Source organism: Schistocerca nitens, chromosome 5, assembly GCF_023898315.1.
Source record: "Schistocerca nitens isolate TAMUIC-IGC-003100 chromosome 5, iqSchNite1.1, whole genome shotgun sequence".
In the NCBI taxonomy this organism is placed as follows: domain Eukaryota; kingdom Metazoa; phylum Arthropoda; class Insecta; order Orthoptera; family Acrididae; genus Schistocerca; species Schistocerca nitens.
Window position 1 is genome coordinate 752388126 of NC_064618.1, and position 144179 is coordinate 752532304.

The following is a 144179-nucleotide window of genomic DNA, read 5'->3' on the forward strand; positions in this document are numbered from 1 at the left end:
GCGAGCGCCACTACTGCCAGCTAAATAAACGATTCAAAGTACGGAAGGCACTAACTACTGATAGGCATAGTTAGGAAATGAAAGATTTTAGTAGAGAACAAACAATGTATTTACCTTAATAGTGTTGAAAAATCATAATATACATAACAGATCATGACATCCAGTCTTACAAATTTCCAAACTCCGCCATCTCTCTCCCCACATCCACCACTGCTGGCGGTTCACCTCCAACTGCGCAACGCTACGCGCTGTTAACATCCAGCTGCCGCTACCCAACACTACAATGGCAGACAACAATGCAAACTAGCCACAGACTGCACACAGCACAGCCAGTGATTTTCATACAGAGCGCTACGTGACGTTACCAATAAGAAAACAAACAGCCTACTTACAACATCAAGAAAAAGGTCCAGTAGCAGCACAAAAATTGGTAGCAGAGTATGATTTGTTGAGTGCAGAGACACACCACTAAAATAAGGTACAAACAAAATTAACTCTTTAATATGCAAACTATCTTTAGTGTCTTAACCATCCTCGGCAACTATAATCGTATATAATAAAATTATAAGAAATCAGTTGCCTAAAAGAAATTTAATTTATTTAGCGGTTTCGGGCACGTAGTACTCTTCCTCGGCAGGTTAAACCAATCGCATTATTTGCGAGTGTCAACAAAAAGATGCATAGAGCAAAACGCCGTGATCATGATCGTGGCAAAGCACCTTATTGATGACACTCGCAAAGAATGCGATAAGTATAATCTTCTGAAGAAGAGCGAAAAAAAAAATGGCTATGAGCACTATGGGACTTAACATCTATGGTCATCAGTCTCCTGGAACTACTTAAACCTAACTAACCTAAGGACATCACACAACACCCAGTCATCACGAGGCAGAGAAAACCCCTGACCCCGCCGGGAATCGAACCCGGGAACCCGGGCGCGGGAAGCGAGAACGCTACCGCACGACCACGAGCTTCGGACTGAAGAAGAGCACTAAGTTCCCGAACCCGGTAAATTATTTCATTATACAGGGTGAGTCAGCATCAAAGGTACATGCTTTGAGGGGTGATACTAGTGGTGATTCTGAACAAAAAACTCTAATAAACATATGCCCTTTTCTGAACCGTTTCCGGGAAAACCAACGAAAACAGCTAGGAACGGGAAACGTGTAACGTCGTCCTTACTAACCGTGTCAATACGCATTTCACATGCGCATAGTGCAGTTGATTACCTCAAGTCTCAGTCCTACAATGCTTGTCGTAGTGCACGGTACTACAATGCTGTTACGTGAACAACGAATAGAATTTCGTGTAGTGAAAATGCCGCGGATCTTCACAAATGCAGAATATGCTGACATGGTGTTTGTCTATGGTTTGTCCAAAGGGAATTCCAGATCTGCTGTGCGATAATACCAACAACGATGTCCGAATCGCAGATTGCCAGATAGCAAGGTGTTCAGCAGGGTGTTTCACGGATTGCGTGGTACACTTGCCAGCGTAAATGTTGTCCCTGAACGTCCCGTACGACAAACTCTTAATGAAGTTGAGAACATTCTTCAAGTAGTGGAACACAACCCTACTAGCTCTAGAAGAATTGCTGCCCAACTTGGTATACCACAGACACGAGTGACACGCACAGTACACGAGCACGGTCTGTATCCCTTCCATCGGCAGGGTGTACAATATCTGCATGAAGGAGATGTTTCCGCCCAGCAAGAATTCTGTCAATGGATCATTGCCAATGTGCGATTAACTCCACGTATTCTGTTCACTGATGAGTCAACATTTACTCGCAACGGGATCAACAACACTCGAAACTCTCATGTATGGGCAAATGAAAACGTACACGCTGCTGTGGAAACGAATTATCAACGACGTTTCTCAGTCAACGTGTGGTGTGGTATTGTTGACGACCAACTCACTGGTCCAGTTGTTTTAGTTAACCGTCTTACTGGGACTCGGTACCTTGAGTTTCTTCGAATGTGTTACGAAAATACGTGGAGGATATCCCTTTGGCAACACGAGCTCGTATGTACTTTCAGCATGACGGAGCTCCTACGCATTCCGTACGGCCAGTGACACACTATCTCAACACAACATATCCTGGGTGTTGGATCGGTCTCCGTGGAGCCATTGCTTGGTTACCGACGTCACCCGATCTTACCCCATTGGATTACAATTTGTGGTGGTGCCTGAAGAGCGACGTCTACAAGTACAGAGTGGACACAGGAGAGGAACTTCTTATTCGTATTTTACAACATTGTGCCCAGGTAAAGGAATGCAAAACTGAGCTCCGATCGGCCACTCAACACCTGTCTACAAGAGCAGCAACATGCATTGAAGCTGACGGTGAGCTGTCTGAACATCTTCTGTGAGGAAACGTACACAATTCAACAAACCATAACATAACAATACCTTAACTTACCGTCACCGGCACCTTTCCCGTTCCTAGCTGTTTTCATTGGTGTACCCGGAGGCGGTTAAGAAAAGGGCATATGTTTATTGGAAGTTTATTGTTCCGAATAACCAGTAATATCACACCGTCAAAGCATGTACCTTTCCGCCTGACTTACCCTGTAGAGCTATGTTGTTTTTTTAAAAAAAAAAAAAAAAAAAAACATAACACGTTACCAAGCCGAGAACAGTGTAAGAAAACCACTGGCTTTCAAAACAAGCTTTGAGTTCCCACAGAACGGATAAATAAAGATCTTGTATGGTTTTCAGGAGAATCTTATACCATTATTCCTGCTAAATAGTGGAATTTACACGTAACGATGATGGAAGTGGATAGCGATCACGCTCCCTTCTCCCCAAAGTACCCCGAAAAGGCTCAATAATATTAAAGACTATGATGGTCAAGGGAAATGCAGCAATTCATCCTCGTGCTCAAAAAACAAGTCCTCGACGAAGAGAGACGGTGTAGCCTCGCCAAACAACTTGGCCCAAGGAATATCACAATATGACTGTCCAAGTCGCCGGACAACAACTGCCACGTTTCACTCTTGGTAGCAAGCGGTCTGCAGCGTAGTCTTAGGACGGCGTACGCCAATTGTTAACTCCTCCATAGTTGGAAACAGTGTGACGCTAGAGTCGTCCGACACAATGTATTTCTTCCACGGCTTCAGTCCTGGTTTTATGACTTCAGGACGTTTGGTCACTGGTGTTTAGTTTTAGAGTTCTATCTCGTTCTTCAAGTCTCGACTTACGAAGTCCTCATCGTGTTTTGTTGATGCTGATAGAGTTCGCAAGTGCGACACTAAGATCTGCAGACACTTTTGCTGCTGTAGTCCTCTTATTTTTCTTAACAACCCTCTGCAATGACCGAGTCACGATCAGTCAACACACTCTTTCGTCCACACGATCACTGAGCACACACTTTCGTCCGCATTGTCACTTAGTGGGTCTCGTTTTTCTGCCTTTCTTGTATGAGGTGTAAATCTTCGATACAGTGTCTCACGAATCATCAAACACTTTGGCTACCTTGGTTACGGATGCACCAACCATACGAGCACTAACAAAAAAAAAAAAAAAAAATGGTTCAAATGGCTCTGAGCACTATGGGACTCAACTGCTGAGGTCATAAGTCCCCTAGAACTTAGAACTACTTAAACCTAACTAACCTAAGGACAACACACACATCCATGCCCGAGGCAGGATTCGAACCTGCGACCGTAGCGGTCGCGCGGTTCCAGACTGTAGCGCCAGAACCGCTGGACCACCAGCGGCCGGCGAGCACTATCAATTTGCCCACTTTTGAATTCATTTTGCCTCGACATAATGCACAGACAACTACACAGAACGTGTCCTGACCACGACTGACATTTGAAATGTGTTGAGGGAATTGCACGGCACCGGCCGTGGTGGCCGAGTGGTTCTAGGGGTTCAGTCCGGAACCGCAAGACTGCTACGGTCGCAGGTTCGAATCCTGCCTCGGGCATGGATGTGTGTGATGTCCTTAGGTTAGTTAGGTTTAAGTAGTTCTAAGTTCTAGGGGACTGATGACCACAGCTGTTAAGTCCCATAGTGCTCAGAGCCATTTGAACCCAATTGCACGGCATCCGTTCGTGGTCAATTACAACCACTACACATGTAGGCTTGGCTAGCATCAGGATTTACGTGTTTTTGTCCAAGCCCTGTGAGTCTGACAGCTGCTGCGTGTGTGCCTCTCTGGAATGGATGTAGGAAATAGCGGAAGCAAGTGGTAGTTCTCCGCCTAAGGGCAACCAAACTGAACGATTAGGGGAGGGTGTGGCTGAAAGCAAGGAACAATCTGTAACAGGAACCGTAAATAGTATGGTGACTGGCTTCGTAACATGGGCAAAGTAATTAACATGCCCATGGGTCTAGTGGGGTAGGAGGAAAATTTTTAGTTGACGGAGCATGCGTTGTAAGATAAACTGTTCACGAAGTCTCCCAACCATTCTAAGGATTTCTGACAGAGTATGTTTGTCTAGCACTATATTTCATCGAAAAAGTGATTCAACTTTTGTATTTTACGGTGGATATTAAAGATCTAGAGGTATTAAAGCTAGTAAGCTAGTAGCTGCTAATGTAAAAGCAGATTTCTTGGAATATGTTTTAGTGGCAGTATAAGATGGGAGTATGGTAGTGCAATCCCGCCTCGGGATTACAGGAAATCATTACAAGAAATACAGGCGAGAACAACCTTTCAAGGAGTCTGTTATCAACTATGTCGAGATAGTATGCCAAAGCGCATTAGTGTTGTGTTTAGCACGTTCTGAAACACAAATAGTCCGAAACAACCCCTATGTTTTGAGGCCCGTAGGTACACAAAAAAAATTGTTTTGTAAAATACCTAAAACCTGCACATTTATTAATGCAAGGTAGTAACAAACTTTTGAAAATACGACTTTTTCTCGAAATACTTCACGCTATTTTGGAAAGTTATTTGTGGTAAATTCTCCTGGAAACTATCGAATATATATATTAAATATAATGGTTATTCGCTGTAGTCAATCTGTAAAGTCACAAGGATGTGGACAAAATACGGAGTGATGCGAGAGGATGACATTAAAGAAGTCCAAATACTGGTACACGAAAATGGGTAGATTCTTGTATAACAGCGGTATGGAGGTATTGGGTTCAGGTAGCGTGAAAGATGTTCGGAAAGCGTTTAATCGCCGGTTTCACGTTTTCATTTATTAAGTTTCCGTAGCACCAGTCATTTCATCGAATTACAGACTTTCCATATTTGGAAAAGTACCTACAGGACAAGCAGTCTCATATCTAAGAAGCGCTCTATCAAGTCGCGCCTTGATTTTGGATAAGTAAGAACAACTTGTAGAAATTATGGAAGTTAGAAGAGCGATTGAAAATCTATATTGGATTCAATGAACGCTATTTGTAGCGTATATTAGTCCAGACTGGAGTCCGCATGTTACAGTTTCAACTGAAAAACGTTAACTAAGTAATCTGTTTGCTTGGATAAGCTCTACATGGAAGTAATGTACCTTTTCATTGTTTACAAATTAAATTATCAATGGGATTTGGAGAATGATTTAGGATGTACGAAAACGAAATGACAATACATAAAACGAGTCATACATAAATAATTTATTTCAATATTATAAACAGGAAAATACATCAATATATTGTTATCACAAGTAACTGTGGTCTTCAAATAATGTGAAATGCAAATTGCGATTTAATTTAAGATTAGAAACAAATTTCACCATACAGTTTGTAGTGACAGTCACTAAGCAAAATAGTTACACAGTTCAGGTACAAATTTTATGAAGACGGATTTCTCTCTCTCAAAACTTCTCACTCGATAGACTCAACAGTACACAGCCAAATTGGCAGACATAGTGCCTTGGATAGACCTAAAGTAAAGCAGTTATAGATACAAAAATATGTAACACAATTCGGAATTAGAATTTGATTTTCAATTTTACAAGATGCTAGAAGAATAGCAGGAAATTTTGAAGCATGACAAAATATCTAATTCATTTATAGACTTATGTGTACACATTTTATGTAATTCTGTTACCATCTTGAAACAGTTAGTTAAAATACATGAAAGCAAGATTTCCGGTTTTAAAGAGATATGTCACACAATTGATACACCGATTACAAAATTTAGTACATACGTTCATTTTAAATATGATGTGTCGGATTACCTGCTTGGGTAAAAATAAAAATTCTTACATATTATGGTGTAAGAATGAGTGTACTTTTGAAATTCTCATTCTGTCATATGGGTATATGTTTTATTAAAAATTGTAGATAATGCCAGTACAAATTCTATAGTTACTGCAAGTATTTTCCTATTACATCCAAGACTATTCCTCTATACCTGAGGTAAAAGAAAAAATATGTCTTATTTAATCTGAAATTATTTGCGAAATAAAATTATTTCAGCACCATTTACGAGAGGTCAACAATGGCGGTGCGTGAGGATTCTTTAGAACCTCTCAGATACGTCAAACGTGTAGAATAACAAACAGTACATTCTGATCAAAGACACATTTCAAGAGAAATGGCAGGGGAGCTCTAAAGACACAACTGGATTTTTTGTAGTACCAATTTCTTTAATGAGCCTCGAATAACATATGAAAATTACCAAAATGCTTGTAAATATATTGGCAATTTAATTTCATTTCCACTTATTGCTATTGCTACACAATGAAATCCTTCTTAGTAACCATTAACGGGAGGAAGCATTGGTCCTAACCTAACTTTATGCTGTATGTACAAAACTTCTTAAATTTTGGTATGAATATTCATAGAAGTGCGGATATTTAGACTGGTAACCGTTTTGGAAATTGGTGAAGAACGATGCAATCAAACCATTTACTGAAAATCGTTCTCCTTGTTTTAAAATGTTCATGCTAAATCGTGATTACTTTCTGGACTGAATTATTTCCATGTTTGAGCGGTAGCTTTGTAATCAGTGATTATTAGCAAGATTTGTTCGTGTGTAGTAAGAACGCTTCAGGGGAGATACTGCTGAAGGCGGTTGGATGATTTCGCACGAAAATGCACTTTTTGTAGAAGCACATGCAATGCATTCTTAGTAAAACGTGGAATAAAGTCTTATTCTGTGGCATACTATGGAAAGTGGATGCTCACAGAATAAAAATCACATTCGGTGCCATTGCATTATTCCAGGCACCAGTACAGTTCTTTAAATGCATTTAGGCATTATAAAGAAATCACACCTTTGGCCACACAATGAGTTTACATTCTAAAAACACTTGTGATATACCACTAACATTCACTTTATGTTAGGTGTTGAAACTCAGTTTAAGTTTTGGTGCGAACAAATAGGAATTTTGTCCGGATCTCCACTGATTTTACAAGATGGCGATTTCCATCATGCAGCTCAGAAACGTCGATGGAGCGCTGTCTTGAAATAATTTTATGTTTATCTGCGTTTCGTTTCTGGGTCAACAATATCTTTTTCGGGGGACGTGATGACAGTAATCGTTTGCATATTTCTTACTATAGTAACGTGTGGGTGAGAAGATCCCTGACAATTACATTGGGCTTGGCACAGCTGACTGGCGCATCTGTCTCAATCGATCACCTAATGCGATTTTGTAAACATCTCTACAGCAACGACTCGGTGTGTTGTCGTATGACTACAAACAACTATTGTTTTCGCCAGTAGCGGCTTGTATTTCCCTCCTAAATGCTGCACCATAGCTGGCAACGATTAACTCTACCCGAAAGCACCATAATAGATAATAGTTTTCTTTACTATTATAGCATGTGTGAAATGAACTTTTGTGAGCGACTAAATTGTGCAATGGATGGAAGCATATGGTTACAAGAACTACTGTATACCACATTATTGGCAGTGTCATAATCAACTTGGTCGTTGTGGTGTGGATTACAGATCAATATCTGGAAATTTTTGTAAGGTACTGTTGCTGAGTTCCCCTGAAAGGAAAACTGATATAAATTTACTCTTCCCTTGTAAAGTAAACATCTGCAATAACACCAGTGCTGATGAAAAATAGCCATATTTCACCATTTTCTTCTTGTTTTACTGTGAGGATCAGTGTAATTTAGAATTAGAAAAGAGTTTACTTCTAGTGCAGTTTTAGGACGTAAACAGATGGAAGAATAAAATTTAGTATTTTCCTCTTCATAGTCTCCAGCACCAGCACCATTTGATTTTCCTGTCTATTGAGTGAGTGAAATTTTTCAAAACTTCTACCGACGTATTAGTTTTTCCTTTGATTGCTTATGTGAATAGTGCACTCCGTTGTGCGGCTAGTTCTTTCTGTGTCATGCACTTATATGAGTGGACTGACAGGAAGACACTATTCCCGTCCTTTAGGAAGCCTGTTGTAACTAATTCCACCTATCTTTGATTTGTATTCCACTCTGACGTCTACCTACTGGTGCACAGCCAGAGCCAAGCTAATTGGACCGTTATTTTCTCTCAAGGTAATTTCAAAACTATTTCTTTCTTATTTCTACGTAATTTAAAATGACCTTCTGGCTAATACTGCTGCGGAAGCCCATCCAAAACTCACCATCGAAGTAAGTTCAACGAACATCCGCTCAGTATAGCCTCATGAACAATGCTACATCTCCACAAAGATTTCAACAGTACATTAAACGAATGGTCTTACTTCCAATACGCTATAGACTGTCCATGAAGGTTTTGTGAGTCATAAGTCTGTTTAAGGTTTCATTGCGATACGCCAAAAAAAAAAAAAAAAATCCCTTATATAGTGTTATTGGAGGTAAGAGTTATAGTAAGTTGTACAAGAGAATTTAACTGAATGTAGGAAGGAGAAATGAATGCCGGCCGCGGTGGCCGTGCGGTTCTGGCGCTGCAGTCCGGAACCGCGGGGCTGCTACGGTCGCAGGTTCGAATCCTGCCTCGGGCGTGGGTGTGAGTGATGTCCTTAGGTTAGTTAGGTTTAAGTAGTTCTAAGTTATAGGGGACTTATGACCTAAGATGTTGAGTCCCATAGTGCTCAGAGCCATTTGAACCTTTTTTTTTTTTTTTTTGGCAAATGAATAACTGTGGTGGGAAACAAACATTGAAATATCAGCAGTAGATGGTCGAGGATGCTAGATGGAGTAAATATGGAGTGGTAAAAAGTTAGCGAAAGATATAAATATTTGGAGAACGGAATCAAAGAGTTGTAAGTCTGGCAAAATGTCACAACTGATTCAATAGTTTACCGTTCATTGACTGTGGAATAATAATGAAATAAGTGAGCCATGATGTTACTTATGCAGTCATGCTCTATATGAAGGCTCTGGTATTACTTGACTTGCCTGCAACCTCTGAACCAGTTTCGTATGCTGCATAGGCCTACTTGCATTAATCCATAGTGTGTTAAGTTTTGACGTCTCACAAGTTCTACATTTAACACGGAGTCACACTCACCTGAGTGTGGAGGCAATAAGAGAGGGTACGCTCGTAGGGCTCTGTGGTGGAGAATATCTTGAATGTTGTCATCACCAATACTTGTGAATACAGAGCATCCCTTTATCTGTATTCCATTAATCAGCGATTGCCGTGAAATACAGAATTTCGTCGTGATCCTCATCTTGTTACAGTCGAATTCCTACAAGCATTCATGTTCTCATTCTGTAATCCACAACCAAATATTTTTAATTTCTGAATGAGTGTATCTTCATTTCAACATTTATCTGACACTCTCATGATTGTACGATAAAAATCGTTGTTCCATCTAAAGTTCCATTGCACATGAGCACTTGTGATGGCTACGTATCTAAGTCTGCCAGTGAATGTTGAAATAAAGAAGCATTCATCGCACAACTGAAAACAACTAAAAGTGACAACAAAATTCTAAACTTCGAGAACTTTAGTGCGTCCATGGGCACTTGGAACAATGAAACTAACTGACGAAAGTTTGCTCTTCTTTAGTTCTTTGAAATCACTTTGGTGACCTTGTTTTACACCATAACAGGACAGATTTCACGTTACTGTTGAATATTCAGGTCACGGTTGTTGTGCAGTTACTAGGGCTACTCCATGATATCGAAGTAATACAGAGCCTGGAAGCCAGATTTGTTACTTATAGGTTCCAACAACACGCAAGTTTTACAGAGATGATTCGGGAATTCAAATGAGAATCCCTCGAGGGAACGTTATATTCTTTTAGAGGAATAATACTGAGAAATTTTAGAGAACCAGCGTTTGAAGCTGACTGCTGAACGATCCTACTGTCTTCAACATACATTTCGCATGGCAGTCAGACGCTCTGACCACAAAGCGGACATTAGCTGTGGTACACGGTGGCGGCCATGCCCACTGTATGATGGCTCGTTGAGTGTGTATGTAAAATTGGATGAACGGCCTTCTCTGTCTAGCTTTCTGGTCTTTCTGGTCTGGTGTGTAATTTACCTAATGTGAAAAAGGACTTTGCGTGATTGCAAATAAAGGGAGTTAGGTATTCTGTTTGAAGGTGGCATTTACTGTAAGTATTGATCGCTGGAATGTTGAGAAAGGGAGGTAGGTGAGAGTACTTTGACGTACCGGGTGGTCATGATTAAATTGCATTTACTCACAGATGTGCCAGGCACTTAAATATGATTTGCTGAGTATCCATGTAGATATAGATGTAGATGTAGATGTTGAGTGTGGGCTGTAATTATCGTATGGCAGCGGAACTTGGTAGGTACACTAATGCATTAATCTGGAATGGATGTACGCTAGGGAAAAATAGCTCCAGTTGTAGCCACCAGGTACAAGTCAGGCTCTGTATAGCATCTCGTTGACATGTCTGATGTTCGTACTGAGCACATCGTGTAAGACGTGGTTAACAGCAAACTTTACATTACGCCTTTCCCTCTTGTTCGACCTTCTCTGCCCATGCTCCGGTCCTAATCCATAACATGTGGAAATAGTTCTATGCGTCATTCTTGCATTCACAGCGCCAGATTTGTATCTGGTGGCCAAAACTGGAAATATTTGTTTGCTGTATAATTCGGCTCCGTAATATCGCATTATAATGTCTAAAACGTTACGCTGCCATGGGATAGTTACAGCCAACACTGGATCTCCGTGAGTAGCAGCAGTTTAGTTATAAACACCTGTTATATGCCATCATCCTCAGTCAGTGAAAATCCTCCGAGATATCCTCGTCCAGTAGTAATCCAGTAAATTTACCGTCAGCTGGTGGCAGCCAGAGAAGTCTGCAATGGTCTCAACTATTGCCACCTTTGCTGAACTGAGGTCGCCGAGTGTGAATTGGTTGGGAGAACGTTCTCACAGACGAGAGGAACGGTACTTTGAGGTATGTCCCAGCTTCCCCAGCTAGCGGGGCGTCCTCGTCGAGCAGGCCAGGCTCCCGCGGCTATCGCAGGAAGTGCGAGGTCTCGCAGCGCGGCTGCGGCCTGGGCGTGATGAAGCGCGGGTGGAAGGGCCCTAGCGCGGCCTCGTTGGTGGAGGAGGGCGGCGGCGGCTGCTGGGTCCTGCCGGCGCGCAGCCGGGGCGCCCAGTGGCCGCAGGCGAGCGCGCGCCGGTTGAGCGCCCAGTAGAGCAGCGGCGCCGCCGCAGAGTGCGCGTGGCCCAGCAGCAGCAACCGACGCGCCGCCCCCGCCGCCACCCCCGGAGCCCCCAGGTGCGCCGCCGCCACTGCCGCCGCCGCCGCGTGCGGCAGCCAGCAGCCCGCGAACAGCGCCAGCTGCGCCGCCAGCATGCGCGCCAGGCGCCTCCGGCTGCGCAGGGACTGCGGCCTGGAAGGAGACGGTAGTCATAAAACTACCGTAGACTACCGTAGGCTGTTGCGAGTGAGCGCGGACTACGGTAGTTTTCCGAGTAGCCTTAGTCAAGAGGCAGCCAAGATTTCGTCTCGCGGGCCGTGCCCGACATGAGTGCCAAAGTGCTCGGCCTTGTTTCACATTTCCCCCCCACCGCTACCAGACGCTGTCTGAGTGAGAGGAGGGTGAAGACGGGAAACTGCAAACACGCTGCATTTAAATGGATGTGCAGTCGCACGGCATACAGCTTGGTTATTATTTTTAGCAAAATTTTTATACATTATATCCTCAGATACGTTTTTTTACTCTAATAATAATAAATATTAGTAGCACTGGAATAAAACTAACATATACACTCCTGGAAATTGAAATAAGAACACCGTGAATTCATTGTCCCAGGAAGGGGAAACTTTATTGACACATTCCTGGGGTCAGATACATCACATGATCACACTGACAGAACCACAGGCACATAGACACAGGCAACAGAGCATGCACAATGTCGGCACTAGTACAGTGTATATCCACCTTTCGCAGCAATGCAGGCTGCTATTCTCCCATGGAGACGATCGTAGAGATGCTGGATGTAGTCCTGTGGAACGGCTTGCCATGCCATTTCCACCTGGCGCCTCAGTTGGACCAGCGTTCGTGCTGGACGTGCAGACCGCGTGAGACGACGCTTCATCCAGTCCCAAACATGCTCAATGGGGGACAGATCCGGAGATCGTGCTGGCCAGGGTAGTTGACTTACACCTTCTAGAGCACGATGGGTGGCACGGGATACATGCGGACGTGCATTGTCCTGTTGGAACAGCAAGTTCCCTTGCCGGTCTAGGAATGGTAGAACGATGGGTTCGATGACGGTTTGGATGTACCGTACACTATTCAGTGTCCCCTCGACGATCACCAGTGGTGTACGACCAGTGTTGGAGATCGCTCCCCACACCATGATGCCGGGTGTTGGCCCTGTGTGCCTCGGTCGTATGCAGTCCTGATTGTGGCGCTCACCTGCACGGCGCCAAACACGCATACGACCATCATTGGCACCAAGGCAGAAGCGACTCTCATCGCTGAAGACGACACGTCTCCATTCGTCCCTCCATTCACGCCTGTCGCGACACCACTGGAGGCGGGCTGCACGATGTTGGGGCGTGAGCGGAAGACGGCCTAACGGTGTGCGGGACCGTAGCCCAGCTTCATGGAGACGGTTGCGAATGGTCCTCGCCGATACCCCAGGAGAAACAGTGTCCCTAATTTGCTGGGAAGTGGCGGTGCGGTCCCCTACGGCACTGCGTAGGATCCTACGGTCTTGGCGTGAATCCGTGCGTCGCTGCGGTACGGTCCCAGGTCGACGGGCACGTGCACCTTCCACCGACCACTGGCGACAACATCGATGTACTGTGGAGACCTCACGCCCCACGTGTTGAGCAATTCGGCGGTACGTCCACCCGGCCTCCCGCATGCCCACTATACGCCCTCGCTCAAAGTCCGTCAACTGCACATACTGTTCACGTCCACGCTGTCGCGGCATGCTACCAGTGTTAAAGACTGCGATGGAGCTCCGTATGCCACGGCAAACTGGCTGACACTGACGGCGGCGGTGCACAAATGCTGCGCAGCTAGCGCCATTCGACGGCCAACACCGCGGTTCCTGGTGTGTCCGCTGTGCCGTGCGTGTGATCATTGCTTGTACAGCCCTCTCGCAGTGTCCGGAGCAAGTATGGTGGGTCTGACACACCGGTGTCAATGTGTTCTTTTTTCCATTTCCAGGAGTGTATATTGAAAAGGAATATATACATAGTATGGCTCAAATGGCTCTGAGCACTATGGGACTCAACTGCTGAGGTCATTAGTCCCCTAGAACTTAGAACTAGTTAAACCTAACTAACCTAAGGACATCACAAACATCCATGCCCGAGGCAGGATTCGAACCTGCGACCGTAGCGGTCTTGCGGTTCCAGACTGCAGCGCCTTTAACCGCACGGCCACTTCGGCCGGCTACATAGTATGTTAAAGCACTCTGTCTTCAGGCCACGAGTGGCCTACCACGACCATCTGACCGCCGTGTCATCCTCAATGAGGATCCAGATAGGAGGGTCGTGGGGTCAGCACACCGGTCACCTGGTCGTTACGATGGTGTTCTTGACCGGAGCCGCTACTGTTCGGTCGAGTAACTTCTGAAGTGGCGTCACGAGGCTGAGTGCACCCCGAAAAATGGCAACAGCGCATGGCGGCTGGATGGTCACCGATCCAAGTGCCGCCCTCACCCAACAGCGCTTAGCTTCGATGATCTCATGGGAACCGGTGTATCCACTGCGGCAAGGCCGTTGCCAGTATGGGATATGTTACCGATGGCGGTATTCTACACTTCTAAGTCAAAACAATATTAACGAGAGGTAGACTATTTTAATACAGTTATCATTTTTTACAATGTACTTCTTTGACAACAGAGCCTTTTTACGTAGGAAACAACATAGATCACAATCAAAACTAGTTTTCAGTGTTATTTAATTAATTTTGACGTGCTGAATACCTAATATGTTTCGTATCAGGCACAAACTGTCGGCATAAAGACAGTCGCCGACAATTTCACAGAGTTTCGCAATCAAGATGCCACATAATCGTGACACTTACTTAGTTTCATAATCGTAAAAAGGTCTTTCACATAAATATGTCGATCGAAATGATGAAGCACTTTTGCTGCCTCAGTACGGAGACTTGGAAACTCTTCCTGTGGAAAGCAATGTAGACATCCTTAACAGCTTTAACATACAAAGATTTTTCACAGAAACTGGAATTACCTCTCAGGTAAACCAGTTACATTTGCACATACGCAGTGGTGCTTACAACTGAAACGGCAAACAGTGTCGAAAACAGCTCGGAAACAGATGTAAGATTCATCAGTTTACTTGAAAGTGGGTGCACTCAGCGACTGTAATTTATAAATGATAGAGCGCAGCAATCAGTCGTCCTTTTTTTTTTTTTGCAGGTTTTATTACGCAAATCCAGATTTCAGCTAGTGCCTAGCCATTATCAATGCGCTATTTTTTAGTAGAGCAGTATTCGAAGAACTGTGACTGACGCTCGAACAACAGGGAACTAACATGCATCGAGTTTAAAAAAAATAGTACATTGATAATGGCTAGGTACTAGCCGAAATCTGGCTCAAAATGGTTCAAATTGCTCTGAGCACCATGGAACTTAACTTCTGAGGTCATCAGTCCCCTAGAAGTTAGAACTACTTAAACCTAACTAACCTAAGGACATCACACACATCCATGCCCGAGGCGGGATTCGAACCTGCGACTGTAGCGGTCGCGCGTTCCACACTGTAGCGCCTAGAACCGGTCGGCCACTCCGGCCAGCCCCAAATCTGGATTTAAGTAATAAAACATGCAAAAAAAGGACGACTGATTGCTGCGCTCTATCATTTAGAAAAAAAAAACACATGTATGGTTGACAACGTCCTCAAAAGTATTCTCGCACTTCTGTCTAGGACACTGTGAATTCTTCAAACCTAGAGTTTTCGTTAACGCCAGTGAGCTTACGTAACTGGACTATGTCAAAATGTGTCCCTTCTACAACGTGATTTTCTTTTCAAACATATCCCCATGAAAGCAGAAAAAAATTACTTTGCAGAGTCTTAGTGTAGGCAGTGTGCAGTCAAAAAAAATGGTTCAAATGGCTCTGAGCACTATGGGACTCAACTGCTGAGGTCATTAGTCCCCTAGAACTTAGAACTAGTTAAACCTAACTAACCTAAGGACATCACAAACAGCCATGCCCGAGGCAGGATTCGAACCTGCGACCGTAGCGGTCTTGCGGTTCCAGACTGCAGCGCCTTTAACCGCACGGCTACTTCGGCCGGCTTCAGTGTGCAGTCAAGTCCACTTGTAACGCGAAATCTACACTCCATTCCGTATGTTCTACTTTTCGTTCTTGCACTCCTTTGTTCATCATAAATTCAACAATAGCGAGTTTTAAGTCGAGAAGTCGTTCCAGGCATGTCCCTTGACTTAACCAACATGCTTTCCAGTAATACAGGGTGATTCAAAAAGAATACCACAACTTTAGGAATTTAAAACTCTGCAACGACAAAAGGCAGAGCTAAGCACTATCTGTCGGCGAATTAAGGGAGCTATAAAGTTTCATTTAGTTGTACATTTGTTCGCTTGAGGCGCTGTTGACTAGGCGTCAGCGTCAGTTGATGCTAAGATGGCGACCGCTCAACAGAAAGCTTTTTGTGTTATTGAGTACGGCAGAAGTGAATCGACGACAGTTGTTCAGCGTGCATTTCGAACGAAGTAAGGTGTTAAACCTCCTGATAGGTGGTGTATTAAACGTTGGTATAAACAGTTTACAGAGAATGGGTGTTTGTGCAAAGGGAAAAGTTCTGGACGGCCGAGAACGAGTGATGAAAATGTAGCACGCATCCAGCAAGCATTTGTTCGCAGCCCAGGAAAATCGACTCGCAGAGCTAGCAGAGAGCTGCAAATTCCACAATCAACTGTATGGAGAGTCCTACGAAAAAGGTTAGTTATGAAACCTTATCGTCTGAAATTGGTTCAAGCACTGTCTGCAGCTGATAAGATTAAAAGAATCGATTTCCGTGATTTTATCCTTGCTCAAATGGAAACAGATGAATCTTTCGTTTCAAAGATTGTGTTTAGTGATGAAGCAACTTTCCACACTAACGGGAAAGTCAACCGTCACAGTGTCTGTATATGGGGCACTGAGAATCCGCGGGAAACAACTCAGTATGAACGTGACTCGCCTAAGGTGAACGTTTTCTGTGCCATTTCAGCCAATAAAGTTTTTAGTCCCTTTTTCTTCGAAGGTGCTACTGTAACTGGACTACAGTATCTGGAGATGTTAGAGAATTGGCTGCTCCCTCAGCTCGAACAAGAAGCACAACAATTCATATTTCAGCAGGATGGAGCGCCACCACATTGGCACTTATCTGTCCGTAACTACCTGAACGTCAACTACCCGAGGCGATGGATCGGCCGCCAGGCAGCCCGTGACAGAGCACTTCATCACTGGCCTCCAAGAAGCCCTGATCTTACCCCCTGCGATTTTTTCTTACGGGGGTATGTTAAGGATATGGTGTTTCGGCCACCTCTCCCAGCCACCATTGATGATTTGAATCGAGAAATAACAGCAGCTATCCAAACTGTTACGCCTGATATGCTACAGAGAGTGTGGAACGAGTTGGAGTATGTGGTTGATATTGCTCGAGGGTCTGGAGGGGGCCATATTGAACATCTCTGAACTTGTTTTTGAGTGGAAAAAAAAACTTTTTAAATACTCTTTGTAATGATGTATAACAGAAGGTTATATTATGTTTCTTTCATTAAATACACATTTTTAAAGTTGTGGTATTCTTTTTGAATCACCCTGTATATGAAGTGTCCATACTCTACACTGAGTTCCATTGGAAACTGTTTCAACTGACCATGGAGTAATGTGTGTGACTTCAGAAATGTTACTATTCGTACTATCAATCCCGTCACGTGCTCCTGGACTGTAAATTCAGCACAAAGTGCCTTTTGATGTACCAGGACGATGAATTCTGTTTGCCGATCGCTGAAATTTTTTGCTCATACATTCTCAGCTAAATCTTTAAATCCTTTCTGCATGGTGTTGTACACTGAAGTGCTCAAGAAACTGGAAAGACATACGTACACAATATAGGGATACGTAAACAGGCAGAATACGGCGCTGTGGTCGCCGACGCCTATATAAGACAAGTGTTTCGCACAGTTGTTAGGTGGGACACAGCATTTCCGAGGTAACGATGATGTGGGGACTTTCACGTACTACCATTTCCCGAGTGTACCGTGAAATTAGGAATCCGGTAAAACATCAAATCTCCGACATCACTGCGGCTGCGGCCGGAGAAAGATCCTGCAAGAACGGGACCAACGACGACTGAAGAGAATCGTTCAACGTGACAGAAGTGCAACCCTTCCGCAAATTACTGCAGATTCCAACATTGGGCCATCAAGTTTCAGCGTGCGAACAATTCAACGAATCATCATCGATATGGACTTTCGGAGCCGAAGGCCCAGACGTGTACCCTTGATGATTGCACGACACATAGCTTTACACCTCGCCTAGACTCGTCAACAACGACACTGTACTGTTGATGACTGGAAACATATTTCCTGGTGGGACCGACTCTCATTTCAAACTATATCGAGCGGACGGACGCTTACGGCTACGGAGAATACGTCAAGAATCCATGGACACTGCAGGTCGGCAGGGGCTCTTTAAGCTGGTGGAGACTCTGTAACGGGGTGGGGCGTGTGCAATTGGAGTGATATGGGGCCCCTGATACGTCTAGATACGACTCTGACAGGTGACACGCACCTAATAACCATCCTATCTAATCACCTGCACCCATTCATGCCCATTGTGCATTCCGACAGAACTGGGCAATTCCAGCTGGACAATGCGACACCCAACACATCCAGAATTGCTACAGAGTGGCTCCAGGAACTTATTCGGAGTTTAAACACTTCCGCTGCTTACCAGACTCCCCAGATATGAACATTACTGAGCATATCTGAGATGCCTTGCAACGTGCTGCTCACGAGAGATCTCCATCCCCCGTACTCTTACGGATTTATAGACATCCCAGCAGGACTCATGGCATCAGTTCCCTTCAGGACTACTTCAGACATTAGTCCAGTCCATGCTCCACGTCTTGTTGCGGCACTTCTACGAGCTCGCGGTAGCCCTAGGCGATATTAGGCAGGTGTTCCAGTTTCTTTGGCTGTTCAATGTATAAAACATGATCCTGTTATTTATAAACAATTTTAGCACCTATCGATAATAATAGCCAACTCTTGCCTTTCATCATTACGAAGAACTTCCTATTGCGTACAAAATAACAACAATAATTAAATATAGATTTTGTATGCTTGTGCATGTAAACTATACTAGCACAAAAAGTAGTTGCTTTGGTTACATAAAAGAGCAGATGTTGCACAATCAACTAATTCTGAATACTTATAAAATGAAACTTATATTTTCCAAGGATATAAAATGTGCAGTGGATTATTACTGAACGATCTGTGGTTCTAATTACTAATTACGCGGGAAAAAAAAGGCGGCGGCTCCCAGTTTTTCTCTTACACATTCATTAGTGCTTTTTCCCTACCAATGTTACCAATTATCCAACGATTTATTACATCGTAAATATTCTCTGACTATTCATGCCGGCTACTTCTCACCGTGAAGACCCATGTAAACGATCAGTTTGTCAAACTTCATTAGTTTGTCAATTTATTTGTCAGTTTGTGGGTTTGTTGTACGTTTTTGTCAAACATAGACAGTGTTTGACACGTTTGACACAAATTTTGACTGATTTCTCACCGTGAAAGCCCATGTAAACGATCAGTTTGTCGAAATTCACTACTTTGTCAATTTATTTGGAAGTTTGTGGGTCTGTTTTACGTTTTTGTCAAATATAGACTGTGTTTGACCCTTTTACACAAGTTTTGACTGACGTCTGACTTGACAAGACATCGAACGTCGTTTATGTTGATGTTTCGCTACGTGTGTTTAGCGAAAAAGAGATTTTATTACAATTTACAGGCATTGGACAAAATATGGAAACACCGAGAGAAATGCAAGCTTGAATATAATTGCAGATTTTAGCCAAGCCTGCAGGTAGAGCCGCATCAACGGCACCTGTGTGTTGCCCTCAGTATGTTAGTGTGTCAGTCGTGAACAGAAGAGTGGTCTGTGTAGTTGTGAGTGCATTATGTTGGGGGTAAGTGAATTCGAACGCGAGAAAATTATTGGTGCTCGAATGGTCGGTGCTTCTGTAACCAAGGAAACTGACGTGTTTGACGTTTCAAGAGGCAACATATAGAAGATTTATAACTCCTAAATCTATGGAAAGCAGCGACCTGATGCTATTTTTAAGTTAAAATGAACAGTCGATATCGCAACAATATTTGTTTATTTACCGGTTTCGGCTCATGTAAAACCCATCTTCAGAATTTTTTACCCCCCTATGGCTGGTGCTAGCGGCTCTTCGGGCTTTTACATTGGCCGAAACCAGTAAATAACCAAATGTTGTTGCGATTTCGACCATCCATTTTATATCGCTGCTGAGAAACACAACGCGGACGAAAGTTTGTATGTTGAGTGACAGACGGTCATTGAAGAGAAAAAATTTAAGAGAACGACAGCTGCAAAAGTCACTGCAGACCTGAATGTCTATCCACCTCCATAATTATTATCAGAACTTGCTATTCTGTTGCAGGAAGAATGGTACAAGATTCCTTCGAAAACGGTGCAGGACTTTTATTTACCTATTCCAAAATGACTGGAAGCTGTTTTGAATGCCAGAGAGTTTCCCATGCCATATTAGGCAGGTAAAGTGTTGTGTTTCTAATGTTTCCTTATTTTTCTCCTCCCCCTGTATACCACCGTATCAATGAGTTTCAACAATTGTACCGTATATTACACAGGAAAGCGTTAAGCAGAAAAGCAGTTTTCTTAGCACAACATACAAGTGCTTGTGGGATAAAAGAAAAACTATGTCAGCTTATGTACTCAGGTTGTGGTGATTTAATGAATTTTCGATACTATATTGCAGTGCCTGTATTATTAAGAAGACCGATGCAATGTTCGTTGGCCATGCGTACCTATACGTTTTGTCTTCCCTTTTCTCATATTTTTCTCAGAATTTCGAGCATCTTCCACAGTTTTATATTACAGAACGCTTATTCTAGGTCGACAAATCCTATGAACGTGTGTTGGTTGTTCTTTTGCCTTCGTCCGGTATGAAGCACAACCTTGCAACGTGTTGCTTACGCAAGTACACACATCTGAAAATAATCGAGTATGATCAAAACCAGTCATACGGTAAAAAAATGAATGTATGACTGAGGCGGATAAATAAACGGTAGACAAACTTTCAAATATCGACAAAGTTTCTGAATCTTCTCATGATTAATACGTCTGCTTTGGTGACATACAGAGGGTGTCGAATCATTAAGGACCATTCACACTTGACGAAACGGGAGGTCGAAACGTTCCATAATATATTTAAAAAGGTGACATTTTCACAGACCAACGAAACAGAGTGATCGGTGCAGAACAGGACGTCAAGGTCATGGTTTCTTTGAGAGACACCGACCTTGGTGGTTGCACGGTCACGTCAACTATCATCGGAAATTGATGTGCTCTTTTTATGGCAGCGGATTTAGTGCTTACATGTCTTCTCAGTATTTATTTTACTGCTTGCATTGTTTTTATGACACACTGAAAGGTCCCATAAGGACTTGATTACCCTACGAGCGTTGTTCCACGAAGGGAGTATAATATCTGAAAACGAAAAGCGACTTAATTTTCAAAATACTAGGTCAGAGAAAACGCATACACTGTGCATAAAGAAGGAAAAAGAAACTGCAAGGTTCAAGAGGTGTTATCAAGTCTATATATGCAGACTGAAGCGACGAATGAAAATTTGTACCAAGGCCGAGAATCGAACCTGTGTCTCCTACTCATTAGGGAGATACACTAACCACTATGCCACCCCAGTACAGTGGCTTTGTTCAGCTGCACAAACTATCCTAGCGAGCTTCCCTCCTCAATCGAAATACCCAATCAGGCCTCAGCCCACTCGGTATTCCCCTTAAACTGAAACAGCATTGCCTATTGAGCAGGAAACCCGGGTTCGAATCCTGGCCCTGGTTCACATTTTTCTTCGTCGTTTCAGTCTGTATACATACATAATAAAAAATAACTAGAATAAACAAATATTATAACAGACTTTTCTAACAGTGACTGGAAAGAAAACACTTTACATAAGTTAAAAGGGCTCTATGTATTGCACAGTAAGTATCGTCTGTCGAGCAACTAATGTCAATCGTCTGAAAAGCTTGAACGAAAATTTTGCTACATCACAGGAGTGTAGATTTACCATACAATCTACGGAAAGAATATCAATAATGAATTTTACTTTGAGATGTTAATATGCAATAAGAAAATGTTAGTTTTTTAATTCCAGGCAGATGAGTGAGGTTAAGAGCCCTTGGACTTGACTAGCATTTGGATTGGTGAGCGTCCAGGTCCGCCGAGCGCTGTTGGCAAGAGGGGCGCACTCAGCCCTTGTGTTGTCAATTGAGGAGATATTTGACTGAAAAGCAGAGGCTTCGGTCATGAAAGCTGACGACCGCCGGTACAGCGGTGTGCTGACCACCTGCATCCAATGATGCGAATCGGCCGAGGATGACACGGCGGCCGGTAGTTACCGTTGGGCCTTCTGAGTTTTTGACTCCTCTATTCCGACTTTCTGTATCGCATATAGCGCCCCTTGAACTCAGTTTACTATCGGTGTTTATGGAAGTCACGTGATTTCACGTGATGTGCCACGAAGTGACACCGTGTGAATGGACAGGTATTTGGTGGTGATGTCGCCTTCCGTTCCGCTGACATCCTGCGCCTACCGTCGCGGGCAGTCCCCACTGCTGGAGTCGTGGCGAACGCACCTGGCGAGCAGCGGCGGCGGCCGCATGGGGCGCCGCGCGGGCCCCGACGGAGAGGCGCTGTGGTTGTGGGCCTGCCCCCCGCGGCCCCCGCCGCCCCCGTCACGCCCCCGGCGCCGGCTGCTCCTCCGCAGGTCCGCCAGGTCCGCCTGGATGCGGGAGTCGTCCTCCGAGTCCGAGTCGTCACCCGCCACCCGCCGCATCATCGTGTCGCCGCGCACGAATGGGATCACCTGCGGGCGCAAAGTGTGGTAGTACACCCTGTTAGTCTCGCCTCACATCGATTACCTATGCATCCCACCTACTGCACTTGAACTGTTAGCTGAAATCCACATATATTATGAAAATGTGTAAGTAGGCTGTTTAGGTTTTTATGTTGGTAAGCCACTTAGCGTTCTGTATGAAAATCACTGGCTGTGCTGTGTGCAATCTGTGGCTGGTTGGCATTGTTGCAATATTCGCTATTGTAGTGTTGGGCAGTTGGATGTGAACAGCGCGTAGCGTTGCGCAGTTGGAGGTGAGCCGCCAGCACTGGTGGATGTGGGGAGTGAGATTGCGGAGTTTTGAGAGCGGATGATCTGGACGTGTGTCCATCAGAGACAGTAAATTTGTAAGACTGGATGTCATCAACTGATATACATATTATGACTTTTGAACACTACTAAGGTAAATACATTGTTTGTTCTCTATCAAAATCTTTCATTTGCTAAGTATGCCTATCAGTAATTAGTGCCTTCAGTAGTTAGAATCTTTTATTTAGCTGGCAGTATTGGCGCTCGCTGTATTGCAATAGTTCGAGTAACGAATATTTTTGTGAGGTAATTGATTCGTGAAAGGTGTACGTTGTTGTTAGTCAGGGCCATTCTTTTGTAGGGATTATTGAAAGTCAGATTGCGTTGCGATAAAAATATTGTGTGTCAATTTAGTGTTGATCAGGATAAGTAAAGAGCGAAATGTCTGAGTATGTTCAGTTCTGCTCAGCTGTTTGAAAATCAAATAACGTAAGGGGTATCCAAGCACAGTAATTCATAAATTTTTCTAAGGGGATGTTTCAAATGTAAGTATTTGCGACAGCCATTCGGAAAGCAAGGAACGATCTGTCGCGAAAGGGAAACCCCAGTTGCAACAGTTAGCTACATCTTTCAGCTACTTCTCTGACTTAGACATTTGTCGTAAAGTTGTAGCTGCTTTCCAATACCCTCGTCATAGAAGGCAGCCTCCTGTGCTTTTCGACAATTTTCTAAGCTGGCAGCAGCCCATTGTCTGTGCCCAAATGTCTTTATAGCTACCGGTTCGCTTAAGCAGAGATAAAAATCAGGGAGATTTATTTATTGCCAAATTATAGACCTGTTACCTGATGTTTAAAACAGGTCTTACATCTTACAATTTTCGTGTTTCATCTTTTTACAGTTTTCTTTTCTTTTGTTTTATCTGCAACATTTACAAAGAAAGATACTTTTCAAAATAACAATAATTTAAGGTTGAAATATAAATAAAATTTAGTTGTTTTTAAGAAGAATATAGAAAGATGAGAGGATAGAGGAGAGATTTGTTAGTAGCATCACCGAATGTGCCTGATGGTGAATACCTCGGAATGGTTTCTTGACCGCCAGTCGCACAAACACACACACACACACACACACACACACACACACACACACATACATACAAGTGGTTATTAGAAGAGAAATAATATTGCTTATCATATTTATTACTAAGCCTAGGTATTAACTATGTGCCCCAATTCTTTCGTTACTCCAAATTAAGCAATTTTTGTACAAAATGTACTCTATCCTACTTTTAGGGCTGCCCAGGAACAACGTCATGGACGTAGTAGAATGACGTTCCCGTGGGGTGCTTCATTAGTGTGAGTCCCCTGGCATCTCACATGTTGGGGTGCTTCATTAGTGTGAGTCCCTTGCCTCACACAATTTTCAGTGCTTAATTAATGAAATTACCCACGATAAATTGTTTAAAATTATCCCCATTTGCTTCAATGCATAAAGTCAATCGTCTGCTGAAGTTGTTCACAGTTTTGAACAGCACATCCCGTGGTATGGCAGCACACACTCTTCGAATGCGTTGCTCCATATCGTTTCGGGTTGTGGGCTGTCTGTCATAAACAATATTTTTTAAGTCACCCAGAAAAAAACAGGAGATGTTAGGTCAGGTGAACGTGGAGGCCACTGAATTGGTCCGAAGCGTCCTATTCACCAACCAGGGTACCGTACATTTAAAACGTTCAGCAAATTTTTAGCATAATGGGAAGCTGCTCCATTCTGTTGCAACCACATTTTTTGCCTAGTTTCTAATCAACATCTTCCATTAGCTCCAACAAATCATCACGGAGAAGTTGTAAATACGATTCCTCAGTACCATTTCGGTAAAAAAAATACGGTCCTATCAAGTAACAATTTCAAGTTCCACACCAGACCATTAACGACCACTTGTGTTGACTGTCAACGGGTCTGTACCAGTGTGGCTTGACAAGGGACCAATAATGACAATAATGATGATTTAATTCGTCATTGTTTTTGAATGTGGCTTCATCGGTGAATATAATGTATCTAGAAAAACCATTGTCACCTCTTATCATTTGGAGGCCCATTTGCAGAAATGCGCTCGTATTTGCGTATCTTTTGGCGTTAATGCCAGTGTCAGTGTGGTATGATATGCATGATGTTTACGTGCCTTCAAAATCCTCAAAACAGTGGATTTCGGTATTCCAGTTTGTCTCTGGATTGCACGACTACTCATTTCTGGATCCAGTTGAACACAGGCGAGAACTGTAAGGGTACGAGCGTCATTTTCATTGTATTCGCGATGACGAGGTGGACGGTGCATGTATTCATTTCGAGCTTGTTGAGTGCAATTTCGAATAAAGTTTTTGCTTGGATGTCGTCTGTTTGGGAAACGATCCGCATAAAATTGCGCAGCTGCAGCGTAATTGTTACGGCATTCACATTAAATTAATATTATATCAACAATCTCCATAGGAGGATAGTGAGCCATGTTTCGCTAAAGAATAATTTACTTTCGTCAGTTGATGTTTACGGTTCACAATCTGAAAGTGAAGTGACGCCTGATCTTATTGCACCGACCTTTATACTGAGCCATAGTTCGCAGTTTGGACACGGTAGCGCCACAGTCAGGTGAGTAATGCAATTGTGAATAGTTCCCAAACGAGATTTTAATACCATTCCGCCTACCTCCATGAAAAACTGTCGGGGGTAGGATACATTTTGTAAAAAAATAGCTTAATTTGGCGTAATGGAAGAATTGGTGCACATTTTGTATCGATTTGATGCGTCCTTCTCGGATCATTCTAAATAAATCACAGTTCTTCCCAAATTGGGATTTCAGCACCATCTGTCAATGGTTTAAAAAAATATTTCAGGCAAAATTTGATTCCTCTTTTATGGAGAACCTGCAATAAAAAAAAATGGGGGTTTCCATTTAAGATTTAAAAGTTGCCCCCCAACCTATCCAATGGGGCGCGGGCTCGGAGTCACGTTTAGTATCATTTGATGTCCGCCTTTGGGCTTACGAACTTGTCTTACCCATTATTTTTACCCGATGTGTAGTTTTCGAGATAATCTCATCCGAAACTTCAGATGGACCACCCTGTATGTCTCCAGAAGAATGTAATTCCATCAAATGAATAAAATACTGTCTCTAGAATCCCATGAATGTAGGTTGCTTACATTAATCGGAACAGAAATATTCTAGATCAAATGGAAACGAGTCAGTCCTACATGCAGGGTTGGACGTCACAGCTGCAAGACAGGTGGGGGTAGCGTCAAACAATCTATTACTTGAAATCATAATTCAATAAAGACCCTACGCTGTCGACAGGCGTTGATATACATCAAAGAGAATTTATAATACACGAATCTGGTTAAAGAGTTGCATGTACTCTTAAGCATTTCTATGCACAACTTACAACGAAGGAAACAGAGAAATTCGTAAGGTCGGAAGGAAGTAGAGAAAGAATATCGCTAAGGTTTTTCTAAGAACGGAAGATTCACCTTCATAACGTGTGTTGCTTCGACGACAATTACGCCAATATCGCATGGATCTATCATCGGAAGCAGTTCATCACTCTCCTCCCTAACACTGTCCGTCTATCAGTGGGCTCTAGCACCACCTCGAAAATGGTTAGCCTTTCATTCACGTATGACTTCAGTCTGCTGCATGAGATGTCTGGAAGCTGTTTTGAATGCCAACGAGTTTCCCAAGCCATATTAGAGAGGTAAAGTGTTTTTACTGTCCCCTTATTTTTCTCTCGAATTGCCAACCCAACCGGTGTTGTAGGCACATTCGAATACACGGGACCGACAAAAGATTTTGTCTCTGTGAAATTTCATGATAAGGTCAATGTACACGAGGTCTGAGACAGAAAATATGTTTTCTTTGCCGAGTTTGAAGTAAACGGTATCGCTCTCACATCCTATCCGAAGAAGAGGCCATTGTAGAACATTCCTCAACAGGCGACCGTGAATCATACGTCGCTAACTGGTGCCATGCTGTTCCTGTGCCATCTTCGTCGCTCACATAATTGAACGTTTAAAAACGTTGGATGTAACTTCGGAAACGCACACACCATCAGCGGATGTGTAAATGAACAGAGGTGCTATTTTCTGTGAAAGGTAGACTGGCCACTAGAGTGCATTAGTGTTGTTCGCTTTTCGTGTTGTTACCAGGCCTGACAAGGCGTATAAGGGGTGAAAACATCATTAGAAGTTCAGTGACCGCTGTCAAGGACGTGGAGATGCCGCGTACGAGTGTGAGACCGTATTATCAGCGTATGAAAGGGACTTCATTGCGGGTCTCCATTTGGCCAGCTGGTCAAATCATGCAAATCAGTGAACGATTTTGATGCGTCAATGACTCGATATTGGACTGTGTGATAATGTGTGGCCAATCGTACTTGTCATATGACCCATTGCAACGGAGGATCGCCATATTGTGCATTAAGCACACTGCAACCTTTTCACATTTGCGCCTGCCGGGAACTAGTAATAGACTCACTGCAACACTGTGTGTCATCCACTACTGTCGGAGACAAGCGAGTTACTGCACCATACGGAGGCTACTGCAACACAAACAGCAGCACTGGTAATGGTATCGAGAACAGCAAGCAAGGACAACTGATCGACAGCGTCGCACCGTTTTCTGCGACGAGTAGCTGTTATGCATCACCCCGATGATCGTCGTCGGAGAGAGCAGCAGCAGCAGCGACGACGGCAGAGGCCCCATTCTTTCGTTGATTTCAAGTGCCGCAGCATAATTACGCTGAAGCACCACAGACACTGTATTCAAATACAGAGATATGCAAAAAGGTAGAATACGACGCTGTGGTCGGCAGCAACTGTATAAGGTATAAAGGGTCTGGCATAGTTTTTAGATCGATTACTGCTGCTACAATCACAGGTTATCAAGATTTAAGTGATCTTGAACGTGGTGTTATAGTCGGCGCACGAGCGATGGGACACAGCATTTTCGAGGTAGCGATGGCGTGGGGATTCTCCCGTGCGACCGTTTCACGAGTGTACCGTGAATTTCAGGAATCCGGTAAAATATCAAATCTCTTACATCGCTGCTGCCGGGAAAAGATCCTGCAAGAACGGGACCAACGACGACTGAAGAGAATCGTTCAAAGTGACAGAAGTGCAACCCTTTCGCAAATTGTTGCAGATTTCAGTGCTGGGCCACCAATAGCGTGAGTACCATTCAACGAAACATCATCGATATGGGCTTCCAGAGCCGAAGGCCCCCTTGTGTAACCTCGATGACTGCACAGCATAAAGCGTTACGCCTCGCCTGGACGCATCAACACCTACACTGTACTGCTGATGACTGGAAACATACAGGGTTATTACAAATGATTGAAGCGATTTCACAGCTCTACAATAACTTTATTATTTGAGATATTTTCACAATGCTTTGTACACACATACAAAAACTCAAAAAGTTTTTTAGGCATTCACAAATGTTCGATATGTGCCCCTTTAGTGATTCGGCAGACATCAAGCCGATAATCAAGTTCCTCCCACACTCGGCGCAGCATGTCCCCATCAATGAGTTTGAAAGCATCGTTGATGCGAGCTCGCAGTTCTGGCACGTTTCTTGGTAGAGGAGGTTTAAACACTGAATCTTTCACATAACCCCACAGAAACAAATCGCATGGGGTTAAGTCGGGAGAGCGTGGAGGCCATGACATGAATTGCTGATCATGATCTCCACCACGACCGATCCATCGGTTTTCCAATCTCCTGTTTAAGAAATGCCAAACATCATGATGGAAGTGCGGTGGAGCACCATCCTGTTGAAAGATGAAGTCGGCGCTGTCGGTCTCCAGTTGTGGCATGAGCCAATTTTCCAGCATGTTCAGATACACGTGTCCTGTAACGTTTTTTTGCAGAAGAAAAAGGGGCCGTAAACTTTAAACCGTGAGATTGCACAAAACACGTTAACTTTTGGTGAATTGCGAATTTTCTGCACGAATGTGTGAGGATTCTCTACCGCCCAGATTCGCACATTGTGTTTGTTCACTTCACCATTAAGAAAAAATGTTGCTTCATCACTGAAAACAAGTTTCGCACTGAACGCATCCTCTTCCATGAGCTGTTGCAACCGCGACGAAAATTCAAAGCGTTTGACTTTGTCATCGGGTGTCAGGGCTAGTAGCAATTGTAAACGGTAAGGTTTCTGCTTTAGCCTTTTCCGTAAGATTTTCCAAACCGTCGGCTGCGGTACGTTTAACTCCCTTCTTGCTTTATTCGTCGACTTCCGCGGGCTACGCGTGAAACTTGCCTTCACGCGTTCAACCGTTTCTTCGCTCACTGCAGGCCGACCCGTTGATTTCCCCTTACAGAGGCATCCAGAAGCTTTAAACTGTGCATACCATCGCCGAATGGAGTTAGCAGTTGGTGGATCTTTGTTGAACTTCGTCCTGAAGTGTCGTTGCGCTGTTATGACTGACTGATGTGGGTGCATTTCAGGCACGACATACGCTTTCTCGGCTCCTGTCGCCATTTTGTCTCACTGCGCTCTCGAGCGGTCTGGCGGCAGAAACCTCAAGTGCGGCTTCAGCCCAACAAAACTTTATGAGTTTTTCTACGTATCTGTAGTGTGTCGTGACCATATGTCAATGAATGGAGCTACAGTGAATTTATGAAATCGCTTCAATCATTTGTAATAGCCCTGTATTTCCTGGTGGGACGACTCTCGTTTGAAACTGTATCGAGCGGATGGACATGTACGGATAGGGAGACAACCTCATGAATACGTGGACCCTGCATGTTAGCAGGGGAGTGTTCAAGCTGGTGAAGGCTCTGTAATGGTGTGGGGCGTGTGCAGTTGTGATATGGGACCCCTGATACGTCTAGAGACGACTGTGACAGGTGACACGTGCATAAGCATCCTTTATAATCAGCTGCATCCATTCATGTCCACTGTAAGTTCCTACGGACTTGGGCAATTCCAGCGAGACAATGCGACAACCCACAAGTAGAGAATTGTTATAGAGTAGCTCCAGGAACACTCTTCTGAGTTTAAACACTTCCGCTGGCCACGAAGCTCCCCAGATATGAACGTTATTGAGTATATCTGGGATGCCTTGCGACTTGCTGTTCAGAAGATATCTCCAGCCCCTCGTATTCTTACGGATTTATGGATGGCCCTGCTCGATTCAAGGCGTCAATTCCCTCCAGCACTAATTCAGACATTACTCGAATCCATGCCACGTCGTGTTGCGGCACTTCTGCGTGCTCGAGGGCAGGTAGGTTTACCAGTTTCTTTGACTCTTCAGTGTATTTCTGGTTATAGTGCGGGGAGCCATGGACTGTGGTTTCAGATCTACGGCGGTAATGACTGAGGGAACGCTGATGGCAGACTGGAACGTCACGAATATCCTGCGTCCTCGTATCTTACCTCTCATACGAAATTGTCGTGGTGCCATTTTTCAACAGGATAACGAGCGTCCACACACGGCACGCGTCTCTAAAAACTGTTTATGTGACGTTGAGGTACGCCCGTGGCCAGAAAAATCGACAAATATGTTCCCAGTAGAACATGTATGGGATCAACTCGCATTTAAACTCCATCCAAGTGTCATCAAGTACCAGTTACGATAGTGGAGAGGATACAACGTCTTTGACTCACCAACCAAATCACTGCATGTATTAAGTCAGGGAGCGAGAGGGTGCAACGTCATACTGATGAATGGTATCACACTCTTTGTTATTTGGCTCGACTTTGCAATCATAGAAATTAGCATCACATACTCTCTGAATCCGAGAAGTGTTATTTGATTCTCCTCCCCTTTTACTTGCTTCTTCTTTCTTGTTTTCAGGCGATGTTCGTTACACGTCCCGGGAGAAACAGGACCTAACACTAGAGGACCGAAAGGAATCTACTGGTATGAAAAATTGGCCGTAACTTTATGAAATTTTGAGGATTTACCTACGGAAGACACTGACAAGAAGTCGGAACGGGATGATACGATATGTGTTAAGGCATCAGGCAACAGCGTCCACGGGGCTAGAGCAAGCTGTCGAAGGTAAAAGTTGTAAGGTAAGACAGTTTTTGTTTTGATGACACAGCCTTACGAGTAACGCCCTGCTCACCTTGTCGAGACCCATGTTGACTGCATGTAACTGTAACGCACACTGATGTTTGTGTTTCAATCCTGCGTCACCGTACCAGTACCGGCGCCCAACGGCAAGTCATGACAATAACACTACTAAAAGCGCAACTACTTGCAGTGTACAATATGAACGTCATCCGTATGAAGCTGGGCATCACACTGTAAATACAGGGTGTTTCAAAAATGACCGGTATATTTGAAACGGCAATAAAAACTAAACGAGCAGCGATAGAAATACACCGTTTGTTGCAATATGCTTGGGACAACAGTACATTTTCAGGCGGACGAACTTTCGAAATTACAGTAGTTACAAATTTCAACAACAGATGGCGCTGCAAGTGATGTGAAAGATATAGAAGACAACGCAGTCTGTGGGTGCGCCATTCTGTACGTCGTCTTTCTGCTGTAAGCGTGTGCTGTTCAAACGTGCAAGTGTGCTGTAGACAACATGGTTTATTCCTTAGAACAGAGGATTTTTCTGGTGTTGGAATTCCACCGCCTAGAACACAGTGTTGTTGCAACAAGACGAAGTTTTCAACGGAGGTTTAATGTAACCAAAGGACCGAAAAGCGATACAATAAAGGATCTGTTTGAAAGCATTTCAACGGACTGGGAACGTGACGGATGAACGTGCTGGAAAGGTAGGGCGACCGCGTACGGCAACCACAGAGGGCAACGCGCACCTAGTGCAGCAGGTGATCCAACTGCGGCCTCGGGTTTCCGTTCGCGGTGTTGCAGCTGCGGTCCAAATGACGCCAACGTCCACGTATCGTCTCATGCGCCAGAGATTACACCTCTATCCATACAAAATTCAAACGCGGCAACCCCTCAGCGCCGCTACCATTGCTGCACGAGAGACATTCGCTAACGATATAGTGCACAGGATTGATGACGGCGATATGCATGTGGGCAGCATTTGGTTTACTGACGAAGCGTATTTTTACCTGGAAGGCTTCGTCAATAAACAGAACTGGCGCATATGGGGAACCGAAAAGCCCCATGTTGCAGTCCCATCGTCCCTGCATCCTCAAAAAGTACTGGTCTGGGCCGCCATTTCTTCCAAAGGAATCGTTGGCCCATTTTTCAGATCCGAAACGATTACTGCATCACGCTATCTGGACATTCTTCGTGAATTTGTGGCGGTACAAACTGCCTTAGACGACACTGCGAACACCTCGTGGTTTATGCAAGATGGTGCCCGGCCACATCGCACGGCCGACGTCTTTAATTTCCTGAATGAATATTTCGATGATCGTGTGATTGCTTTGGGCTATCCGAAACATACAGGAGGCGGCGTGGATTGGCCTCCCTATTCGCCAGACATGAACCCCTGTGACTTCTTTCTGTGGGGACACTTGAAAGACCAGGTGAACCGCCAGAATCCAGAAACAATTGAACAGCTGAAGCAGTACATCTCATCTGCATGTGAAGCCATTCCGCCAGACACGTTGTCAAAGGTTTCGGGTAATTTCATTCAGAGACTACGCCATATTATTGCTACGCATGGTGGATATGTGGAAAATATCGTACTATAGAGTTTCCCAGACCGCAGCGCCATCTGTTGTTGAAAAATGTAACTACTGTAATTTCGAAAGTTTGTCTGCCTGAAAATGTACTGTTGTCCCAAGCATATTGCAACAAACGGTGTATTTCTATCGCTGCTCGTTTAGTTTTTATTGCCGTTTCAAATATACCGGTCATTTTTGAAACACCCTGTAGTTTCCCCTCTACAGTGGCTCAAGTAGCGAACGTTTAATTACAACCACCCTGGTCATCACTGAGCAACGGCCTTGCTACGGTGGATACACCGGTCCCGTCAGATCACCAAAGGTAAGCCCTGTCGGTCGTGGCCGGCACTTGGATGGGTGACCATCCGGGCCACTATGTGCTGTCGCATTTTTCGGGGTGCACTGAGCTTCGTGATGCCAATTGAGGAGCCGCTCGACCGAATAATAGCGGCTCCAGTCACAGAAAACCATCATAACGACCGGGAGAGCAGTGTGCTGACCACACGCCCCTCCTATCCGTATCCTCGGCTGAGGATGACATGACGGTCGGATGGTCCCACTGGGGCACTTGTGGCCTGAAGACGGAGTGCTGTGGTGTTCACCACTGTTTGCTTCCACCTTACCGTTATACAGACCAATTAGAAGTCTCATCTCTAAGTGAAGTGTGTCGTTTATTCAATCCTACGATATCAGTGTAGTGTCAGAGGTCCCCGATCTACGACCCGGTGATCACACGCTACCTACCCAGGCAAGGAACTTTAGTACTTTTTAGAATTCTGCAACGTCTGCTTATGACAGACCACGTAAACTCTGTCATTATTAGAAGTCTTCCAGAATCCGAATGCTTGGTTGACGGCAGGAATGGTTACCATCTGGAGTAAATTGTTCTTGTAATCACGATTCATGATTACTTGAAATCAAGATTTCGTCCAGTTGCGAAGTTTTCATATTAGTGTAGGATGTCCAGCGACGGAGTCCCCGACTTCAAAATTAAGCGACTAGATAACTAAGCTCTATAGAAGAGTGCAACAAACCGTATACTTATTGTGAAATTTATAAGAAATTTATACATCGCAGTACATACTGCCTATGCATAATGCGCTATACTTCCGCCTGAATGGAGTCTTGAATAAATGAAACTGGCGATTTTGGGGTTCCGAAAATATCCATTTTTGTGATGCGAAACCACTGCATTCCCCAAATTGTCATTTGGACTGCGGTTGGCTGCAGAGGTATTATCGGATAGTGAGTCTTACTTCCCAGCTTTGAGTGGTTAATGCAAGTTGTGAGCAGATCACATCGCAATGAAAGGATATTTCGCTTTCTTGGTGAATGCTTCTGGAACTGAGACATAGCATTGGGTTTTTACAAATTTACTGGCAGTGCTGGACTGGCCTCCATGTTCTTCAGATTTACTCGACATAACTGCTTTTTGTGAGGCACATGGAAAGACACCGTCTACCAAAACCATCCGACCCCGCTGGACGAGCTTGAATCGACCGTCCATGTGGAATCCGTTGAGATACCATAGGATATGATGGCAAAATTCATTGTTCGTTTGCGCTCTCACCGTGAATTCTTTTCTCTGTGATAATTGTTATTCTGCATACTCCAGTGACGATTCATTAGCTCTCTGTGGAGCCTGACACACACTGAAGTACTTCTTTACTGGAGAATACTTGAGTCGAACTTCTGTTCCGGCTGCTGAGCAAACGGAAATCTTAACTCACGTTCTGTCTTTTACCGAGGTAATTTCAGCAGTACGAGTTCACGGACTGCATACTGCCCCCACCGTGTAGGCAGAGAGTTGCAGTACGACTACTGTTCGTACTTCAGTAGGTGATATGCTACTCTGGTTTGGTAGATAGAGAAACCCAGTACATGTAGGTCTTCAGTTTCTCACCGCTAATCAGTAAGAGCCGACTTCGTGTCCGTCTAATAGCAGGGGAGTGTGGTGGGGCGGGGGGAGGGGGAGTGAAAGGTGGTTGTTTAAAGAAAGTCATACGTACACTTCTGCTAACCTCAACATTACTTGTAAGGTAGAATCCGACATTGTGCACCTCATATTTATACATTTTTTGCACAATACGTGATTTCTGAGAATAAATAATTCTCAGTATCGAGCTGTAATTCATTCCAGTAACAGTTAGATAGTAATAAGTGATTCGGTGTGCTAAATTGAAGTAAACCGACAATATGGTACCTCGTTTTCTGTAAATCCCTACGTGAAAGTTGTCAATGGTAGTGTCGTTTTAATAATTTATAGGCAGGAGAATACCATTGCAGAGACATTACGCATCCTCACATACACACGACATATATTATGTATTCCACGAGGGCTTTCAAACTTACGTATAAATTTTGTTACAAATTTAACAATAAAAGTACTGTACATCGGTCCCAGTTTTCTAGGTATTTAACATCAGAGACTTCTTCGCCGGGCACCATGTCTAGCAACTGGGCAGAATCTTGATTTCCAGTAATCGTGATTCTTGAGAAGAACAGCTTTATCTTGATGGTAGTCAGTCCTGCTGTGATCCAAGCAGGACTTGTGTTACGATCAGAGAGAAGATCAGGTTTCTGTGGCAAACTACGCAAATATTTCATGTACTTCACGCTGATCTTATGTCAATGGATTGTGTTAAATACAGAAAACCCCAGAGGAAGGCAATCTCAATGTCGAATTATTTAAATATGCTTGGGAATCGTTACACTTAGAACTATTGAACATCGTAAATACTTTTGGAAATACAGCAACATACCAGAGGAATGGCAGACAGCAGTTGTTATTCCATTATTCAAAAAAAGAGGATCGCAGGAAATGTGACAATTACCGAGGTATCAGTCTTCTGAACTGTGGATACTATCAATAACAAGCAGACTAAGGGTAGTTTTGGGGACGTCTCTTACTGAGGGACGGAATGTATTTGGAGTGGGAAGGTCTTACTTAGAAAGTGTTTTTCCAGTATGACAAATTATGGAAAAACTCAGAGAATACAATCATCTCACATACAAAGCAATTGTTAGTTATGAGAAAGCTTTTGATAAAGTTAACAGAATTACATTAAGCGAACTTTTGGAAAAGAAATCGAAATATCTCAAGGAGTGCGACAAGGATGTCCTTTACTACCCATATTATTTAACATATATAATTGACGACATCATAAAGTGAGGGAAAAAGTAGTGCACCATTATAAGCCTGATAATAAAGTTGTAAATACACTCCTGTTTGAGGATGATCAATAACCTTAGAGGTCTCAGAAGATCAATTACAGAAAGCAATTTGGTCCTTGCACAAGGAAGAAAATAATTACAGTATGACAATATCTAAAGGTAAAAAGAAGATAATTGCATTCCATGCAAGGAGCATTTACGAGCAAAAACAATGATTGATGATAAACTGATAGAACAAATAAATATTTTAAAATACACCGTGATCAAAAGTACAAACTGTAAAAAATGCAACAGTTGTTAGGTGCTTCTAAGGTGTGTGTCAAAGACTTGGAGTTGGTTGTCTGATTTGAGGAGGGACCAGACCGCGAGGTCATCTGTCCCATCGGATAAGGAAAGCAGGGGGAAGGAAATCGGCCATGCCCTTTCAAAGGAACCACCCCAGCATTTTCCTGGAGCGATTTAGGGAAATCACGGCAATCCTACATCAGGATGGCCGGACGCGGGATTGAACCGTCATCCACCAGAATGTGAGTCCAGTTGCTAATTACTGCACCACCTCTCGGTTGACTTAGAGTCTAACTAGTCAAAGGAGGAGGAATGAGGCAGCAGAGATGATATTCCTGAGACCTCTAGCTGGTTACAAAAACACAGAACTGACAAAAAATATCGGGTGGTTATAATTAAACTTTCCCTGTTTAACACGTTATAACAAGGAAACTAATTGCCGTACGAAGACCAACCCTGGTAGCATTAAAGTGAAGGACATGGAGAAGGGAAATAGTTCAGAATCAATTCAAGTGAAACATTTTAACGTGCTGCTTCGGTACGTCATATCAGTACCATTCCTGTTACAAAATGCCCTCAATATGGCGCCCATCAGTGTCCAGAGGGGTCTGAAAGCGCAGGATTGCATTCTGCAAAGCAGAACGAAGCGTATCTGTAGATATGCTGGCTACCTTTCTTCATATCAGCACATGTGTGAAGTGAATGTTTCCCTGGTAAACCTTGTCCTTGAGGTAGCCCCACAACCAGAAATCACAGGGAGTGAGATCAGGTGATCGTGCCGGCCAAGCATTTGGAAACGATCGGCTGATAATTCGATCGTTTCCAAGTGTGTTTTGGAGTTGCAAGTGCACTTCACGTGCGATGTACGGTGGGGCCCCATCTTGCATGAAAGCTTTTGAGTTTAATGCGTATCTCTTCTGTACAGCAGATATGACATGCTGGGGAAGTCTACCGCAATAACGCTGACCAGTGACACTGCACGTCTTTGTCCTTGAGCGCCAACGTGTTCAAAAAAGAATGGGCCAATGATGGACATAGCCGTGAAACCACACCATCTGGTGACACGGTGATGTATGGTTTGTGGGGGCGCTCAACTGCGCGGTCATCGTCGCCCACACAAAGTCCCAATTTTGACTCAGTCAATTTTTTTATTCACAGTCCAATCCAGTCACTGTCACAGATGATAATAATGATGAAATTATGAGGACAACACAAACACTCAGTCCCTGGGCAGAGAAGATCCCAACCTGGCCGGAAATGGAACCCGGGTCTCCGTGATGCAGATGCAGCAACGCTACCCATTAGACTACGAGCTGCGGACATATATGGGGACACATTCACCGTCCAGAGAAACTTTATGCACAGTGGCTGAAGGTGGAGATCCGCATAGTCTGCAATTCGGAGTGTTCGCCTCACCTGTCAGAGAAAAATGAGCTTCTTCAGTCCATAGAATGGCCCAGGGCCAGCCTTCGTCAGCTTCAGTCCTTGCGAGAAAGTGGAGAGCGAAGTGATCTCGTTTATGTGCGTCCTATCGTGAAAGCTGCTGTACGGTATTGATCTTGTATGGATACCATTTGAGAATGATTCGAAGCACTTACCGTATAGTAGACCACGGGATGTTCAACTCTTGTGACACAGCATGCGTGCTGTATAACGATCGGGGATTGCATACAACGTTGTCTCCCATAGCTACAGCGATTTCATCAACCAACTGTGGCGGAACCGGTCGTTGGCCTCTTCCCAGAGCACGCCCAGCTCTCCAGTTGCTTCGTACTTCTTCATCACGCTACGCACAGTATGTGGAGAAAGAGGACCCTTCCGTAATCCTTTCAGTTGGCGATATTCTCGAAATGCAGATACAGCATTAGTGTTGTTTTGATAACAGAGTTTCACCAATAATACGCTGCTCCTTTTGTCCAAGCTCATGTTGACACATCAAATAATGCACTGCGACTTGTCAGATGCGTGAAATTTTAAATCAAAATGACTGATCACAGCACCTGGTAGCCATAGTTGGTACTGGAAGGTGGCGCTGTGACGCATGGACATCGTGTATCCCACACTCTGGACATTAATGCTACAAAGTTTGGTACTCGAACGGTAATTATTATCCGTTATGACGTGTTGAAAAGGGAAACTTGAATTTTAACCACCCGTTAGTGAAACACGGAATTAACTTGGTGTCAAAAGTGTACTACAGAGAACAGAGGAGTGCCGAAATAAGTTGCATGATCGTATTCGATGGATATCAGAAGAACGAATGCCTAAATTAATATGCAGTTATAAACTTTAAGAAAAAGGAATGCAGAGCGTCCGGAGAAGAGATGGGAAGATCAGCTGCATTCTACTTGGATCCGGAACGGGCAAGGATGCCTGAATCAAAACTGGATGTGATGACGACGACACATGTGGTCAACTATTGCTGTTCCGGTACCTTGGAGGGCGCGTCGTTAGCGACGGAGGCGACGATGATGACGTGGCGGGGCCTGCAGAGCAGCGGCATGGGCAGCGGCACCTCCCCGCGGGCGGCGGCGGCCAGCAGCGAGGCGCGGCCCAGCGTGGCGCAGACGGCGGCGTGGCAGGCGGCGACGGCGGCGCAGGGCAGCGCGTGCACCGCCAGCAGGCGCGCCAGAGACAGCCAGGCCGGCGCGGGGGCGGGCGGCGCGCCCACCGCCAGCAGCGGCGCCGCCGACAGCGCCGCCCCCAGCCAGGCGGCGGCCGCGACGCGCGCCCCCAGCCGCCGCCACGCCGCGTACAGCCGCGGCCGGCGCACCGCCGCCAGCCGGTCCGCTGCCAGCATCGCCAGCAGCAGCGTGCTCGCCGCCACGGGCACGCCCTGCGGGGGACCCATCCACAGCAGCTGACAAAAAATACTGGCCGGCTGCCAATCCAGTCGCACATCACTTATAGGCACGGAAATGATTCGAGTCGCTTTCTATGTGACGGTAGAACAGTCACCAGACTGCTCTAGTGTCGTTCATATTTAGTGTGGTTGCTTGGTAAGATATGTAAGGTGCACGAACAGTGTAAAAACAAAATGTCCAGACTCTCTGTGACCAAAATGGTAATGAAACAGAGGATGACAGACTAAAGGCCGAAATACCAGATGTCTTTTTCCAAAGCTGTTTCACAGAGAAAGACTGCACTGTAGTTTCTTCTCTAGATTGTCGCACAGATGACAAAATGGTAGATATAGAAATAGATGACAGAGGGATAGAAAAACAATTAAAATCGCTCAAAAGAGGAAAGGCCACTGGACCTGATGGGATACTGTAACAGCGAAAATGCAGGATGCAAGGCACCTGCTACCGACATATATATATATATATATATATATATATATATATATATATATATATATATATATATATAAAATTGTTTTTGAATTGTATGTAAATATTTGTAATTTAAATGCTTTCTTTTAATAAATAAGGATATTGCTTCACTGTATGTGTACATTTAGGCAGATGTCGTTGACGTTTCATTGTATTTATCTGTGTTTTACTATGAAATTTATAAGCTCTGGGAAAAAGCCAAAGGAACTGTTATTTGCATCGACTAGCAACGATAGTAGCAGTGCTTGTGCGTTGTAAAATCTTTGGGTAGGGGGTTCTTGCTCAGAGCGCGCGGATAGAGCAGGACACGGGTTTCAGAGCTTGTAGTGTGCGTAAGTGTGGTGTTAACGCTCTCGCAGTAGAGAGTACCATTTCGGCGGCATCATATACGTGCGCCGGCCAGATGACTAGAAGCAGGAGGAAAGACAGTGAACAGGCGGAAGAGGCTGTATTAATTACGATTGTCCGTTCCTGTAATTAGCCGTGGCCCCACAAGATGCTACCGTCTTCAACAAAAGCAGCAGTTCCAGTTTCTAGTTTCTAGTTGTCGGCTCCGGGTTTCGTCGCACGCACTGCACTGAAGTAAGACTGTTCATTGGTAGAAAGTATTAATGGCTAACCCAGCAGCACAACTGAATGTGATTTGATCAATGAACTTTATTTAAATAATAATCAGTTAAATTCAGGCGATTGTGTCCTCATTGCCCGCAGACATTGTTACCAAGCAGGGTTCTTGTTCCCTTTTTTCCTTATATATAACCACAGTTTGAGAATCTATCAATGAAAAAATTCAAATCTAAATAAAATGCACAAATTAAGAGTGCGGAAGTTTCATTTATTTTAAATATAGCTTGGAGCTCATGGCTGTTTGGTCTGGTACGTATTCTAGTATTTAATTCTGTTCAAGTCAGTAAAAAAGGCTCAGTTGTTCAAACAATAATATGAAATCCAATTTGAAAATTAACTGCAAAGTAAAAAGTGCTTGCCTTTCTTTAAATTTCTTTGATGACGTTATGTTGATGTCTCTGAAAGTCGTTGTTCACGTAACGAAGTTCAATACTAACATACAGCTTAAGTGCATATTTTCAAATCATTACTCGGTTGCCCTTTTCAGAATTTAATGACAAACTTAACGTAAAAGTGACTTCTCAGTTTTCTTTTATCATTACATACTCACTTAAAATTAGTGTCAAAAAAACGTTACAACCTTCAGTTGCCACGGCAGTGTTTAATAATAAATGTTTTTCTTTTCCATCATCTTGTACAGGATTTAGGATGTAAATCGCCCTAGTGGGCTGGCGACCGTTAATTATTTCCTTTACGTTCATTAGTGTAACTTTTGGATTAATGATCAGTGGTACCCCTTTTCTGTCCAGTGTTGTTCGTGAGTGAATGCACAAAATAACTTTCATTTTTCCAAATTGTAGCCCTGTTCGGTTTAATTACTTTTTTATTTTTAGTAGACATTTCTATCAGAAAGATCGGTTGTACACTTTCCACCAACTTATCGGTATTACTTCTTCGTGAAATATAGCCCTATCCAATTAGAAAAATTCCATCAGGTATACACGTGATCCACGGTCATATTTTATATCGCAAACAGAATAGGCCGATTAGTAAGTGCGAGGTTACAATACCAGTTCGATTTTACACAGAGTACCGTAGGTCTCTAGAAGAGCGTAGCCTTCCAAAAGATTGGAAAAGGGCACAGGTCATCCCCGTTTCCAAGAAGGGACGTCGAAGAGACGTGCAGAACTGTACACCTATATCTCTAACGTTGATCACTTGTAGAAGTTTGGAACACTTGTTATGTTCGAGGTTGGAGTGTAATGACTTTTCTGGAGACTAGAAATCTACTCTGTAGGAATCAGCATGGGTTTCTAAAAAGACGATCGTGTGAAACCCAGCTCGGGCTATTCGTCCACGAGACTCACAGGGCCATACACTCGGGTTCCCACGTAGATTCCGTGTTTCTTGACTTCCGCAAGGCGTTCGATACAGTTCCCCACAGTCATTTAATGAACAAGGTAAGAACATATGGACTATCAGACCAATTGTGTGATTCGATTGAAGAGTTCCTAGATAACAGAAAGCAGCATCTCATTCTCAATGGTGGGAAGTCTTCCGGGGTAAGAGTGATTTCAGGTGTGCTGCAGGGGAGTGTCGTAGGACCGTTGCTATTCACAATAGACATAAATGACCTTGTGGATAACATCTGAAGTTCACTGAGGCTTTCTGCGGATGATGCTGTAGTATATCGAGAGGCTGTCACAATGGAAAATTGTACTGAAATGGAGGAGGAGCTGCAACGAATTGAAGCATGGTGCAGGGAATGGCAAATGAATCTCAATGTAGACAAGTGTAATGTGCTGCGAATACATAGAAAGAAAGATCATTTATCATTTAGCTACAATATAGCAGGTCAGCAACTGGAAGCAGTTAATTCCATAAATTATCTGGGAGTAGGCATTAAGAGTGATTTAAAATGGAGTGACCATATAAAATTAATCGTCGGTAAAGCAGATGCCAGACTGAGATTCATTGGAAGAATCCTAAGGAAATGCAATCCGAAAACAAAGGAAGTAGGTTACAGTACACTTGTTCGCCCACTGCTTGAATACTGCTCACCGGTGTGGGATCCGTACCAGATAGGGTTGACAGAAGAGATAGAGAAGATCCAATGGTACCCAGCGCGCTTCGTTACAGGATCATTTAGTAATCTCGAGAGCGTTACGGAGATAATAGATGAACTCCAGTGGAAGACTCTGCAAGAGAGACGCTCACTAGCTCGGTATGGGCTTTTGTTGAAGTTTCGAGAACGTACCTTCACCGAGGAGTCAAGCAGTATATTGCTCCCTCCTACGTATATCTCGCGAAGAGACTATGAGGATAATATCAGAGAGATCAGAGCCCACACAGCGGCTTAACGACAATCTTTCTTTCCACGAACAATATGAGACTGGAATAGAACGGAGAACCGATACAGGTACCAAAGGTACCCTCCGTCACACGCTGTCAGGTGGGTTGCGGAGTATGGATGTAGATGTAGAATGATTGACACTGAACATCTTCAGACAACCTACACCATCTACAAGCTCGATCCAATAACCCTGCAGTTTCACCTCTACTTTCCAACCCGCTTATGCTGCTATACGTTTATCAGCACATCCCACCGATGCTGCATGGTCACACCCTCCCCATACTCTTTCAAAGAAACTTCAACCATGTTACCGTCCAGATCATCAACTCCACCCTACAATTACCCATCCTACGAGGTCTAGCTCTGCCCCAACCATTCCGCTTCCTCACGGCTCCCTCTCCCTCTCCTACCTATGCTTGTTTACTCCCGTTTTTCCCCATCTGCCATGCTTTGCCTACACGCCCTGCCCCATGAACTTTTAGATTCACCAATTAACCCCCCCTCCCCCACCACCACGAATCCCTGTTCTGTACCAACTACCACTCCTACCCCATCGATTCTATGCCAACCTTATACCACCACATTCGTATCCTTTTCCTTGTCCCACCTTTCTTACTACAACAACAGACTCTCTTTGTCTAGGCAGGTCCATCCACTCTTAGTGCCCGGTAACTAGAGTGTGTTTTAAATTTTTTCCATTTTCCTCTTATTACATTTCGTTTTACCTTTTATTATTACATAACTGCAAGTGTAAGAAGGCATATGTCTTGTACATATAAGTAGTTCTATTTTGTTTTCTCCTTTGAAAAAGTTTAATTTCATTGTAAATATTTCACGTTTCCATTTCTTGTTTTTCTTCTCATTTCGTTTTTGTTGCCCAGTGGCTGAAGAGTAGATTGACTGTACCGGCGACAGTCTGTCTTCCCCTCCCTTCTGGGGCGCGCGGATTAAATAAGAATAAAGGAAAAAAGTCAAAGGTTGAGTGATTACCGTGAATGACACAGAGATGCCTCGTAATCATATGAGACAACCTTATCAGCTTCTGACATTGTTTAAAAGCGTTCTCGTGGTGGGTCTCCATTCCAACTGCTGGTGTAACGTGCAATGTGGGGAGCACAAGGGCCTGATGTTCGACTGAAAGCGAACGCGACAGCTGGCATACTCGCTATCAAGGTTCCCGTTGGTGACGTCTGGCCGCCATAAGGAAGGATCACTGTATTGTGCACCAGACACATCGTGGCCATTCACGAGAGCAATTAATGGTGTGCCTCCAACATTCTGTGACATTGGCTGAAGATTAGCAACACATGAACTGGAGAATTTGCATCCCATATGTACTGTTTTCAGTGATTATTTGCAGTTCTGCTCTACCCCAAATGAACATCATTGGCGAGTACAGTGACGTTCCAGGGCGAGGCACGTCTCTTCGAATGTTTCGGAGAGACACAGTTGTGTTACTCCTTACTTTACATCACGGTTGGTAGTGGTTCAGGGATTTCTGACGACACCAACGACACATGTTATCCCACATGCGACAGTACCCTGTGGTAGTTTTCAGCTGGATAATGCGTGATGTTGAGGTACACCCATGGACAGAAAGAGCCCAAGTCTGTCGCTGATAGCGCTTTCTGGGACCAGTTAGAACGTCATCCCAGAATTAACATCCAGGATATTAATGAAGAGTTACAACAGTTTCCGACTAGCTTGCCTCAGAAGAGGATACAACAGCTCCTTCTCAGCGTCCATCCAGGGCAACGTCATATGCTCGATACACACGAGCGAGTAATAGCCGCCCGTACTCACAGTGGGATCGTAGCATCAGAAATCGTTTCAATGCACGCACAACGGGATCGCAGCGATAAGAACGCAGCAGCACTGGAGTGGAAGCCAACGATTATGCACGTAGGGACAAGAATGCAGCTAGTGTTTGATTGTTTCATTTATGATGAAACGGAACTAGTTGTACCGTTCCACATTTTCTCAATACATTTCCGGTACAAGAGAATTAATAGCGAGAGTGTTTTTACTCGGCGGAAATAAATCAGTGGGTAACAAACAGGAGAGGGCAGTTCAATAAGTAATGCAACACATTTTTTTTCTGAAACAGGGGTTGTTTTATTCAGCATTGAAATACACCAGGTTATTCCCCAATCTTTTAGCTACACAACACTATTTTTCAACGTAATCTCCATTCAATGCTACGGCCTTACGCCACCTTGAAATGAGGGCCTGTATGCCTGCACGGTACCATTCCACTGGTCGATGTCGGAGCCAACGTCGTACTGCATCAGTAACTTCTTCATCATCCGCGTAGTGCCTCCCACGGATTGCGTCCTTCATTGGGCCAAACATATGGAAATCCGACGGTGCGAGATCGGGGCTGTAGGGTGCATGAGGAAGAACAGTCCACTGAAGTTTTGTGAGCTCCTCTCGGGTGCGAAGACTTGTGTGAGGTCTTGCGTTGTCATGAAGAAGGAGAAGTTCGTTCAGATTTTTGTGCCTATGAACATGCTGAAGTCGTTTTTTCGATTTCTGAAGAGTAGCACAATACACTTCAGAGTTGATCGTTTGAGCATGGGGAAGGACATCGAACAGAATAACCCCTTCAGCGTCCCAGATGACTGTAACCATGACTTTACCGGCTGAGGGTATGGCTTTAAACTTTTTCTTGGTAGGGGAGTGGGTGTGGCGCCACTCCATTGATTGCCGTTTTGATTCAGGTTCGAAGTGATGAACCCATGTTTCATCGCCTGTAACAATCTTTGACAAGAAATTGTCACCCGCAGCCATATGACGAGCAAGCAATTCCGCACAGATGGTTCTCCTTTGCTCTTTATGGTGTTCGGTTAGACAACGAGGGACCCAGCGGGAACAAACCTTTGAATATCCCAACTGGTGAACAATTGTGACAGTACTACCAACAGAGATGTCAAGTTGAGCACTGAGTTGTTTGATGGTGATTCGTCGATCATCTCGAACGGGTGTGTTCGCACGCTCCGCCATTGCAGGAGTCACAGCTGTGCACGGCCGGCCCGCACGCGGGAGATCAGACAGACTTGCTTGACCTTGCGGCGATGATGACACACGCTTTGCCCAACGACTCACCGTGCTTTTGACCACTGCCAGATCACCGTAGACATTCTGCAAGCGCCTATGAATATCTGAGATGCCCTGGTTTTCCGCCAAAAGAAACTCGATCACTGCCCGTTGTTTGCAACGCACATCCGTTACAGACGCCATTTTAACAGCTCCGTACAGCGCTGCCACCTGTCGGAAGTCAATGAAACTATACGAGACGAAGCGGGAATGTTTGAAAATATTCCACAAGAAATTTCCGGTTTTTTTCAACCAAAATTGGCCGAGAAAAAAAATGTGTTGCATTACTTACTGAACTGCCCTCGTATATTGATTTCGTTTCGTGTGTGCCACGTTTCCCTTCATCCTTTCCCTTATGGACCTGGGCTGCATGAATGAGGTAGTATGTGAAGTAGCAGAAAGCTTTAGTGAGACGTTGTAGCAGTGCATGAGTAGAGTGGTTCTGTGATAGTATAGTACACCAAGCGCGAACAAGCTTGGCAAGGACAAAGTGTGCAAGTCAGGTCAGAGAGGTCGCGAAAGTACGAGTATGGGCTCTGTCAGGTTGGGGAACCACCCCCTCCACCCCTGCTTTCGAACCTGCAACGGTTAGGTGGTGCGGCTCGCAGGTCTCTGGTTCCTGGATAGCGCCGTGTGGCAGACCTTGAAGACTTTGTTCTCTATTTATGGTAATATTGTCAAAGGTATTAGAATGTTTCAAGTCTGTTCGTTACCAAGGTCCAGATTTGGAAATCAAGTGTGACATTACCACGACAACCGCATAAGGGAGTTTATTTTCGTGATTTCATTAAATTTGGTCAGGCACGTGCCATGGGCCTTAAGGTCATGGTCGTATTATTGCTCAGAGCATAACAGAAGTTAACTCATTTAATATATTTTAATGTGGTGTTTCTTTCACAGTGATATTTTAGGGGATTTTTTTAATTTCTGATATGCTTTCTTTGTATACTTAGTTTCCCGCCTCATGGTCGGTTGGAGCAACCACCACATTAGTAAAGTGCAGTTTCGATCCAAAAATGTACAGTAGCCTCACTACAGTTTCGTATAGCTCAGTTCGGAAGCAGTAAATTTGTGCGGAGAATAATAACTCAGAATTATGAAATGTACACGTATTCACTTTGGCGCGAACTTGGTCAACGGTCTTCCGCCCTGACCGTGTTCACTTGTAGCGTCTTTTGCTGAACTTGATCCGCGTGACCAATAGTAATTAAAAGTACTATCAAAAGAAGGCATGGGTTTAGTTCTGATTCTGTGCCTGCATAAAATTTCATTGAAGCCAGGTCTTTGCTACCCTCTTCCTTTCCATAATTACGTGGCGAAAGTAAGCCCTGTTGACTAGAGAGACCATTTGTCATGATGTATAAAATGAGAGCCCCTACTGTTGCATAAGAATGGGCAGTAACAATTTCAGTAGATTCAAGGCTACTTGTTCAAATGATGTAAGTAGTCAACAGATATCAATTAATCTAGATCCTCGACTGATTATCTCCTTCCTTTATCATAAACAACATAAAAAATAGGTGAAACCTAAAGTTAATCCCTACCTCAGTCGCCTACTGGATCGACAAATGAAAATAAAATAAAAGCTGTATGCTCCCTATTAAGCCCTGCATAGGTGCCTTCTGTAGTGCTAAAAAAAAAAAAAATAAAAAAGATTGCGTTATCCGTTGCCTTCAAATTTTTACGGGTAGGTTAAACCCACCCGCTAGAAATTATTAATACGCCAGCAGTAACTCGCAGGGGCCTGTAATTTCGTGGAGCACGTGAATTTCTTAAACCAGTACTAAAGGGGGTAACTTCCAGAAGCAGTAGGAAAAGATAAGCAACTGCAAGCATCCTACCCGGTCGAAGTTTACCCGTACCACCGGGAGGATGGTTGCGTTGCAATGAATATATCAAGAAACAACAGGACATTCTTGTCTTACCCAGTGATTAGTTCACGGTAAAAGTAGTTGTTTTCCTTTTTTGATTTAAGAGAAGATGAAACTAAATTCATTATTTTCGAATGAATGTACAGTCGTTTGATGAATTATCAGTAATAGATCGGCGGTAGCATCAACTATTCATCTTCACCACGTGCCTGAGTAGTGGATGCACTGTAATTGATCTGCACTATCAGTACATAATCGGCCACAGAATACTGTGTAAAATAGCAAGGAAAGTTTATAAATCTCTGTGGAAAACCTTGCACAAAGAGTGCATATCGAAATATCCAGAAACGAAAGATGGCTGAAAAACGCCAGGGGATCTGAAAACCAAGCTACGTGACCGATACAATGAAATCCTACTAACTCAAGGAGGAATTTCATTCCACAGTAGAAGAAATGTTTTCTGTGATTACATTACAGACAGTGCTGACAAGGTACCATGCAAGACAAATGTGTCTAAATAGGGTCCGCAACAATGTTACTGAATAGTAAATAAATTTATTTGCAAACGTGATATATTACTAAATTTGTGCTGAAATCAAACAAACCATCAGATAAAGACGAAAGTTACCACCCTATCGCTTTTTTCAGCTGCTGCTACAAACTTCTGGAACGGCTACTCCTCAAAAGGCTGGGGCCACGAATCCTAGAAGTCATCCCACCAGAGCAGGCAGGTTTCAGACCCAAAAGGAGCTGCACAGACCAGGTTCTAACGACATATATTGAAAAAGGTTTTCAAAAACAAAAAAAAGACAGCCGCAGCTTTCATAGACCTAACAGCTGCCTATGACAAGGTATGGAAGGAAGGACTTCTACACAAACTGATAAAAGTAATCCCCTGCCGTATGACACTGAGACTTATTAACAACATGCTTTCGGATAGATACTTCCAGGTGATACAGGGTAATGACATAAGCAAACAGAGGAAACTGAACAATGGACTGCCTCAAGGATCAGCTTTAGCACCAATGCTCTTTAATCTTTACATCTCTGACCTGCCTGAAACCATCTCAAGGAAGTTCTGCTATGCTGATGATATGGCCCTAGCTATCCAAAGCAAGAAATTTGAAGACACATCCTCACAACTGACCTAAACAAAATGCATGAGTATTTCACCAAATGGAGGCTGATACCAAATCCCACCCATACTGAAGTCAGCTGCTTTCATTTGAACAACAAAATAGCGGGATATGAGCTGAAGGTTCATATGAATAAGAGTCAACTGCGATATCAGCCATATCCAAAGTACGTGGGGGTCACTTTAGATAGGACATTATCCTTCAAAAGACACCTGGAAAATGTGTCCAATAAAATAAGCTCACGGAACAACCTCATTCAGAGGCTCTGCAGCATTAACTGGGGTGCAGCAGCAGACACACTACGAACCTCTGCACTCGCCTTAGTGTACTCTGCAGCCGAGTACTGTGCACCAGCGTGGTTAACCAGCGAGCATATAAACAAGGTGGACACCCAGCTCAACGCTGCTATGAGAACCATAACTGGATGCAAAGGACTACCCCACTATTTTGGTTTCCAACACTTAGTCATATAGCTCCACTCAACCTACGAAGACAGGAAGCTCTGATGAAGAAATACACAAAAATAATAAATAACCCCCTACTTCCTATCCATGAAGATGTCCCAACATTGGAAAGAACACGACTCCGCTCCAGAAATCCCCCTTGAAGACTGGCCCAACAACTGTCAGCTGCCAACTTCAGCATGGATACTATATGGCACGAGAGCTGGAGTGATAGTGCCTCCTCCGACAACCGTGAACTTATCGGTCATTAGAGAAACCTAAGGGCTTTGAACTTCAAAAAAATGGCTCTGAGCACTATGGGACTCAACTTCTGAGGTCATTAGTCCCCTAGAACTTAGAACTAGTTAAACCTAACCAACCTAAGGACATCACAAACATCCATGCCCGAGGCAGGATTCGAACCTGCGACCGGCGGCTTTGAACTTCCACGACAGCTATGGAAAAGCCTAAACAGAATCCGAACAGGACATGGACTATGTGCACACAATCTACACAAGTGGGGAAAGCTTCCCAGCCCTAGCTGTGACTGTGGGGCACGTAATCAAACAATACAGCACATCGCCCAGAACTGTGAATTAAGAGCCTACCGGGGTAGTCTGGCTGACTTCTTCAACGCCACACCGACCTGCCTCGAATGGATCGCCAATTTCGACGTCAGAATTTGAAGACTTGTGTAGCGCAAAATATCTGCTGCGATGTTACTTTTTTTTGTGTTTATGCAATATATTTTATCTGAATATGTATCCTTCACTTATGTATTCTATAGTGTATTTTATCATATAATTTCATAATGTAATCAGTGTAAACCATGTGTGTAGCGCCATACGCTAAATAAAATAAATAATTTATATCGTTATTGAATTGTGTGCAGTTATATATTTTGTCGCAGCAATACAATAGCGCATTGATTACAATGAACTTAATGTATTCTAAACTGTTATTCATTAACGGAAGATGTGTTCATTGAGATGAATGAGCTCTCGAGAGGGAGGAAAGCATTTGGTCCTTACCTCTATTTGAATTTATAAAAACCCATATTCGAGCAAAACCACCAACTCTCGTTCACAAAGAAAAACAGTTTAGCACTGGTGTTTACGTGTTATATCATTTCTCTCCTGATTAGATTTCTCAGCAAAATCATCACAAAACTTAACACATACTTGAAACTATGTGCCTCTCTTCTTAAGCCTACCACGATACCCCCTGCAAGACGTGTATTCTTTTTCACCATTTCAAAGAAAAATTCCATATCCAGTCCGGCTTCATACATGCTTGGCTGATGGCAGCTGTTGCTACCCGATTCACTTACGGCTGCTGGTTGGCTGCGATCGGTGAGATTGCTGCGATTCAGCAGCGGCTGGCGAGCATTCTTCTCGTGACGAGTTGTTTCACATGCGCTGCTGAAACTCGTGAGAAAATGGCGCTGCGAGCTCGCGATGATAAATTGCTCGTGTGCGTCGAGCCATGCTGATAAGCGAACTCAAATGGCCAGAACTTTGCAAATGTCACTCGATTTTGTAATCACTGAAATAACATCACGCGGCATCTCACACCTCTGTTTCCGGTTGCTTCACTTTTCTAATCAGTAATTTTTACGGTATTTAACAGATCTGAAGATAGTCTGAGACAGCAAAAAACAGCGATCTACAGACGGAAACTGCGCGTGTTATTAAAGCTGCGTGCTGGGCCGAAACTCGAACCTAGGAAGTGGCTTCTCACGAGAAATGCTGTTACCGACTTAGCTATAAAGGCACGCTATAAAGGCATGTTTCACGACGTGCCTTTAAAGCTTCACAACCTCAGTCCCATTTTCCACTGAATTTCTGTGTCCCTTGCAGGAGTACCGTGGAGTGGAGGAGAAGATACTGCAGAGAAATAGCTTGGCCAGAGGCTAAGAGAATATTTCCAGGATGAATCTCTCACTCTACAGATAAGGGTGCACTCTGAATCTATGAGGGCGGGTCGCGAATAGCTCAGTACCTAAGAGCCTTGCCCGTCAAAGGTTCCAAGTTTGAGTACCGCCGTGGCATATATTATTAATGTGCTATAAAGTTTCGAAACAGCGAACGCTCCGCTGCAGAGTGATATATTCATTCTGAAAGCACAACTGGTTCTCTATATTTGAACTCCATTCACGACAGTGACAAGGAAACTGTTACGTTTTTTCTGTTGTGTGGCCCATCTATCCAGAAGTACGTCTCAGGAGCTGGTTATGCTACAATCCAGCCATCTAGTGGATGGCACGAATTCTCGCGTATCACCTACCTGTTTTGAGCAGTAGTGCTGATGACAAGATGACTCTTGTATATACTATTATTTACATATAGTTAACGACGCTGACGCTGATTTTGCGTTTAGAATTTGACGATGCTACTATGGCTCCAGTATACTAGGACATGTTTTTATAAAACATATCTGAAGATGGCAATTATAGACTGAATCTGGTAGTCTGATCACGAAAACTTTGTGACCATACGAGGTGTGGCTAGAAAAAAACCGGACTAGTACTGGTGAAACAATAAAACGAATGCAATAAAGCTGAAAGTCGCGTGGCCTGTCACGTAACTCTCGCTCCGCCTACTGCTCGAGTTTCATCTGCCTCCTGCACTCAGTCTGCCCGTGGCGTCTGTTTTAAGTAGTTGACGTTTTGTCTGTGCGTCGGAAAATGTTGAGTGTACAGAAAGAACAGCGTGTTAACATCAAATTTTGTTTCAAACTAGGAAAATCTGCAAGTGAAACGTTTGTAATGTTGCAACAAGTGTACGGCGATGATTGTTTATCGCGAACACAAGTGTTTGAGTGGTTTAAACGATTTAAAGATGGCCGCGAAGACACCAGTGATGACACTCGCACTGGCAGACCATTGTCAGCAAAAACTGATGCAAACATTGAAAAAATCGGTAAACTTGTTCGACACTTTCCTTGTCAACTCCTGTTAACTCAAACACTGCTCTGATTGTTAAACGGCGATCTTGTCGAACAAGTTTACCGTAGGCGGAGCGAGAGTCACGTGACAGGCCACGTGACTTTCAGCCTTATTGCTTTCGTTTTATTGTTTCACCAGTACTAGTCCGGTTTTTTTCTAGCCACACCTCGTAGACATGAAGTAAAGGAAGTTTAACTTGTACCCGACACACTCATCGGCAATCATAAACTGTCTATAATGTAATACAGGTAAAACGGTATCACAAGCAACCATTCCAGGCTACTTGTGTAAAATATACAAACAGCAAATTATGACTACTGCTGACATACCCATAACTATGGGGATTTCTTTATATGTTTTTGTGTACACCAGGAGGCATAATCCATATCACTTCAGGCAGGGGGTTACCTTCATAGTCTCAATGTTATTGAATTTAGCATACGCTAAAATTCAGGAGTAAGTAAAAAACAGGTTTTTTGTGTTCTCCAAAAAAATTCCTGCCCCAAGATACTGGCCTCCAAAGATGACACTGCGAACACCATTTTGAAGATGCCAATTTTGGAAAAAATTTTAAAATGCTTATTTCTGCAACAGTCCAGACCTTTTGTTACTTTTTTATTTCAAAGATAATTGCTTTATATTTGCAATGGTGTTCTCTGTTTAGACGTATCTGTCACAGTTCTTTTACTGTCACTGTTTGAATTTTTTTTTTTGTAATTTATAGAAAAAAAATTTTTTTTTCAAAAGTGCCAATCTAGAAAAGTTTTTTCTGTTAATTAGTACCATGTAGTACTATATTCTCTGTAAAGGAAAGCTTCCACTTTCTTACGTTAGACAAGTACAGCTGCCAAATAACGTAAGCGAATTATTTAAAGTAACAGTTCATTTTGCACTTCATATTAGTCCTAAACTACTGCCGGTTGGAAGGTCAGCTGTGCACGAAACTGCACCACAAGTTGCGTGCATATACTGGGCAACTCATTCTTGTATCTCCAGCCGTAGTGCGCGATCTGACCGCCAATTACATTCCAAAAATTCATGTTAGACAAGGCTTCTTTGGTCACCGTTATCACTTCGAAAAAATAAATATGCGTAATTAACTTTTTTTTCCTTTGCAGGTATATGCCTATAGTCATAGGACACATCCGAATCACCGAGGCAAGCAATTTTGGCACGCTGGTAAGACGCAATAACAAGCTAGCCGTGCCCATTGATGAAGTACTTGTACTACTCTGAAGAGCCAAGGAAACAGGTACATCTGCCTAATATCGTCTAGGATCCCCGCCACTACGCAGAAGTGCCACAACACGACGTGGCATGGACTCGACTAATGTCTGCAGTGAATTGACATCGTGACTCCTGCAGGGCTGTCCATAAATCCGTAATAGTACGAGAGGGCGGAGATCTCTTTTCAACAGCACTCTGCAAGGCATCCCAGATGTGCTCAATAATGTTCACGTCTATTGAGTTTGGTGGTCAGCGGAAGTGCTTAAACTCAGAAGAGTGTTCCTGTAGCCACACCGTAGCAATTCTCGACGGGTGGGGTGTCGCCTTGTGCTGCTGAAGCTGCTCACGTCCGTCAGAATACGCAACGCACATGAATGTGTGCAGGTGATCAGACAGGATGCTGTACGTGTCACCTGTTAGAGTCTTATATAAACGTATCAGAGGTCCCACATCACTCAACTGCACATGCCCCTCACCATTACAGAGCCTTCATCAGCTTGAACAGTCTCCTGCTGACATGCAAGGTCCATGGATTCATGAGGTTGTCTCCATTCCCAAACACGTCCATCCGCTCGATGTAATTTGAAACGAAACTCGTCCGACAAGGAAACATATTTGCAGTCATCATCAGCCAAATGTCGCTGTTGTTGGCGGGGCCAGGCGAGGCGTAAAGCTCTGTGTCGTGTAGTCATCAAGGGTACACGAGTGGGCCTTCGGCTCCGAAAGTACATATCCGTGATGGTTCGTTGAATTGCTTGTAAGCTAACACTTGTTAATGGCCCAGTACTGAGCTCTGCAGCAATCTGGGGAAGGGTTGCACTTCTGTCACGTTGAACGATTCTCTTCAGTCGTCCTTGGTTCCGTTCTTGCAGGGTCCTTCGGGAAAATCCACTTTTCATCGCTACCTCGGAGATGTGTCCCATCGCTCGTGCGCCTATTATAACACCACATACAAACTCCCTTAAATCTTGATAACCTGTCACTGTAGCAGCAGTAAACGATATAATACTGCGCCAGACACTTGTTGTCTTATATAGGAGTTGCCATGCGCTCTTCCGTATTCTGCCTGTTTACTCATATCTCTATTTGAATGCGTATGCCTCCACCAGTTTCCTCGACGCTTGAGTGTATAACTCGTTTCCTACACAACGCTGCAAGAATCCATGGGCAACTGATGGAAATGTTCGCCAACAGCGCATCATCATACAATGTGGGCAAAGAGATGCTGAACGTGTAGTGGAACTACAAAGGTATTACACTGCCCACTTACGTTGATGTGAGCATCTTTCAAAAGACTGAATAACCACATCTGCAGCGACCCACCGCGTAAAATGCAGTAGGGATGTTAGTGATGTTCTGGAAGATAGCGACAGCGAAGTGGGGCCCTGCCGACTCCAGTATCGCGAACAGCTGTGCTATGTTTCGCGGATGAGGATCCACAGACCCAACAGCCAGTTGGAGGCTGTCCCTTCAGATTCTCGATTGGGGTCAAATAAAAAGAGTTTGGTCTCCAGAGAAGTACGCTGATCTCGTTCGAGTGTCCTTCTAAGCACTTGTGTACGCTGCGAACTACGTGATACGTCGCGTTGATCTCCTGGTAGATGTTAGCGTGCTGAGGAAAAATATACTGCATATAGGCGTGGATTCGGTCCACAGTGATAGAGACATGCTTGTGTTGATCTACTGCGCCTTGCATAATGACGAGATCACCCAGGGAATGCCACGAAAACATTCCTCAGACCGCTCCCTCCTCCAGCCTAGACGCTCCTGACGATTGTTTCACGGTGTTTGCTTTCAAACGTTTCACGCCGTTGGAGCACAAAACGTGATTCATGTGCAAAAACCAGCTGTCCGCTGCTTTACTGACCTCCAAATTCCAGCCTTCGTCGCCGATGAATAGCAGCCAGTATCCATCATGGGGTAATGAACCAAGCGCCTTCTGCAGATGCCTGTCCGCAACAAAGTTCGCTAAACGGTCGTTGAGGAGACACTGTTGGCAGTCTCTTGGTTCATCTGGGTCGTCAGCTGCTCAACAGCCTAGTCGCCCGAACACATCACCACAACACCTTAGTCGTCTATGGTCCATGGTGCACCACAGTTGCTTCGGAGCCGGTTTTGGATAGCCCCATATAGCCATGCAAGGTATACATTAACCACGGCTTCACGCAAACATTTTACTACTTTAGCTGTTTAAAAAATGCTTCCAGCCTTGGCCCGAAAGTCAGTTATCATGGATCACGATCATTTGGACTTCAGATAAATCGCTCCGTTTCGACATCACAACTACACTGTCTTCCGTGTCCCTCGGATTCCCTTTATATACCCTCCACTGTTTGTGCTGCCACCTGGTATCTGTGAGTGGTAATTGCGTGTTGACGTCGAACATAGGCGGAGACCACATTAATGTGAGTGGGCCGTGTAAGAGAGTATACTCGCAAGCGTCGCAAGAGCAGACTTTCCGAAATCTCCTGACGAATTTATAAGAGGTTGTCAAGACGAAGCGTCGGGGTAGGCTTTGCTCCAAGGGGCAGCCCCTCTTACTACTTCTTTGAGCTATCAGATGCTATCCCCCGCATTCTCTACCAACGCATCTTTGTCTATACTACTTATACAACTTAGAAATGATTTTGGAGGTGGAACTTTTACCAGCAAAGTCCAGACTTCAAAAGCCCATGTTTCCGCCATGTCGTCTGCAGCTGAGAAAAATATGTCGCAGTGAAGGGTGCATAGGTGTATCTACAAGCGACGGTATGGTGTATGGCGTAGGTTATCTTGTACCGCAACGAGTCATTTCCTTTACTGTTGCACTCGGAAATGGGGCAATGGGGAAGCGACTGCCTATATGACTTCGCAAGAGCCCTAATTTCTCTAGTCTTCGGGGTCCTCACGCGAAATGTACGTCGGCGATATCAAAATCGTGCTGCAGTTAGCTGCAAATAACTGTTCAAATGGTTCAAATGGCTCTGAGCACTATGGGACTTAACATCTGTGGTCATCAGTCCCCTAGAACTTCGAACTACTTAACCCTTTGTTTCCTGACATAAGAAAAAATTTACTTTTTAACATTTTCTTTGCAGAATTTATGCTATTGTGGCCTCAAATGACGGTAGGATTTTTTGTAAAATTTTATTTTATTTTTCACAACTTTTTTCTCTCCTGGTACTCAGAAGTACCGTCAGACTCCATGGACAGAATCACAACATGCGCAGAAAAATGCTCCAATTTTTATAAGTTGTACTTTATTCCACATAAATATTAAATATTTTTACATTAGAAAATTAATTAACAGAAATATGATATTTCTGATTTTTTTTTTAATTTCACATAAATTTATTCTAGAGCAACTTCAAAATACATAGTAACTTAGCTATACATTTTTGACAGTATATACATATCACATATTTAGTGATACCTCATGAAATTGTAGGAAACAGTTCTTTTTCTCATTGCAGCACAAATACACTTTACATGTACTACATTGTGAATGTCGTCTCGACTGAATTTTATGTTTCGCACACATTTCGCATCGTCCTCTTTTACAAATGAACACTACAAAATGGTTTCCTCTATTGCCAAGACGTACATCCTTCGGAACAGAAAAGTTATCCTTCCTTCTCTTTGGGAGAGTTGTTTCATCTTTACCAGAGTTTCTCTTTTTGAGATTTGTCACTTGCTGTTCATTCATTAGCCCTAGTGCCACAGCACGCCTGAATTCCAGCAGTGGCAGTGCCCCATGTAGATAACTGAAAATGACGTAAGAATTGACAAAAGCAATTTCTATTGCTCCCCAGAAGACACGGTGCCACCATTTCTTTGATCGCTTGTCAAGACCGTAAGTTGAACGTAATCTGTCTGCATGATCCACACCACCCATGTTTTATTGTAATCACTTACAATAACTGGACATGGTATAGTCATACTAGTTCCATCTTTCTGTTTTCTTGTCACTACGCTCTGTTCAGTGTCATGGATGTTTGACGCAAAATACACTACTTTATTTTCCTTCCATTGAAATACTGTTAGGTCTAAAGATGACTCTCCGTGATTTGATTTAGACAATTTTCTTTAGGTAAATTGCCTGGCAAACCTTTCCTGTGTGTTCTAATTGTTCCACAGGCAAATGTATTTGCCGATTTCTATGTGAGAAAAAGTGGACAGAACAACTAGTGAGAGGTAACGCATTGTTGCTACAATAAAGTGTTCACACAACCTGACGGTACTAATAAGTCCGCCTTATATTTTCCACTTTATCTCATTCACATGCAACGTAATGCTTCAAACTATTATAAAAAAAACAAAGAAGATAAGTACGTACAATGGAAAACTCAACGGAAGTTTCAATAAATTGCGCACAAATTCAGGCAACACCATGGAAACAAGCACATGCAATCTTCTGTTTTCACAGCAGCGCGCGAAAAACAATTTCAAGCTCTGACCGCCAGAGAGGTCTATGTATTGCACAATAACATCTATGAAACAGTAGAGCAGAGTTACTGTTACGTACCGACAGGCTCTCAGATCACGAAACTGCACCATGAGAAAATAATGAGAGTCAAAACTTACTGGTACTTTTAAGTACCGTCAGGCAACAAAGGGTTAAACCTAACTATCCTAAGGACATCACACCCATCCATGCCCGAGGCAGGATTCGAACCTGCGCCCGTAGCGGTCACGCGGTACCAGACTGAAGCGCCTAGAACCGCACGGCCACACTGGCCGGCTGCAAATAACTGTTCTCTAAATTTCTCGTCACTGTTCGGAACGTCGTCTCTTGTCCATGGATTCCCATTTGAGTTCATGAACCATCAACGTAATACTCATGTGTTGTTCGTAACAAATATAGCAGCCCCCTTTGGAGTTCCTTTGAAGTCTTCCTTTAATTCGACCGGGTGGGGACCCTAATCACTGGACCAGTACTGAAGAATGGCTCTTACTGGTGTTCTGTGCGTGGTCTCCTTCTTAGGTGAGGTACATTTTCCTAAAATTGTGGCAATGAACCGAAGTCGGTCATTCGGCTATCCTACTACCGTCCTTACATGTTATTCCCATCTCTTATCGCTTACTCCAAGATGTACAGGGTGGTCAGAAACTATCTGAAATCTTCTAGGTGGTGCTGAGCAATAATTGTTAAGGAAAAAATTCGAAATCTAGGCTGATTTTTCAACGTCTTCAGAAAAGATTAGACACGTCGTGCCGTTTCCGAGTTAATTACCATTGATTTTATCCAAATTCAAGCTTCCGACCAGATACAATTAGTTTCAGCTGCTCTCATAGCGTAGACGTTAGCCTACGAGACTGCTCAGTCTCTTGCTCGGATTAAATTCTTACTGCCGACCCATGTCCAAATTTTTGAATCGATTTCTTGTACGGTTTTAGGATACTAACCGAAGAACACATTTGACGACACCGACATTTTCCATACTCAGAGTAAGCTGCCGTTCATCACACCAAATAGAATTTCTAAGTCATTCTGTATCCTTCTACAGTTACCCCTGACGAACCGTTGTCTGTGATGAACACTCGCCGTAGAGAGCAACGTACTTAAGAAATCTTCGAGGCACTCACGCATCTGCGGAACTGTTCCGTACTTTCGGACCTTCGTTAAGAGTCTGCAGTGGGGAACTGTGTCAAACGCTTTCCGGAAATCTAGGACTATGGAAACTGTCTATTGCTTTTCATCCATAGTACGCAGAATATCGGGTGAGAAATGGGCAAGGTCCTTTTCTGACGAGCAGTGCTTTCTAAATTCATGCTGATTTGTCGACAGAAGCTTTACTTTCTCAGGAAATTTATGATAATCGATCTTAGAATATGTTCAGTAATTGTGTTGGTCTGTACTTTTTCGGGCCAGTTTCTTTATCCTTTCTATATACAATAGTCACCTGTACTTTTTTCCAATCTCTTGGGACTTTGCGCTGGGCGAGAGATTCGCTGTGAATGTAAACTATGTAAGGGTCAATGTTGCAGAAAGAAAATGGCTCTGAGCACTATGCGACTTAACTTATGAGGTCATAAATCGCCTAGAACTTAGAACTAATTAAACCTAATTAACCTAAAGACATCACACACATCCATGCCCGAGGCAGGATTCGAACCTGCGACCGTAGCGGTCGCTCGGTTCCAGACTGTAGCGCCCAATGTTGCAGAGTGTGCTTTTTAAAACCGAACTGCTGTTACATCCGGACCTGGAAACTTATTTTTTTTCGAACTCTTTCAGTTGTTTCTCTACGCCAGGAATGCCAATTACTGTGTGTTCCATACGGGACTCTGTGCAACGGTCAAACGACGGTATCTTTGCACGATCCTATCACGAGAATAATTTCTGAAACGTTAAATGTAAAACATCAGGTTCCCTTTTCCTATTGTCACACCAGACTGGTCGAAGAGTGACTGTATAGAAGCCTTCAACCCACTTCGTGATTTTTCGTACGGCTAAAATTTTCACCGGTTCTCGGCAGGGTCTTTTGCTATGGTATGACGGTGGTAGCCAACGGCCTTACCGCAGTGGTAACACCGGTTCCCGTCAGATCACCGAAGGTAAGCGCTGTCGGGCTGGGCTATCACTTTGACGGGTGACAATCCGGTCTGCCGTGCGCCGTTGGCGAGCGGGGTGCACTCAGCCCTTGTGAGGCAAACTGAGGAGCTACTTGATTGAGAAGTAGCGGCTCCGGTCTCGTACGCTGACATACAGCTGGTAGAGCTGTGTGCAGACCACATGCCCCTCCATATCCGCGTCCAGTGACGCCTGTGGACTGAGGATGACACGGCGGCCGGTCGGTACCGTTGGCCCTTCCAAGGCCTGTTCGGACGAAGTTATGTTTAGTTTAGTTTTATGTCGGTGGAAGCTATTGAGTGCTTCTCGCGTCTATGTTTTTGTAGATGCAACATATTTCTCTTAACTTTTTCCTGTCGATTTTCTCACGTTCTTTTTTGACCTGAGAAGTAAGTTCCATGGCTGCAGCTAATATTTTTTTAGGTGGTAGTTTACGACTTGCTTAGGTAGTGTAATGATGTTTCCAAAATATTAAATAAAGTATCAATATGCTATTAAACGAGTTTCCTTTCATGTGACTTGCTTTGTTTAGCTGTTGCCCCTATGAACACACTAGCAGTCGGTCCGCAGCCTCTAGATGTTCCCCATGTGCTACAGCTTTGTTCACTCGCCAAACTAGGGGTCTGAGAGAGCCGTCGGGCGTTATCTGTGTGGCTGTGTTATTGCGCCCAACCGGCGGAGCTGCGGGCCCTGGCATTGTCCCCGCATTCGCATAATTCAGATCTGCGGAGCGGCGTCTCGCTGCGTTATTAATTAGCAGACGTCGCACACTGGCAGAACAATGGAGCGAACATTCCGGGCCAACCAGATTCACTGCGGAGCAACAGGTAAAAGCGGTCTGCTGACAGCTATTCGTTGGTGCTAACAACAGGTTCAGCGAAGCGCATTGACACTGGACCTGTTTTCGTACAAGTTCTAGATGATCACTCACAGATTTTTGTATCATACTCCCTCCGACACCTCCTTTTGTTCCTTCTCACGCTTTGAGTTCCTTCCAATTTCTCTCACTACGTGTTTCTCAGCAAATATTTGTTAGTCACGTCATGTAGATTGACACAATACTAACATACCAACCCATCCACAGTTCCTCCTCTTTCCCTACATCCACCACAGCAACACACAGCATACCACAATTAACGTTTTCAGCCAAAATACATTTTATCTAGATAATGATCACAATTGGTCCCTAAAAAAGCGACGAGTGTCTTTCTGTAATCCATGAGATAAGACAGTCAACGATTTTTTCTTCGAAAAGAATTATGTTACTTTCTGGTTCCAGAACTAGCTTAGGGGGCAAGGCAGTTTCTCATCCCCTTCGTTAGTGCAGGCTACATACATTCAGGGGCAAACTTGATTCATTTATGACCGCCTCGTTCTCCTCCCCTTAACCTACTGTTCTGTTAATTGATTTATGACTCCCTGGAGGTTGATTTATTAGCCCCTGGGGATAATACGTCTTTCCGAGAACCCCCCTCCCCCTCTCCACCCCATCGCTGATACAAGAAAAATTTCAGGCCTGAATTATTCAAATAGCCCAGTCCCACTCAATTTGGTGACTAATTAAGTTAATTGGTCAATTAATTAACTCCTCCCACTCCCATTAGCCCCCCCCCACCCAAACCTCGACATTGGTGGAAAAAGGCACAATTGGTTGGATATTTGGCAGGAAATCGATTGCATTGTATGGAATAATGTTTAAACAATTTCTGGTAAACAAGACAAGGTGTAGAGTATTGTTTATTTAAACAATTTATGGATACAAGACGGTGTATGGACCATAGTTCATTTATTTAAAAGAATTTTGCAGGAAATCGATTGCAGGAAATGGAATATTGTTTAAACAATTATTGGCAGACAAGGCAAGGAATATTGTTTAAATAAAAACTTTATGGTCTACAAGAACATGTTTGGAAAATAGTTCATTTATTTATTTAAAGAATTTGTCAGGAGACTGACTGCAGTGTATGGATACTGTTTCTTTAAACATTTCAAGGGTGACAAGGCAGTATGGAATGTTTAAGAATTGTGGAGCTTTTTTATTCTGATCACACAAGGAATATCGTCATGGAACACTCACCACACTGAATTACACGGTTTAAAATCTTTCGATTGTGAACATGCATCATCTGTCGTCCACCAGGCGCCAGTGATTTCACATATTCCTGCAACTGCAGGCCAGGAGACAGGTCTGCACACAGTGTTAGCTCGTGCATCCTGCAGTCCAGAAGTCTGCTAACCCCTCTAACAAACGTATCAGGTGGCGGAAACCCTTTGATATTGATACTTGAGGAATTCTTGTCGAAATATATGCTCTCTCTCTGTCTCTTTCTCTGTCTCTCGTGTGGATGCTTCATATTTGCGTGAACCATGGTATGCAAACACACACAGAACAAGACATTCCGCCACCCCTCCTACCTAGCATCCCCTCCCACGCCACCCCTCACCACACATGTAGACCTGGCGTTGGTAGTTGGTACATCCTTTTGCTCTCATTCTTCCACTCTTAAGGAAGGACACAGCATGCAATGGAGCTGAAATCTGAAATTTTCAGCTACCTCCAGAATAACGGATTTCCTGCCAAACCACATAGCTGTGCCAGTACTCACCAACAGAATGTAAGCAAAAAATTGGGATGGGGGAAAAGTAGGATTAGGAAACCAGGTAGTTGCAGGAGAAAACCCCACACAAAAATATATCAGTCCTAGTACCCAACAAGAGGATGCAAGGAAAAACTGGCCAAACACAAAGAAGAAGGAATTTATTAATTTGTCAATCAGTCTAATAGATTCTACACTCTGACATAAAACTTGTAAAGGAGTGTGACTATAATAGAAGTTAAACGTTCGTTTGACACTACAGTAGTGAAGCTATACTCACAGAACGTAAAATTTTTCTTTAAAAAAAAGGCCGGCCAGAGTGGCCGAGCGGTTCTAGGCGCTACAGTCTCGAACCGCGCGACCTCTACGGTCGCAGGTTCGAATCCTGCCTCGGGCATGGATGTGTGTGATGTCCTTAGGTTAGTTAGGTTTAAGTAGTTCTAAGCTCTAGGGACTGATGACCTTAGAAGTAAGTCCCATAGTGCTCAGAGCCATTTGAACCATTTTTTTTAAAAATGCGTTAGATTTAAAGCTTCAACGCACTACGTTGCCATTTTCAAATGCAAATATCAGTTGGAGAATATATTATGGGAATTGTGGCCATACGTCTGACAACAATTACGAAAGATAATGAGACAGGGAACCGAGGCAATGGTGCCACAACCGAGTCATTACAAGCTATGCCCCTGCTTGTCCAACCTTTCATTCCATGTCCTAACGTAGAATAGATGTAAACTACAACAGGGTACTAATTTACAAGGTACAACAGGGTACTAATTGCCAAGGATTTTTCCAGTGTGTCCTGCTGTGACAAAAAGATCGTACAGCTGATATACTCGTAAATTCAGACATCTGAAAATTAAAGACATATACGTATATTTAACCATTATCAGGTTGAAACTCATATCAGATAAACAACAACACCGTGAGTGTATAGCAGAGCAAGCTTTCACATGGAATACAGCACATAATTGTTACTATGTTCCCAAAATGGAATCTAAGGACACCCTGTATTCTCATGTAGGAGTCACACACTACTAACTTGCTGACATAGCATTGCTCCAATTGACTGATATCTCATTCTGTCCCTAGCAGGTATGAACCTAGTATGCAAATACAAGAAACAAAACAGGGCCTACATAATGTACAATAACAGGCGCTAGAAGGCGTCACTGTCAAGTTTTAAAGAACTAGTTTCTAGTTGAAATATAAACTCAAACCAAACACTGGTATACAAACCAAAACACTGATATACATTGTTTAGAGCTTTAAAATTAGATAGCAAAGCATAGTCGTTGAGGTATAATAACAAAGAAACGAAGTTTCCTCTCAATACAGCATTATAACAGCTAAAATATTGTTATACACACGTTAGAATTTGCTGATCCCATGCTTACCATTAAGATTTAGTTTGTTACAGTCTTTCAAACGGATAATTACAAAAACAAATTAAAATCCTATGTACTAGGTATAATAATTATGTATTGGATCAAAAAAATATATATCAGAAACATAAAGGGCCAGGTGGGTTGTGTATTTGAAGGGGGGGGAGAGATGTTGGGGAGGTGAGAATGGGGGAAGAATGCAAGGGAAAGGGGTGGTGGGTAATCTAATGTTATTGTATGGAAAGGGAAGAGGGTTTTTTCTCAGTTGTATGAAAAACATGATGGGAGAAGAGTTACAGAAATAAGTACTTTTTATATTTATATATATCCATAAAAATTAATATTAAGGAACTGAAAGATTATACTACTATATATGTAATCATACCCATACAATAGAATTGTACAGTAACTTTTTTTATGAGCCACCAATGCATGAGTGGGCAGTAACAGAGGACAACAACAACATCATAGTTACAGCAAAACTGAAACTACATTCTAGACACCACATTCCAGCAACCTAAAGTAAAGATAAAAACAATCTCTGATATAGATACAAAGTGTGTACAAGATATTCACGAACAAAACAGGTACATATAAAAGTAACTTATCACTTTGCTATGTATATGTAGTAGCCAATCAGAGCATCTAACACAACAGGCTATATAATCAGCAAGATACTTTATCTTATGTAATGAGATAAACACCACAAAAGAGCATATGTATGGGCAAAACAGTACTGTCTTTGGGTTGCATTTAAAAAGTACTAAACACAAGATGGGTGACATCACACAAAATATGGGTACATTACATAGGGAAAAAAGGGATGTAGACTAGACTTACTAGAGAATATTAATATACATCGTTTCCACAGAAAAGAGCCTGATAAAATTTTAAATGAACAGGTTGGTTTCAAGTATAACAATTATTTTACCTTTTTTGATGAAGTTATACAGCAATATTTACTAACCACTAATCTGATATAACTTAGGAAATGTTTAATGAAATGTCCTTCATTTTTGGTAACTTAAAGAGGGTAAATAGTCTGAATTAAACAGTGGTTGGTTTACCACTTTGTATATCCTTAACATTATATAGTTGTGTGTCAGTGTACGTGTACCTTTTTACTAGGCTAATACAAAAGAATATTTAGGTTGGTTACATTGTGTATTTAGGATCAGGTTGTTTTGGTGTCACTATGGCACAGTTAGACACTAAACGTACTTTGCAATTCTATAACAGCATGGACTTTGAGTTGCTTTCAATACTTTTGCATTACGTGGTGCTTATCCAACTACATAAGGCAAAGGATCTTGCAGGTTATGTAGCCTACCATGTTAGAGGCTGTGACTAGCAGCTACATATAAATAATAATGTAAAAAATGACTTTTATATTTATCTGTTGTTAGTTACTATCTTGTGCACACTCTGTACCTGTTATCATATGGTATTTTTATCATTACTTAAACCAAGTTGTCTTAAAGTAGAAAGAGCAATAATCTTTTTTAAATCAAACTCAGAATTAGCTCCTAAGCCAACTATAAACATAGTTATACAACCAATCAATAATAAAAACCTGGAATGTAGTACCCAGAATGTTGTTTCAATTTTGCTGTAACTATAATGTTGCTGTTGTCCACTGTTACTGCGCTCTCATGCATTTGTGGCTCATAAAAAAGCTATTGCACAATTGTATTGTTTGTGTACGATTACATGTAAAGTGGTATAATCTTTAAGATTCTTGATATTAATTTTTGATGGATATACACTAATATAAAAAATACAGATTTCTGTAACTCTTCTCCCATCACGTGTTTCGTACAACTGAGAAAACCCCCCGCTTCCCTTTCCATGCCATAACAATAGATTACTTGCCACCCCTCTCCCTTACATTCTTTCCCCATTCTCATCCCCATCTACATGTGTTCCCCCCTTCAAATACAGCACACATCCGGCCCTTTATGATTGTGGTATATAGTGCTTTGACGCAATACATAGTTATTGTGTCTAGTAAACAGGATTTTAATTTGTTTTTCTAATTGTCTGTTTGAAAGACTGTAACAAACGAAATCTTAGTGGTAAGTATGGGATCAGCAATTTATAACGTGTGTACAGCAATATTTTGGTTATTATAATGCTGTATTGAAAGAAATCTTCGTTTCTTTGTTATTATACCGTATCGATTATGCTTTGCTATCTAATTTTAATGCTCTAAACAATGTATACCACTGTTTTGGTTCGTATACCAGTGTTTGGTTTGTGTTTATACTTCAACTAGAGACTAGTTTCGTTGAAACTTGACTGTGGGGCCTTCTAGCGCCTGTTATTGCACATTATGTAGGTTCTATTTTGTTTCTTATGTTTCTATACTATGTTCATGCCCTCTACTGATGGAATGGGTTCCAGGCAGCTGGATCAAATGTTATGTTAGCTACTTAGCAGTGTGTGAGTCCTACAAGAGAATGCAATGTGTTTTGAGATTATGTTTTGAGAATGTAGTAATAGTTATGAGCAGCATTTCATACATATGGAAGCTTCCTGTGCTTTATACAGTTACGGTGAGGTTATAATATATTGTTTATCTCATGCGAGTCCATGCCATTACAATGACTAAATATAAATATAAGTCTTTAATTATCAGCCTGAATTTATATTAGCTATATGATCGTGGTGTCTTGCATCAGAACTTGTCCTACCAACCGATACCTTCTTCTAGTCAAGTTGTGCCACAAATTCCTCTGCTCCCTAATTCTATTCAGTACCTACTCATTAGTTATGTGATCTACCCATCTAATCTTCAACATTCTTCTGTAGCACCATGTTTCGAAAGCTTCTATTTTCTTCTTGACTAAAACTGTTTCTCGTCCATGTTTCACTTCCATACATGGCTACACTCCGTACAAATACTAAAATATATACTCGATGTTATCAAATTTTTGTTGTTGTGGTATCTACCATCACTCAGCCACCGGCCAACAGCGGCGGACGTCAACACGCGTAAAGTTTGGCCAGCCGCGCAGCTGCAAAGATAACACACGCGGACCGGCATATACAGTAGATTCGCCGACGGGCCGCGTAGTCCATTTCGAGATGACCACTTGAGGCCCGGTGTCACGAGATGGAAGCGAGTCTCCTATCGGCCCGTGGCGCCACCACACTCCGTATTCCCGTACTACTAGGACGGTATATTGGACACTGAAACAGCATCGTACAGCCAGTTCTACACCTGCCTTCGCTCGTACTTGTTGGCTAGTGACCACAAGTACTAGGAACCTTGTGGAACTTAGGATACTGTATGAACTATTTCGAATGTGAACTGGACTGCCCTGGATTGTGTAATTGCTATGGATTGTGAAGTGCTATTGTGAACCCGTATCGTTGTGAATAAAGCAGTTATGTATTTTGGATGTTATTCTTGTTCTGACATAACAGTTATTCAGAAATGCTTTTCTTGCCATCGCCAATCTACATTTTATAACCTCTCTAGTTCAGCATCAGTTATTTCACTGCCCAAACAGTAAAACACATCTACTACTTTAAGTGACTCATTTTCTAATCTTATTCCCTCAGCATCATCTGCTTTAATTCGACTGCCCTCCATTAGCCTCGTTTTGATTTTGTTGATGTTCATCTTATATCCTCCATTCAAGACACTGTCCATTTCGTTAGACTGTCCTTCCAGGTACTTTTATGTCTCTGACATAATTACAATGTCATCGGCAAACCTCAAAGTACTTATTTCTTCTCCATGGATTTTAATTCCAACTCCAAATTCTTCTTTTCTTTTCTTTCTTTTAATGCTTGTGTAGTACACAGATTCAATGACATTTGGGATAGGCTACAGCCCTATTTCACTCACTTCTCAACCAATGCTTTCCTTTCCTGCCCCTCGACTTTTATAAATGCCACCTGGTGTCTGTACAAGTTGTAAGTAGCCTTTCGCTGCCACCTTTAGAATTTGAAAGACAGTATTCCAGTCAACATTGTCAAAAGCTTTCTCTGAGTCTACAAACGCTATAACCATTAGTTGGCATTTCATTAACCTATCTTCTATGAGAAGAGGTTAGTACTGCCTTGCATGTTCCTACATTTCTCTGGAAGCGAAACTGGTGTTTCCGGAAGTCGGCTTCTACAGGTTTTTCCGATCATCTGTAAAGAATTTGTGGTACTATTTTGCAACCGTGGCTTGTTAAACTGATAATTCGGTAATTTTCACACCTGTCAACGCCCACTTTGCTTGGGATTGATTATATTCTTCTTGAAGTCTGAGAGCATTTTGCCTGTCTCATACATCTTGCTCACCAGATGGTAGAGTTTTGTTAGGCCTCGCTCTCCCAAGGCTGTCATTAGTTCTAATGGGATGTTGTCTACTCCCGGGGCCTTGTTTCCACTTAGGTCTTTCAGTGCTCTGTCAAACTCTTCACACAGTAACATATCTCCCATTTCATCTTCGTCTACATCCTCATCCATTTCCGTAGTACTGCCCTCAAGTATCTTTCTCTTCTATAGTCCCTCTATATACTCCTTCCACCTTTCTGTTTTCCCTTCTTTGCTTAGAACTGGTTTTCCATCTGAGCTCTTGATACTCACATAGGTGGTTCTCTTTTCTCGGAGGGTCTGTTCAGTTTTCCTGTAGGTGACATCTGTCTCACTCCTAGTGATATATGCTGCTACATCCTTACATTTGTCCTCCAGCCATTCCTGCTTAGTCATTTTGTACTTTCTGTCGATCTCATTTTTGAGACGTTCGTATTACCTGCCGCTTACTTCACTTACTGAATGTTTAAGTTTCCTCCTTTCATCAGTTAAATTCATTATATCTTGTGTTACCTAAGGATCTCTAGTAGCCCTCGTCTTTTTACCTACTTCATCCTCTGCTGCCTTCAGTATTTCATCTCTCAAAGCTATGCGTTCTTCTTCTACTGTTTTCTTTCCCCCGTTCCATAATGCTCCCTCTGAAACTCTCTACAACCAGTGAATCTTTCAGTTTATGCAGGTCCCATCTCACTAAATTCCTTCCTTTTTGCTATTTCTTCGGTTTTAATCTACAGCTCGTAACCGATAAATTGTGATCAGAGTCCACATCTGTCCCTGGACGCGTCTTAGTACCTAGATTTCTGTAGCCATTACATAATCAATCTGAAACCTTCTGGTGTGTACATGTCTCTTTCACGCATACAACTACCTTCGTGATTCTTAAAACAAGTGTTAGCTATGATTAACTGGAAGAGGTAAGAGGTAATTAATTAGTGGTACCAGAAGTACCATATGCGGGGTGTGACGTGGATGCAGATATTGAGCGGGATAAAACAAACAAGTTTGTCAGTTAGTCCCGGTACCTGAGCAAAGGCAACGGCTCGCCGCACCAGTGGTGGAGGTAGGTCAGCAGCTGCGGCGGCTGAAGGATCATGCAGCCACCACCGGGACTCCCAGGCTGCAAGCGGCGCCGCCACCCCACACACCAGCAGGTCTGCCACGCAGGCGTGCACGTGCAGCAGGTTTCGCAGCCGGGCTCCGCCACCTGTGAAACATAGTACTGGTAGTCGGGCTCCTTGGTGTCTCTGGCGCCACTACACCACACACCTGTTGGTCTTCACACACACACACACACACACTCACACACACACAAGCACGTGCAGAAAGTTCCACAGCCGCACTCTGACACCTATTCTACATGATTCTGATAGGCAGGATCCCAGGTACTGCAAGTAGCCTATTTGTATGTTGGCAGTACTGTAGACTGTATTAATATCGCCGACAGCGCTCTGCGCCCTCGGAAAGAGATTCCGTGGTTGGACGGACTAGCAGTTAGCGTCCAGACAGGGAAGGGTTTGGACATGATGTCTTAGTGGAGACTCAGTGTTGGTAGGACATGCATTGTAAAATGAGGATGGATGTAGTTGGTAATGTTTGGGTAGCGGAATTATTGACAACTACATAATTTTTGGAACTGGGTGTCACATGAATAAGGTAAAATCCTCTAAATACATTATTTGCTCTTCAACAAAATATTTCTATTGCTAACCATATGCCTCCTAGTAGTTAATCTACCGGGTGATCAAAAAGTCAGTATAAATCTGAAAAGTTAATAAACCACGGAATAATGTAGATAGAGAGGTAAAAATAGACACACATGCTTGAAATGATATGGGGTTTTATTAGAACAAAAAAAAAAAAGGTTCACGAAATGTTCGACAAATGAGCGTCGTTTGGTGATGATCGTGTGCTCAGCCGCCACTTTCGTCATGCTTGGCCTCCCAGGTCCCCAGACCTCAGTCCGTGCGATTATTGGCTTTGGGATTACCTGAAGTCGCAAGTGTATCGTGATCGACCGACATCTCTAGGGATGCTGAAAGACAACATCCGACGTCAATGCCTCACCATAACTCCGGACATGCTTTACAGTGCTGTTCACAACATCATTCCTCGACTACAGTTATTGTTGAGGAATGATGGTGGACATATTGAGCATTTCCTGTAAAGATCATCATCTTTGCTTTGTCTTACTTTGTTATGCTAATTATTGCTATTCTGATCAGATGATGCGCTATCTGTCGGACATTTTTTGAACTTTTGTATTTTTTTGGTTCTAATAAAACCTCAGGTCATTCCAAGCATGTGTGTCAATTTGTACCTCTCTATCTACATTATTCCGTGATTTATTCAGTTTTCAAATTTATACTGACTTTTTGATCACCCGGTATAGTGTAATGATAATAAAGAATCCGCCTCGATTGCAAATAGAAACCGGATGTTGACCTAGGTTTCGGTGCAGACAACCTCGCCTTCTTCGAAACGCACTAAGACTACAAACTGCCTAAAGAGGCATGGTCCAACATTAATACAGAACACCAAAAAGGCAAAAGTCTCGCATAAAATGTAAAATAAACGGGTACGTATGTACCATGTCAATAGCTGTACTTAGCTCAAACGTCAGAACGTGCTTCCTCACTCCAGCCAACGTTCGGTAACTGAGGTGGCGCCGGCAGCTAGGCTGAGAGACTGTCGGAAAGGAACGCGCATGCGCAAATTGAGAAATCGTCTTCTTCCATGTGATTGGCATAAAATGTGTTACGAAAGTGATCCGATGACCGGGTCGAAGGCGCAGGAAGTTAATGCGTCTGTATGTATAATTTCCTAGCTCAATGACGATTTTATAGAACTATAGAACGTGGATAGGCTGAAACTATATATGTGGGATAGCAAATTCCACGGATGGTCAAAACGCATGCACACAGGACAGACAAAATACCATCAGCTAGAAGCAGCCTAAAACTATGGGGGATGAATAACCCAATTTTTCAATTATTTGGGGTCGGTGGTGGTATTTGATGACTACGCTTGGATAAGCGTGCAGAGTTACTATTTTAAATTCTAAGCGCTATTGACCAAAAAAGGGTCAAATAAGTATGTCAGGCTTAATGTCGCCTTCACCGCCCTTAATATCTAATGACCGACAGAAGTCATTTTGAACAGTGCTATCGGATATGTACTAAAACAGTGTAAAAAAAAACCTAAAGCTAAACTAGTTTCTTAAAATCAGATACTTGAGATACTGAACCATGAAGCTTAATCAAGTGAGGTCTGTGAACGCATATAGCGTGGAACACACTACCTGCAAGTTCTAGTAGCTGTTGACGTGAAAGGTCAAATAATGTAACGTACTTACTATACATGCGTGAGAGGAAGTACAACGTCGCTTTCATCGCCATTATTGTCTATTGACCGATAGAGGTCAAGTGATTAGTGCTACCAGGTGTTACCAGAATGGTTTGCAAAGTTATGTGCAAATGCGTGAAGAGACGTACGATGCCACTTCAACGTTTTTTAAAAAAGTTAAGGATTTATTTCCCAATTTTAAGCCAGAGCACGGACTTGGAATGAATATGACTAAAAACATCCTTGTATCACCATATTCAACTTGGATAATTATAACTAAGTGGGAACAGCTATTTGGACCATATTAGAAATATTGGTGCTTGTAAGAAGTGAGAATACTGTGAACATCTACAAGATTCACTCATTATAAGGCGTTAAATGAAAGAAAAAAGCATGCTTATTGTGTTAGTGTGCCCACGTTTGTAAGGGCAGCTGTCATAACTAAAATTAAGGGAACCTAGAGAGTGACTGAATGAATTGGCCATCCGTGACACCAAGCGAGAGCATGAATTCGTCGGCTATCTTCTATGTCGTAAGGTAGAATGCGAAGCACTATAGGTAAAATAAGTTACAAATTAGGACCTATGGTTTTAGAGTAGCCTTCTCCACTAATAATAATTTGAATGCGTCGGCTATCTTCTATGTCGTAAGGTAGAATGTGAAGCACTATAGGTAAAATAAGTTACAAATTAGGACCTATGCTTTTAGAGTAGCCTTCTCCACTAATAATAATTTGAAAAAGAATCTAATACACTCTTTACACTTCGCTGGTGTTAAACTTGGTTAGAGGCGAGTTTAAATGAAATAAACACGCTAAGTTTACAACACTGCGTCTTTCCATGAGAAATTGTAGACCATAGAGTACGAAAGAAAAAATGTTGGACAGATAGTTCCCTCTGACCATTGTTGCAGATAGTAGCGCACCTACCCTACCCCACACATCAGAATTTTAAAGTTCTTCAACTACATATTTAGGATCTGAGTATATATGAGTGCATAACGACTCTTGTGTATTAAAGTCAGAAACTATGCCGTCTGTAAATTTGCTACGACAAACGACTTTTCATAACAAACGCAGATCTTGTACTCAGTCAAATGCTTTTTTAAAAATGAGAATTACTGCATCTGTCTGACTGCCTCGATTCAGATATTTCAGCATGTCACGTGATGAAAGTGAGAACTGGATTTCACAAGGTCGATGTTTCCGGAATCCATGCTGGTTGGCACGGGGAAAATTCTGTTTGAGATACCCCATAATGAGTTCCGAATATGTTCTGAGATCCTACTACGAATCGATGTGAAGGATGCTGGACGGTAGTCAAGTGGATCAGTGCTACTACTTTTCTTGTAGGCAGGTATGACCCCTACTTTCTTCGAACCTGAATTAAATGTGTATTGAGTTTAAGGTTGGGGTAAACTTTAAATAGTACTTTTTGTTCTCAATTACTAAACTACGCCATCATTTCCACGAACAAAAGAAAGGTGTGAAGCTGTAATTTCTTTACGCCTACCCTCAGTCTGATAAAACTTCGATAATTTGAGATCAGTTGTTAAAACTGTAGCAGGAATGCTGTAGCGATAATTATTCCTTAAGTGCTGTAAATATCTTTGTATTTACGTTGCATAAATATTTTAAAGTAACTTAATTTGATAGAGATGCGTCATGCTGCATCTTGAGATTACAAAGGCTCCTCATTCGGTTCCAGGAAATTTGTAATCCCTGTTAAGCAGGGACTTGGGAACAGTGTTACGTCCCCTTTAAGGCTCGAAGTAGTCAGACAAAGGGGACAGATAATATCTGATACAATGCCAGCGACATGACAGCGAAATGAGTGAGAGTGGGGGAGAGAGAGAGAGAGATAGAGACCTAAAGAGAGTGGAAGTGCTGTGAGCAGTCTGCTGTAGCTCCAAAACATCCAATGTTTGATAACAGTTATAAGGGAGAAAAAATACGGCCGTCCGATAAATCATGGTGTCATCCCACTCCAAACAGTCACCTTTGCAACGTAAAGTAGTACCGCTTTATGTGCATGCCGATTTCAAGCTAACTACACTCCTGGAAATTGAAATAAGAACACCGTGAATTCATTGTCCCAGGAAGGGGAAACTTTATTGACACATTCCTGGGGTCAGATACATCACATGATCACACTGACAGAACCACAGGCACATAGACACAGGCAACAGAGCATGCACAATGTCGGCACTAGTACAGTGTATATCCACCTTTCGCAGCAATGCAGGCTGCTATTCTCCCATGGAGACGATCGTAGAGATGCTGGATGTAGTCCTGTGGAACGGCTTGCCATGCCATTTCCACCTGGCGCCTCAGTTGGACCAGCGTTCGTGCTGGACGTGCAGACCGCGTGAGACGACGCTTCATCCAGTCCCAAACATGCTCAATGGGGGACAGATCCGGAGATGTTGCTGGCCAGGGTAGTTGACTTACACCTTCTAGAGCACGTTGGGTGGCACGGGATACATGCGGACGTGCATTGTCCTGTTGGAACAGCAAGTTCCCTTGCCGGTCTAGGAATGGTAGAACGATGGGTTCGATGACGGTTTGGATGTACCGTGCACTATTCAGTGTCCCCTCGACGATCACCAGTGGTGTACGGCCAGTGTAGGAGATCGCTCCCCACACCATGATGCCGGGTGTTGGCCCTGTGTGCCTCGGTCGTATGCAGTCCTGATTGTGGCGCTCACCTGCACGGCGCCAAACACGCATACGACCATCATTGGCACCAAGGCAGAAGCGACTCTCATCGCTGAAGACGACACGTCTTCATTCGTCCCTCCATTCACGCCTGTCGCGGCACCACTGGAGGCGGGCTGCACGATGTTGGGGCGTGAGCGGAAGACGGCCTAACGGTGTGCGGGACCGTAGCCCAGCTTCATGGAGACGGTTGCGAATGGTCCTCGCCGATACCCCAGGAGCAACAGTGTCCCTAATTTGCTGGGAAGTGGCGGTGCGGTCCCCTACGGCACTGCGTAGGATCCTACGGTCTTGGCGTGCATCCGTGCGTCGCTGCGGTCCGGTCCCAGGTCGACGGGCACGTGCACCTTCCGCCGACCACTGGCGACAACATCGATGTACTGTGGAGACCTCACGCCCCACGTGTTGAGCAATTCGGCGGTACGTCCACCCGGCCTCCCGCATGCCCACTATACGCCCTCGCTCAAAGTCCGTCAACTGCACATACGGTTCACGTCCACGCTGTCGCGGCATGCTACCAGTGTTAAAGACTGCGATGGAGCTCCGTATGCCACGGAAAACTGGCTGACACTGACGGCGGCGGTGCACAAATGCTGCGCAGCTAGCGCCATTCGACGGCCAACACCGCGGTTCCTGGTGTGTCCGCTGTGCCGTGCGTGTGATCATTGCTTGTACAGCCCTCTCGCAGTGTCCGGAGCAAGTATGGTGGGTCTGACACACCGGTGTCAATGTGTTCTTTTTTCCATTTCCAGGAGTGTATATTTTCCAGTTCTGCATATTGTCATGTCATTGGAGATGGAAATGGGCTTCATCCGTCCACAGGATGTTCCACGGCCATACAGTGTCCACTTCCATGCGAGCAACAAATTCCAGAGCGAACGTTTACCTTGCTAGCGTGTCATCAGGAAGTAACTCCTGAACATGGGTGATTTTCTATGGACAGCAGAGCAGGACGATTCCAAGGACTTTATGCATCGTGCTCGCAGGAATGACCAACATTTGGGAAATACCCCGTGCATTGTATGTTAGCACACCACCACTTGACCTCTCCTGTAACGCTGTGGCCACATCTTCGACAGGTGTCGCATTAATTGCTTTCCTCCCCCTGCCACCTTACACCTCAAAAGAACCTATCTTTTTGAAATAAGGATTCATTTCCTCCAGACCCCTAGGAGACACCGGACCAATTCCGTTTTTCGTACTGTTGAGTGCCCGGAACTTCTGCAGGTCTACTGGCGCCAGTCTCCGTTCTTATAAAAGATCTTTACCAATAGCGTGCGTCTCGGACGCAAACTAAGGAACAGCCGTGTGTCGCCCGTCTGTTGGGGTGCATTTACCGAAGCTTACAGCGACGTCTATTGGTCAAATATTGTTAAACTCTTTTTTGTTCCGTGGCGTTTCCCTCTGCGTCAATCTTATGCTGTTCAAATTTGCCATAATTCTGAGCAGTGGTTCTCTGTCTAAAGCGTCTTGAAACTGGAAATTCAACTATAGATACAGAGTACATTTATATAGGCGTCAATGTGTATTAAGAAATGATAAGCTTCTCCGAGGACTGCTGGTATGTATAGGACACGCAGTCCCTGCAAGCAATGAGAAACTATAAAACAAAATTAATTTAATTTGTATGGCAAATTACAATGCAGGCAGACCGGACAATACAGAGCACACTTAACATACATATAATCGCCCACCCTCTCATGATTCATAGCATAATCCGACGGCTTATGTTATTTAGATAGATACTGTGCAAGTAGGCTGTTTAGGTTTTTATGTTGGTAACGCCGCGTAGCGCTCTGTATGAAAATCACTGACTGTGCTGTGTGCAGTCTGTGGCTGGTTGGAATTGTTGGAATATTCGTTATTGTAGTGTTGGGCAGTTGGATGTGAACAGCGCATAGCGTTGGGCAGTTGGAGGTGAGCCGCCAGCAGTGTTGGATGTGGGAAGAGAGATGCCAGAGTCTTTAGCGGACGATCTGGACGTGTGTTCTTCAGAAAAAGGCAATTTGTTTAATTGGATGTCACAAAATTATATATATATATATATATATATATATATATATATATATATATAATGACGTTTGAACGCTATTAAGGTAAATACACTGTTTGTTCCCTATCAAGATCTTTCATTTGCTACCTATGCCTATCAGTAGTTAGTGCCTTCAGTAGTTACAATCTTTTATTTAGCTAGCAGTATAGGCGCTCGCTGTATTGCAGTAGTTCGAGTAATGAAGATTTTTGTGAGGTAAGTGATTCATGAAAGGTATGGGTTATTGTTTGTGAGGGCCATTGTTTTGTAGGGATTATTGAAAGTCAGATTCCGTTGCGCTAAAAAATATTGTGTGTCAGTTTAGTGGTGATCAGTATAAGTAAAGAGAGAACTGCCTGAGTACGTTCAGTTTTACTCAGCTGTCGTATCAAATAACGTAGAAGTTTACTAGCACAATCATTCAAAATTTTTCTAAGGGGACGTTACAACTGGATTGTAAGGCGTACCCATGAGCAGACATACACTCAGATAACAATATATCAGTGATGAAGAGTACGCTAAAGTTCAAGACATTAGTCACGAAGAATCAATACGCGAAGATGTGGGATAAGGAAGTACTAAGGAATGACGAGACACAGTTGAAGTTCTCTAAAGCTTTAGATACAGCAATAAGGAATAGCTCAGTAGGCAGAACAGTTGAAGAGGAATGGACATATCTAAAAACGGCAATCACAGAAGTTGAGAAGGAAAACATAGGTACAACGAAGGTACCTACGAATAAAAGATGGGTAACAGAGGATATACTTCCATTGATCGATGAAAGAAGGAAGTACAAAAATGTTCCGGGGAACTCATAAATACAGAAATACAAGTCACTGAGGAATGACATAAATAGGAAGTGCAGGGAAGCTAAGACGAAATGGCTGTAGGAAAAATGTGAAAACATCGAAAGAGAAATAATTCTCGGAAGGACAGACTGAGCATACAGGAAAGTCAAAACAACATTCGGTGACATTGAAAGCAAGGGTGATAACATTAAGAGTGTAAACGGAATTCCACTGTTAAATGCAGAGGAGAGAGCGGATAGGTGGAAAGAATATATTAAAAGCGTCTATAAGGGGAAAGATGTGTCTGATGTGATAGAAGAAGGAACAGGAGTCTAGTTAGAAGAGATAGGGAATCCAGTATTAGAATCAGAATTTAAAAGAGCTTTGGAGGACTTAAGATCAAATAAGGGAGAAGAGATAGATAACATTCCATAAGAATTTCTAAAATCATTGGGTGAAGTGGCAACAAAACGACTATCCACGTTGGTGTGTAGAATGTATGAGTCAGCCAACATACCATCTGACTTTCGGAAAAGCATCATGCACACAATTCCGAAGACGGTAAGTGCTGAAAAGTGCGAGGATTTTCACACAATCAGCTTAACAGCTCATGAATTCAAGTTGCTTACAAGAATAAAGGCACGAGAGGGGCAATTCTGATGTTGCCGTTAATAATGGAAGCAAGACTAAAGAAAAATCAAGACACGTTCATAGTATTTGTCGACATGGAAAAAGCCTTCGAAAATGTAAAATGGTGCCAGATGGTCGAAATTCTGAGAAAAGTAGGGGTAACCTATAGGGAGAGACGGGTCATATACAATATGCACAACAGGCAAGAGGGAATAATAATAATGGACGAGTAAGAACGAAGTGCACGTATTAAAAAGGGTTTAAGACAAGGATGTGGCCTTTCGCCCCACTCTTCAATCTGAGCATCGAGGAAGCAATGATGGAAATAAAAGAAAGGTATCAGGAGTGGAGTTAAAATTCGGAGTGAGAAGACAAGAATGATATCATTCGCTAATGACATTGCTATCCTTAGAGAAAGTGAAGAGGAGATACATGATCTGCTGGACGGAATGAACAGTCTAATGAGTACATACGAGGGCTATTCCGAAAGTAAGGTCCGATAGGTCGCGAAATGGAAACCACGGTAAAAATCAAAAATGTTTTATTTGCAACAGTTAGATACACCTTGCAGCTACTTATCTCCATAGTCGCCGACCCGACTTAGACGTGTATCGTAGCGTTGTACCAACTTTCCCATACCCTCGCTATAGAAGGCAGCCGCCAGTGCTCTCCGCCAATTCTCTACGCTGGCCTACGGCTCGTTGTCTTGTGCCGAAATGTTGTCTTCATAACCAGCGGTTCATGTGACCTGAGCTGAAACTCAGATGGAGACAATTACGGGCTGTATTGTGGGTAATCTCACATTTCCATTTGAAAACGATGCAGGAGCATCTTCATTGCCCCTGCAGAATGCGGCTGAGAATTGTCTTGAAGACGAAACAGCACGACAGTTATGTAATGTTAGCTGCATAGCTTCAGGGGAAATTTCTCACCAGGCCCCCGTACTTGGCGGCAGACACTATTTTCTAGACATCTTTACGCACTCACTGCGAGCTCAGAAATGAGAAGAGCGACGTGATGCTAACTGGGGTTATACTAGAGACACTACCCAACACATCTGTGCAAAGCTTTATCGGATTTTCATAGTCGTTTCCATTTCGTGACCGATCGGACCTTACTTTCGGAATAGCTCTCGTAGTATGGGTTGAGAGTGAATCAAAGAAAGACGAAGGTCATGGGAAGTAGTAGAAATGAGAACAGCGGGAAATTCAACATCAGGATGAATGGTCACGAAGTAGTTGAAATTAAGGAGTTGTGCTACCTAGGCAGTAAAATAACAAATGACGGACGGAGCAAGGAGGACATCAAAATCAGACTAGCAATGGCAAAAAGTGCATTCCTGGCAAGAGAATTCTACTAATATCAAATATCGGCCCTAATTTGAGGAAGAAATTTCTGAAAATGAACGTCTGGAGTACACCCTTGTATGGTAGTGAAACATGGACTCTGGGAAAACCGGAAAAGAAGAGAGTCGAAGCATTTGAGATGTGGTGCTACAGACAAATATCGAAAATTAGATGGACTGATAAGGTAAGGAACGAGGAGGTTCTGCGCAGAATCGGAGAAGAAAGGAATATGTGAAAAACACTGGCAAGGAGAAGGGACAGGATGATAGGACATCTGTTAAGACATGAGGAAATGATTCCGTGTTTCTGGAGGGAGCTGTAGAGATCAAAAACTGTAGAGGAAGACAGAGATTGGAATACATCCAGCAAATAATTGTGGACGTAGGTTGCAAGTGCTACTCTGAGGTGAAGATGTTAGAACGGGTGAGGAATTCGTGACGAGTCGCATCAAACCAGTCAGAAGACTGATGACAGTAAAAAGAAGAAAAAAAGGCGGAACAGTATGCCCTTTAGCAACAGGGAACGATCTGGTGCTATCAGCATGAAGTTATCCTCGCGCCAAGACAAGACGGTGGAATCATTTCATGCTGTAGACATGATACTAGCGTGACTATCAGTGTGAAATGAAGTCACGAAAAGAACCCAAACAAGGTGCGTGTTCCACGAATATAGCAAAGCACTGCAAAAGGGAAGCTATACAGTTCTTCGGAATGCAGGTGTAACACTCAAAGCTGGGAATTATTTGAGGCTACACTACTACTAGATCATCTGTATTAAACGGATCTTGATAAATCTAAAGTGACATAGAAGTATCAGACTTTTATTTAACAAGGATACATATGTGCGAAGCCATTCCTTTAGTTGTAATTTGAAAGTGACATCGCCGAATATCCGATCTTTTCAACAACAAAAGTGACATTGAGAAAGTCGTGAAATAAGAAAATCTACTGGTATTCATTTACCAAGCGGAATGCGCCCCCCACTGTGATACAACTTTTAAAATGGTAAATAGTAGCCAATCAGTCGTCATTTCCTTTCTAGCTTTATCATACGAGATCCAGATTTCGGCTAGGAACCAGCCATTATCAATACTCCGAAGTACTGCGTTGATATCGGCCAGCTACTACCCGAAACCAGTACCTGCTATAGTAAAGCTATAACGGAAAAGACGACTGATTGCTGCTCTTTATTATTTTGAGTCATTTCCATCCAAAATGTGATTGCAAACAGATTATCTCCAAAGCTAGCATCGCACTCTGTAAATCACGTCTTAACTCTGCTATCGATCAGAAGCTAATGTATTGTTGTTTACGCACGGAGAGAACACGCTTTCTTACTTAGCGATTCTGACGTCACGGACTTCTCTACTCAGCTTCAGATTTCAGCAGTCTTGTTGGACGTACCTTCTCACACCAGCCACCAGAAACTGTGCGCAAACCAAAAGGAGAGATATGCTGCTCGGAAAAGCCACAGATCATAGACAACCAAAGCTCGGAAGGAGATAACTCAGGTTGGTAGTTCATATGCAGATACAATGTTATGTACAATGGCGCAGGAAGAAAAAATAACTGAGAAGTTTATTGGATTATGTGGATACCGTTCAGCATCAAAAGTTAATTTGCCTTTTCAAAATAGTGTCCAACCTGAAAAATTTCAGCGGCATTCTGAGACATTGACACGTGACCTAGTGACTTACGTAGGTTTAGAACCTACGCTATGTTTAGAGTCTTCTCTTTATTTCGTTATTAGGGCTTCAACAACGTTCGTGAAGTAGATCTTAACTGGGAAATGTGAGGATACGTGAGAGAAGAGGTGATGAAGTATCAGTAAGAGAGGTACCAGGCTTATCAACTTTTATTTTCACACCCAACAGAGACTTTTTATTTATTTTAGGAATGCGGTGACTGCCCATAATTAAAGACGTTTGAGATCACCGAACTCTTTTTCATCAGACGAATGAGCGAAATTGTATCTCAGACGCTGTAGAATTCAAGAAACACGACATCAACCACAGCTCAGCTTTCAGTTGCCTTTCGGGTATAACTGAGGAACAGGTCTAGCTGGAGTTTACACGATCAGTGCTTCCGGCAACCAAGTTGTTTGCCCCACTATGAACCTCATTACATGCGAGCATAAAACGTGCTCTAGAAATGGCGTCAGTGAGATACCCCTTTAGTGATGGAGATGTGTACTGCGACCTGCGGCCATTCTTATTGAGTATAACTTATCGTCTGGTGTCATTACGTGCTAGTATCTGTCAGCCAATAAATTACACGCATAATTCCGGCACTAGGTATATTAACTTACATCTACTCTAACATCAGTAGCTCTGCAACACTGCTCACAAACGAGGTAGTTGTGAAGAGGCAGACGAAATCATTATGTACCGAAGGTCAATATGGAACTGTTCAGGCCGGCCGCGGTGGTCTCGCGGTTCTAGGCGCGCAGTCCGGAACCGTGCGACTGCTACGGTCGCAGGTTCGAATCCTGCCTCGGGCATGGATGTGTGTGATGTCCTTAGGTTAGTTAGGTTTAAGTAGTTCTAAGTTCTAGGGGACTGATGACCACAGCAGTTGAGTCCCGTAGTGCTCAGAGCCATTTGAACCATTTTTGGAACTGTTCACTGAAAGTTCAAATGGTTCAAATGGCTCTGAGCACTATGGGACTCAACATCTTAGGTCATAAGTCCCCTATAACTTAGAACTACTTAAACCTAACTAACCTAAGGACATCACACACACCCATGCCCGAGGCAGGATTCGAACCTGCGACCGTAGCAGTCCCGCGGTTCCGGACTGCAGCGCCAGAACCGCTAGACCACCGCGGCCGGCCACTGAAAGTTCTCCAAAGGCTTGTTTAGTAGCATTTCTTCGATAAAGTGGCGCTGTTTGTGTGCTAGCTGTGATAGTGATGAGTATCCCTCTAGTGAAGGTGACTGTTATTACTGGGTATGGAGTTTTAGTGCAATATTTCTGTCACAAGCCCTTTCTACAAGAAATACTCCTGAGAAGCTATAAGGTCAATGTCTATTTGGTTCAATTACTGTGTCCACTAATTCAAAGTTGAATTCTACGGTACTAGTTTTCACATAGAGATGGTTATAGTACACCTGCTCATGGGCTGTAGTTACCGTACGGCAATGAAATTTGGTAGATATGCTAATGCGTTTATATGGAATCGATTGATGCTGAAAAAAGGTGCTTCGTAGTTTGGCCGCCAGAGAAAATCTGTCGCTGTACAACATCTCGTCGATGTCCCCAGTGTTCATATCGAACAAATTGTGTAAGCAGCGGTCAATAATAAAAGTAGTTAAAAAAGTGTTCAAATGTGAGTGAATTCCTTAGGGACCAAACTACTGAGTTCATCGGTCCCAGACTTACACTTTACTTAAACTAACTCACACTAACTCATGCTAAGAACAACGAAAACACCCGTGCCCGAGGGAGGATTTGAACCTCCGGTGGGAGGAGTAGCGCAATCCGTGACATGGCGCCTCAAACCACGTGGCCACTAAGCGCGGCAATGAAGTCAGTATTATACCTTTCTCACTTGTTTGATCTTTGCTGTCCACGTCTCGCTCCTGATCCATTACATGGGTAAGAAATTCATCACCTATGACGAACTTCATTCAGTTGTTCATAAGCGATGCCAGGATACCCTCAAAGAATGCTTCACTACACAAATGCAGAAGCTGCTAGAACGACGGCAAAAGTGCGTAGACCTTAACGGGGAATGGGTAACATAATCTGCATTCGTTTGTTCATTTAATGGGTCCTGTGAAAAAAAAAAAACAAAAAAAACAAAAAAAAAAGAATGACTCAAGTAAATTACCTCATTTTCCGTTTCATTTACAAGCTATTAAAAATCGTATCTCAAGGGCGTTGAGATTATGGAAGAAGAGGGTACCCAGGAGGAATTCTTCTAGAAATAATATCCGCAACTCGGTCTTTTTTGTTCATTTACGTACGGTAGATCATACGTTGCAGTAGTATCACAACAGCAGCCATTAGTATTAGTTTTCGTTTCGTTTCGCTACTGTGACATATTCAAGTCCCTCTAAGCCAGAAACGTGTTGCCATATTAGCTGCCGCAATGCTGAATAACATCTGGAGACTTATCAAGAAGAAAATGAATGTTTGTCATGAAGGCCGATGATCAATTTCACGAATGAAGACCACTTAGTGGTAATGTCAGTTTTCTCCACAGAAAAAGCTTGGGCTTGTAAAATTTTATTTAAGCTAAGAAATGAGGACGTTCTCCATAGAATGAGGAAAGAAATATCTGAGAAACACTGTGCAGAAGAAGAGGCGTGATTATGAGAAACGTGTTAAGACACCATTGAATAGGTTTTATGGTATTACACGGCGCCGTAAGGGTCAAGGCTGCACGCGAGCTCAGAGATCGGAAAATATTCAACAAATAACTGAGGACGTTCGTGTAAACACTATTCTGAGATAAAGAAGTTGACACGCGAAGAGTTCGGCTCAAGAGAGGAAGCCGTGGCGAGGGGCACCATGTAACCAGTCAGAAGAATAACGTTCCCTCTCTTCTCCCCCCCCCCCCCCCCCAAAGAAAAAAGCACAGTCACTGGCACATATAAGAGGGTACTACGATGATCTGTCCATGAGAGCCAGAACCGAGAACTCCACGTTCGTATAAATGGATAATAATATTAGAGACAGTTAAATTCTGTCGCTAGTTGTAAGTGAGCTGCTTCTGTGTTGGCAGCGCTGTGTAGCGATTCGCATTCGATTTCTGACTGCGCTTTCTTTGTAAGAGGCTCTATGGCTGGTTGGACTCGTTGTTGGAAGTTAATCGCCAGTAGTGTTGGGCAGATGGAAGTTAGTCGCCAGCAGTGATGGAAGTACTGTTGGACAGCTGGAGATGAACAGCCAACAGTGATAGATGTTAAATGTGAGAAGTCAGTATTGATGGAGGGTAGAGGTCTGAAGTGTTAGCTAGGCTAACGATCTGGAAATATCTGACTTGGAGATTGAAAAGTATTCATCATTATATATCTTTGTACTGGATGTCAATGACGATCTATATTCGTGTTTGAACTGGATGTCACATTTTTAAGGTAAAAAATACGTTATATGGTTTGCTAACCATATGCCTATTAGTAGTTAGTGGCTTTAGTAGTTAGAATCTTTTGTTTAGCTGGCAGTATTGACGTTCGCTGTATTGCAGTAGTTTTCGTAATGAAGATTTTTGTGAGGTAAGTGCTTAATGAAATTTATAGGTTATTGTTAAGATTCCATTTTAGTCAGGGCCATTCTTTTGTATTAATTATTTGAAGTAGGTTATAATTTTTTTGAACAGACAGATTGCGTTGCGCTAGAATATTGTGGGTCAGTGTTGACATGATAAGAAAAAGTAAAGAGAAAGTAGGCTCAGTACGTTCAGTTTTACTCAGCTGTTTCAGAATCAAACAACGTAGAAGTTTCGTCTTCTCTTTCAGCAATTTAAGTACAGACACACACATTTAAATAACGAAGTTTCATAGTACACAACAGCATTCAACAACAATATAGGTGAGACATGAAATCTCGTAGGAGTCAGGTGACTGTGGTTGCACTATAATGTGAAAATGATGTGCTCACTTGACGCGTTTCGGATTTATTTCCATCATTAGATATTCAAATGCACAGAGGGGTCAGAAGATACGAGCGTTTCGAGATGAGCATATAACGTAAGCCGACAGACTACTGTTGCGTGTAGTTGCGTGTATCCTGTGACCTTCTATGCACTTGGATATCTGATGATGGAAATAAATCCGAAACACAAGAGGTGTGCAATTTGAGTAATAAAGTCATTTTTCACCGGCTGTATGACATTTCTGAAGCGACCTATTCAGCTCCAACACAGTGCTACATTATAAAATTCAAAAAAGGCCAGCTGCACTCGAATTTTAATAACCCGTGACGTCACACGCTGGCAAAGCTATACCCCACTAAGAGTTCACCTCAGTGAGCGGTAAACCACTGTGTGTGGTAAATTGTAGCAACGATCAATAAAGATTATTTCTTCCGAGGAGTACTTAACTTTGGTTTGTCATGGAAATCAATTCGACCATAGTTTTATGACTATTACGAAAATATTAGGTTGGTTCGTCAGTACGTAGCATTTTTCCATAACGTTAATAAACACAACAGGTACACATGGCAGATATTTCAGTCATCAATAATGTATCTCCTTCATTACTTAGAACAACCAGTCAACGCTGCATTAACGTTAAGAGTCTGCGACTGTGGACACCACGTGGTTTTGAAGCGAAGAACTCATCCAGCCACGTTTGGAGCACATTTTCATCCGGAAAGGAAGTACCCAGAAGATTGTTCGATAGAGAGCGGAAAAGATGGAAAGCCGAGGGGCAGGATGAGGTGAATAAGGTGGTTGCGGAATGGTTTCCCAATCCAACTCTTGCATAGTGTTTTCTGTCAGTCCTGCAGGAAGTGGGCGTGTGCTATCGTGGAGAAGCACCACCTCACGCAATCTTCCTGGTCGTTGTTCTTGGCTTGCGTCTGCAAGACGTCTCAAATGTTGACAAAAAACATCAATAATGAGAGTTACAGCTTGCGGAAGCATTCGTAATTCGCTGCACCATTGCTGTTGCACCAGATGCACATCATTATGTACGAGGGTCAGTCAAAAAGTAATGCCTCCTATTTTTTTTTTCTACGTTTAATTGTCAGGAAATTTAAATGCAATTACATAGGTTGAAAACCACAACATTGAGGATCATTTTGTCATTTTTCAATGTAATCTCCGCCCGTCTCTACAGTTTTGGTCCATCTTTGAACAAGGGCATGTATCCCAGCACGGTAAAAATCACAGCTCTGCTTCCTAAGCCATTGACGCACGGATGTTTTGACGGCCTCCTCATCTTCAAAATGAATCCCACGATGAGCTTCTTTTAGTGGCCCGAACAGATGGAAGTCTGATGGTGCCAGGTCAGGGCTGTATGGGGGATGAGGCAAAACGTCCCATCCAGTTTTGACAATCTCATCAGAGGTGTGACGACTGGTGTGTGGTCTTGCATTGTCATGCAAAAGAAGAACATCTGCCATTGATTTTGTTGGGCGAACTCGCTGAAGACGTGCTTTAAGTTTTTTGAGGGTTGTGACGTATTGAACAGAATTTATTGTGCATCCCTGCTCCAAAAAATCAACCAGAATCACACGCACTGTATCCCAGAAAACTGTTACCATAACTTTCCCTGCCGATCGCACAGTTTTGAATTTTTTCTTCCTCGGCGAGCTTGTGTGATGCCACTCCATTGACTGCCTCTTTGATTCGGGTTCAAAAAAATGCACCCATGTTTCGTCCCCGGTCACAATTTTTTTTAGAAACTCATCTCCCTCCAAACGGAAGCGCTGCAAGTGTTGGGAGGCTATTGTTTTCCTTGCCTCTTTATTCTGATCGGTTAACATTCATGGAACCCACCGTGCACAAACTTTTGAGTACCCCAATTGTTTAATAATCGTGATCACACTGCCTTTACTAAGAGAAATAATGCGACACACTTCATCTGCAGTCACCCGACGGTCACCACGAATGATGTCATCAACTTGCTGAATGTTGTGTGGAGTCACTGCACTCACCGGCCTGCCGCTCCGCTTTTCGTCAGTCAACGGTGTTTGCCCTTCAGCTTCCTTACAACGACGAACCCATCGTCTAACAGTGCTGACATCCACTGTCACAACACCATACACCTTCTTCAGTCTTTCATGAATGCGTATGGGCGTTTCACCTTCTGCATTCAAGAATTCAATCACACAACGCTGTCTCAAACGAACATCGATGTCGGCCATCTTACAAACTTCTGCTGTGCTGCCACCTGTTGACACAGAAAGTTACTACTGCAGTGGATTGCAGAAGAAGGTTTGAGGAATGGCGCCAAATTCAAATTTTTCACTTAACTTAATTTCTTTAAGTAGAAAAAAAATGGGAGGCATTACTTTTTGACCGACCCTCGTATTATGGATGTGCGCAGGTCCAAATATGGGCAACTGCTGCTTGGTTTGGGCTCAACTATTCCCTACGTGAACTTTCAGACACCATTTCTCGTCATCATTAACGATACAGATAGAAATGGTCTTGTTGTTCACGACCCAGTTGATGACGAGCGAACAGAGATGCACATTACACCACCCACTGATTTTTGTGGTTTTGGCTTAGACCACGTGGTACCCTTACACCTGATTTTCGAACTTTGCCCACTGTGTGCAAATGTTGCGCGATGGTGGAATGATCACAGTTCATGACATTTGCCAGTTATCGAGTACACTGACATGAATCGTTGTGGAGTAATGCGTCTAAAATATCTTCATCAAACCCTGAAGGTCTTCCTGAACGTGGATAGCCACTACAATCAAAACGACAGTTCTTAAAACGAGAAAACCATTTTTATCGTGCTCTGTCCATGGCGTTACCCCATGCGAGGTGCAAAATGTTTCTGGATTCCTCCACTGTTCTCATCCCTCTACTAAACTCAAACGGAATAATATGTCCGAAATATTCCGATTTCTATACTTGACATTCGATTTTGTAGCTTCCACAGCTCCCTCACTATCTCCAAATGACAGAAAGACAATATGTAAATTCAAATAGCAACAGTGAACGACAGATAAAAAATGGAAATCGATAAATAAGCCCGTAGTAACAGGAATACCGTCATGGAAAAAAAGGGCTGCGAACTTATGCATCAACCTATCAGAAGTAAAAGCACTTAACGATCAAGATCGCTATAGTACATCTTTTGATTTGATTACCATTTCAGCAAGGTATGTTGCTATCTCCGGATGTAAGCAATGCCTTTCAATGAATCTCGGCGAAGTGTAAATTATACCGTATTACATCATGATATTTCAAAAACATAAAAACCTCAGTATGTCGACATGTCAAACATAAAAATAGCATTACATAACAGGCCACGCTTAATGTAATTTACACATGGTCGAGATTTATTGAAATGTAGTGCACAGCTTGCTTACAGCGGTAACAAAAACACACGTTGTACTATAGCGATCTTGGCTGTTAGAAGTTTTTACTTCTTAGACTTCTTGGAATAAAACTGTACACCTCGAAAGACGACGTCGACTTTGATACGATGACAGCGTATGCCCCTGGGGGATAGTAGATACACTAATAATTGTTTCTACGTCGTCAACCAACACATAGCTTAATGGAATAGCTACTAGATCACAGCATGTGTCTACTCTTTAACATGGAATACTCACAGCCGGAAGGCTCGGTGTGATGCAAACGTGTCAGAAAAGCAGGCAACAACGCCAGGGGGGAAGCATCCGGGCTTCCTACAGCCAACTGAATGAGTTGGGAAGGCGTCAAATTGTGGCCTTACGAATGGCTTGCCGGTCCTTTCTCAGAATTACCACACACGTTGGACGTGCTGCGCCAGTTGTGCAATGATAGCGGTATCCGTGAACATTCTCGCACCTGCAGACGAATTTCTAGACGTCCACAGACCACAGACACGTTCGAGGATCGTCGTGTAGTAAGGGTAGCAATGGCACAGCTGCCACAGCTCAAATAAGATGGCTTGTGAGCCCAGGCGTGTGAACACGGACTGCTATAAACGGTTATTAGCAGTGCGACTACGGACATGGACATCCATAGCCCGTCTTCCACTCACGCTGCAGCATCAACGTGCATGACTCGACTGTCCCGGCAGAGAACCACTTGGAAAATGGACTTGTGCGCCGTGGTCTTCAGCAGTGGAAGCAGATTCACTTGCGCGCAAATGATTTTAGGGCTACCCGTAGGACGTAGATCTGGTGAGTACTATCGCGTAGAATGCATTCGTTCAAGACACACTGGCCCTACCCGAGGCTTTGCGATGATAAGCTACAGCTCTCGTTCACCTTTGGCGTTTCAGGAGGAGCGCTAACCAGCGCTCCCTACGTGCAGAACGTCGTTACACCCGTTCGTTTGGCGTTCTTATGACAGAAACATGATATGGTTTTCCAACAGGATAATACTCACTGACACAGTGCCCGTGATTCTGAACATGCTGTGCAAGACGTGCAGCAACTTCCCCAGTAAGTGGGATCTCCGGACGTGTCTCCAGCCGGGCAGCCGGCCGAAGTGGCCGTGCGTTTAAAGGCGCTGCAGTCTGGAACCGCAAGACCGCTACGGTCGCAGGTTCGAATCCTGCCTCGGGCATGGATGTTTGTGATGTCCTTAGGTTTAACTAGTTCTAAGTTCTAGGGGACTAATGACCTCAGCAGTTGAGTCCCATAGTGCTCAGAGCCATTTGAACCATTTTTTTCCAGCCGGGCAGCTATGGGACATGATGGGATGAGAAGTGGCTCCTGTGACTCGTCAGCCAGCTGCTCGTACAGACCGACATGGACAGGTACGTGGCATAACATATCCCATGACAGTATTCGCCTTCTGCATGATCAGCGTGAAGCCAGTGTCAGCGCCAGCATTGCCGCCCGTGGAGGCTACGTCATGTGCTAATATGGGTGTTTCAGCATGTGCTTCTGATGTGTAAGCTTAATCATTTTATGTGCTGCGTATGCACTGTTGCAACAATAAATCTTGAATAATTTTTTTCCGGTTCTGTATGTCGTAATAATCTAAACTACTGGCCATTAAAATTGCTACACCAAGAAGAAATGCAGATGATAAACGGGTATTCATTGGACAAATATATTATACTAGACAGATATGTGATTACAATTTCACGCAACTTGGGTGCAGAGAAATCAGTACCTAGATCAACCACCTCTGGCCGTGATAACGGCTTCGATACTCCTGGGCATTGAGTCAAACAGAGATTGGATGGCGTGTACAGGTACAGCCGCCCATGCAGCTTCAACACTATACCACAGTTCATCAAGAGTAGTGACTGGCGTATTGTGACGAGCCAGTTGCTCGGATACCATTGACCAGACGTTTTCAGTTGGTGAGAGATCTGTAGAATGTGCTGGCCAGGGCAGCAGTCGAACATTTTCCGTATCCAGAAAGTCCCGTATAGGACTTGCAACTTGCGGTCGTGCATTATACTGCTGAAATGTAGGGCTTCGCAGGGATCGAATGAAGGGTAGAGCCACTGGTCGTAACACATCCGAAATGTAACGTCCACTGTTCAAAGTGCCGTCAATGCGAACAAGAGGTGTCCGAGACGCCTAACCAATGGCACCCCATGCCATCACGCCGGGTGATACGCCAGTATGGCGAATACACGCTTCCAATGTGCGTTCACCGCGATGTCGCCAAACACGGATGCGACCATCATGATGCTGTAAACAGAACCTGGATTCATCCGAAAAAATGACGTTTTGCCATTCGTGCACCCAGGTTCGTCGTTGAGTACACCATCGCAGGCACTCCTGTCTGTGATGCAGGGTCAGGGGTAACCGCAGCCATGGTCTCCGAGCTGATAGTCCATGCTGCTGCAAACGTCGTCGAACTGTTCGTGCAAATGGTTGTTGTCTTGCAAACGTCCCCATCTGTTGACTCAGGGATCGAGACGTGGCTGCACGCTCCGTTACAGCCATGCGGATAAGATTCCTGTCATCTCGACTGCTAGTGATACGTGGCAACTTGGGTGCAGAGAAATCAGTACCTAGAACAACCACCTCTGGCCGTAATAACGGCCTTGATACTCCTGGGCATTGAGTCAGACAGAGCTTGGATGGCGTGTACAGGTACAGCCGCCCATGCAGCTTCAACACGACACCACAGTTCATCAAGAGTAGTGACTGGCGTATTGTGACGAGCCAGTTACTCGGATACCATTGACCAGACGTTTTCAGTTGGTGAGAGATCTGTAGAATGTGCTGGCCAGGGCAGCAGTCGAACATTTTCCGTATCCAGAAAGGCCCGTACAGGACCTGCAACATGCGGTCGCGCATTATACTGCTGAAATGTAGGGCTTCGCAGGGATCGAATGAAGGGTAGAGCCACTGGTCGTAACACATCTGAAATGTAACGTCCACTGCTCAAAGTGCCGTCAATGCGAACAAGAGGTGACCGAGACGCGTAACCAATGGCACAGCATACCATCACGCCGGGTGATACGCCAGTATAGCGAATACACGCTTCCAATGTGCGTTCACCGCGATGTCGCCAAACATGTATGCGACCATCATGATGCTGTAAACAGAACCTGGATTCATCCGAAAAAATGACGTTTTGCCATTCGTGCACCCAGGTTCGTCGTTGAGTACACCATCGCAGGCGCTCCTGTCTGTGATGCAGCGTCAAGGGTAACCGCCACCATGGTCTCCGAGCTGATAGTCCATGCGGCTGCAAACGTCGTCGAACTGTACGTGCAAATGGTTGTTGTCTTGGAAACGTCCCCATCTGTTGACTCAGGGATCGAGACGTGGCTGCACGCTCCGTTACAGCCATGCTGATAAGATTCCTGTCATCTCGACTGCTAGTGATACGAGGCCGTTGGGATCCAGCACGGCGTTCCGTTTTACCCTCCAGAACCCACCGATTCCATATTCTGCTAACAGTCATTGGATCTCGAGCAACGCGAGCAGCAATGTCGCGATGCGATAAACCGCAATCGCGGTAGGCTGCAATCGAACCTTGATTTTAAGTCGGAAACGTGATGGTACGCATTTCTTCTCCATACACGAGGCATCACAACAACGTTTCACCAGGGAACGCCGGTCAACTGCTGTTTGTGTCTGAGAAATCGGTTGGAAACTTTTCTCGTGTCAGCACGTTGTAGGTGTCGCCATCGGCGCCAAGCTTGTGTGAAAGTTTTGAAAAGCTAATCATTTGCATATCACAGCATCTTCCTGTCGGTTAAATTTCGCACTGTAGCACGTCATCTTCGTGGTGTAGCAATTTTAATGGCCAGTAGTGTAGGTTGTTCCCGTAGTTGAGGAGTGTCAAAAGTATAAATGAGTTTTAGTAACTGCTGTGTTCCACAGAGGTGAAACGTCGTGTTGCGTAGCTTTTGGCAAGCCCCGGCCCCCCTCACCTGTGCAGAGCGCGACGAGCAGCGCGGCGTTGGCGGCGACGCCGACGGCGGCCACGAGCCCGGCGCCGGCCAGCAGCAGGCTCTCGTGCCACGCGACGGCGCCCTCCGCCGCCTGGCCGCCGCCCCCGCCGGGGCCCGACTGGCGCGCCATCAGCCCGCGCACCACCTGCTGGCGCGCCGCTCCGCGCCTAGCCGCATCTGCACACCACAACACTACCTGCTACCAATACACGAAATTTGTGCACATAAAAAGCTGATCACGGGTGGATATGAGCGTGCAGGGTGATTCAGTTGCCCTTACCTATGGGTTTTATGCAACCCGCAACACTTTCAAATACCATCTGCTAGATTTTCATAAACTCCAGCTTGCTAAGCGCAAACTATTAGTCCTACAGAGAAGAACAGAATACGATTTTTTGTAGGAAATTTAATGTAGCTGAATTTTGTACTGGGACACGTTTTCGCTAGAGGCCAATTTCCGAATTATTCAAGGAAAAAATTACAAAAGTGATCAACAAACGAGATTTTTCTTGAATGACTGCAAAACCGTGGTCTACAGCAAAAATTGTAACTAGGTGCAATATTTAACTACATTAAATTTCCTATGAAAATGTCCTTGAGCATTGCACGGCTCTCGTTTTTCCCATTTATTGTTTATCATCTTCTATTGCTGTACTGCCGCCTCGTTTTCTTATTCCATTTACTGGCGTCTTTTACTTCCTGCCTTACTTGCTCGTGAGCGGCAGCAACAGCGCGTGTCGATAAGTGCACTGTCCTACCATCTCTGAAGCGACCGATAGTATTTACGGGCCGTCGTGTGTCTGACAGATAGTTCGGGACGGACCAGCAGTGCAGTCGAGGGACGGGGCGCCGGTGAAGCGCCAACAGCCAGGCGACACACATGAGCTGTCTGACTGAGGGAGACTGGAGCGGAACGACCGTTGGTTGGTCGTCTCATCGGCCGACGCATATTGGTCCTCTAGCGTTTCCGGGCCTGGGCAGTTGGTCGGTTGCCGTGAAAGAGCGAGGAAATCTCCGCGACCCGTAGTTTGCCCGAGGCCGCTGGCGGCGTCGACGCGTGGTCGGAGCGTGTGTTGCTGTTCCCATTGCTACGAGGTTCGTGGCTCACCGATCCTGGACACTGAAGTCAAGACTGTTCACATTGTGTCATTTGGATTTCGTTGTCGGCTGTGGGGACATTCCCGTGAGCAAGAACGTGGGTTTTAAAGTTATCAAATTTTAGCCACCCTCCGGTAGAGTTTAACTGTACTTGATTATTTTTTAATTGAAGTGCATCAGCGGTATCTTCTGCATTGTGGCCGTTAACGTTCCGGTTACCTGTCCTCGCCGTTGATGTAAATTTAGGCAGTGTATTTTCCTCATCGTGTTGTCGCTGTCCAGCACGGTGTGTCGTTTGACAGCTCAATGTATAATTGGTTGTGGGCGCCAATACCTTCTACGTTGTTCCATTGAACTCCCTGTTGTGTGCTGGTCGGGTGGAGTGGAAGTTATCTTGTCGGTGGGTCTGTTGACTGTCTGTTGTTTGGGTTGTCGTCGGATAGAGAATGGTTCGGCCGACTGCCTGTCTCACCTAAGCGAGCGTTAGTGTTGGAATTCCAGGCCGATCCTCGGAAACTTCTGAGCGCCGTTGAGTGTACTGCCTTTTCTTATTTGTTCTTATTATTTGTATTTTAAATCAAGGTTGCTTTACCCTTAAGGCGTAAGATTGTTTGGACCTTCAGCCTAATTTAAAGAACTGTTTTAAGATAAGGCCTTTGGCCTTTTAAAAATTTATTTGATTTGAGGCTTAAGTGATAGGCATTCAGCCGATTTTTAAATTAAAGTTGTTTTGCTCTTAAGCTGAGAGACTCTTTGGGCCTTCAGCCTAATTGAAAGAACTGATTTAAGATAAGGCCTTCTGCCTTTTACATTTCCGATTTTGGTTTGAGTCTTAAGTTATTGGTTTTTAGGCGATTTTAAATTAAAGTGGTCTGGTCCTTAAGGCATGAGATTGTATGACGCAATCAGCCGGTAATTAAATTCCAAAAATTAATGCTTTTTTTTTCAAAAAAATAATTTCTTGGCTTTTGTATTGTTTGGTCAAATAAATAAAGTTGTACGTTCGAGTCTAACTGACAGCCCCTTATTTTGGCCACTTTCCACAATTTAAACTAACTGTCCTGACCTGAGCGTTTAGCAGGGCGTCTCAGTCCTTTCCATTTTTTATATATGACTAATAGTTTGCGTGGAGCAAGTGAGGGAATATGAAAATCTCGCTAGTGGTTTATGAAGGCAATGTGGGTTGCACAAAACCCAAAGGGAGGGACATGTGAATTACCCTCTATGTATAAGCTATTGTAAAAGTAAGATAATTTGTAAATCATGCAATCAACTGCTGAAACGTAAGATTTACCATTGCGATGTGGCAGAAGTCCAAAACTTCTTATTATATGCATAGATTTCGAACTTTACCAAGAGACATTGCTAAATCTTACGATTTAACAACGCAAACTGATAAAAGCTGGATTGAAGACTCTCGCCTCCATCGTGCCGGTTCAGACAAGTTTCATTGCTGCCAATTTTGAGTTCAGATAAGTTTCTTTGTTTGCAAGTCCTCAGCCCACTGACCGCTGCGTAGTTTCAGTCAGTGTCGAGCATCGTGCGTACGGCCCCTTTGCGACTCGTTTTAGTGGTGTTTCTTCAGCAGCTTTGCAGCACAATGAGTGATGTTATGAGAAACAGATTTTACGAAGTTTTAAGTGAAACAGTGAATAAGAAGAAGGACAACAATTTTTATGTCACTGCAAAGCAATATAATATTCTGTTAAGTGAAGTGAAAAATGCAAAAATTGTTTCCAATAAAAAATCTGTTCACTACAGGCATTTGAAGCGATATGATGCTCTCAACATCGAAGGTGAAGAGAAACTCATAGCGCTGGTGTCTGTTGGAAGAAAAGAAACTCGTTATTACGTTCGTTTTGATGAACTGTTTAACGGACTACTTGAGACCCACGTTGCTATAGGCCATGGCCGTCGAACAAGAATCACTGTGGAACAGAATCGTAAGTACAAGACTGTGACTGCTGAAGCAATCGTTACTTATTTGAGATTAGGTGAACCATGTGAGAAAAAGCAAAAAACATTGAAAAGGGGTGTTATAGTGAAACCTATCATACACAGTGAAATGAATTCACGATACCAAATTGACATAATCGACATGCAGGCAAACCCAGACAATAAGTCGAGGTTCATACTTATATACCGAGATCGTTTGACAAAATATGTTATCCTCCGCGCACTAACTTCGAAAAGGGCTTTGAAGTAGCATATCATCTTTTGGACATTTCTACCACCTTTGGAGCCCCAAGTATCCTTTATTCTGATAATAGTAGAGAGTTTTGTAACCAAGTCATTCAAAGTTTCTGTGGGTTGTGGAGTGATATAAAGATAGTCCACGGGAAGCCGAGGCAGTCAGTTTCAGGGATCAGTCGAAAGAGCAAATCAAGATATCGAACATATATTATCAACTTGGATGGAGACAAATGAAACTTCTGAATGTTCTGAAAGGCTGAGGTCTGTGCAAGCAATGAGGACTTATCATGAAGGGATCAGATGTTCTCGATGTGAAGCCATGTTTGGGTTCCAGTGAAAATGGGAATTGTGACCTCACATGTTTCACGTGATTTAATAAAAAATATAAACACTGAAGAAGACTTGGAAAAATGCTAAACACCGCATCCACTGACTCACAGGAAACTGAAAATGACGACAAAGGAATTGACGCCAGTGAATAAAGTAATGGAACAAAAGGAAAAGAGGTAGAAAGTGAGGCTGCAGTAGATGAGGAAGCACCAGAGACACAGGATTCGAAGACAGTTAACGAGACACCAGTACCAGCTGATGGTTGTGACGAGACACTGGCAACTTCCAACAGTGTTAATAAAGTGAAATGGATTCGAGAAGCTGCAAAGAAGGTCTTCAATTCCAGGCAAAGAAAATGAAAGCAACCTCATGAAATAAAATTTCAAAACCTTCAGTTGGACAGAATGTGAGAATTAAAATACCGGATGTAAACAGGGCAAAAATTGATGCAAAGTCTGTAACAGCAGTAGTGATGAATTTTATCAACTTGGTACCAAAGCTGGTAAACTGTACTAGGAACCAACTGACATTGTGCAAGGTAAATTTTTCAACGTCGAAGAAGTAGCAAGAGAAGAAATTAGTCTATGGGGAGTGGTTGTCAAATAATATTTTATTGGAGGATAAGGGTTCAAAAAGTGCTATTTCTTAAAAAAGTGTTCAACTAAAAACTGATTGTGTAAATCGTGTTCCATATTAAGTAATTCGAAATGTTTCAATAGTCAGCCTTGTAATAAAAATTAACATTCACAAGGTAACACTTTTTACAGCATCTTTTACTAATATGGAATATTTCTCATTATAATCACATTGGAATGCAAGAATGTTTAAAATACGAGTACATAAATTTACAATAAATACAATCTATTTAAATAAATACGGTTTTACCAGTTGGTATGGATACATCCTAAGATTCACCAACGTTTCTTTGTAAAAGTTCGAAATCTAAGAATATAATAAGAAATTTCGGATTTTTACCACACCGTGATGGTAAGTCTTAGATTTCACCATTTAATTCTAGCATTAACCAATCGTCTTACTTTTACAATAACATTTGTACAGGGTGGTCTGAAACGTCTGAAGAGCTTGTGTATTGTAGGGTAGGCTGTGTTAAGGAATAACTGTTAAAAAAATACAATACACTGCGCCGTTTTTGAGTTAACTAACGCTGAAGTGTAGTTGCGCACGCAAATTCAAGCGGCCCGGCAGAGACCGTGTTGCTGAACTTGTTCTTTGTTCGGTTACCTAAAACCTAACGACATAATTATACAAACATTGGACGAGGGACGGCAGTAAGGATCGACCCTGAGACAAACGCTGAGCAGTCTCGTGAGCTGTCACCTATGCTATGAGAACAACTGATGCCAGTGGTATCTACAGGGTGTTTCAAAAATGACCGGTATATTTGAAACGGCAATAAAAACTAAACGAGCAGCGATAGAAATACACCGTTTGTTGCAATATGCTTGGGACAACAGTACATTTTCAGGCAGACAAACTTTCGAAATTACAGTAGTTACAATTGTCAACAACAGATGGCGCTGCGGTCTGGGAAACTCTATAGTACGATATTTTCCACATATCCACCATGCGTAGCAATAATATGGCGTAGTCTCTGAATGAAATTACCCGAAACCTTTGACAACGTGTCTGGCGGAATGGCTTCACATGCAGATGAGATGTACTGCTTCAGCTGTTCAATTGTTTCTGGATTCTGGCGGTACACCTGGTCTTTCAAGTGTCCGCACAGAAAGAAGTCACAGGGGTTCATGTCTGGCGAATAGGGAGGCCAATCCACGCCGCCTCCTGTATGTTTCGGATAGCCCAAAGCAATCACACGATCATCGAAATATTCATTCAGGAAATTAAAGACGTCGGCCGTGCGATGTGGCTGGGCACCATCTTGCATAAACCACGAGGTGTTCCCAGTGTCGTCTAAGGCAGTTTGTACCGCCACAAAATCACGAAGAATGTCCAGATAGCGTGATGCAGTAATCGTTCCGGATCTGAAAAATGGGCCAATGATTCCTTTGGAAGAAATGGCGGCCCAGACCAGTACTTTTTGAGGATGCAGGGACGATGGGACTGCAACATGGGGCTTTTCGGTTCCCCATATGCGCCAGTTCTGTTTATTGACGAAGCCGTCCAGGTAAAAATAAGCTTCGTCAGTAAACCAAATGCTGCCCACATGCATATCGCCGTCATCAATCCTGTGCACTATATCGTTAGCGAATGTCTCTCTGAGGGGTTGCCGCGTTTGAATTTTGTATGGATAGAGGTGTAAACTCTGGGGCATGAGACGATACGTGGACGTTGGCGTCATTTGGACCGCAGCTGCAACACAGCGAACGGAAACCCGAGGCCGCTGTTGGATCACCTGCTGCACTAGCTGCGCGTTGCCCTCTGTGGTTGCCGTACGCGGTCGCCCTACCTTTCCAGCACGTTCATCCGTCACGTTCCCAGTCCGTTGAAATTTTTCAAACAGATCCTTTATTGTATCGCTTTTCGGTCCTTTGGTTACATTAAACCTCCGTTGAAAACTTCTTCTTGTTGCAACAACACTGTGTTCTAGGCGGTGGAATTCCAACACCAGAAAAATCCTCTGTTCTAAGGAATAAACCATGTTGTCCACAGCACACTTGCACGTTGTGAACAGCACACGCTTACAGCAGAAAGACGACGTACAGAATGGCGCACCCACAGACTGCGTTGTCTTCTATATCTTGCACATCACTTGCAGCGCCATCTGTTGTTGGAAATTGCAACTACTGTAATTTCGAAAGTTTGTCCGCCTGAAAATGTACTGTTGTCCCAAGCATATTGCAACAAACGGTGTATTTCTATCGCTGCTCGTTTAGTTTTTATTGCCGTTTCAAATATACCGGTCATTTTTGAAACACCCTGTAGTTGATCACTTGAATTTGCACACACAACGGCCTCGTTGGCTAACTTCAGTGCTAGTTAACTCGGAAACGGCGCAAAGTGTCGAATTTTTTCTTGACAATTATTTCTCAGCACAATCTACCCTTACAACTTTTCATACTGTTTCTGACGACCTTATGCAGCTGGGTCTGCTAACCAGGATGGCTGCATACAACATATCCGGGTAACTTCATAGAGTGGTTTTCAACAAGAATAAGTGTTTCTAAGTGAAGAAAGAAACTTAAGACGCGAATAAGGAACTTTAATTTTGCTTTCATGCAGTACATGGCTGGACTATAGGCAAGATATAAGATATACATATGGAACAGGGTGCCTGCACTCTGCTCCTCTCGGGGGTAGACCCATAGAAAGGACACCTAGCGTCGATGGTAAGCATCAGTTTTCCCAATGACGTGAGGTATCACTCCCAGACATTTCATCCTATATACAGGATGTAATATTTACTCACTTCACTGTGTTAGTTATTTGTTCCCTTTGCTAATAATCTTCTTACAAACACATCACATAATTTACTACATGATGTTTTCTGCATGGTAGTAACTCCACCGCGAAGTGACCTAAACCTCTCACTGTAGGCTACTTTTTTGCGCCCATACATCCGCACAAATACCTGGTCTACAGCCAAGGGAAAAATAAATATTAAGGGCTTGCTCTGTACTAACCAACCTAAAACTGTGCTACTCATAATAGCTACAATTATTAGTCTGGCTGAGCGGTTCTAGGCGCTTCAGTCTGGAGCCGCGCGACCACACCGGTCGCAGGTTCGAATCCTGCCTCGGGCATGGATGTGTGTGATGTCCTTAGGTTAGTTAGGTTTAAGTAGTTCTACGTTCTAGGGGACTGATGACCTCAGATGTTAAGTCCCATAGTGCTCAGAGCCATTTATTAGTCTGTAAATTAAGTAATACCGATATAATATTATCCAGTACAATGCTCAGTCATCAATAGAAATATCTGCCCTTACGCCCTTAACACCTTGTATATATACACGGTAATTCACCTACCCCTACCGATGTCGACTTATGTAACCCTCATACATAGCTTCCAATAGCTAAGTGCGAGAATTGCACATTCTCTCTCTAGCTACACGAAAACTATTAATCCTACAGAAAAAGTGATCAGGACTTTTTTGTAGGAGACGTTTCCGCTGGAGGTCGTTGACTGCCCAGTGGGGTGACTGATACAGCGCACTCTCAGCCCTGTGAGGACAACTGGGGAGCTTCCCGACCGATTCATAGCGGTTTCAAGGGAGAGCGGTGTGCTGACCACATATCCCTCTACACACTCGATGACGCCATTAGCAGAGGGCGACACAGGGGTCATTCGGGTCTGATTGGCTCGCTGTGTCCAGAGCTCTGAACTATACCTTTAACTTACCTTGAAGTAGCCTGAGTTGATGATTTTTTGAGACGTTAATTCAGGAGAACGTGGGGACAAAAATCTTTAGAGACGATTCGATCAGCAAGAGTTCTCTTACAAGGGGAGGCCGCCAATTGTGAAATTCAGATTCAATTCATACTGCGCATAATAAAAGCTCATGGCCAGAGGTGTAATGTGGCAAAGCACCAAGATGCACTTCTCAGTCGTTGTCGAGAAAATCGACAGTTAAAAGAAACCGTTACAGGGAACTACTCTCTACGATTAATAATTTTCTACTGCGTCGTGGCGCATCGGTAAGCGCTCGGGTTCGTAATCCGAAGGTCGCCGGATCGAATCTCGCACCATGCAACTTTTTTTTTTTAGTATTTGTTTTTTGTAATTCAAATGTGTGTATACACACACACACACACACACACACACACACACACACACACATATATATATATATATATATATATATATATATATATAATTCCCGGTAATCAGTTGCAGCAATTATGCATATAATATGTTGTTGAAAGTCGTTTGTCGTGGAAAAACTGGCGACTTCGAACATCATTATGTTTTCCGCAAACAAAGTTGTATTTCACAAATGTTATTAATTGTCTTCATAATTTTAACCACGCAGCAATTATCTGAGAGTGCATGGTGTGTGGGTTTTAAGGGAAGACGTAGAAACGATATTCCGAAACGAATACGTATAGCGTAAGTCAAACGTTCGAATTAGAATAGAAACCTCACGAATACAAATTTGCTGTGGCAGGTATGAAATATAAATTCCGTTACTCGCTCGTTACACTTGAAGGACAGATGTTGAATGGGCCGAAACGAGCCGCCGCATAACAGCGTAGTTGCCTGCTAACTTCGAAAGAGGTAGATGCGGTCCCTAGCGCAACTTATAACGTCGTCGAAAATCAGTGCGGACGTGAGAGCCCCCTGTTAAAACAAACGCAAAATTGGAGGCGGTACAATTGGAGAGCGATCCGCCTTCACCAACATGCATAAGCAATTCATTAATAGTTGATATATATATATATATATATATATATATATATATATATATATATATATATATATATATATATATTTGAATTACAAAAACCAATAATAAAAAAAAAATTGCATGGCTCGAGATTCGATCCCGCGACCTTCGGATTACGAACCCAAGCGCTTACCGCTGCGCCACGACGCTGAGGAAAGTCGGTAATCGTAGAGAGTATTTCACCGCAACGGTTTCTTTTAACTGTCGATTTTCTCGACAACGGCTGAGAAGTGCATGTTGGTGCTTTGCCACATTACACCTCTGGCCATGAGCTTTTATTATGCACAGTACGAATCAAATCTGAATTTCACAATTGGCGGCCTCCCCTTGTTAGGAAATAAGTAGCTCTATTAGATGTTTGACAAATGAGCCGTCGTGATCCAATCAAAAATGACGTTTAACTGCCTCAAGAAGCGAAGTAAGCTATGTAATGATGTCTCAGTAAAGAACACTGTCCACTGTAGTTTCAAAGGAAATGGGGCCCACTCGTCAATGACGCGATACGATACGACACACCACACAGCAATTATCTGAGAGTGCATGGTGTGTGGGTTTTACCATCTTCTTGTGTTTTGACCATTCACGTACCCGCTATGGTGAAACCATATCTCATCAGTGAAGAAAACGCAAGTCAGTACTGCGATGTCTGTAATGTCAACAAATGACAGAAACCATGTGCAATACGCTAGGCACTACTCTTTACCTGACGCCTTCAGTTCCTGACCATTGTACAAGATGTGCCGGAAACATTAACTTCTGTGACGCTTCTGAGCACTACCGTACGAAACATGAGATTGGACTGAAAGTCTGCTCAAACTTACTGCGGGCGAACTCATATAACATCCCTCAACTCAGGTATTTTAGAATCCGTCGGGATGGCCGACCCTCCAATTTTCTTTTTGGCAACAAATGATCCACATTTCTGGAATCACACAATTAAATTCGTTATTACTGAACTGTTTACTAAAGCGGGATTTGACTGTTTCCCACTAAACGCGTACATACCATGAGCGTAGGAATGATTGGGAAAATACAGTTCAACAATAAAAACCAGCTGCTCTTGGAAAAACGAAATGTTTACCAATCAGTGAACTGCACAATACTACAGATATTACGTTATCTGTCCCCATTGTACTGGTAGCTAAGTCTGTAATAGCTGTGATGCTGTCTTGTGCGATCGAATGAATCCAAAGAAATTCCTATTTCCAGACGCATTTACTTTCATGTGTGTGACGCACTGTACACTATAAGCAAACCAGACAAAAAAATTTTTTACACTAATAGATTTAAAGGATCATTGTTTAGAAACCCCGTAATTTCCACCCATTCCGACGCCTAAGTCTAAAATTTGGCTTGAAGGTGCGCACAAATTTCCTCTGTAATGTTGCAAACGTGTGGCGCTCTGCGACGTCAGCTTCGGGCTCGACGACGTTTGAGACACATGCGAAAAAAAAAAAAAGGCTGCACCTCAAAGCTTCATTTAGGGTTAATTATGTCACATTGGCGCCAGACGTCACCACAATTCTGCCCATAGCCACCTTGTATGTGTCCTGTATGTACCCTGTTACCCACATTTCACTTCTTGTTTTGACGCCTCAACAAATGAGGTTAGAATGGCTACGCACAGCGTTAAAATCACGCGATATCTTACGAGTGACAGAGGAAAAAATTCCACACACACCACCGGTCATAACTGGTATGAAAAGGCCTGAATTAAACCACCCCTTTCCCTAGGGTGTTGATTTCCACGTATTTCGATGTCGAGAACGGAAGTTCGTAGTGTTGGTGACCAATAGTAAGACTTTTTTCACAGCCTTTGGCACTTCTGCCTCGGGCGTTTCTGCCCTTTCCTAAGGACATTATGGGGCTGCATCCCCATTAAATGTGAGCTGACCCCCTTGGAGAGCAGTACAACCGCAGTTATTATTCTCGTGTATAGGCTGGAACCACTACGGACTTTTCAGCACCACTCGGTGAAATGTGAAAATGATCCGAAACAGCAAAGGGTGTTTGTGCTTTTTCAACCTTTCCTATTTTGCTCTCTTCTGTGGGATGATTAAGCGCCTAGGAGGGGGGGGGGATGGGGGAGCGGATTTGTGATATTTTCACTTGCGCGAACAAAGGGGCAAAGGTTGCTTCTAGGACCCCCCCCCCACACACACACACACACACACACACTCACACACTGTGGAAAAAGCTCTCTGTGCCATCCACCTGCATATTTGAGCACTTTAAAAATGTTCCAGTGCGGACAGAACCTATGACGCGTGTTGCAGACGCCTGCAGGCGATGTACTCTGCTGCGGCTGCTGCTCTTGCGCCATCCACAGTCGCAGAGCCTCGAAGGACTACCGCTCTGCAGACGCCTAGGACTTCGTCACGGGTTCTGCATATAAAGGTATGTTTTTAAAATTCTCAGTAAAGGTGGGCGGGTGCCATCGAGGGTTTTGCCAAACTTGGGGTGGTCTCAGAGGGACCCCATGCCGCTTTATTCACACATTTGTCAGCGTCGCAGTCCTCTGTGATCACGCACCAGAGGATACGAAATAGGAGAATTGAAATGGTTCATATGGCTCTGAACACTATGGGACTTAACATCAGAGGTCATCAGTCCCCTAGGACTTAGAACTACTTAAACCTAAGTAACCTAAGGGCATCACACACATCCATGCCCGAGGGATTCGAACCTGGGACCGTAGCGGTCGCGCGGTTCCAGACTGAAGCGCCTAGAATCGCTCGTCCACACCGGCCGTCTAATAGGAGAACTGAAGAAGCATAGGCATCCTAGATGCTCCAGATCACGTTCAGGTTTCGTCGTATGGTTTTGACCAGCACCTAGTGGTTCCAAGCTGTACGCGATAGCAATAATTGAGGTCGCGCTGAGCTCCAAATAAGAGCGGTCACATTTTATGGGGATGCAGCGCTACAGTCTCCTAAGAGAGAAGGGGTTGAAATGACCGAGGGTGTCAGCAACGTTACGAAGTACATCCTTCTGTTACTCATTACTCATCGCCATACGAAATGTCGTTTCCGACTACGAAATGTCGTTTCCGACTGCGAAATGTATGGGAATCAACGCCCAATGGAAAGGGATGGTTTCACTGACTTCCTGTACGCTGCCCCTTGCGGCATTCTCGTACCCATTCTGATCGGCGATGTGTCTGGAATGTTTTACTCGGCCACTCATAAGAAAACCGCTTGAATCCAAAGCTGGACTTCGCGGTTCTGACCTCTATCGCAGAGGCGTCAGAAGAAGGCTTGAAATTTGGGTGAGAGGGGATGTGACGACCTTCGGATTGTGCGACGCATCCACGATGCCATTGGGCAAAATTGTTGTCAAATCTGGTGACAATGTGACATCACTACACGTCACATGAATGTCTCAGCCGTAGCCTTTTTATAGCAGTTGTTGACACCTATCTGTTTGAAGCGCCTTCGAGCTCGAGGATGATGTTGCAGCAGGGCGCCACACTGCAACATTGCAGATGAAGATTGTACACACCTTTGAGCCAAGTTTGAAAATTAAGCGTCGGAGTAAGTGGGAATTCCGGGGTTTAGTACCTTGTAACACGACCTCTAATCTTTATTGTTGCCTCTATTCGGCAATGAAGTTTCTCCAAGTATGTTGCATCGAGCTAAAGCCACCCTTTGATAATCCTGGTGATGTATCGTGATGTATCGCTGTGATTCACTTGCTATTCCAACCAGTCTGAGACTCCTTTTTGGCATCACGATGAGTTGATTCGGTGGACCGGCAAAGGTCCGTTATAGTGCCTGGTGTTCGTCACACAAGGAACATATGTGTGAGCATTGTAAACTAGACTGTTGTCATCTCGGAAGGCGGGATAGTCTATACTGAACTCATCATGAAGGTCGAGCACAAGGAATGACACTTGATCAACGACAACGTCAAAATATCCTGGTTTATATTAACGGTAACCTTAGCAGTGGACCCTAGCTATCGTAGGAAAAACTCCTCCAAAACAACGCAGACCCCCCCCCCCCCTCAACTTCTTGCTTCATCTGAAAACCGACGCGGGTCCCACTACAAGCCTACTGTCTCCTACTGCCCAGTTTCCGAGTTGTATTCTTTTTTTTTTTTTTGCCCTTTTATGACGTAGAGGTTTAATTGATTCTGTGACGAATGACCTTTAGCCAGGTACAGAACCCACAAAGTACACTGCAGTTTGCTTGTAAAGGTTATCCTTCAACCTCTGTCTAGAATCACTCTAAACTACCTTCCACAAATATGATTACATTTTAACGTCTTATCACCAGTTAGTCTCTGAAAACGACATTACATTCTCTTTCCCTCCTCGTTTAGTCGACTACACACTATAAGTCGATTCTCTCTGGTCACTTTCTTCCACATTGCAGAGATAATTAATTGTGAAAGTCATTTACACTAACAGTTCCTGCTTTCCGCGCATCGTGCCAATATTAAGTCCAATTAACGCCATTACTCGACATTTCCGATTCATTGCTCTCCTTCAACTGTCTTAACTGCAGATTTCTATTATTTACCGTATTTTTCATTGATATTAATATCTTTACGTATAGTGCCTAAATTACAAAATTTATGTTGATGTAAACAATATTAATTGAATAAAAAAGAAACAAAGTAGAAAACACGCGAAGAAAAGTCCCATTTAGGACTACGATCACAATTTGTGCTGTAATAGTTACAATTTTCTCGAATCTTGCCATTTTCGTTGACGTTTCCAAAGGCAAAAATAGCTTCGACTAAAAACTTATCGATGTCAGGCCACTAACTCGTCCAGATGTACAAATGCCAGGCAAGTGTAACGGTGAGACAATGGAGGAGTAAGAATCAGCAATAAACTACCAAATATGGAGGTTTGAACGTCTAATAAGCTGTATGACACCTTAAGTGATTTAGTATTGTTAGGCGAATGCAGGTCGTCATTGGACCTCTTGTACAATAACTGCTCACATGGACTAGCTACAATCCTCTTAGGGAAAAAAAGAAACTGTCGTCTAGTTTCGCTTCCGATGTCACAGAATAAACCGAGCAAAAAAACAAAAACTGAGAAGCGCATAGAGTGGATTGCAGTCTTAGTGTGCGGTTGAGCTGCTGTGACGCTACTTATGATGTACTGTCATTGCCTGTCGGCGGCACGCAGCACCCTTCGCAGTGTTCGCTTGGAGACTACTTGGAATCGATGTGCAGCATTATTTGTGGGGTTTGAAACTGACTGCCATTGACTACGCGTAACACTCCTCTCGCTCCCTGTCGTTTACGCTCTGTTGACCGTCATTCCTTCTGCCATGGTACATGGCTGTAGTTAGTAACCATTGCTTGTACACAAGATGAATATTCTGCTTTGATGAGGCAACAAATCGTCAAATCCGTTCGTGGTGTTAGCATGTGCAAGTAAAAATCGGCACCTCCTTTCTGCCATTTTGTCGCGTCTCCGCGTTGAGGCGTCACTCCTCAGCTTTTGTTTAACCGAATGGCACATGCCGCCATGACGTAGTCAGTGGTTGGGTCACGTATAGGTTGCCACGTATATAGCATCTACAGTGCACCGAAGCCACGTACGTACACATTTTAGTCTAAAATTTTGACTCAGTGATCTTATATCGTGTCTGGATTCAAAAGCTGCTTTTGGTAACACCAGTAACAGTTAAAGCAGCATGCAAAGCGGACAACCACTAAGTATTTCAGGATTTTTTCGTGGCAAATCTGAGGCGAAGATCGTTCAGATGCGAATGTAGGAACTAAACAGCTTGTAGTCCACAACCGTTATTCCTCTGTCGGAAAACAGTGCGTCTGTTGATTGTACGCCAATTGTAATACTAATTCCACATACATCTTCAAAGGATCTGGCCCCAACGAAGTGGATGCTTGCATTGTGTTAACACATTCTTCTGTCGAAAGACAAGCACAAGGAAACGAACACAAGGAAAATAATTTTTCTTTTATGGCCTAAAAATTCAGCAGAGCGTGTAGGAGACAACGGATTTTTGTTATACATTCGTTTTTAATATGTTCTTTAACACGAAGCCGTTGAAAAAGAATTTAAGAAGGTTATGTTAGGATTTAAAAGTTGAAACGAGCGAGTCATACATTAGAAATTAATGCGTTCTTTTACAGAGATGTCTTCAATATTAAAATTAAACTGTTGTTTTACGAACTATTAACTTGAATGTGTAGCAGATAAAAGAAAACACGTTCGTTATTAATACGTGAATCCATAGGAATCCGTAAGAAATGAAAATGAAATAGAGATTTCGGTGCACGAACTAATAGCTAAATACAGACAAACAAACACAGAACTGGATTTGCTATTACATAATTTTACAGTCTAGTGTGGAAAAATCAAATTTGATTTAAAATGTAACTGTTAACGTGTAAAGCTTTAGGGTCTGTGTAGCTAGATGCTGCATAATAAGTGTACACAATAACTTTAATCCATGTAAGGGCTGAACAGTTTTGTACTGCAGCTATTGCTCTCACCATAGTTATTTCTAACGGTATTAGCAAAGCTTTTACGTATTTATCGACAGAACTGAACCACGCTATTTATTAACACTTTTTCATCTGACCGTACTCTCCGATAACGTCTATTTGCGCGATAACTATACATTTCATCAGACGCCAAGAATACGCATCAGTTGTAATATACTACAGTATCAATATGACTTGACTGTACAGCACCGAGCGGCCGGGGTCATTCGGATATTGCTTAGCATTGTCGAGCGCCTTCGGTCACGTCTGCACATAAATGAGGTTTAGTTCCGCGCTCTACTATACTACTATAAAATAAACAGGTAATACGTAGTTTGTAAAACCAATGAATGTGCTCTAAGTTATAATAAAAATCACATTATAATTACAACTAATATGAAAAAATAAACAAACTCACCAGTCAACAAAGTTTGTGTCTGGGTTTGACGGCAGAAAACTCGTTGATCATATCTTCATAGTTCAGACGGTTATCAGGAGGTCGGCTTAGATGAGAAGAAGGGACAAGGCGTTCAATCTCTCCTCATACATCGTAGAACGTAGGTACGATTTCAGGTCTTTTAAGAACCGAAAACGAGCGTTCTGTTGAACAGAAATATTCTATGCGCAATGTCAATAACCGGCAACACGGACTGTAACCTCTCTTTTCGTAAAAATTTACTCATTTTGACTGGTATATCACTAATCTCAGAAGATTTCAAAAATTCCACAAAATGTACACATTCACTAGGGAAGGAAGGCTCTAAATCTGTGTCATATGACGCTTGGAGTTTTTCTGCATGTTCAGCAATATCATCCGGTGAACTGTTCTTAATGTTACTGAAAACTGTGAAGGAGTCCAACAGTGTTTTATAGCTTCCCTTCCCCCTCAGTAATTCCGCGTACAAGTTGTCGAGTACTGGGAGAAATGTTTGAACTCTACATTTTTCCCTTCCAGTCAGAAAAACTTCTTCAGAGTCCGCTTCTTCGTCATCATGAAGGTTGCGTTTTCGTGATCTTTTATAGGACCATTCATAGTCTATATGTCACAATCTCCGTGGATTTATTTTCATAATAGATGCAATAAATTCTACGAGTGATTCATATAATTCGTGGACTATTTTAGTGTCAATATTTATTTCAGATTTACACTATTAAGTCTCTGGAGTATGTCCTTCCAAACAGTCATCATGAATACTGTTTCTAGTCTGCTGAGTTGATTCAATAAAGCTGAAACCCCATTTCACACAAGTGGTTTATCAAACGTATTATTGTCAATATTGTCAAATGTATTATTGTAAGTATCCCCCCATGAACCATAGACCTTGCCGTAGGTGGGGAGGCTTGTGTGCCTCAACGATATAGATAGCTGTACCGTAGGTGCAACCACAACGGAGGGGTATCTGCTGAGAGGCCAGACAAACGTGTGGTTCCTGAAGAGGGGCAGCAGCTTTTTCAGTAGTTGCAGGGGCAACAGTCTGGATGATTGACTGATCTGGCCTTACAACACTAAACAAAATGGCTTTGTTGTTCTGGTACTGCGAACGGCTGAAAGCAAGGGGAAACTACAGCCGTAATTTTTCCCGAAGGCATGCAGCTTTACTGTATGATTAAATAATGATGGCGTCCTTTTGGGTAAAATATTCCGGAGGTAAAATAGTCCCCCATTCGGATCTCCGGGCAGGGACTACTCAAGAGGACGTCGTTATCAGCAGAAAGAAAACTGGCCTTCTACGGATCGGAGCGTGGAATGTCAGATCCCTTAATCGGGCAGGTAGGTTAAAAAATTTAAAAAGGGAAAGGGATAGGTTAAAGTTAGGTATAGTGGGAATTAGTGAAGTTCGGTGGCAGGAGGAACAAGACTTTTGGTCAGGTGATTACAGGGTTATAAATACAAAATAAAATAGGGGTAATGCAGGAGTAAGTTTAATAATGAATAAAAAAATAGGAGTACGGGTAAGCTACTACAAACAGCATAGTGAACGCATTATTGTCGCCAAGATAGACACGAAGCCCACGTCTACTACAGTAGTACAAGTTTATATGCCAACTAGCTCTGCAGATGAAGAAGAAATTGATGAAATGTATGAGGAGATAAAAGAAATTATTCAGGTAGTGAAGGGAGACGAAAATTTAATAGTCATGGGTGACTGGAATTCGAGAGTAGGAAAAGGGAGGGAAGGAAACGTAGTAGGTGAATATGGATTTTGCGCAGAGCTTAACTTAATCATAGTATTCTTGGTTCAAGAATCATGAAAGAAGGTTGTATACGTGGAAGAACCCTGGAAGAACCCTGGAGATACTAAAAGGTATCAGATAGATTATATAACGGTAAGACAGAGATTTAGGAACCAGTTTTTAAATTGTAATACATTTCCAGGGGCAGATGTGGGGTCTGACCACAATCTGTTGGTTATGAACTGTAGATTAAAACTGAAGAAACTGCAAAAACGTGGGAATTTAAGGAGATGGGACCTGGTTAAACTGAAAGAACCAGAGGTTGTACAGAGTTTCAGGGGGAACATAAGGGAACAATTGACAGGAATGGGGAAAGAAATACAGTAGAAGAAGAATGGGTAGCTTTGAGGGATGAAATAGTGAAGGCAGCAGAGGATCAAATAGGTAAAAAGACGAGGGCTAGTAGAAAACCTTGGGTTACAGAAGAAATATTGAATTTAGTTGATGAAAGGAGAAAATATAAAAATGCAGTAAATGAGGCAGGCAAAAAGGAATACAAACGTCTCAAAAATGAGATCGACAGGAAGTGCAAAATGGCTAAGCAGGGATGGCTAGAGGACAAATGTAAGGATGTAGAGGCTTATCTCACTAGGGGCAAGATAGATACTGCCTACAGGAAAATTAAAGTGACCTTTGGAGAAAGGAGAACCACTTGCATGAATATCAAGAGCTTAGATGGAAATCCAGTTGTAAGCAAAGAAGGGAAAGCAGAAAGGTGAATGGAGTATATGGAGGGTCTATACAAGGACGATGTACTTGAGGACAATATTATGGAAATGGAAGAGGAGGTAGATGAAGATGAAATGGGAGATATGATACTGCGTGAAGAGTTTGACAGAGCACTGAAAGACCTGAGTCGAAACAAGGCTCCCGGAGTAGACAACATTCCATTAGAACTACTGACAGCCTTGGGAGTGCCAGTCCTGACAAAACACTACCATCTGGTGAGCAAGATGTATGAGACAGGCGAAATATTCTCAGACTTCAAGAAGAATATAATAATTCCAATACCAAAGAAAGCAGGTGTTGACAGATGTGAAAATTACCGAACTGTCAGTTTAATAAGCCACAGGTGCAAAATTCTATGAATTCTTTACAGACGAATGGAAAAACTGATAGAAGCCGATTCGGGGAAGATCAGTTTGGATTCCGTAGAAATGTTGGAACACGTGAGGCAATACTGACCCTACGACGTATCTTAGAAGAAAGATTAAGGAAAGGCAAACCTACGTTTGTAGCATTTGTAGACTTAGAGAAAGCTTTTGACAATGTTGATTATAATACTCGCTTTCAAATTCTGAAGGTGGCAGGGGTAAAATACAGGGAGCGAAACGCTATTTACAATTTGTACAGAAAGCAGACGGCAGTTATAAGAGTCGAGGGGTATGAAAGGGAAGCAGTGGTTGGGATGGGAGTGAGACAGGGTTGTAGCCTATCCCCGATCTTATTCAATCTGTATATTGAGCAAGCAATAAAGGAAACAAAAGAAAAGTTCGGAGTAGGTACTAAAATCCATGGAGAAGAAATAAAAACTTTGAGGTTCGCAGATGACATTGTAATTCTGTCAGAGACAGCAAAGGACTTGGAAGAGCAGCTGAACGGAATGGTCAATGTCTTGAAAAGAGGGTATAAGATGAACATCAACAAAAGCAAAACGAGGATAATGGAATGTAGTCAAATTAAGTCAGGTGATGCTGAGGGAATTAGATTGGGAAATGAGACACTTGAAGTAGTAAAGGAGTTTTGCTATTTAGGGAGCAAAATAACTGATGATTGTTGAAGTAGAGAGGATATAAAATGTAGAATGGCACTGGCGATGAAAGCGTTTCTGAAGAAGAAAAGTTTGTTACCATCGAGTATAGATTTAAATGTCAGGAAGTCGTTTCTGAAAGTATTTGTATGGAGTGTAGCCATGCATGGAAGTGAAAGTGGACGATAAATAGTTTAGACATGAAGAGAATAGAAGCTTTCGAAATGTGGTGCTACAGAAGAATGCTGAAGATTAGATGGGTAGATCATATAATTAATGAGGAGGTATTGAATTGGGGAGAAGAGGAGCTTGTGGCACAACTTGACTAGAAGAAGGGATCGGTTGGTAGGATATGTTCTGAGACATCGAGGGATCACCAATTTAGTATTGGAGGCAGCGTAGAGGGTAAAAATCGTAGAGGGAGACCAAGAGATGAATAAACTAAGCAGATTCAGAAGGAGGTAGGCTGCAGTAGGTACTGGGAGATGAAGAAGCTTGCACAGGATAGAGTAGCATGGAGAGCTGCATGAAACCAGTCTCAGGACTGAAGGCCACAACAACAATAACAACAACAACATTGTCTATATGTGTGACGGCATTGACAACGTCCTCCCAGTTTTCATATGGACTTACACACGCTTCCTCTCTTGTTGACCAACGTGTTTTTGATAAACTTTTTAACGTTTTGCTTCCTCGTTTCAGGAAAGAAAGAAGTCTATCCCAGCGCTGTGTAGAAGAAGAGAAAAAATTATAAAGGTTTTGCACTACATTGAAAAATGAACATGCTTCCTGACATCTTGCAGCACTAGTGCCGATCAAATTCAAAGAATGTGCTGCACAAGGCACATAATGCGCTTTCGGATTTCGTTCTTTAATGAGTGCCCGAAAACCGGTGTAGGTTCCTGACATATTGCTTGCGTTGCCGCAAGACTTGCCTCTACAGTCAGTAATATCAATGGAAGTTGTATGCAGGGCATTTAGTATGGCCTCAGCTAAGTTTTCGGACTTGTGTCCCGGGTTTGGTAAAAACAGAGGGAAACGTTTAACAGGTTCACCGCTCTCATTCACATACGTTCAATAGGTTCACCATTCTCATTCACATATCTTTATATGAAAGATAATTGATCATTGTGTGAAATGTCCTCTAATATTATAGAGAAATATTGTGCCTGTTTTATTTCAATTAGTATTCATTCAGAAAGAAGCTCTATTATTTCATCACAGATTGTTGAAGAAAGATAATTTGTATGTCCCTGCCCTGGATTTCCATATCGTTCAGTGTGCTCTGGGAGAATGGATCAAACGCGGCTATAAGTTCAAGAGACATCATAAACTGACCATTATGTAATGAATGGAATCTTTCAACATTTCCACGTAGGGGAACTCCACGACTTGTGAGCTTCTGCACTACTGCAAACACCCTTTTCAACACACAGCGCCAGTACTTTTTTTCTGTCTGAACGTAAGGCTTGAAATGGTTATCTGTTGTTCCAATTGACTTTTTCCTTGCTAAGAGTGATAACTCAGAATTTTTGTGTTCAAATGAATTCTTGTGTTGACATAAAGCATTAGAAATATTTTTCGAGTTTGTAGTACCATTAGTAGCAATCACGGCCTTACCTCCAAACAATTTATATGGTGCACAAAAAAACAGCACCGATGCTACAAGGAGTGTACTAGAAAATCACGCAAGGTTGATATGCCATTTACAAGTTTACGGTAAAAAACATTTTTGTTCAAATATCTGGTTTTGTTGCCTATTGATCTCCTTGAATTAGAAAAATCACCGTTACAATTTTGATTAATGGCACGTTGTAAAAGAATGTCGATTGTTGATTAATTGACACACCATTCTGCAGGATCATCACGAATGAGGTTATTTCTTTTTGCAATGTCTGACTCGACACAAGCGAAACTCGAAATCAGGAGCAATTTGTTTTTATCCAATTTTAACTTCTGTGTATTCGAACCAGCAAAATTTTTTTGTGAAAAACTTATATACTCTGCCAAGCGTTTTTACAACATTGGTTTCTCCTTCTCGCCTTTCCTTCGATAATTTCCGAAATGCCGCCCGTCTTAATTTTGCACATTTGCTTTTTTCGCTGTTAATCGTGTTAACGCACTTACAAAATTGTCAGCAACTGTCAAAACAAAAGAAAGAAATTGCAAAAGGAAAGCAAGAGAGACCGTATCCAGTTCCAATCGTACTACACCGCACATGAGCACAAAGCTTTTTACTTTAAACATGGCACAGGAGCATGAAGACTTTTCCTTTAAACACGGATCGATGAACTGACCAACTCGGATTACTCGACGTAACTGTGCTATGAAAGAACGACGACGCAGAATAATTTAATTTCACTGTCGTCTGTTTCGCTGGTGTCAGTGAACAGTAGAAGCACACCAGCCGGCTGGAGTTCGTGTAGTAAAGAAAGTGAAACAGTCCCTTTTTTGGCTTCTGTTTCCCGCGTCGCCCGAATTTTAGCTGGCACGCAGATATGTTTTGAATATTCTTGACACTGTCTTTCTAATTTAAAAAGCAAATAATTTTTGCAATTTCTTGCAGTCAGGTGTGCTGGAACGTCTCTTATACAATTTATTCTTATAACATATTAGCGGTTTCTGTGAGCAGAAAAGACAGACTACAAAGATTAAGTAGTCTTGTGGGCAGTTGGTGTGGTGTGTTGTCATTTGTGTGAACACTGCTGTTTTGTCTACACGCAAATGCACCTTTTGTTCCAACATAAAATAAAAATAACCTCTCCTCGAAGAAAAAAATCTTAGTTAAGAAGTTTAACATAAATTTTGCAGTGCCACGTACTGTTCGATTGCACAGTGTGGGAACTTTGAAATTGTGCACACTGCAGCACAATAAATGAGACCAGAAAAGCTGGTTTCTTCTTTTTTTGCTAAAAAAAGTAACTAACTAAATAAATAACTAAAACTTTTAAACTGTCGTTAAGTGTATATCACACATTATTAGATATTCTGCTTATGTTCTTTTTGTAAAAACATGTGTTTAAAATGTAAAACATTTCCAGTATCAACATGTTTTGTTAAACGGGTGTCGTTAAATCAAAGCTCAGATATTGAAGACCACAGAGCTTTCACATTAATTACAGTAATGGAGGGTAGACTTGATACTTTCCTGCAATTTCTACAAGAAATTAAGTAGAGTCGGGTTTTACATACTGAGGTCCACACATGTTACAGTATTTAAGAAACCGGTAATTAGTTTACCACAGTTTTTCAGAGGTCTCGGTATTTTCAAGGGGAAAATATTGTAGGGTTAAGTAGAAGCCGACAACATTCCTGGAATAAGAACGTTTCAAACAATGTATTGTAGACTGCAGTCCTGACAGCTTACCTGAAAATATTTTGAACAATCATGAAGATGATACAAGATAGAAACCCAATGTTAAATTTCCATTCAGTCGCCAAGTAAACTATATATATTTCCAATCATGTATCGTCGAATTTCGTTCCTAAGGCTTATTGAAACTAGCAAGTTGTTTAACAATATTAAAAATTTTTGTCGTTTGTAAGCGCTATTATTTTAAAATGTAAAACGTTAAAATGAGTGCATAGTAAAAAATGTCGGCCCCCTTAAGATGCCGCTCCTAGGTCCGTGTCTATTGGGCCTATATGTAAATCCGTCACTGGTCATAGCTGCTCGCCCGCGCACCAAGACTACAATCCACTCCGAGCATTTAATTTTTTAATTTTTTTTGCTTTGTTTTGTGACTTTGAAAGCGAAACTAGATGACAGTTTTTTTGCCTAAATGGTTTGTAGCTTGTCAACGTGAGTAGTTACTGTATGACCTGCATTCGCCTAACAGTACTAGGACATGACTTACGTAGTCATACGGCTTATCAGATGTTCCTGTCTCCTCAGCGTATAGTTTATTGTTAATTTCGTACTGCTCCATTGTATGACAGTCATACTTGTTTTGCGTCCGTGCATCTGGGAGTCATCAGTTCGAGAGCTGGCATTACTGATTTTTCAGTAGAAGCTATTTTTCGCCTTTGTAAGCGCCCACGAAAACATCAAAATTTGAAAAAAATTGTAACCATTAGGACACAATGTGTGACCATAGCCGTAAATGGAATTTTTACTGCCTTTATTGTGTGTTCTTTATTTTGATTCTTTTTTGCTTCAGTTAATATTGATTACATAGTGCGAAATACACAAATTTTACGTGTTTGTAGGCTAAATATTGTAATTTAAGATCAGTGTCTAGCAATATTCAAATCAGTGTAGAGTGTGGTAAAATAAGGGGAAGCTAGAGTTGAAGATGAAGGAGAGTAATGAATCGGTGAAGTCGAATAATGGCCCCTTTGGGATTGGTTGTTGGTACGATGCACGGGAAGCAGAAAATGTTACAGTAAAGGACATTCAAAATTAATCATCTGTGCGGTGTAGTATAAAGTGAGTGTAGAGAGTTGACATATAGTGTGTAGTCCAGCGAAGCCAGGAGAGAGAGAGAGGAATACAGTTTTGGAGGCTTTTTGGTGATAAGCTGCGGGAGAGTGGTATGTTAAGCTAAGATACAAGACATTCAAATGTAATCATCTTTGTGGAAGGTTGTTTAGAGTGAGTCTAGACTGTCACAGGTTGAAGGATAACCTTTACAAGCAACTGCTCAAGAGGTTATGTATCAAGTTTGCTACACATAAACAAGAAAGGACATTATTTGAAAGTTCATTTATACAGATAGTATTGTGGAAGAAAGAACGTATGTAAATGAGCAAACTGAGAGGACTTACTACACTGAAATTAGTATGATTTCAATCGACAAACGATCACCTATTTTAACCTCATAGAGAACTACGTGTGCGATCTATACTGATTCAGTCAGCCTTATTGAAAATCCTACCATTAACCGAACTACACAGAACAGATTTTCATAAAGTGACATATTATGTTGCCGTTATATTTAAGGAATAAGAGTCGATCTCGTGAACTTTGGTTCCCGCGGAAGGAGTACAATAAACACAAAGACTAATTTTTGTTATCCCGCACAGTCATTTTCCTTTATGGCTGGTTGAAGCTGGCATCGGCCATTTTCTTATAATCTGAGGAAAACTGGTCATTTTGTAGAAATAAATGTTATTGGACAGGATAATAAATTAATTCCAAACAAGTGCCCACTGTGGCTTTTAGATTTACAGAAATGTCATACTGTGGCTTTTAGATTTACAGAAATGTCATCCTAGTGTCAAAACACTAGTGTGACGTCAACAAGCTATTGCCTGTACCAGTTAGGAGTAGAACCAGCAGTTCAATTAAACTTTCACATGAGAAGTAAGCTACAGTGACTCCTTTCTTTCATTTGACACTTTAACACTGTGAAATTTGTCGCAGGTGAAACTACACGATCATTTATTATATTGATAGACCACATTCTCTGCAGTTGTTAGATACGATGTATGTGTTTGACATTACAGATCAGAGAGTTCGTGATGTATGTCCGTCGTGCGCAGTATATGGAGCCTGTTGAACTCGGCAGTCAGTAGTCAGATAGTTCTAAACATTACATGGACGTTACTTGTGTGCAAGCTATGTTTGGGTAAATCTTGCGCAGTATATGGAGCCTGTTGAACTCGGCAGTCAGTAGTCAGATAGTTCTAAACATTACATGGACGTTACTTGTGTGCAAGCTATGTTTGGGTAAATCTTAAACGTCTGTTGTGCAGTCAGTTTCGGTGCTTAGTACAGATCAACAGCGAGAGGGACAATTATATCAAAAGCATGGAAGAGATCACATTTATGAGCTGTAACGTAATACGAACAGGTTATGGATTACTTAGATGTTTATACAAATTGAAGATAAAAACATTAAATAGCGAGAACTGAAAAAGGATACTACCGTCAGTACCATAAATTCAAGATCTCACCGGTATATACTAAATGAGCCTTGGTCTGGATCTGAGAACGGGTTTCTTATTACTCATGAGACATCAAGAGTGAATACAGGTCATAGTACCGCCAAGTGAACGTAGGGCATCGTAGAACCTTCAAACAAAAGTTGCTCATATGTTTATTTCTGTGTTTCAAAATCAAAAGGTGCACACGTCCATAGTGATTTCCTACCATAAAAGTGTTTATAACTAGTGACCTATGAATTACTTTTGTAGTATAAAATGTTTAACAACAGATGGTATTAACATGTTACGAGTATTGACTCACCTTTGATAGTTACTGAAATCAACTCACGTTAATTAGTGCCATATTCATACAAAACATCACATATTTATGTACTGTGGCCTCTCTCTAGATATCGATCCTTGCCCTCCGTTTTTTATTCTTGGTCCTCGAGCGCGAGGTGGCGCGCTTTCGCGGAGAGAAAACGGGTCGCTGGAGAAACGTATGGGCAATACGAGCCTAGCAAGTGTCTCGCGAAGTGGTCATCGATTTGGCCGGCGTTGGGAGTATTGGCGGTGTGTTGAGGATGAGCTGGGGGGCCTAGGCGCTTGCGGACAGTTGACGGATGTTGTTATGTGGACCTGGTCCAGATATCTGCCATCTGGAGAATCTATGGTATCAGATGTGAACTCCTGAAAACGGTTTGAGATTATATTCCTATGCTTCCGTCGACTTATTTGAACATGTTTTCTCGCCTCTATATATATATATACAGGTGTGTTTATCTTAAAGTTGTTTTAATTGCTGTTTTTGGTTTACTACTGAACTCTGAATTCATGTTCATGATTTAGTGCGACGGTTGGTGTTAACGATCCGTTAGGTTCAGAATGATGCTGAATAGTAATTCATTATATCCGCACCAGGTTTTGAGTTCTATCACCGTCAATGTTACATCTAAAATCTACGATAATTGTGGGTATTTGTTGTTTCTCCCTCTCTCAGTACTTTCATTTAGTCTGTTCCAGGCAGCACTGTGTACTGCCGAGCAGAGGTCGTTTTCCACAGCCTTCTTATTTACCATATATTTGCTACGGAATTCACTGTGAAATATACCCTTAGAAAAGAAAAATTTTATAAATGACAGTGCTGGAAAACCTCTACAATATTTGATTTTCAAACAGCTGAGCAAAACTGAACGTACTCAGACATTTCTCTCTTTACTTATTCTGATCAGCACTAAACTGACACACAATATTTTTTTTAGCGCAACGCAATCCGACTTTCACTAATCCCTACATAAGAATGGCCCTGACTATAATAGCCTATATCTTTCATGAATCACTTGCCTCACAAAAATCTTCCTTACTCAAACTACTGCAATACAGCGCGTGCCCCAATACTGCCAGCTAAAAAAAAGGTTCTAACTACTGAAGGTACTAACTACTGATTAGCATAGTTAGCAAATGAAAGATTTTGATAGAGAACAAACAATGTATTTACCCTAATAATGTTCAAAAGTTATATATATATATATATATATATATATATATATATATATATATATATATATATATATATATATATATATATCAGTTCATGATATCCAGTATTACAAATTTACTTTTTCTGATGGACACATGACCAGATTGTCCGCTCTCAAAATTCTGCCATCTCTCTCCCCACATCAACCACTGCTGGCGGCTCACCTCCAACTGCGCAACGCTACGCGCTGTTCACATCCAACTGCCCAACACTACAATAGCGAATATTCCAACAATGCCAACCAGCCACAGACTGCACACACCACAGCCAGTGATTTTCATACAGAGCGCTACGTGACGTTACCAACATAAAAACCTAAACAGCCTACTTACAACTGGATAATCGATGACTGTGCAAGCTGTCGCTAGCTTTAACCATAAGTATATTTCTGAGTAGTGCTAAATGTTAATCTCATTACATAAAGTTATGTATTATTTTCTCAATAACCTTCATATCGTGAGCTACACCCTTAGTTTTTGGATATGAAATTAGTGAATTTACTCCTGGCACTTTTGTTGCCTATTCCTGCGATCACTTTCAGAACTCAATTTAATAATGAAATTAATTGGTTTAATAAGATTTAACCTTACATTGCTGGTGTGCCCCTGTACCACCACAACAAAATAAAAACAATGAATTGTTGAGGGAGTTTGAACAGGAACACTGGCGTGTTTACGTTTACCAAACAATGACGATTTTAATAATCCTTTTGTTACTACAACTAGCTGGTAAATCTTACACAAAAATAGCAAACAAAAATCAGAAAAGCAAGGAGTTTGATTTGCAAACCATATATTTGGATGGAACCTATACGCATTCTCCCTGAACTAATCAATTTTACCGCGCAATCTTTTTTGACACGAATCCGCTGTGAGGACCAACTCTGTTCCAATCTACAACCAAGTATACCTCACACTAGGTTCACCTGAGAACAGGTAGCTGTGAATATCATTTCACAACCCTAAGACGGTGCAGCAGTACTTCAACTTTTCACCTTGATTCAGGCGGCATCAAAAAACGGCGCGCTATAGGCGATAAGCGGTGCGCTGCGGCAACTGTAATGTTCTGACGCGTCCACGAATATTTGCAAAGTAGGCAGTCAGGCGTTCTGATCGTCAGAATGCGAGGAACGTCGCTATCAGAGGCCTAAAATCCGTCAGAGTTCAGTGTGAGATGCACCTGTTTGCTGATCTGGAAAAATCAATTTGACTCACAGCTACGAAGATGCGTGCTGGAATGGTCAAACGTCAGACGGCCGACTTAGAACCAATAAGTTCACCCTCGTGACACACGAAATGGCCGAGATGATATGCAGTTACACTGCCGGTATAGTTGGGAACTGCCACTGACTCTTAGTCCACCACAAGACACAGACCACAAGTCTCACCCACTTGGAAAAGACCTATGTTCGCCTCCAGCAGAGGATCAGTAGATGAAGAAAGAATTACCATCACTTTCCATCAACTCTCCTTACAGGAGGCGAATTAGCAAGAACGAAACCACTTACATTGCACAAACCGTTCCAACTATCCTCTACTCATTGAATATCTACTCCTGGCTGTTCTGTTAGCCTCATAGCCTATCCAGACATAGCACCAGGGTTCCCACACTGGGCGAGCAAGCTTCCACTTTGCATACCATGAAAGGAACCAGTCAGTGGCTCCAAAATTCACTTGTCTGAAAAAGTAAGATTTTAGACTAGGGAGGCGTTGCTCTCTAAACATTGCCATGTGTTTGGCAAAAAACATCTACCTAGACAGGACCATAGTCTCTCCTTTATGAAGAGATATCATCTTTCCGGTCTGCCAATGTCCAGTTTCTGAAAGAATGCTGTTAAGCTTCCCAGACAGTCATGCCCAAGAAATATATGTTTTTACTGCTCGCTAAAAGAACATGGCGACTTCCTGGCATCAGGGGAGTAACAGTCTTGCCACCACTAAACACGTACACCAGCTGCTCTGTCCGTATCGTCCTAGCTTCTAACATGAGAATGCATGGAATTTTATGACCTTCCCGCCATTTACACAAAGTCTCAGTTTACAGCAGTTTATCTTAAATGGCTTCCTCCACCCACTTTCTCCCAACTGATTGCCTTTGTGATGGATTACCACCTGGGCCAGGTAAAATGTTTTGTGAACTGTGAAAGGTGGCTACACTGAGCCACAGCGCCAGAGATCGCGCTAGAGAGTATTGTTCCGCCGCCTCCACTGGCAGTGATTATTGAGATGTCGTAGTGGGCAGTGCTTGGGGAGAGCTCGTGGTAGTCAGTGCTGAGATGTCGTAGTGACGAGTTTTGTATGTTTTGTAAATGATTACACGATCGATGAAAAAGGCAAAAATGATGGATAGTGAGAATGACGAAATTGTTAACATGGCGAACTCGCCAACAGAGGAAAACAGTATCATGAATAATGAAGTGGAAAACAATTTAATAAGTCGGGAAAATAGTCCGGAACCATTTCAAAATTTTTCTCAATCAGAAAATTCACAGAATACGAGATTAACGACAGAAGATATGCAGCAGTTGATGGGTGCAATATTAAATTTGGGATCTGAATGAAAAACAGTGACAACACGGTTAGACTTACAAAGGGAACAAGATAGAGAACAGGAAGAAAGAGATCGCGTGATAGTACAAAAATTTTCAGAGTTAAATTTACAACGTGCACACGATAAGGAGGAAATATTTGAGAGAATCGAGGAATCCGTACCAAATGACAGAATAAATAATCTAACACAACAATATGAACAGTTAACTACCAAATGTGTCAACACTGAAACCCGAGTCGCGACACTTACGGAAGACGTAAATAAACAGAAAGAAAAAATAGGTGACTTATCGGAAAGAGTTGAGGAGATTTCAGATAAATTGACAAGTCTTAGTTTACATGGGGACAGAGATTCGGATGATACAGCTCCATTACCATTTGCAGAAACCGAAGAGTACCAGAACATAAATAAGCATGTTGACAATCAGGGAAAATTTAATGAACGCGTGAAAAGGGAATTTGAGGCATTAAAAAAGCAAGTCAAACAAATTGAAGGCGAAATCGTAGGAAAAGACAGCAGAAGAAATTTGGAACTTGACAATAATCTACATTGGGACTGGGACAGACGCGGTAGGTCTTTGTCGCCACGAGGCGAAAACTTTGACTATAAACACTTTTTGACTGTCCGGAAATTTCAGATCTTTCGTAATTCTAAGAATGACATACATCCATGTTCATGGCTTGATCAATTTACGTACGCACTTCCGCCAAATTTGCCACTAAGTCACAAACTGAAATTTATGTGCAGCTATTAACGTCCTCAGGGGATTTACTACACTAAGTGAATATGTGCCGTAGCGTTCACAGGGCCCCGAGCTGTAGTGGTGCTATTTCCCTTTTAGTTTTCTGCACCGCTGCCCACTCTTTCACTATTCTTTGCATCTATAAAAACAACTCTTCTACTATCCATCTATCTAGACAGTAGGTAAAGAATAACCGAATATGACTGTTTTACCCAAAAGTGACTTTGGTAATTACCATTTGGACTTACTATATTTTCTGCAGCATTCATTCGTGGTTTAAACAAATCTTACCTGTTTATCTTCGTGATAATATTACTTCATATGTTGACGATATTCTTATTGCTAAACGTTCTTGGAGTGAGCACAACAAAATTTTGGATTCATTATTACGTATTTTTGCAAGAGTTGGCATTACAGAGAACTTGGAAAAATCTGAATTTGGTCGATCTCAGGTGAAATTTCTCGGTCACATTATTTCCACAGAAGGTATTCTTCCTGATCCAGAGAAACTAGACGCTATTCGTAATTATTCTGTTCCTTCCACAAAACGTGATGTTCGTAGTTTCCTTGGTGTCTGTAATTTTCTTAGACGCTTTGTTAGATTGGACAATTTGGCCACACCTCGTTTATGTGAACTATCTGGAAAAAAATTCTAATTGGTGTTGGGATGAGGAAGCTCAGTCAGAATTTGAACAACTTCGTGATGCTTTAGTTGCTGCTCCACTTCTTTCACATCCGGATTTGTCTAAAGATTTTTGTTTGGCGACGGACTCATCATACAAAGGCCTACGTGCACATTTATTTCAAGAGATAGAAGAAAACGGCGTTGTAGTACAGAAGACTATTGCATTTGGAAGTCGTGTTCTCTCTAAATCCGAAAAGAATTATTCGATTACGGAACTTGAAGCTTTGGCTGTTGTTTGGGCTTTCACAAAATTTCGCACATTTTTGTTCGGTAGACATACTAAGGTTTACACTGATCATCGAGCTTTGGAATTTCTTATGTCGACAAAATTAACTCATGGCAGATTGTCACGATGGGCGTTGTACCTACAGGAATTTGATTTTAGTATTGTTTACATACAGGGATCTTCAAATATTGTTGCTGATGCTTTATCACGTGCACCTATGGGTTTGAAACAAAGTGCTGAAGAGGACTGCAAAGAAAACCATTATTGTTTGATGTACATTCAAGGTGTTGCGTTTGAGAATTTTATTTCTTCTTCGCTCCAGGACATCGCTAAGGAGCATAATAAGGATCCCATCTGGAAGGACATTAAGGAGAAGTGGAGGAGAAAGGAAAGCGTAGCGATCAGACAGCATTATTTAGTCCGCAATGACATTCTTTTCAAACGAAAATCGGTCGACAACTCTGTTTGGTTAGTTTGTATTCCTGATGAGTGGGTCAACAAATTGATTTGGTACACACATTTTAGTTATGAGCACTTTGGTCCCAGAAAATGCTTTCATAAATTACGAGAAAATTGCTACTTCAGTAATATGGAAAAAAGTATTCGATCTGTTCTTGCCAAATGCAAATTATGTCAAAAGGCTAAGCCGCCAACTGTTTCTCACAGAGCACCGTTGTTTCCTATCATTCCAGCGAAATTAAAGGACATGACTGCAGTCGATTTGTTCGGTCCAGTAGTTCGTTCTACTAATGGTTTTGCGTACATTTTCGTATCAGTGGAATTAACATCAAAATATGTGTGTTTTACACCTTTACGCAAAGCAACAGCTCGTTCAGTATCTAATGCTTTCATCAAACATTTTCTTAAAGAAGTTGGTCATGTTGATAAGGTTATATCAGATAATGGATCACAGTTTCGCTCTAAAATTTGGCTTCGTACTCGACGGCGTCGTAAGATTAAACCAATTTTTATTTCACTTTTTCACCCTCAATCTAATGCTTCAGAAAGATGGATGAAGGAAATCAATAAATTGTGCCGTCTTTATTGTCATCAGAATCACAGAATTTGGGATCAGTATCTTCATATTTTTCAAAACATTCTGAATGAACTTCCTAATGACTCAACTTCTTTACCGCCTCTATTGATATTAAAAAATAAAGTACCAACAAATCGCATTTCTGAAATCGTTCCTTTTCCGCCTTCACGGAAACTGCGGCATTCTGAAGTTGTCAACCTGGCTCTACGAAATATTGTGTCTGCGGCTACAAGAAGAGAGAAATCAGCTAAACGTCCTGGTCGTTTAAAAATTTTGTCAGTTGGTCAAAAGGTGTTAATTAAGTCTCATCGTTTGTCTCATAAAGGAAAAGGCTTACGTCGCAAATTTTTTCTGCTTTATAACGGTCCATATAGAATTCGCAAAATTATTCATGATAACACTGTTGAAATAGAAACTCTTAAATCTCGGCGCTCTAAGGGATACATCACATATCTAACGTTAAAATTTTTGTGGAATGACATACTTTTGAGAAACCAAACATGCGGAGAATGCAAGGATACCGCGCTGTGTTCTGGCGGCGGCGCGTACTCAAAGCAACAGTGAAGTCTGCGCGCCGCACAAGGCTGTCGTTGACCGCAAACAATTACTTCCTACGTCACGCGCCAACAGCTGATCGAGCGCTCAGTGCGAATGCACTGACAGCCGTAAACAAATACACAGTCTAATTTCTCGGATTAAATTCAGTATAAAGCTATAGTGACTTGATGAATTATGTTATTAACGTTCAGTATTTTTCAGGATACGGTTGTGTAAAATATTTAAGACCTTCAGGTAAATTCTGTGCGTGTCCGACGTTAAGACGACTTGCTATGGAGAAAACTTCAAGAAGAATGTAATTTCGAAGAAAAAAGTAATAAACTAAAAAGGGTAACTATTAATTGAGTTTATTTTTCAGGTAACATATTTCCACTTAGGTACGTACTTTAGACGTCATTTGCTGCTTGCGATTACGTGACTCATACTTGGTGCTAAATCTCATGTTCTATGAATTTACTTGTGAAGCGACGTGCTTGTGTACATTTACTGATTTTGACAATGTTTTATTCAAAAATGGTTCAAATGGCTCTGAGCACTATGGGACTCAACTGCTGAGGTCATTAGTCCCCTAGAACTTAGAACTAGTTAAACCTAACTAACCTAAGGACATCACAAACATCCATGTCCGAGGCAGGATTCGAACCTGCGACCGTAGCGGTCTTGCGGTTCCAGACTGCAGCGCCTTTAACCGCACGGCCACTTCGGCTGGCAATGTTTTATTAATGAACAGTGTTATTACTTGTGTATATTATGCATCGCTTGGCTGCTATGCTTTTTCACTGATGTCATATTTTTTTATTATGTGCCTGCTGTGCTTATTTATTTAAATTGTAATTGTCAACTGATTAATTGTGCTGACTGTGGTTATGTATGTGAGTTATACTTTGTGATTTATCTGCTTGCGCCTTCATGTTTACTTATTAAGATTACGTATGAACATTTATTTGCTTATGCTGATATGATGATAATGGCCTGTTTATTATGTAAGATACATATTTGCTGCTTTGCGTATGTATTGCGTATTAACACATTTCCTTTTGTTGTCATAAGTACTCTTTAATTTGGTGTATAGAATTGCTGATATACGGTGTACGAACATGGAGTTTAGGTTACACTATGGTATTAATTGTAGATTGTTCGCTTGGCAGAGCCTCATTGTAGGGATTGTGCTGCATCCACTTGTTGACATTCTGTTCTCTACTGGTATATTTACTCGCTATTGCATGTTTTGCTTACGCTCAGTGCCTGATATTTTTAAGATAAGAAAATGAACTGCTATAATGCTACGAACGACATTAGTACAAGAAACTTCATAGAAGTCACATGAGATGGAGGTTTTATGGAAGCTGTATAAATTTATGCTAATAGGAAGGAAGCTAACGACATGACATACCAACACTAGGTTAGACCATTGACAGTTATTACACTGCATTTTTCGTGAGTAATTGAAATAGGAAGTGACACTTGACACAAGAAATACTCCACATGTTTGCTTCTGCCATGATTCTTGAAGTGGTGTACACACTGTGAAATATTATGATCATTCACACTCCGTAATCGTAATTAATTACTGAGAGTTATTCGAACTAAGTCTCTTAGATGTCATGTACGCATTTCTTTTATTTAATGATGGACAAGGTAAACAAAATGTATCTTATAATTTATAATGAGTAGCAGATTTGGGTCAGATGGATTACACAGAGGTGTGTGTGGACACTGTGTCTTCGGATTGTATGGGATGCTGAATTGAAGTTGCACTAGGATTTTGTCTGTACTTGTTCGAGGAGACTGACTAGAGGAAAGAGTTGTTATGAAAGTGAAATGATATTGGCGATAAGGTTTATATGTGTCGACGTATTGAAGTGGTATTATTGAGGTATTGAGATTGTGTGAATTTGAGATTGTGTGAAGTTGATGATTATTGGAGTTTTCGTGGACAAGAGGTGAGGTAAATGAGGTTTATATGTATCGACGTATTGAAGATGTATTATTGATGATATTGATGATAAGGTTTATATGTATCGACGTATTGAAGAGGTATTAGTGAAGTATTGAGATTATGTGATGCTGATGATTATTGGAGTTTTGGTGGATAAGAGGTGAAGTAAGTGAGGAGCATATTTTTTTTTTGGTTGGTCTATATGGAACAAGGAGGATGAAGATGGCAAACTAGAACACTCAAGTAGAAAGAAGATTGTCTACACACACACTTTGTTAAATCACTAAGCAGTATATACTTTTTTTTTTTTGGAGAGAGGAAGTAATTGCATATCTTGGCTCACTGACAGTTGTTCAGCAACCGTACACTTTGATCTGGCTTGGCAAACATTGGTCTTGACATGATGACTATGACGTTGACTATTATTGACGGTTATACATTGCTGCCACTACTACTTGATACACATGATGAACATAAAATTTTGACAGAATTGCATTAACACAGTTAACACTATTCAATTACACAGTAGCACTAATGTGGATGAAAGATGAGTGAGTGTTTTTTGTGTGTTTTCCTTTCCCTATCCCAAATTGGTACCAACCTATCTCCTAAATATTATTTTACTTGTTGTTGTGGCTTGCACTGACACCCATAAAAATTATAGGTTTACTGATATTTGTGTATTTGTAATATTTAATATGACAATTATCTGATATCATTTGTGTGTTTATTATGATTTGTATGTTTAGTGTAAAAGCATTGTATGTGTATTCAAACTATTGTTCATGCATGAACTGTCTGATTAGTGATGGTGCTGCACTTTTCAACATGATGTGTGACATTTAGTCATGTTTAATTTCTGCTGATGAACAGTGTGATTAGTGAAAGTGAATATTATGGGCTGCGGTCAGCACCTATTCAACATTGCTGGGTGCCACTGATGGACTGCTTCTACTGAAAAGATGTCACCTGTTGATGTCTGCACCTATTCAACATTGCTGGGTGCCACTGATGGACTGCTTCTACTGAAAAGATGTCACCTGTTGATATCTGCACCTGCTCAACATTGCTGGTGCCACTAATGGAACTGCTTATACTGAAATGGTGTTACTTGTTGGTGTCTGCACCTATTCAACATTACTAGGTGCCACTGATGGATTGTTTCTACTGAAAAGATGTTACTTGTTGGTGTCTGCACCTGCTCAACATTGCTGGGTGCCACTGATGGACTGTTTCTACTGAAAAGATGTTACTTGTGGGTGTCTGCACCTGTTCAACATTGCTGGTGCCACTAATTGAACTGCTTACACTGAAATGGTGTTACTTGTTGGTGTCTGCACCTGTTCAACATTGCTGGGTGCCACTGATGGACTGCTTCTATTGAAATAATGTCACTTGTTGGTATTTGCACCTGTTGACCATTGCTGGGTGCTCCTGCTGGAACTGTCAACTACTTGTTTCTTGGGCTATGGAAAGCGTTTATGTGAATATTTGTATAAACTGATTTTTTGTGTATTACTGTTTGTGAAAAGTTATGAGACTCTTACCTGCATATATTCGTCATTGCTGACGCTATTGATTGAACTGTTTAACCACATAATACTTGTGTAAACTCTTATGTAAAGTCAAATGTATGAAGGAATTTGTATTGCTTACTGTATTTTATATATTAGGTTATTGAAAGGTCAGTGCAAAGCCAAAATTTTATCTAGTTATATGATATTTACGCATTAATATTATCTTTTATTTTTGTCTGTATTTTTTTTTGACGAATTTGGTGGTATTTTCACCACCAATGCTGGCAAAAATACCATCAAATTCTAGCCTGTGGAGGAAGGGCATATGAAAGGTGGCTACACTGAGCCACAGCGCCAGAGATCGCGCTGGAGAGTATTGTTCCGCCGCCTCCACTGGCAGTGATTATTGAGATGTCGTAGTGGGCAGTGCTTGGGGAGAGCTCGTGGTAGTCAGTGCTGAGATGTCGTAGTGACGAGTGTTTGTTGAGATGAGCTAGTAGGCAGTGCTTGCTGAGATGTGATACTGAAAAGTTCTTGTTGAGATGTGATAGTAGCGAGTCGGTGTGGAGAGATTGTAATGTCTAGAGTGCTTTTCATCAATATAAATTAAGGTAACAAACTACTTTTCTTTTCTTTCTCATTATTTCAATGTCCTGAATAATGCGTCATTACAGGTTCAGTCAACAAAGCATCTGGCTTGTGTTCTTGTATTAGAGTGTAATTCTGGTTCTCTTGAGTAATTATGGTATTTCTATTTTCTTTAATTAATTCAGTATAAATGATATTTAAAATTTCTTGTGTTGTTGAAGAAGAACCGTGCCAGATGCGTACGTTGAGTCATACTTCCACACACAGAACAGTTATACTTGTGCTTTGGTTTCGTAGGTTTTATAGTTGCTGGGGACTTAATTAATTAATTGTGTTAATGAAAATTTCCATTTCATTCTTTGTTATTGTTCTATGCAGTCAGATAGCGTAATAATACTAGTCAGGGCCAACCGTTTACGAGACTTCGTAATCGAACAGTCAGCTACTAAAGCAAAAAATTAAAATTATTTTCATTTCATTTTAATTAAGCCCCCATGCAACTGGTGCCCATTTGTACAACTCTAAGCGGAAGGAGAAGAGTGCTACGGTTCAAATGGTTCACATGGCACTGAGCACTATGGGACTTAACTGCTGTGGTCATCAGTCCCCTAGATCTTAGAACTAATTAAACCTAACTAACCTAAGGACATCACACACGTCCATGCCCGAGGCAGGATTAGAACCTGCGACCGTAGCGGTCGCGTGGTTCCAGACTGTAGCGCCTAGAAGCGCTCGGCCAGTCCGGCCGGCGAAGAGTGCTACGGCCAGAAGTCCATCTGCAGGTACAATCCACTGAGTGTGGTTTCTCAGAATCAATCACACAGCCTGGTCATTGCACTCAGAATTTATGGTTCTCAATGCATCTCTCTCCCTGTTCCCCGTCACCTCCACTAGAACCCCTCAATTACAAGTTCTCTGCATGTTACAAATGGAATTATAAGGATATTTTGCCCATAATTTCTTCATGTAAAAATGCCATAAATCACACGTACCAAATTTAGGACGGGGGAACACCGAGATCATCACCGAAAATATGAATATTAATCTGACTAACAGTGTTATTAAAGTGAGAAACTGACATGCCACGTCTCCACTGTAATGTAGATTTTGACTGGATATTTGATGAACTAGATTTATGGCAATTTTGATGTGGTTTAGACCTGAGGATTTTTAGGTTTAAATTTCTTGTTCGCTTGATTTGGATGTAGCAGCCTATGAGTTCATAATTTATATTTCCTGTGTAATGGCATTGGCTTTCATTGGGGTATTCTGGGCTTAGTTGTGTTAGTTTGCCACAATTTTATACTCCGGGCAACCACAACTACTGAAAGGTATGATGTCAGGAAGAATTCCGCTCACAGCTGGTCAAATTGTTGTTTATTAAAACACGACTTCAAGCCGCGGAAACGGTCGTGTTTTAATAAACAATAATTTTACCAGCTATGAGCGGAATTCTTCCTGACATGCGGAATTCTTCCTGACCTCATGTGTTACTCCGATTTGGTGTGCGTGCAGTTGGGGTCTCTGTAATTTAATATTTACTAATATATGCTCTGTATTCCAACTGTCTGTGCTAAACTTGACTGTTTGTGAGCCTTTTACTACTGCCCACAGGCTTGAGTTTTCGAGCCTGCTTGCGGCTAATGATCCCTGTTTTGCACGCCCTTAGTTTATCGGTACACTGTTTGTCCCTCCGGTGGCACGTGCTACCAGGACATTAACTATATGCAGTGCTATGTGAAACTGTGTTATTGGAACCCACTCCGTGCATGGGATTCGTGTACAAAATAAGTTGTATTCATTCTGTACAAGTACTGTCCCTCCATGTGGCCTGTCAGTGAAAAAGTGTCATTATGATATCTACATTGGCAAAAGATACCGGAATAGTCGTCCATTTGGATCCCTGGGAGATGACTGCCACGGGGGAAATGATCATGAGAAAAAGATTCAAAGGATAACGTCCTACGAATTGGGGCGTGAGATATTAGAAGCTTGAACATGGTAGGAGAGCTAGAAAATCTGAAAAGGGAAATGCAAAGGCTCAAGCTAGAAATTGTAGGGATCAGTGAATTGAAATGTAAACAAGACAAGAACTTCTGGTCAGACGAGTAAAGGGTGATAGCAACAGCAGCATGAAATAGTGTAATGGGAGTAGGGTTCGTTATGAGTAGGAAGGTAGGGCAGAGAGTACGTTACTGTGAACAGTACAGTGATAGAGTCGTTCTTATCAGAATCGAAAGCAAACCATCACCTACAACGATAGTTCAGATATACATGTCGACCTCGCAAGCTGAGGCTGAGGAGAGAGAAACAGGATAATACAGTACGTAAATGGAGACGAAAATGTAGTAGACGTGGGGGAGGGTTGGGGCTGATTTGGAGGAGGAGATCATACTGCGAGGTCATCGCTCTCATCGGATTAGGGAAGGAACCATCCCAGCATTTACTTGAAGCGATTTAGGGATATCACGTGAAACCTAAATCAGGATGGCCGGACGCAGGATTGAACCGTCGTCCTCCCGAATGCGAGTCCAGTGTGCCAACCAATGCTCCACCTCGCTCGGTAGACATGGGGGACTGGAATGCAGTACTAGAGGAAGGAGTAGAACAAACGGTTACAGGAGAATATGGACTCTGGACAAAGAATGAGAGAGGAGAAAGAATAATTGAGTTATGCAATAAATTTCACAAAGTTTTAAGCATGGCTGCTTGGTTCAGTGACCGTTCATAAATTAAAATTGAAACAAATGAGCCCTCGGTCACAATTTTTTAGTCTTATTAACCAGGTTTCAACACTTCTAAGAGCACCTTCATCAGAATTTAGACATTTAAAGTGTTCTCATACCTGTACAGATATGAGTAGCCCTTCAATTCTTCTGGCCTGTTATTTATTTTACATGTGACCTGTAAGCACTGTCTCTGTCTTGTATTGTTAGTCAGTACTTACATTTCTTATACAAAAATTTTTTCCCATAAATTGTTAGTCAGTATTTACACTTTTTTATATCAAAAATTTTTTCCTATAAATTTGTAATTAAGTTATAGACCACTTTAAATATCTAAATTCTGGTGAAGGTACTCTTAGAAGTGTTTAAACCTGGTTAATGAGACTAAAAATTGTGACTGAGGGCCCATTTGTTTCAATTTTAATAAATTTCAGGTAGTAATAGCGAATACTGTGTTCAAGAGTCACAAGAGAAGGAGCTATACTTGGAAAAGACCAGGTGATACGGGAAGATTTCAGTTAGATTACATCATGGTCAGACATAGATTCCGAAATCAAACATGGCAACCGCGTAACCGCCTATTAATTGAGAAATACGTTGTGTCATTTTGAGAAAGGGGTCTGATTTTACTCTGTGTCATGACCTTAACGTTATTTATTTTTTTGAAAAGTCTTACTACTTGATCTGCGGGAAAATAAACATTTATTTTTCTTAATTGTTTCGTTTACCAACAACCTGAGTTGGCCTATTAACAGAATTTGTTCAAAATGGTTCAAATGGCTCTAAGCACTATGGGACTTAACATCTGAGGTAATCAGTCCCCTAGACTTAGAACTAATTAAACCTAACTAACTTAAGGACATCACACACAGCCATGCCCGAGGCAGGATTCGAACCTACGACCGTAGCAGCAGCGCGGTTCCGGACTGAAGCACCTAGAACCGACCGTCACAGCGGCCGGCAAAGAGTTTGTTATATGTGTGTTAAGATACATTGTTTATGTGTTCTGGAAGTACCAGGTGCTTGCAGTGGAAATTGAAAATTTGTGGTAATCCTATGGGACCAAACTGCTGAGGTCATCGGCCCATAAGCTTAAGCACTACTTAATCTAACTTAAACCAACTTACGCTGAAGACAACACACACACCCATGTCTGAGGGAGGACTCGAATCTCTCACGGGGCAGCCGCGAGAACCGTGACAAGGTGCATAGACCTCATGGCTGCCCCGCGCGGCGTGGTTACATTGCCCGACCAATGTGTGCTGTGACGTGTCCAGACTAGTGGACGATGCCGGTGTTTGATTCCTCTCCCCCCGATGCGTCGCTTGGTATCGAACCTATTGGTTTGCATAGGGACCTTTTAACGTGCGCGTAGGGCACACAGTACTCATTAAAACCTGTACTATGGTAAGTGAGTGGGGTTCACCTTACGAGACAGGATTTTTGTACAGATATTGACCGCGTGTTCCTGAATGGAGGCAAATCTGTCTTACAATCACTCTGTAATATCAATGATACGTCAAGTAAGTCCGAAATGCAACTACACGTCAGGACGGACAAGAAACAACACAGACGATGCTACCAATTTGTTAATAATGCGGTCGCCAGCCTAATTAGGCATTAACTGAATTTCTTCCCTGTACAAGTTGGCAGATATTCGTGCAAAGCAACACGCACTAACACTGCATAATATAGTAAAATTTTAGAACCAGAAAATCTATTGAACTGATAGTTTCATGTTCTGTACTGATATAGAAAAACCATAAATACATAACACTACACTGTAATGTATACTACAAAACTTCGTACTGTCTATTGACTTTGGAGTCACACATACAAGGTCAATTTTGATAAAGATAAAACACTGATGAATTTTGGCTTTTATATTGACTTTAACTTTTGCTGGTCAAATCAATTTAGAGCACTTCAGAATTCAAATGAATAAAAAAAAAGGGGGGGGACCCTGAAACCGTTATGACCACTGTATTAAAACAATTGATTACTGAAATCATTATGCGCTCAAGATTTCCAATATATGAGTTACTACTCTTTTTATCTTATTTCCTGCTTATTTAAATACCTTTATATCTGTCTCAAAATAATTAAACTTCATTACTAAATCAATATTAAAGTTATCTTCCAACTTTGTCAGACCTTCGTTATTCATTTACTGGTTCATTAACAAAACAGTTCTTTAAACACCATTCTTACATAGTTAGGTCTGCAGGTAATTATTATTAACACAAACTTTAATTTTTCATCTCGGGACACTCGGATAGCACAACATTTGGAAAGGACCCTATCTAGGTTAGTTGTGAGGATAATTAAATGATAGGAAAGTTCTGGTAAAATTTAAGTGGTTATTAAGTTGTTATTGAACAGTATGGAGCAAAAGTAACACTGGACCATACGAATACAGTACTAAAAGTTTCAACCTGTTTGTATCGATGCGGCGGTTGGCGGGCGGCGAGATGGCGAAGCACAGAGCACACATACAACCACAGCTATGGCTCTTGATGTATCGGCACTTTAATTCTTCTTAGCGTCGCAATGCTTTTCCATTTAGTGCCTATGGAATTTTGCCATGCTGTATAGGCGTTGGAACGGCATACCCGAGGCTCAATGAAACTACGTCTTCCAGGAGAGCCTCCTCGCTCCAGAACATGTTGCTCAGACCAATGCCAAACTCCAACTACTACTGCTGAGCCCGTTGTGCCGTGCAGTGCCCGTGCGCATTTTCCCGTGCTCGCCTGCCATCCACCTTTTACCGCTCCCTTACAGACAGGGTTTTCACCCGAGGTTTTGCATTCTACATATCCTAACACATTGCCTACGTATGGATCAGAAGCACAGTTACAATTTTAAACATCTTACAATAGTTTCAACATTTGTTACATTTCAATTCTATTACAATATTGCTTGAAATTTGACATAAACATTGATATTCACTTTGAAAATTGTTTACAGTTTTCTTAACACAATGACATTAAACAAAAAAAAAAATGAAATCAGAACATCAATCACACTAGTTTATCGAAAAATCGGATGGAAAAAAATTTACTTATATGTACAATAGTACAGCGTTGTTGTTGTTACAACCTCTTCTTTGTAATTGCACTGTCAAATTATTACATTGTTTTTCTATTTAGCCCACCACATCTACATCTATATCATATTCCACAAGCTGCCCGTTGGTGTATAGTGGAAGGTACATTTTGTACCACTAACTGCTCAATTCGCGGATAGCGCGTGTAAAGAATGACTGTCGGTAAGTCTCTGCATTGGCTCTAATTTCACGAATTTTCTCCTCATAATCATTACTCGAGATGTATGTGAGCAGAAGCAACATGTTATCCGACTCTTCCTGGAAAGTGTTCTCTCGAAATTTCAATAGTAAATCTCACCGTCATCCACAACGCCTATCTTGCAACAACTGGAGTTTGTTGAGCATCTACGTAACGATCCCATGACGAAACTGCCGCTCTTCTTTGAATCTTCTATCAATTCTATCTGGTACGAGTCCCAGATAGATGAACAGTAATCAAGAATCGGTCGAACAAGCGCCTTATAAGCCACTTCCTTCGTGGGTGACGTACATTTCCTAAAGATTCTTCCTATGAATCTGAGTCTAGCATCTGCTTTTTCCGCTATTTGTTTTATGTCGTCATACCACTTACGGTCGCTCCGGATAGTTACTCCTAGATATTTTATGGCAGATACTGTTTCTAGCGGTTTGTCATCAACAGTGTAGCTATACAGCAGTTGACTTCCATTCCTACGTATGCTCAGTATGGGAAAGTTGGAGGTGAAATAAACGCTTTTATTGCTAAGAAAGATGTTCCGCCCGCATCTCGTGGTCGTGCGGTAGCGTTCTCGCTTCCCACGCCCGGGTTCCCGGGTTCGATTCCCGGCGGGGTCAGGGATTTTCTCTGCCTCGTGATGGCTGGGTGTTGTGTGCTGTCCTTAGGTTAGTTCGGTTTAAGTAGTTCTAAGTTCTAGGGGACTGATGACCACAGCAGTTGAGTCCCATAGTGCTCAGAGCCAAAGATGTTCAATTTTCCATTGTCCAGTTCTTCCACTCCCCAAGCAACAACTGACGGTTGGCCACATACCACTCCTGTAAAAAAATGTAACACCTACATTCCTCCTTAAGTTGTTAGTCATTGTGTAGCTACCAGTTTCGGCGCTTAGCTGACTCTGGAGGGGTTACCAAGATTCACAGATACGATGCATCAGTGGCCAACATAACCGGTTTACGCGGACTACCTGTAACTGTGATGTCGACTCTCCAGCCATCAGCTGTTGACAGACTCGACGGACTAAAAAGACGATATAATATTTACCTCCCTGTGAGGGAAGCATGAATGTGCGAGAATAACAGTTGCGAATACGTGACATGTTAAAGTTTGGATCTGTCGTGGAGCCGTGTTCGGAGAGTCGAAATTGTTTAGGCGACCGCTTGCGACAAGACGGGAAATCCGGGTTCGCTCCCGATCCAGCGCAAATTTTCGAGTGTTGCGAACAGCTGACGTCAATGGGTACTCGCAGAAGGGGAGTCTATTTGGTAATGTTTAGCGACAGTATCGAAACAGGAGGGAGTGGTGTAAACATCACGTATCACTTGTCTTGGCAGCTGTGTTTTTCATGTAGAGTGACGTAGACTTATAAGCGGCACGCCATTCAAACCACCGCAACAACAGCACAAGTATCCCCATAAGCATTTTTAATCTATTTCTCCTAAAAAGGTATCAGATAGATTATATAATGGTAAGACAGAGATTTAGGAACCAGGTTTTAAATTGTAGGACATTTCCAGGGGCAGATGTAGACTCTGACCATAATCTATTGGTTATGACCTGTAGATTAAAACTGAAGAAACTGCAAAAAGGTGGGAATTTAAGGAGATGGGATCTGGATAAACTGAAAGAACCAGAGGTTGTACAGAGTTTCAGGGAGAACATAAGGGAACAAGTGACAGGAATGGGGGAAAGAAATACAGTAGAAGAAGAATGGGTAGCTTTGAGGGATGAAGTAGTGAAGGCAGCAGAGGATCAAGTAGGTAAAAAGATGAGGGCTAGTAGAAATCCTTGGGTAACAGAAGAAATATTGCATTTAATTGATGAAAGGAGAAAATATAAAAATGCAGTAAATGAAGCAGGCAAAAAGGAATACAAACGTCTCAAAAATGAGATCGACAGGAAGTGCAAAATGGCTAAGCAGGGATGGCTAGAGGACAAATGTAAGGATGTAGAGGCTTATCTCACTAGGGGTAAGATAGATACTGCCTACAGGAAAATTAAAGAGACCTTTGGAGATAAGAGAACCACTTGTATGAACATCAAGAGCTCAGATGGAAACCCAGTTCTAAGCAAAGAAGGGAAAGCAGAAAGGTGAAAGGAGTATATAGAGGGTCTATACAAGGGCGATGTACTTGAGGACAATATTATGGAAATGGAAGAGGAGGTAGATGAAGATGAAATGGGAGATACGATACTGCGTGAAGAGTTTGACAGAGCACTGAAAGACCTGAGTCGAAACAAGGCCCCCGGAGTAGACAACATTCCATCGGAACTACTGACGGCCTTGGGAGAGCCAGTCCTGACAAAACTCTGCCATCTGGTGAGCAAGATGTATGAAACAGGCAAAATACCCTCAGACTTCAAGAAGAATATAATAATTCCAATCCCAAAGAAAGCAGGTGTTGACAGATGTGAGAATTACCGAACAATCAGTTTAATAAGCCACAGCTGCAAAATACTAATACGAATTCCTTACAGACGAATGGAAAAACTAGTAGAAGCCGACCTCGGGGAAGATCAGTTTGGATTCCGTAGAAATACTGGAACACGTGAGGCAATACTGACCTTACGACTTATCTTAGAAGAAAGATTAAGGAAAGGCAAACCTACGTTTCTAGCATTTGTAGACTTAGAGAAAGCTTTTGACAATGTTGACTGGAATACTCTCTTTCAAATTCTAAAGGTGGCAGGGGTAAAATACAGGGAGCGAAAGGCTATTTACAATTTGTACAGAAACCAAATGGCAGTTATAAGAGTCGAGGGACATGAAAGGGAAGCAGTGGTTGGGAAGGGAGTAAGACAGGGTTGTAGCCTCTCCCCGATGTTATTCAATCTGTATATTGAGCAAGCAGTAAAGGAAACAAAAGAAAAATTCGGAGTAGGTATTAAAAGCCATGGAGAAGAAATAAAAACTTTGAGGTTCGCCGATGACATTGTAATTCTGTCAGAGACAGCAAAGGACTTGGAAGAGCAGTTGAACGGAATGGATGGTGTCTTAAAGGGAGGATATAAGATGAACATCAACAAAAGCAAAACGAGGATAATGGAATGTAGTCGAATTAAGTTGGGTGATGTTGAGGGTATTAGATTAGGAAAGGAGACACTTAAAGTAGTAACAGAGTTTTGCTATTTGGGGAGCAAAATAACTGATGATGGTCGAAGTAGAGAGGATATAAAATGTAGACTGGCAATGGCAAGGAAAGCGATTCTGAAGAAGAGAAATTTGTTAACATCGAGTATAGATTTAAGTGTCAGGAAGTCATTTCTGAAAGTATTTGTATGGAGTGTAGCCATGTATGGAAGTGAAACATGGACGGTAAATAGTTTGGACAAGAAGAGAATAGAAGCTTTTGAAATGTGGTGCTACAGAAGAATGCTGAAGATTAGATGGGTAGATCACATAACTAATGAGGAGGTACTGAATAGGATTGGGGAGAAGAGGAGTTTGTAGCACAACTTGACCAGAAGAAGGGATCAGTTGGTAGGACATGTTCTGAGGCATCAAGGGATCACCAATTTAGTATTGGAGGGCAGCGTGGAGGGTAAAAATCGTAGGGGGAGACCAAGAGATGAATACACTAAGCAGATTCAGAAGGATGTAGGTTGCAGTAGGTACTGGGAGATGAAGAAGCTTGCACATGATAGAGTAGCATGGAGAGCTGCATCAAACCAGTCTCAGGACTGAAGACCACAACAACAACAACATTTCTCCTTACACCAAATGACAGTATGTGTTTCACACAGGCCTGCTAAAGCACTGCTAGAAGTACCAAGTGATTATTGAAGTAGTGATAACACGTTTATTTTTATTTTTTTATTTTTTTGTGAGACCTTAGTTACAATTTGTGTACATGAAAATAAAGTACGAATATTTCAATGAGCCAAAACCTTTTTGAGATGAAAAAGTTGGCCATCTCTCCTGTACATTAAAATATAGGCATTTATATTTCCCAGACAAAAATGTTCAAATGTGTGTGAAATCTTATGGGACTTAACTACTAAGATCATCAGCCCCTAAGCTTACACACTACTTAAATTATCCTAATGACAAACACACACACCCATTCCCTAGGGAGGACTCGAACCTCCGCCGGAACCAGCCGCCCAGTCCATGACTGCAGCGCTTGAGACCGCTCGGCTAATCCCGCGTGGCTATTTCCCGCACACATGTGTCGGTGAGCCTCATAAACAAGTTACACACAGATGATATTACAAGCATGACTGCGCCACAGAGTACTAAACAATTAGAGCTTAAACGCCCCATATGTCAAACAATACAAACTAAACAAAAGGAAAATTCCGGTATCCTGTTATTAATCGCTAATCTAAGAGTGTAATTAGACAAAGGAATCATATCTTCTGTTCTGGTACGTATTTAGGTCTTCTAACGAAAATCTAATGTAAAACAAAAGGGAAAAAAATAACAGATCAACTGAAGCTGATGCCGAAAGTTATTGATGGAGTAACGTAATTAGCGGTGCAGAGACAGGAGGCAAAGTTCTGCAGCAAGGGACATACAAATGCTGAACGTTAACTTCGAAACCACAGATTATAATTTTAGAAGTTTAGAATAACTGCAACATTAATTTTCGCAAGCGAAGTCAGCGCCGAAGAAATATTTGCCTCGCGCACTACTGTGACTGTGACTTGGCCACTTCAAAAATTACCGAGCAAACTCTAAAAGCTCTTCTCCGCAGCTCGGGGCGTCGAAAGATCGATAAGGCGTTCAACAACAGAACGCGAGCGGGTGGAGGTTTACGGCTTTCTGTATGGGGAGGTGTCGGTGGCGAGCTGAGGTGCCGGAGGTGAGGTGAGGTGAGGTGCCGGCGCTAATGAGGGCGTGCATTGAGGACTCTCGTGCGGCCTCCAGGGCCTGCTTGCGCGCGCTATGCCTGGCGCTCTGATACGAAAGAACACGGGGCGTTGCCGACTGCCTCGCGAGGCAAAAAGGAAGAGCGCTCTAGTCTGGGGGCTACGCAGATAAAACCAGAAAGTCAGCGCGGTGGCCGTTTGGTCTCGTAGCCACACCTAGCAGGTGCTACGGTTTGTTTCCGAACGTCTGTCTGGTTGAGGACCGTCCGATCTTCCGCTGAAACCGTATGCAAATCGCTCTCTTTTATTTCTCACTGATTTGTTATTGCCCTCCATCCTCTTATAAGTGGCTCTAACAGAAATAATTGCTAATGTTGAACGGTTTAATGTGCCGCACACAACATGCCTCTTGGACAATAACACCTTGCGCAAGTCAGTTCCCAACGTCTTCCAGGCACCTGGAGGAAGTTAACTTGACAACCTCGGAGCTCATAGCTGATCATGAGGACGCGGTCTGGTACGCTGTTAGGTGTGAGACGGGTCGACTACGGACACAAGTCGATTATTTTAATGTAATACGACGACCCGAAGTCATATGTTTTTTCGTTCCATGTCATTTTACGAACGCTGAAAATTTCTTGGCAGACTTTGTAGTGTTATGACAACCTGATGATGAGAGCAGTGTCTCTCGAAACGCGTTGTCGACTTGTGTGTAAGACATAAAACGGCTGAATGCTGTTAAACCATAACAACCGCTGATGAAATGTTCTCGGATGATCAGCCGAGTAGTGGCGTCATCTTGCCGCACCGTTTCAGTGAGTTTATTATCCATCATCTTCAGCTGCTGATAATGGGTACGAAACTCAGTGAAACCTTACGACGAGGTGATACCACGAAACGTGATCACCCGAGAAGATTTTATCGTTGCAATACGCCGAGAAAGCGTGAAATCACATGTATAATTACCACTACCTCCTATTCTTAAAATGGGTGATATTAAATGGCACTTACCTTTTCTTCCCTGCAGATCCACTACAACTAACATACTTGATACACATTTTGTTTTAAATTTCTTTGCGTCAAACTAAGCAGTGCGTTAGAACGCAGAATTTTTCTTCTTTCCCACCCAGTATCTCTCTATAGATTCACCACATTTCTTTCTATCTTATTTTATCCATTATTAATTTGGTCGTGTAGGCTTCTCATCAAATGCGTGTTTATGAACTGATACTCTAAATTTAGTTCTATTTCGAGCCGGCCTGAGTGGCCGTGTGGTTCTAGGCGCTACAGTCTGGAGCCGCGTGACCGCTACGGTCGCAGGTTCGAATCCTGCCTCGGGCATGGATGTGTGTGATGTCCTTAGGTTAGGTTAGGTTTAAGTAGTTCTAAGTGCTCAGAGCCATTTGAACCATTTTTTCTATTTCGAATTATCTCTTCTTGAATGCCAATATCTTTTAGAGCCTCATTAACTTCCGCTAACTAGCTGTTACGGTTTGTCATCGACAATATTTTGTTTGAAATGATGTTTGTAAGTCAGTTGGTGACCGTTCTACATAAATGCCTGCCGCAGTCACCTTTGCCTCAGACGGATTCCTGTTGCCCCTGCCAGCACATCGAATCTGCACCGCCCACATGGGAGAGCCAATCGTCTTCCAGACAAGTCAGAAGAATGCCTTCTCCAACACAGGTCACCATAGTACAGACTTCTGCACATAGACACATCAATTTGTCATCTTGGAAGATTTTGCAAAAACTGTTGTTTAGAGCTTGGTTGCTGAATATTGATCTGGTCCTTTCCATAGAGTACTTGCTCATATGAAATTTGGAGCCCAGTATTTTTCACTCTCATGAATTCACTAGGGATCGAATAACGTACTTTTGAATTATAAACTACCCCTTATCGTTTAGTTACTATACAACAGTGCCTAGACATATCTATACGAATTTATATTCCGATCACAGACTGTATTCTTAGAGAAGCTGTTCTATATGAAGCATAAAGTATACCATTTACCTTTCTTCATTTTGTCTTAACCTGCAATGACATTACCGGAAGCAGTAGTTCGGAGCACATTCATCGTTAACTCCACATCCTCTCATCAAATGAGCGCTTTCTGCTTTTCCTGTGGTTGACCGATTTTCTTGTTGCCTCGGACTATGGTACCGAAAGCAGTTCGCTGTCAGCAAATAGGTTTTATACTTCGTCCTGCCAGTTTGTTCTGGAAACCAAACGTGTGCCATTTTTGAGTCCCATCAATTTTTATTAATGAATAATGAGTTATTGATGTCTTTCAGCTCTGCATAAGCTTTCTGTGTATTTTTTTTCCTAGCCATGCTGTGCTTGCTGATATTGTCAATCAAACTGACAAAACATTGCTAAGAACCTACAGACTTAAGACTAAGAGTAATGAATTTCAGAAAGCCAGCGTGTACAAAATTCATGTTCTTCGATGCGATACAGAGGACAAATTGTAAGAGCTGTACAATGAAGAGCTGTATAACGAACTAAAAATCCTTGCAGATTTAACAAATATGTAGAATCTGTTGTATAATATAAAGGTGGTATCGACTCAGAGGTATCGAAGATGACGCGTAAGTGTTACACATTGAAGAGGAGGGGTAAAAGCCCACACGTTGTGGATCAATAAACTGCAAGAAAACAAGTTATCAACACTTTTACATCTTCATTTTAACGCTGACAACTTGATTAAAAAATCCCAGCGTAATGCAAAAAAGCTAGAATAGGCCAAGATAACAAATGGCGAAACGTATCTATGTGAGCCGTTCCATTCGTTGTGTAAAGCTGACTTCAGCTTTCCGGTACTTCTTAGCACCGATAATTGTCAGTGCATCTGTACTTTAAACTGAGCGGGAAGATGAACTGCAGAGCGCTTCATCAGACAGCCACAAACGCTGTTCAGTACTCATATCTTGCGATTTTTCATTTTATATTTACTCCTGCAACCATGTTTATAATGAACCCATGCTATAATTTTTTGTTTATTTTCCTACTTCTTACGTCGTCTGCTAGAGAGACTTCGTCAGTGTACGTGTGTGATGCTTCCAAAATGCTTTGGTTCACAGAGACAGGTTATTTGAATGGCAGTTTAATAAACTTTTGTTTAGAGTTTGAGTAACATTCCTCGGGGTCAAAGAGCATTAGTGGAAATTAGTCAGCAGCTATTGCGTAGGTTGGTGCAGGTGCTTGGGGCGTATTTCCTCTCACCGCTTCCTTTGCTACCTGTGGAACTTAGTCTGGTAGCGTGAAGCTGCACTGTGCTCTGGGGCTTCGGTAACTGAGGATGTCCTTTCAGGTCAACTCTGATAATGTAAGTTAGGATCCTGGAATGTGTAAAACTTAGTTTAGTTTCCAATCCGTTTGTTTCAGGTGTGACTATAGCTAATCATGCTATAGAATTTATTTCAGTTAGACAGTGCTACCACGTTTATTAATACTTACTTTCTCTAACTCAGTTCTTTGTCCTACCGCAACTTATCGGTGGATGAGGGGCTTAACCAACATGTATCTCAGTTCAGCTTGTGTGTGTCTCTTATGTGTGAATGCATTTTCGCAATTTCTGTTTTACATTGTGTTTGTTATGTGAGTTAGACAACATGAGTTCTTCACATGTGGTGAGCTCTCAATGTATTTAGGTTCGTTGATTAACCTAAATTTCATATCGCGTGCCAAATTACGTTTTTCATGTTTCTGAAGTGGGGAATTTCTATGCAAGTTCCTGACCACGTGGTTCACCGATACGGCTAGTTACTCCTGATGCAGTGAATATAAGTTTGGTTTGTGCGTGTCCTTTGACGAATCCGTCCTCCAACTTATCGTATATCTTCCCCACATGTTGAGATACGCTTTGCGAAGCAAGTACTGTTTCGGATAACGAGTATCAAGTTCCATAATTGCCTTGAGATTGTTATGTTCAGCTGATATTCTTTGTGTAACTTAATAAGTTAAATAAATGTTCAATGGTTTCTTAATTGTGATCCTAACATTACTTCGTGCAATCCACCTAACTTTTCAGTCTGGCCTCTTCAAAGCTATCTAGTTAATAGCACCCTCAAACCATTTGATTTTTTAAAATTTTGTTTAATGTGTTAACATAAGAAACTCTATTTTTAAATGGGGATATAACTTTCCAACGATTCATTTAAATCTTAATTGAATTAATTATTAGTCAACTTCAAAATTCTTTGCATTAGACTCGCCTTTATTCTGACCATTGAATAGGACGTGTTTCGTGAAATTAGAGCAGTTCCTTAGTCGTCGGTTCTGTGTATCAACATTATATCCCAGATGTTTTAACAATAATCTGTAGCGAATAGCATGCATAGCCCTAACAATAGAATGCAGTGTAGGCGTGTTTGATCGCTTCGATGTATATGTCGGCACAGCTCATTTTCACTTATTCGTGCTTTACTATCACAGTCTATTATATGGAAAACTAAAAGACCACACAATCCAGAATTTAATGTTTAACTAAAAAAGAAAATGCTAACCTAATACCACGAAATATTAGAAATGGCGGTTTTTCATTTTATATTTACTCCTATAACCATGTTTGTTACGAACCCATGCTGTATTTCTATGTCCGATACTACATTTCTTTGTTTATTTTCCTACCCTTTATGTCGTCTGCTAGAGAGGGTGCGTCAGTGTCTGTGTGTGGTGCTTCCACATATATTTTGGTTCACAGGTAGACGTTCTTTGAATGGCAGTTTAACCAACTTTGGCGTAGAGTTCTTCTACCATTAGAAAGATTACTGCTATCGTCTCAATCAGCTACTATTCCTGTGTTAATACTTCTTGCGGGAAGTATGTATATTTTCTGTGTACTCTGGTTTTTAATTTTGTAATGAACAAGTAACTTCATAATTTAGCGACGCAATGTGTGATGACGCACTACTGCTTCTATGACTACAATGGGTATACTTATCTTTTGCTCATTCGTTGCTGGAATCAATTTTTTAATGAATTAATGGAGCCAAACTACACAAAGTTGTTTCCGCTACTGGATCTACACTGAAATTACCGCGGCCAACGGCCACTGTCTACTAGGTTCCTGCACGTTAGCAGCGTCCCGACTTTGATAATCGATTCCGGGGTTCTCTGTAACTTCATAGAACCTATATTTC

The 144179-nt window shown here is 42.5% G+C and overlaps 1 protein-coding gene across 1 annotated transcript; it reads right to left on the reverse strand.

Moving 5' to 3' along the window:
• Window positions 1-11309: 11309 nt before the first annotated feature.
• LOC126260696 (uncharacterized) lies at window positions 11310-101335 on the reverse strand. Its single transcript, XM_049958031.1, has 6 exons — window positions 101314-101335; window positions 91535-91686; window positions 68687-68917; window positions 38275-38721; window positions 22332-22456; window positions 11310-11691 (listed from the first exon to the last, which is right to left on the reverse strand). The coding sequence occupies exons 1-6, from the start codon at window positions 101333-101335 to the stop codon at window positions 11310-11312; spliced, it is 1359 nt and encodes a 452-aa protein (XP_049813988.1).
• Between the last annotated feature and the right edge of the window lie 42844 nt (window positions 101336-144179).

Coding starts and splice junctions, on each gene's coding strand:
- LOC126260696 (XM_049958031.1), bottom strand. CDS start 101,335: ATGTTATATGAGTTCGCCCGCA. Junction 68,918..91,534: donor GCGCCGGGCTCGTGGCCGCC/GTCGGCGTCGCC, acceptor TGTGTGGTGTAG/TGGCGCCAGAGACACCAAGG. Junction 11,692..22,331: donor AGGAGCAGCCGGCGCCGGGG/GCGTGACGGGGG, acceptor GTCTCCTTCCAG/GCCGCAGTCCCTGCGCAGCC.